At 37.3% G+C, this 144,179-nt stretch overlaps 1 protein-coding gene across 1 annotated transcript; it reads left to right on the top strand.

Moving 5' to 3' along the window:
• The first annotated feature begins 57,802 nt into the window (after positions 1-57,802).
• On the top strand, positions 57,803-121,170 carry LOC145684277 (uncharacterized). Its single transcript, XM_081756422.1, has 9 exons — positions 57,803-57,943; positions 79,351-79,490; positions 88,679-88,887; positions 91,290-91,493; positions 95,395-96,623; positions 104,882-105,104; positions 106,495-106,614; positions 112,933-113,034; positions 120,675-121,170. The coding sequence occupies exons 2-9, from the start codon at positions 79,352-79,354 to the stop codon at positions 120,996-120,998; spliced, it is 2,550 nt and encodes an 849-aa protein (XP_081612548.1). The 5' UTR covers positions 57,803-57,943; position 79,351; the 3' UTR covers positions 120,999-121,170.
• Positions 121,171-144,179: the final 23,009 nt, after the last annotated feature.

Raw genomic sequence — 144,179 nt, 5'->3', positions numbered from 1 at the left:
TGAATTGTCGGTCGTATGCCGTGTCGATCCTGTGCCGTGTCGATCCTGTGCCGCATCCCCGTGCGTAGCACATCTGATGCCGATTGACTGCTCTTGTTTCCGCCATCATCTGATTGGCTACTTTCGTTTCTGCCATCATCTGATTGGCTACTTTCGTTTCTGCCATCATCTGATTGGCTACTTTTGTTTCTGCCATCATCTGATTTACTACTCTCGTTTCCGCCATCATCTGACTGGCTACTTTCGTTTCTGCCATCATCTGATTTACTACTCTCGTTTCCGCCATCATCTGATTGGCTACTTTCGTTTTTGTCATTATCTGATTGGCTATTTTCTTTCCGTCATCATCTGATTGGCTACTTTCGTTTCTGCCATAATCTGATTGACTACTCTCGTTTCTGCCATCATCTGATTGACTACTCTCGCTTCCGCCATCATCTGATTGGTTACTTTCGTTTCTGCCATCATTTGATTGGCTACTTTCGTTTCTGCCATGATTGTTGGCTCAAAATATTGCAACCTTATTGGGAAGATTGAGGGTGGCAAAACTGTGACGTATGGCTTGAAGATTTTGTGATATACGCAGATCCTCTAAACATTCTTGATCCTAATGGTTCAAAATTTATCTACAGCGTTGCCATGTAGTGAACACTTGGTGGATATATCGTGTGGAGGCCCTGAAGGGTACACAATTATATCAAGCATCTTTCTATTTTGACCTGTAGAACAGTTTTGTGGTTCGTGGGTGCATTTCTTTAAAAGGACCTTCTAATATGTAGACGATAGGCTAAAATTCCGTTAATACTAATGCATGGTGAACGAACGTGTGTATAGCAGAAAAGTTCGAGATATTAATAAACCGAAGCACAGAATATCGTCTATTCCTCGCGAAATATGTGTCCAGGCCCTCAAATGGTATTTGTTGCTCGCCTGGATTTTTGCGTGTTGAACATGTTCGCGAACAGTTTCACTCTCCTGTAAACATCTTGCACATATAATGTATCTTTTTAAAGTGTTTGTTAACGTAATTTTAATTCATCCCGTTTAAATGGAGTCAACACTCCAACAAGTTTAGAAGTAATAGAAATATTGATCAATACAACAAACCTAGTAAGAGCCAGAGAAGTTTTTTTTTTTTTTTTTTTTTATGGATTCAGCTTGGAACGGTTCGATTCATCGTCCCCAAAAGAGATTTTCATCTCTCTTATCCGTCTCTTGAAACGCAAAATGGTAGCAATCACCTACAAACTATCACTTTTTGTTTCAATATTAATCAATCAACCAAACTTTTACAAATGTTCTTTATGAAGTCAATCCAATCAACCAAACTTTTACAGATTTCCTCTATCAAGTCAATCCAATCAACCAAATTTTTACAGATTTCCTCTATCAAGTCAATCCAATCAACCAAACTTTTACAAATTTCCTCTATCAAGTCAATCCAATCAACCAAACTTTTACAAATTTCCTCTATCAAGTCAATCCAATCAACCAAACTTTTACAGATTTCCTCTATCAAGTCCATCCAATCAACCAAACTTTTACAAATTTCCTCTATCAAGTCAATCCAATCAACCAAACTTTTACATATTTCCTATATCGCGATTAACACTAAAACTGGGAATGATACAATTCTACCACTTCCGGTTTAAATAGAGGGAGTAAAGAACGGGATGGAGGAATCTATTCATGGGACATTGAATCCACGTTAGAAAGCCATAATGTGTTTGCTCTAATAAATGTCGACAGACGGACGAACGGAAGGACACTGCCGTTTTATAAAATTTTCTATACTCAGGGGTAGCGTAATTTGGAACAGGGACGTAATTTGGGGAGCGCAGCGGGGCCAATTGCCGCCCTGAGTTTGAGAAACACATGATCTTTTAAATAAATTTTGTTGTTATCTATATATTAAAATGCGAGGTTTACATGTTTGTGGTCACGAAAAGTTTATACGTTTGTGACCAATTCTTTTGATGATGATATCTCGGATACCACAAGCTCTAGAAATTCGAAATCCTTATATATTCATTCCAACAACACACATTTGTGTACGGGTTTAGTATATCTCTCCAGCGTTTGTTTCATGGCCAAATGACAATGAAAAACGAAGGATAACCATTTCTCCAATCTTTATCGTTTGGAATGTTTTGCCCAATGAACATTATATATCACTGACATAATTAATTGTGTGCGTAATGTATTTGCTTATTACATACTGTATGCAAGAAGATAGAAAACACTAATCATATATGAATAACCGGAAGTAGGCCCAAATCTTGCAAACGGTGCGAGATATTGAAAAAATTATCGAAAAAAAATCTCCCTTTTATGATACTCCTTGCCGATTTTTATCAAGAACGTCCATCACTTGTATCTGTAAAGGAACATATAGAGATGTGAGGAATGATCAGGAGATTCATGCTCATATGTGAATGATGCGCTGTGTAGAGAGCGCAGGTTCAGCTGTATACCAATAATAATAATAATAATAATAATAATAATAATAATAATAATAATAATAATAATAATAATAATAATAATAATAATAAAAACTTGAAAACTCTTACGTCGATGGACGATGCTGCCCAATCCTTTTTCATGGCAAAATCTGAAATGATGCTACTGGTTTGGAAGCCTAATAATTAACCCAATTTTTAAGCAATCCCTTTCTCACTTGTTTTTCCACACACACAAGAAAAGGGCCTAACAAATGGCAAAAGAGAAGAAAGAATTATTGGTTAGCCATTTTCTGTCGACGACTCAAGCATTACCAGAACCATAGGTGTCATCTAGAGCCCACAAAAGTGTGGTTTTGAAGTTTCTGTCTTTTCCCCCTTGCGTTTTCTTAGTAAGTTGTAGTAGGATGAACTTGCGATTACAATCTAAGCCGCATAGATGGCAGTATTGTGGACTTGGGACTACTTGGCAGAAACTGGTCCATAATTCACCTGGAAAACTCTCTTCCCTTACACACACACAAACGCACATACACACACACATTCACGTTATAGCTACACACCACAAAAACTAACATTGGCTCCCTCTAGCATGCCAAGATTCGATCGCAAAGCCATTAAGTTAAACTTCTATCCGTAGGGCTTTAAAACGCTGGTCTCCAGTAAACGTTTAGTGGGATCATATTGTGATAACGACGTTCTAAGAATTACAATGTACCTTCTACCAAGCTAAATAAACTTTCAACGTTACGTTCTAAATCCTCCTTGCATGTGGATTTATTATTTTATGAGTGAGCATTATAACAGTAGGTATGATACATTTCCTGTAGACTTTAAAATACTTCTTTTTTTTTTACTTAAGTTCCAAGTGGTACTAATAGAAAACTCATAAAATCTTTGTGTGTCGCAGTAGAATTCTAATGAGTTTTCTTCTTTTTTAAAGCACCATTATCTAAACGTTTTCAGCGCAATCTGTTGTCAAAATACGTGATAAATAAATGAAATGAAATCTTCAAGTTTTACGTCCCAGGGTTATGCCGGCTAGGCTAAAGAAGACGATGATGATGACAAATAAATGAAATGATGGAATGGAGAAGTGGGAGGAACCGGGAGAACCCCGAGAAAACCCACGCACACGGTGTTTGTCCACAACAAAGCTCACCTAGCGTGAGTTCGGATCGACCCAAGGACCCCATGCGCCAGAGGTGACGAAATAAATAAATACATTTAGCAAAACATCATATACCAATGATCATGGGTGATTACAGCCACTTTAAAATTAGTGATATGCAACGCGAAGAGAGGTATTGTCATTTAACTAGTATTTACATCTTTATTATGAAAGCAAAATTTTGCAGTCTACCATTAGTGCAAACTCCTAACAGTTCACAGTCACACTAATAGTTGGCGCTAGCCTCTTCAGTCCTTTAGTCATGCTAATTCCCGATAGTTCACAGTCAGACTAATAGTTGACGCTAGCTTCTTCAGTCAATCAGTCATGCTAATTCTCGATAGTTCATAGTCAGACTAAGAGTTGACGCTTCTCTCTTCATTCTAGTAGTCACGCTAATTCCCAATAGTACACTCAGGCTATGATTGACGCTAACCTTTTCAGTCTATTAGTCATGCTAATTCCCAATAGTTCACAGTCAGATTAATAGTTGGCGGTACCCTCTTTAGTTTATTAGTCATGCTAATTTCCATTAGTTCACAGTCAGACTAATAGTTGACGCTACCCTTTTCAGTCTATAAGTCATGCTAATTCCCAATAGTTCACAGTCAGATTAATAATTGACGCTACCCTCTTTAGTTTATTAGTCATGCTAATTCCCATTAGTTTACAGTCAGACTAATAGATGACGCTATCCTCTTCAGTCTATTAGTCATGCTAATTCCCATTAGTTCACAGTCAGATTAATAATTGACGCTACCCTCTTTAGTCTATTAGTCATGCTAATTCCCATTAGTTTACAGTCAGACTAATAGATGACGCTATCCTCTTCAGTCTATTAGTCATGCTAATTCCCATTAGTTCACAATCAGACTAATAGTTGACGCTACCCTCTTCAGTTTATTAGTCATGCTTATTCCCGTTAGTTTACAGTCAGACCTAATAGTCGACGCTACCCTCTTCAGTCTATTAGTCATGCTAATTCCCAATAGTTCACAGTCAGGCTATTAGTTGTCGCTTGCTGCGCTGCCTCTTACCAGAAGGCAACAGATGTTCTTAGCGTGCAAGCAATTAACAGAAAAGTCGAAAGGTTAGGAAGAAGAATTAGTGTACTTTATTAGTGTGTTATGCAACTTGTCTTACTCATGTTTATAGGCTACCAGTGGCGTACGCTAAGAGATTTTGAATTTTAACCCGTCCTTGAGCAAGGTATTATGCAAAAAAAAAAAAAAAAAACTAAATATTTTTCACTTTAAGATATGTCTCGTATACATACATTTGAAATAATATGAACTTGGGAGCATGATCCTCCCCTTTGACAAACATCTGAGTACACTCCTAACAGCACAAGATGTGTTAGATATATGCCTTTTAGGTGTCCCAGCTACTTTTTAGGTACCCGACACTTGGTACATACGGTATTCATGTGCTAAGTATGTACTTCAGCTACCTAAAGTTTTACGTGCTTGTTATACCTAATCGATATTTGCGACTATGTACCACAAAGGTAGCATTTATATACCTCGCTCAGTTTCGCACTGTGATTGTCATTTGTTTCTATGTCGTCACTTGGAACATACGTATATTCTTCATGTTCGAGGTACTTCCTTTAGGAGCATACTTTTTCACATACATAAGTATCATATCTGCAGCGACGCGCGAATGACAGTCAGCTATTTGCATTTGCTCATGGGCAGTAACATGCAACAGTTTCTCGCGCTTTCTGCTCCACTTTCTGTCCTTCTACTACACAATCGCTTAGAAAAAAGAAGCAACAAATGCATCAAATTTGGAAGATGAATTTAGAAGAAAGAAATGGCATAACTGATGAATAAAAATTAAGATGAATCTTTCATACATATGTGAACAGTTAATTATTTATGTAGTTGGGGATAAAGAATTGTATTTTTAGATGCCAACTGTCACCGATCATCTAAAAGTGACTATGGAAGAGCTATGAAAGAAAGTAGAGACGCGCGTCATTTTGTCATGAAATTACATGGCGAGCAGATTTTATCTGATCCCAAACGATTATCGTCGAATATACAGGTTACAACAGCACTCTGATTAGCCAAATTAAAAAGACCCCAAAGATTTATCCCTCTACAAACGACGCTTTCTTCATCTCCTTAGTGGTCAAGTCGAAAGAACACGCGCCTAGTAATCAAAGAGTTGGTGGTTCGCGCCCCCCCCCCAGGAACTTTTTTTTTACTTCTTTAAAGTGTTTCTAGACTCACCTTAATGTAAACAAATTACACATAAAGGCGATATAACATATTTTGGGGGAGTAATTTTAGCTTACGGTATGAGGAAGGACATACTACGTAAGTTCCCCAGGTATATGTCAGGCATGTGCTTAGGGGCGGATATAGACTGTGACTATCACTTGCCAGTCAAGTAGCTTCTCTCTCATAGGTACATAGGGCACATACTGGGCACATTCCCATGTACTTAAGGGAACATGATACGAAAATGCCTGCAATGTAAATGTGCTGTTAGGGACCACTGCAGAATGCCGTATACAATGAAAGCATATATACATGGATTATAGTTTTACGAACCAAATTTACATTTTTTCTCTACTTCCAGTTCTTTTTGGTATTAAATGGAATAAACTCATATAATAACCTTGGAATTTTAATTGTGTCTTGGTCTTTCTTCTGAAGAAAGCGAAAACGTAGAATTGATAAAGCACTTATTTGTAGGCTATCTTTTCTCAACTTCTGCACAAAATGAAATGAAATCTTTAAGTAAGTTTTACATCCCACCGTTGTGCCTGCTAGGATAAAGAAGACAGTGATGACGAGCAATGAAGGATATGAAGAAAGTGGAAGAAAACGGGAGAACCCCGAAAAAACCCGTACATGGTGTTTATCCACCACAGAGCTCACTTAGCTCGATCTGGGATCGAAGTAAGGACCTCATGCACCGAAAGTGAACGCTGTACCACTGAGCATCCGCAACCTGGATCTTCCGTGTACATGCGTTGCACCAATTTTCCAAGCCTGACGCTACAAGTCTGGATATTTTTTTAAATGTTTTCCATGCGTTTTTTAAATCAGGAACTTGTGAAATTTCACTTGGAGGACTCATATTTGTACTCTTACAATATAATTAGGTATATGTAAATACCAGTTAAATGATAATTATGGGGTCCACACATTTGGGTTTCGCATTGGTATGACGTTTAATGTTAAATAAACAAACAATGTTGTCAGTTGAGCAGGCTGTTCGAACGAAACGCAAAAGTTGCGCAAAAATGACAGACTAAACGCGCATGTTGTCAGTGATGCCAACTCGTGGGGAAAATCCCATTTTATGGGATTTTTTTTACATTAATTTCTTCAAAATGGATAACGGGAATTTTCGTAGAAATTGGCAGCATTTATGGAATTTTTCATACAATTACTTCATTGAAACCAATAAACTTTTCAATGGGAGGGAAATAAACTACCGAGTCTTCAATTAACATGAAATCAGCGCTAATTGTCAAACTTTGTTACTGTAAAATGTATGCTAGTATGAAAGTGATTTATAGAGTGACTTGAGAATCTAAAGAAAATTAGCACCATGGAACTTATTAAAATCTTTCGTATGTAAAAATATACCAAACGGGAAACAACCATTTTCCAAAACGTTCCACACGAAATTACTGGAGTTCCAAGGTCGCTTCGTTCTTTCCCCAATCCTTTTTTCCTTTCCTCCCCCAGATGCTGTGCTCGCCGAGGGACGTCATCCCTCAAACGTGAAAGTTTAACATGGCCATAGATGCCGAAAGCCCAAAAACCTAATTACTAATCCTAATCCTAGTGACGAGTTAACATGGCCATAGATGCCGAAAGCCCAGAAATCTAATTCCTAATCCTAATCCTAGTGACAGGCTAACATGGCCATAGATGCCGAAAGCCCAGAAACCTAATTCCTAATGCCAATCCTAGTGACGAGTTAACATGGCCATAGATGCCGAAAGTCCAGAAATCTAAGTCCTAATCTCAATCCTAGTGACGGGCTAACATGACCATAGATGCCGAAAGCCCAGAAATCTAAGTCCTAATCCTAATCCTAGTGACAGGCTAACATGGCCATAGATGCTGAAAGCCCAGAAACCTAATTCCTAATGCCAATCCTAGTGACGGGCTAACATGGCCATAGATGCCGAAATCCCAGAAACCTAATTCCTAATCCTAATCCTAGTGACAGGCTAACATGGCCATAGATGCCGAAAGTCCAGAAACCTAATTCCTAATGCCAATCCTAGTGACGTGCTAACATGGCCATAGATGCTGAAAGCCCATAACTCTAAATCCTAACCCTAATCCTAGTGACAGGCTAACATGGCCATAAATGCCGAAAGCCCAGAAATCTAAATCCTAATCCCAATCCTAGTGACGAGCTAACATGGCCATAGATGCCGAAAGCCCAGAAATCAAATTCCTAATTCTAATCCTAGTGACAGCCTAACATGGCCATAAATGCCGAAAGCCCAGAAACCTAATTCCTAATCCCAAGCCTAGTTATTGGTTAACATGGCCATAGATGCCGAAAGCCCAGAAATCTAAATCCTAACGAAATTACTGAAGAATGAAGCTTGTCTTGTCTAGATTGTTTCGTTACGTTTCATCAAAGATTATGACACAAATGCGTGATGAAAATACTAATTTCTAACAGCAAACCGTATCTGTTTTCGTCAACTGTTTCAATTCTATTTCTTAATTTCTTATTCACAAACTATTTGATTAACGTAGATCTGAATTTACTTATATATTGAAGAAAGTGAGTGTCATACAACAGTTCAATTTTTCATATGTTATAAATTTTGAAAATTTTTTGTAAAGCGTGGAAAAATCAAGAGCAAAATGGGAATTTCTACTTCTCGAGATGGTGATTTTATAACGTTTCAATTCGGTACTGCTGCACATTGTTGTGCGAGGGTATCTAGAACACTTCAAATCTATTCCGCAACAATGCTGTATTGTTGGTAAGGTAAAGGCCCAAGGAAAAAGTCTGCGGAACTGGCAACATTGCTTTTTCATTTAACATACGACGTCTTACCAGTATGGAGCCAAAACTCAGTGGCGGATCTATAAGGTAAAAACTGGGGGAGGGGGATGCTAGAATAAAAACTGTGATAGATATATCACAAGTTCACTATAAACTTTCAAAAACACATAAATAATCATCTTCTTTCTCACTTCAACCATAAGTTGGTGGGCAACATGGGCATTTTAAAACTTTTCTTTTCTCTCCCTTGGGAGAGCTGTTTCATACTTTAATAAGGTCTCTTCTTCGTAACTGCATTCAGATATTCTATCCTTGGTCTTCCTCTTCCTAGTTTTACTTCTGCCTTTCCCTCTATCAACACGGTGATCCAATCGGAGTGCCGAATAAGATAGCCAAGCACGCTGTTTCTTCTTTTTCCTATTATCTTCATGATCTGTCGTCCTTCATTAGCTTCCTTTAGTACGTCTTCATTCCTATTCCTTTCGGTCCATGATATGCGCAAGTATTCTGCACCAACGCCACAATTGAAATGCTTCCAGCTTCGATATTTCAGCTTTTCTGTGTCCACGTCTCTGATCCGCAAACCATCATGTTCCATATCAGAGTCTTAATAAATCGTTTTCGAACGTCCAATAACACATTTCTTAATAGCTTGAATTATTTTTAATACTCAAAAAATTGGAGGGCCTAGGTCCCCTAGCTCCCGGCTACATCCGCCACTGCCCAAACGGCTGGTCCGATTAGAAAAATTTCGCCATTTTAGATTGAAAATTGCCCTGTTTTCAACAAATTCCTCTTTCCACTTTCTCATACCTTTACTAACAACAATTTGCATATGTCGCCCGAACTTTTGATACACCGGGTATAATGAAACATAATATAATCCAAATACATAATTTCAAGAAACACTGAAAGATGTCCTACTTATCTTAAAGAAACTTCTTAGACAGAAACCTTCAAATGCACAAAGTACGGCACTCACCTACAAATAAAGAAAGAAAAGTAAAATTAATAATTTTCATATTTTGCTTAAATAATTCTTATTTCACAAAATTTATCACCTTTTATGCTAGAGCGCTAAATATACCTACAAAAGTTATATTCAATATATTATATAAGTATCCTATATAATGTATATCCTATTTAAACTTTCATAGTGAATCAACGAACCTTCTGATCCTGATGTAAACATTGCAGAATTGTATTACTCCGCCAGTCATCGGATGATTGGCTATCGGTCAGCGCTTCTTTCGAGAAGCACGTGCTTGTACCCTGTCGATGTTTTACTTATTCCCCGCATGTTAACTGTGATTATTATTCCCCGCAGGCCATATTGTTAACTGTGATTCGCGCTAAAGTTGGGTCAAAACCACTTTCAGTGCATGCGTATTCTCTTTTTATTGCATTAATTCAATTTAGTTCTTAGATAAAGTGTTGTTTCTGTTGTCTAATTCTAAGGAATTCTGGTAATGAGCCTTATAAGCAAGGACTATTTTCTTCTGCCGCACGGGTGTTCTAAGGCTCTCTAACCAATAAAATCAAACAATCACCACGTGTATTTGTTTACATGAGGTACTGAACGTTCCTTGAATAAACTTTAAATTATCAACACAACAGTACAGTTAATTTGTTCAGTGTTGCCACACTTGGTACAATTGTACCAAATTCAGCCCTTTCTGTCATTCATCGGCCCGTTGGTACCACGTTGGCATTTTCAGCTCCTTTTGTAAAAAAGTTGGTACAATTCTACCCAATTCAGTACCATTTATTAATAATGTGTTGTGATATCTTTTAGGAAAGGTTCTAGGACCCTCGACCGTTTTTACATTTTTTATGAATGTCAGTTTACTTACCGTATATTCTTCTTACAGTTTATTATCCTCCGTCGGTCGTGAAATAAGCGAGAATAAAGTGCAATAATGTATATTTTAATATTTTATTTTAACGTACTTTTTATACACGAACTCGGAGATGATCGATTTGTTCCTCTTCGTGTATATATTTTGTCATATATGGCCATATTACCGTTTTGGTTTATTGGTCACTTTGAAATAGAGGCTCGTTTGGTTTCCTTACAATATATACGGTATCGAAGATGATAACTGTTTTCTCATTTGATGTTGCAGCCTCTGTTATACTTCCTACGTGCGAGAAGTCTACTTCCACGGTTGTTCAGGGTCCTCCTATTTGGATGTTTTAAAAAGAGCACTTTCTTGATTTGGACTCTTGGAAGAGGGGGAGGGAGTGTTCTAGAACTTTACCTCTTTTAGTTTCGTGTTATAGAGCCATGCATTACACTGGAATAAAATAATGAATTCAGCCCTTTTTGTTTCAATTTGGTACTATTTTTCAGCCCACTGCAGAGATAGGACTGTGGCAACAGTGATTTGTATTTACATGGATGCTTCTACCGTTTATATTTTGGCTGTCAAGTATTTCTGTACTATACACACACTATACCGACAGTTCTATTTACAGTACATTATGCAAAATATATATTAAAGCTTTGCAACGCACTTTCAAACTTTCGCCGACATGATTACAGAAAAAAGATCTCCTCCAGTTCCTTACCAGAGGGCAGCGTTCCCAAAACTGATGCAACGTTCCCTCTTTGTACTGCCATACTGATGCGTTGCAGTAGAAAAGAGGTTGCTCTAGCGTCTCCTGACGATAAATAAATGTGGTGACCGATTTCTTTTATAAAGTTAAGGCCTTCGGAACTTCAGGAACCACCTGATTTGATAGCTATAGCGACAAAATGATATTTGTGGAGTAAATTGCTGTACTTCTTGCGTTTTTCTGTTTCACGGCGAGCAGCCACGTTGCCAGCTTGTGCTGAGGAAGAATGTAGATTTGAAGGGGCGAAGGTGTCGGAACAAGTAAAATCCCATAGAAGTGCTTTTTCTTTCTTCCACAGTATTAGGGTCATACAATCTGGCCTCTTGCCGTCTGCACGACTGCATCCTAACGGTTCGCGTATAGAAGAAACGCCTGCTGAAATTAGTGCCCTCATGATAATGTCGTTGACGCGGCGTGAATGTCTGCCCGCACTATTGGCACAGGAGAGTCCACGAAGGCCCTTCTTGTTTACGACACTTCTACAGGCAGAACATCTACGTTGCTCGCAAACATCTGCTCCCAAACTCAGTGCACTGGCAATTCGAAAACTGTCATTGGGAAGATGTAATCCTAAAGAAGGTGACGCGATAGCATGGAGCCAAGCGCCTGCTTCTGGAGATTATGTAGCTAGGAGTCTGGCCTTATATTCTGGGTTGTCGGATGACTGAAGTAGAGCTGAAAACTGATGATTTATAAGAGGATCGTCTCAAGAGGATTGTAGTCCTCTCTTATCAAGATCAGGGGGGATCTGATCCCACTATAGATGACCACTTAGCAATGCTATCGTTGACATCCGAATCCGATACTAGGCTAAGATCTTGTTGGAGAATGGTCTCGATCAATGGGTTAGCGCCATAGAATGAAGACAAAAAGGATGAAATAGCCAGATCCATAGCGCGGCGAATGCCGAGATCTCCGTGGTTAACAGGGAGGGACGCCTGCAACCAAGAGTTATTGTTGAGTGAACAATTCAGGATAGATTCTAGACCGGTTTTCAAGGTGTTGTCATAGCATTCCAGTAGATCAGCATCCCGCCAAGAAGGAGCACAGCGAAGAAAGTATAGCAGCCTTGGCATGGACAATGAGGCACGTAGTAGGTAAAAGGCAGAGTGAGCTGAAATCAAGGAAAGACGTGTAAAGAAGAATTCTAATTTAAAATTTAGTCTTTTAATATTGTTCGTCTTGCCTCATTAGATAATGCTGCTCCTAATAAGCTGGCGTCATCTGTCGAAATTCTTTGAATCCCAGGCGCGGCTTCGTCAAATAGCTTGAAGAGGTTATTAGACTGCTCATTGGAGACTCCGAGAAAGCTGACCTCACATTTGGAGAAACTCATTTGCAATCCGATCTCCTTAGCCCGTTTACGGATCATTTCTAATGTCTCTAGTACTGTATCCTTGTCTCCAGCTATAGTCCCGTCATCCAAATACCATATGTTCAGTTCCGTATTGATACTGTTAACGATGGATTGTAAAGTTAGTGCGAACAAACCAAGGCCAAGAGGATCGCCTTGTTGTACGCCACGCTGAGAGAGGATTATTTCATCTCCTAAGTATAAGTTGCTCGGTTGCGAGTAGCACTGATGGACGTATCGATAAATTGATGGAAAACTGTTTTTTTACTTGTATGAGCATAGAGTCACGATTCAACTCGTTAAATGCGTTTCTGAAGTCTATTTTCAGAAACACTTTCTCCTGCTGGTGTGGAAAAGAGTAGTACATACGAGCATCGTGGAATGCTGCTTCTGCTCCATGTGGGACGCAAACTCCCAGTTGGTGTGGGGATAGAGAATGTAAAATGAAATGAAATCTTTAAGTTTTACGTCCCACGGTTATGCCGGTTAGGCTAAAGGAGACGGTGATGATGAGAGATGAGTGAAAATGGTGGAATGAATAAAGTGGGAGGAAGCGGGAGAACACCGAGAAAACCCACGAGCACGGTGTTTGTCCACCACAAAGTTCACACGGCGCGAGCTGGGATCGAACCAGGGACCCCAAGCACCGGAGGTGAACGCTCTACCACTGAGTCACCGCGCCCCCTGGATAGAAAATGTGTTAGAGGTTCTCTAATTCTATGGCAAATGATTTTGGCTGATAATCTTCTCCACACATTGCCTATTGTGATAGGACGAATGCCGCCATTTTTCTTCCTGAAAGCTATTAGTGATGCTCAAAAAAAAAAAAGTCTAATTTCCGTGGGCACATCACCGGAAATAATCAGGTGGAGAAAATCGCAGACGGCGTTAGTCAGGTGGTCTTTAGTTTTGCAGTCTTGGGAGAGTAGGAGGTCCTTGAATATTGAAGGACGGAGACTGTCCGCACCTCCTGATGACCCGGAAGGAAATGATTTAAGTGCCTTCGTAAACTCGTCAGCTGATACTCTAGGCGCTACACTACTGGGATCAATGAGATCGGGAGGTTCAAAAGGGTGGGTGTGAGCCGAATGTTTCTCTTTTAATGCTTCTAATACAGATCCATTCGGACAAGCTATAGTATCTTCTGAGATGAGAAGCCGTACTGTGTTGCGGACATCACCATCTACTAATTTGTTCTCGACATTCTTAATGTTAAAAGTGGAATTTACTGGTCGTCGAGCTTTGAAGGATTTTTTTACTGTGGCTAGGAAGGGCTTCGCAACGAGATTCAGACCAACATCGCACTCTTTATTTAACCCATGATGTTAAATTATTCACTTTGTCAGCTTTTGATGGCACGCACAGTGTAACGTAAGGAGAAAATAAGAGATCCATCCAAGCTTCTGAGTCGTTTGTACGTACAATCTGTTGCAATACCTCGCACAGAGAGTCTGCCACTGTAGCTCTAGCCCTTCGAGGTACCCTGTGTAACAATGGAGTAGAAGACTTTAATCTTGCTAGAAGCTTATTGCATTTGGAGATCAAAATTTTTCTTGGGTGATCGACATTATCAGTGGATGATTGCGACTTCCGTGAAAGCGAGCATGATTTGGTTTTATTGATATCATAATGACACCTGCTATTGTGAATTGCTAGGCCTTTTACACTAACACACAATTTGTTGCAAAGCTTACAGGTAGTCTCGTTAGGCCTGTTTGAAAAATCAATGCTCATGTTTAATGTGGTATCATTTTGGGTTTGATTTCCTTGGTTAAATTTTGATCCTGATGCGTTGCTTACATGGAAGAAATCTGCATTTATGGACCTGCAGTCTTTATTAAGGTAATAGTATACATGAGAACCCCCTGATCTGCGTTTCTTCTGTGTTCTTTTTACCACTTCTACATGAAATACCATAAATTTTCTACGTAGTGCAACAGCAAGAAGTATCCATGTGCACAAGACATGCGATATGCGTTAAATTCCCCCCCCCCCCCCACACACATAGTCATAGATAAAGTACAAGGGCACTACACATGCAGATATAAAGTACAGGTACGTTCTTTGTTATTTTCGTATCAGTCGATAAGTAAATAAAAGTCGCTTTGTTACCCTCTTTGTAAGTTCGTACATACTCAATGAATAATTCCTAAAAGTATGAGCGTCCTGCTTCTTCGGGAACTGATACAGCTTCATGTGTACTATATCCTTTATTGATATAATCACTAATAGCAGTGAAAGGATTACTGGTGTTTCACAAAATTGTATTTGTTCTGGAAATGTATTATTTTTAATAAAGTACATTAAATATTGGCACGAACAAATTGTCGAATTGCCTGAAGTATTAATTAACATGGTTGAAGATAATATTAAATTGAGTTGATAATAAGTTGTTGGATAATCAATTTGTATATACATTAGTTGCAGTGATTGTCAATTATTATATTATTACTAGATATCAGTAGCAGTTGAGTCATTTTTCACTTTACATTCTTGAGGATTATTTAAAAGAAATTGAATTTATGGAAGTTTTGACCAAATGAGTTGAAAACAGAACTATAAAAGACATGTAAAGAATTAAAAAAAAAAAATCACGTCCACACAACAAACACTTCTCTTCATACCATGCCGCCATTTTCTTAACCTGAGATTCTGTTTCTACATAATTATATCTTCACTTATTTTTTCACAATTAGTTTTTAGTTAAAGTCGTCGTTGTTTTCAGGCGCAGAAATTCGCCCTTCGTCGCCATTAGTGAGATGAAAATTTTATGGCGCAGATTCAGAATATGTAGTTAATAATAAAGGATAACAAATTAACACTTAAATTTCATTAAGTCAATATTTACACGTGAAAATAGCAATAAGTAACATTAAAATGGTATAAAATAGAAATGAAGAAATAAATAATGCAGAGCAGTACAAAATTATAAAATTGTAATGTAAACATTGTGTTGATTAAAAAAAAAAAAATCACACATTCATTTTTCCTTTTGTAATTAATATATACAAATTTACGTAAATAATGCTAGCTTATATATTTTTTTTAATTAAATGTTCTGAAATTTTAATTTCAGATTACATTTGCACATTCTTCGTATATAGTTATTTTTTGCTATAGTTACTTTTTTTTCTTTAGTCTGAAAAAGTGGTCAAAGATTTTTTGCTTTAGGTTAGGATAGGTTACATTTGAGGTTAACGTCCATTTCAGCAGCGAGGCTATATGATTGGTCGTAGAAGGATCAAGTAAGACCTCTTCCAAAATAGACATTGAGTGCTCGGCTATATGAGCTGACAGTGTGATAAAAGGAGATCGAAGAGTATATTTTAATACGATTAGGGCTATGAGTTCGTATAAAAAAATTGCATAAAAACACATAAGAGATCACATTAAGAATTATACAAAGAGGAATTTCTTTAGACGTTTAATTTCATAACTATATAAAATGCGTCCCACAAAATTACGTAGCCTCAATATTTTTGCATTCCTTGGATAGTTCTAATCTTGAAAGCCGTTAGATTTTTAATTTTATTCCCGGATAAGACCGGCTAGAAGCGAAGCAAGATTTAAAATTTTCACTTGAAGATATATATTAGAGGGCAAGTTTTATTTTTTAATATTGTATGAGTGCAATTTGAAAAAAAAAAAACCGTACGTTTGCGAATGTATGAGAAATGACCGAGAAGAGCGACGTCAGTCCTGTTGCGCAATGTACAGGGTGGTCCGGAAGTGGGCGTACCCCTGTTTAGTTTCAACAATATAGTGTTAGTTACGGTAGAATGCCATCCATGTCTTAACACAGCTGAATTCTGCGCCAGGTTCTCGCAGATGTTTTGCGGAGATACTCCGGAGTCACGAGGGTGAAGGCGTGTTCCATAGCTGCTCGTAATTCCTGCGTTGTGTGATATCGTGTATTTCTTACTTGTTGCTTTATGAAATCCCAGAGAGCATTGTCTGGTGTCGTCATATTTGGACTTCTTGGAGGCCAGACAAAGGGAGTTTGTGAAGATGAACAACCTCTTCCAATCCAACGGCCAGGTGAAGAATATGGGATGTGAGAAAGAAGAAAGCCATGGTGATTGTAACGAAGCGGTCGGTGTCAAATATAGAAGTAAGAAAGGAGAAAATAGAACAAGTGTCTAATTATAGATGCCTGGGTAGTAATATTAGAGATGATATGAAGTGTGAACGTGAAATAAAAGCAAGAATAGAAATGGCGCAAGAAGCCTTTAGGAGGAAGAAAATACTATTTTGTAGGTCCTTGAATAAAGAGTTGACAAAAAGACTCATAAAATGCTTCGAGTTGAGTATTGCACTGTATGGAGCAAAAAACATGGACATTACGCAAACATGATGAAAAACAATTGGAAGCTTTGGAAATGTGGGTGTGTAGAAGAATGAAGATAATTAGTTGGGTCGAGCGGAAAACAAATGAGAGGATGTTAAAAATGGTGGGAAGAAAAAAACAATTTTAGATATAATTTAGAAGAGGACGAGAAACTGGTTGGAGCATTGGCTAAGAAGGAACTGTATCATGAGAGACGTGCTAGAAAAATGAAATCTAAGTTTTATATCCACCTGTTATGTCGGCTACGCTAAGCGAGACGGTGACGATGAAAAATGAATTAAATGGTGGAATGAAGAAAATGGGTGAAAACGGGAGAACCCCAGAAAACCCAGGCACACTGTGTTTGTCCACCACAAAGCTCACTTGGCGCGAGCTGGGATAGAACCAAGGATTCCATGCGCCAGAAGTGAACGCTCTACCACTAAGTTACTAGGGATGGCCAGAACCGGTTCCTGGTGGAACTGGTTATCGGGTCTGAATGGATCCGGTTCCGGAACCGGTTTTCGGATCCAGGTCTGGAACCGGTTCTTCGGATCCAGTTCTGGAACCGGTTCCCAAGATCCAGTTCTGGAACCGGATTTTCGGATCCAGGTTTGGAACCGGTTCTGAAACCCGGATCTCCAAGAGCCGCTGGAACCGACCCAGGCGGCGGCCGCTTGTTTCATTTGGCTAAATAAACTGGGTAACTGGCAAACTCATTGGGTAAACAGGCAAACTGGCCAACTCATTTGGCTAAACACCCACTGGTGGACCAATTTTTTTTTCTGAAGGCACAAGCGGGTCTGGGCGGGGAGGGCACAAGCGCATGGTCCTCTTTGCAGTGTTTTGAAGATGAGCTTTGTGCCTCCTTTACGTGTCTTTGGGGGCTTTCGGATCCAGGTCTGGAACCGGTTCCTAAGATCCGGTTCTGGAACCGGGTTTTCAGATCCAGATCTGGAACCGGTTCCTAAGATCCGGTTCTGGAACCTGGTTTTAGGATCCAGGTCCGGAACCGGTTCTGAAAACCGGATCTCCGAGAACCGGTTCCTCGCGGAACCGGATCTTTGTGGCCATCCCTATAAGTTACCTCGGCCCCAGGGACGTGCTAGATGGTATGGTGGCAGGAAAGAAAGGGAGCGGGCGAAGGAGACTACAATTAATGGACGATATCGAAACATAAAAATTGTATGTGAAGACGAAGAGGTTAGCGAAAGACCGTGGAGCATGGAAGCTTCTCAGCTGCAGCAAGTGACCTGCCAATAATGGCAGAATACCTACGATGATGAGGAGGAACTTATCAGGTTCCTAGTACCATTCTTGTATTTGACAATGCATTTAATAATAAATTTCCGAAAGACTCGGTACATAAAAAAAACAAGGACAGAAACAAATTATAAATTAATTAAGTTATTTTTTTAAAATTGAGAAGCGGCAAAATCTGCATAGACATCTGCATTAGTTTACAATCTAACAGATATTCATATAAAATTTAATATTTCCACCGATGAGAATTTCCTCATATATATACACAATCAATTATCAGTATTTGCAGAGATTTGTTATGTTTAATTCGTTCCATTCCTTTTTTCTAGGGAGGCGAGGGCGAGCGGGAGGGAGGGAGAAATTGGTCAGTACGGACAGAACGGAAAGAGATCAGAAAAGCAAGTATATATATATATATATATATATATATATATATATATATATATATATATATAACGGCTTAAAACAATCAAATGGTGTAATAGTGAGCGTGTCAGGCAGATGGAATATACACGCTTAGATACGTCCTAATCTGATTTAATTGGAAGCGGCGTGCCGGTGGTTCCGGCTTAGAGAAAATTGAAACTTTTTTTTTAACAAGCCAAAGAGGGATTTTTTGGAGCTGCAGAGGGGGAAATACAAAGTACTATGTTACTAGGAGTAGAAGAGATACAAGTTTTGGATTTTTTTTTTTTTAACGTGATTTAATTCAACTGTCTTCCTCCCTTGTGTATCGCCTACATTTTAGAATCAATCCTTCGTCTAGCTATCTGTATGAATCGGATTTTCTTAAAAAAATATTGCGACCATGTTTGTCGCTGGAGCAGCCCCGTTTCACAGAAGGTCGGAAACTTGGAAAAAGCGGACAAAAATAGTTTATTCCGAATTAATGGAAGTTGACGGAAGTCTATCTGTCATTCTATACGTAATTGTCCTTTCTAAATTGATTGCAACTACTGCGAAAGTGATTCGAAGAACCCCTGCTGCAATACGTGCAGTTATATATATATAGGGTGGTTCAAAAGTGCGGAAACCCCTCGCATAAATGCCAAATACTGCAAAATATAACCAAAGGAACAATGTAGGGGAATAATAAAGGTGAAGAAAAATTGGGGAGGACATCGCTAGTCAGTACGAAGTTATTACAAAAGTTAAATGCATTCAAGAAGCGGTTACAGATTCAATCTCTCTCTAATTGTATGTGCAGCTAATGAAAAACGATGTAAAACAAATGAGTGTTTAGCCTTAGGATACAAAATTAAACTTCGCGGTTTTTCACCTGCACCATCTTCGAAGAAACACTGATACTTACTGGAATGTAATTTAGTTCAAGATTATGTTGTTTCGGTAAAATTAAAAGATTCAATATACTGTAGAATCTTCTTATATACTACTGCACTCACGTGTAATTTACAGCAGTAATTTACAGCAGCTCCACATGCATGATAGTTTATCAGTGCAATATATATGAGTTCACTACGACTTTGATTCAGGGACGAAGGGCAATCCAAATTACGTACAAGACAATATGCCTTTTCCCTTTGTACGACTCAGAAGCGGATCTCAATTTGTGATCACAACAACATTATTCATCTCGCTTTTCCAGTTAGATGGGACTGAGTCCTTCACGTGCACTTGGCTGCAGCTACTTCCAAGGCTTAACCTTTGTACTACTCATGGTCAACTCAATAAGCCTTATTTTGCAGATAAGCAAGGATAAGCTTAGACTGCAGAGCTATTAACATAAGCTTATATATAGCTTTTCGGTAACACTAACAAAGACATCATATAAATGATATGACAATGGATAACAAATAAAACTTTTGACTAAACACACAGTATTTGAGTTCAATATACTATTCGACCGCTTTCATCGACCTCAGAAACGATATAAATGGTTAAAACATATCATATTGTTTGGTTCATTTTTTAACTGATTTTTCGGCATTTTTATTTGTTCATGTTTACATGCATTTTATGGACAGCGAAAATATTCCTATGTCCTGACACTCCGGGTTTGGAAGCAGGAGAGATACTTATAATCAAATATCGATACCGATTTCATAGGCGGTGAAGTTGACAAAATCGATTTTTGACCGCTTTTTCCCAGTTTTCGACCACTGTGCGTCGCTACGCGCCACGGGGTGTTCTCTGTGTCTATTTTCAATCCTGTTTATTCCTTGACTGAAATATATGTTCAAAAATAAAACAGTCAAGAGTGTTAGGCGAACTTTAATTGTACAGTCAGCGACAAAAGTTCTTTATGTTCGGTAAAATGTACTTTTGGAAATAATGGTAATGCGGCTGGACAATCAGTGGCGTATTTAGGATTTTGTTTCGGAGGGGGGCTATGCACAACACGGGGAAGTAGAGGAGGAACTGCTCACCTGAGTTTGAGAATTAAATATATTTTTAATCGATTGTCTATACTAGGGAAAAAAATGTGAAACTGACATGTGGTGGAGGATCTTCCCCTCTCCCCCCAGGCAAATCTGAAATGACGCTTCTGCAAACACAGGTTGAATATTTGTAATCTCATTTCAACTTAACTGATTTCACTCTAGAGAAAAAAAAAATGAAAATATTCAGTTTTATCTGTGTACGTTTCCCCTACCTGAAAGAAAATGTTGAAACAAGTTGAAACTGAAATATACTGATTGCAGTTTTAAAGGCAAGAATTGCAGACTGGTGAATCTTATGTGATATGACACCAGCGCCGTAATTTATTTTTTTTCTGGGAGGGGTAAGCATTAATATTCCCCCCCTAGTAAAATTGGTTTGGACCCTCCCGCAAAATTCAAAAATAGGATCCTTCTTTCCATCTTTCTCTTACTTTTTGTGGGGTCCCCGAAACCTGTGGGCCCTCCCACACGTCTCTGGACCCGTTCCACACATGACAAATTAATTAAGGGGACAATATTGACAAATCTCAGACTCATACGAATAAATATTATTTCTAGGGCCCCTAATAGTAGACTTTTTTTTTACTAAAATGGGCCCAGGTCTCATTTTTGTTTTATTTATCTTTTGTGTGCTCTTTTTTTTTTAACACTTTAAGTGCTGACTCCGTATTTTTACGGAGTAGCTGACTTTTTGTAGACTGCGGATTCCGTATTTATATGATGTGATTCAAAATGTATTTCAATGGTTTTGCTTCTTTATTATATGGAGTTAGCAGTTCTGAAATATCTCTCGGACTTCGTAGAATGGATGGTGTGAATATCCTAATTATTTCTAACAATTGAAAAGGTTCAGAAACCATGTGCTTATTGTTTGAAGGTCAAAATGGCGAGAAAGAGCCTATAGGACGATTCAATATGCTTCAGTTTAGTAGCGGAATTGAGCGATAGTTATGATGATTTGTTTGAAGGAGAGTTATTGGACGATTGTGTGAATGATCCAGACTACGCAGCAACAGAAATATCATATATGTCAGGTAAGTAACCTTGAGATAGTAATGCTCATATTTGCATTAATTTTCCTTGCACTACGTGTAAATCAAGGATGTTATAATAGAGGATCTGCCCATATGTATCTTCATCCTATTAAATCGATGAAGCCAAAAAAAACAACCGAGCATCGGCACGTCTGATTGGCTATTCTCGTTTCTGCCATCGTCTGATTGGCTACTTTCGTTTCCGCCATGATTGTTGGCTCAAAACATTGCTATCCTATTGGGCGGAGTGGGCAGAGTTGGGGTGGCGAAACTGTAACGTATGGCTTCAAGATTTTGTTGTAAGGGCAGATCCTCTATTTTATAAGATCCTTGGTGTAAATGTTATTTGTGATTTGTAATGGTTTTGTGGTTGGAATACAGAATATTATATAGCGGCAGCAGTAGCTCGTGATGTACGATATCCTTTCAATCCTGCCAAACGTTCAGGATATTCCTCCTGGCCGTCAGTGTGGGCTTTGTCACAGACTGGGGAGTGTGTTCTCGCTTCAACCACGATCTTATTCGTAGATTGTTGTGATAGGTTATCCACCGCTTTATCATTACTTGTGATGATCAACCGCTTCAGAAATGGCTCGAATTCGTTCAGTTGCAATGAACCATGACCTTCCAATGAACAGTGCTGATGCAATAGCTATTTCACTGCGAGTCTACGATTTTCTTTACACTAACAGGGTTATTGAGCCCCAGGGACTTACTTTGTTGTCCATGGCACCTAATTTTCTTTGTGCATGAACATATCTTTGTTAGGATTATTGCATGGATTAGATTTGATTCGGATGTCCAGATGACAGGTTCATGTCCGTTCCTTGTGAGTTAGGTTCACCAACTTGGTTCCGGTAGTTCCTAATTGAAGGGTCACACACGCTCGGTTTAACAGTGTAAAAACTGATGCACGCAAACTCTCTCATCATTGAACACATATGAAGATTTTCGTTTTTTGTTTGTATGTATAGAAACAAAATACCTCTGAAACACTGAACCACGACAACAATATTCCAATCAGACTCTTGCATATGAAAGCATTGTGCGTGTGTGTGTGTATATATATACATGTCTATATTATTTTTTTTCTTTCTTCCATTGAGATTACTGAACGCCTCCTATCGCAGAATAGAAACTAATTATTCTTGGCGAGAGACCCACTTCCAAGGGGATTTTTAGAGGGAGAGGGTTGAAAGTTAAAGAGTTTGAGGATGAGAAAGAGAGGGAAAAAAATAAAAGGCCCATTAGCAAACGAAGCGTATAGCTGATTAGTTCTGCGAAAAGAGAAAGCAAGATCCACGCCAAGCCAAGAGAAAGCGCTATCAGTGACAGATGGAAGAGCTCATTAGCTCTCACCCGCTTCCTAAACCCAATACATACACCCTCTGAACCTACGATTCATCATTAAAAAAAAAAAAATGCTTCCAAATATATCATTGTTGCCAAATTTCAGTATTTAGTACGTTAATATATATACGTGAGTAGAAAAAAATTAGCTTCGAATAATTAGCGATATAACTGAAAGTGTACTACCTGTGCAGTATCATTTCGCCATTGGAAATAAGGTTCTAAGACATGTAAAATGATATTATTGTAATATGCTCAAAACAGTTTGCCATTAATTGAATCCTGGCTTCATTGATGCCCAATCTTCCCCTGTATTTATCGTATTTGACATCCCTCAGTTTTACGAACCTCGATTTAACGAAACTCAGAGGCAATGAAAAGAAATCTGGAGCGTTTGAAAGCCCTGAGTTTAAAACTACGACTGTTCAATTTACTGTGTTCGAAAGACAGGATTTTCCAACAAAAAAATGCTGAATTTACTGCGTTTTAGTGCACACTTTCAGCTGGAAAGTCCATATTTTAAACGAACAATGTTTGATTTACTGCGTTATAGTACTGACTTTCAGTCTGAAAGTCCAGATTTTAAACCGAAAATGCTAAATTCGCTGCCCAGTATATTTTCCAAATCATCCATCACTTGTGCTCTTTTTCCTACTCCTCTCTTTCCTTCCACCTTTCAATTTATGGCGTTGTGAAGATGACAATTTATTCCCAAAATGTGTCCAATCCAATTATTATTATTATTATTATTATTATTATTATTATTATTATTATTATTATTATTATTATAGTATGTTTTATACGACTGTTTCTATGGAATGATATTTACTATTACACTTTATGTACTGTCCCTACCTAACATTGAAATTTTACATTTTATTCATATTTTGGACACAAATGTATTAATTATCTTGCGTATTACTACAGTGCTATATTTGGCTGACATTGTTCTGAGCAATTTAAATATGTAATTATATTAGACTAAACTAACTCATTATTTTTTATTAAAATGTTAAATAAGAGTTGAAAGAGTTTATTTGTATGTTGTTCTATATTTCAAGTAACACAAAGTACAGAAAATAAGAAAGTTCATGTTTTAAAAAGCGTTGCTAAATTTCTCTTTTTTATGTTTCTATCCCTTCTTGCCTTGCTTTTCCTTATTTTGTTTTTTTTTTTTTCTCGATACACCTTATCCCTCCTTCTTTCCAAATAGCAATTCATTGCTAAGAATTTTTCCTCCCTGAATTCTTGTTAGAACCACGCCAGAAACATGTACTTGAGTTTTAATATCCTGAAAAGGTCTGAATATATATATATATATATATATACTTTTTAAATTTTATTTTCAACCTTTTAAGTTTCCCTCCTTTTAAAAAACTTTTTCATTTCTTTCATTTTCATCTGTTACTTTTCTTGCTTTTCCTTCTTTCTTTTTTTTCATTTCCCATTAAAACACAAGTTGTTAATTAGTAAAGTTCAGTTATTAGCTCTACCGCATTTATAACAACCACATTCATTATCTGACAACGAATACAACATTGACGATAATGTAATGTTTGGGAGTTTCTTAGAAAACGAATGTAAAATGTTTATATTTTTTCGTTCGTTTCTACTTTTACTTTTATCTATACTAATACTAATATTTCTTCGTACTTTATCCACTCTGTTAATTTGTTTCTATCTCTTGCATTCTCTCTTTATAATATAAGATAGACTTACCCTGTATAAAGTTTATACAAGGGTAAGTCAAATTATCCGCAATGTAGCCAAGGACGCCGATCCTGGAGGACCGGTGGGCGCGAGCCCCCCCCCCCCAAAGCGCATGTGGGCTCCCCGCATTGTATTTATGAATATTCAATATTTGGCATAATTTGAATGCAATTTGTCTTAAAATTCTCATATATGCCTTCTGCATCTGAATGCCTCCCCCCCCCAAATTGACAGGGAAACCGGCGCCCTTGAATGTAGCTATAAGTTTGGCTTAAGTTTAGAGTTGCTCCTCCAGTCTGAAGGTGCCCTTGGACTTTGCAACATACAAAAAACAGTGCTTAAAGTATTAAAAATTGTTACATTTTCACTTAACTTCAGTACTCCGTGTGTTTCACAAAAATTTAAAAGGTTTTCTTCATTATTTTTGCGCATCCGTTACACCTGTTCACCATATTCGCCATATTTTACAACTACCATGCTGCTGAAACCTTACGCTAATGCTTCCGCATCCGGCAAATAGTACTAACTTCCACATATCTTTTCTCGTATTAAACATAACTCTCCTGCCGAACTTACATTCCTAAACATCAAATAAAAACTTCAAATTATCATTTCTTACCTCATTTCTCCTGTAAATTTTCCTGAGTTTTGTAAAAAGCGGAGGGGTAACTCTAAACTTAACCCATAACTTTCCTTACATTGTTTATACTAACCATTGTCCTCGTTTATTTTATTACGCTGTTGTGATTATGTTGTGAAAGTTTGCGCCTAATTCCTCCATTTGATTTCCTTTTATTGCAAATAGATCATGACCGCTCCATTAGAAGTTTGCACCAAAAAGGAACAACGAGCAATGAACACGTTTTTGTGGAGGGTCGCAATTTATCAAAGACTTTCGGCAGAATACCGGAACACGAGGAAGGAGCCGTAGATGGTCGTAACCTTGTGCGACAATTTTTGAATGTTTCTATCCATTCGAAGGTACTCCGTTGCAGTAAGACACTATTCTCGTACTGTACCAAGAATCTTTGATAAATTGCGATCCCTGATACCCCCTTCCGACCACAGAAACCAGATCACTGCACGTTGTTTCTCTTTGGTGCAATCTAGGTGATTAGGCCTATTAAAGGTTAATTTAAGATTAAACATTCACCTGTTAAATGTTACTTTGAAATTAAACATTCACCTGTTAAATGTTACTTTGAAATTAAACATTCAGCTGTTAAATGTTACTTTGAAATTAAACATTCACCTGTTAAATGTTACTTTGAAATTAAACATTCACCTATTAAATGTTACTTTGTAATTAAACATTCACCTGTTAAATGTTACTTTGAAATTAAACATTCACCTATTAAATGTTACTTTGAAATTAAACATTCACCTATTAAATGTTACTTTGAAATTAAACATTCACCTGTTAAATGTTACTTTGAAATTAAATATTTATCTGTTAAATGTTACTTTGAAATTAAACATTCACCTGTTAAATGTTACTTTGAAATTAAACATTCACCTATTAAATGTTACTTTGAAATTAAACATTCACCTATCAAATGTTATTTTCAAATTAAACATTCATCTGTTAAATGTTACTTTGAAATTAAACATTTGCCTGTTCAATGTTACTTTGAAATTAAACATTCACCTATTAAATGTTACTTTGAAATTAAACATTCACCTATCAAATGTTATTTTCAAATTAAACATTCATCTGTTAAATGTTACTTTGAAATTAAACATTTGCCTGTTAAATGTTACTTTGAAATTAAACATTCACCTATTAAATGTTACTTTGAAATTAAACATTCACCTATTAAATGTTACTTTTAAATTAAATTCATCTGTTAAATGTTACTTTCAAATTAAATATTTGCCTGTTAAATGTTACTTTGAAATTAAACATTCACCTATTAAATGTTACTTTGAAATTAAACATTCACCTATTAAATGTTACTTTTAAATTAAATTCATCTGTTAAATGTTACTTTCAAATTAAATATTTACCTGTTAAATGTTACTTTGAAATTAAACATTTACCTGTTAAATGTTACTTTGAAATTAAACATTCACCTGTTAAACGTTAATTTGAGATATAAGACAGTAAACGATGAGTCGATCCATAATTTTTTTCTTATTTACTTGTATACATTGCCGTAATGAAGTCCAATAACAAATTCTTTACCAGAAATTAATTAATATTGACTTCAATTAAGCTAAAAAGCCACATAAAACATAAGAAAAATCTAAATTTAAGTATCCTATACGAATTTAAGTATTCTGTGTGTACTTATAATAAAAATTGAAGGACAATCTTTTTTGTTCGCAATAGAGAAAGTTATTGGTTAAATTTCTTAAAGGTATGTTCTGAAGTGGTTACCAAAAAAAAATGGTCAGAAGAGTCGTAAAGAACCTTAATGGAAACTTCGTAAAAGATAGAATAAAAAAATGTTAATGAAGAAAATTTCAAGTATTAAGGGAGGTTGTAATTAAGGCAATGATTTCGGTTACTTTGAAGCGAAAGTGAGCATTTGTAACAAAAGACGGTAGCAGCACAGTGTAGGCAGTGCAAAAAAGAAAACCTTCCTTCTTTTTTGGCTCTACAGTAATCTCTCTGTGTGTGTGGCATGCGTACTAAAGCAGAAAGGTTAGAGAAAAGGTAAAACGTTTGTGCGTTAATTGGCAATAGTGTTGGAAGACCATCTTAACCATTGCAAGGGACAGACTACAACTGAAATCTTTCCCTTCTGTCTCGTTTGGCACCAAGTTCTTGAGAGTTGCATCTACTAAAACTAAATGGTTACATGAGCAAAGAGGAGAAGGAGAAAGGGGTGGGAGGAGGTACTTAATTAAGCCTCACCGAAGCAGAACATCACAGCAGGGCATTCCTTAAAGCCACAATACTTGGATTCACTCCACTCTAAAAATAAGAAGAAAAAAATACGAAGTAAATAACAGACCTCTCCCTGAAAACGATGCTTACTAAAGAGCAAAGGTAAGAGAAATTTATCCACGTAACTCAGAGCAATAGGAAGATATAAAAAGAATCTTAGTCCATGATGGGACAAAATGCGTATTGTTCATAACTTCCAATAACATCTGTACTAGGGATTGAACAATTCCGAAATTTTTACTTTCCTGAATCCGGAATATATATATATATATATATATATATATATATATATATATATATATATATATATATATATATATACAGAGAGAGAGAGGGGGGGAGGGTAGATGGATATATATGTAGATAGATAGATATAACTCTCTTAGGAAACAAGTGACAAGCAGGGGCCTACACAGCATCCTAATACAAAGTGGTGTGACGAAATTAGGTAGCAAATATCTTGGAAACCAATTATCCAAGACTAGAAGATTGTCAAACAGTATTGGATAGATCTTAATCCAGCAGTGGATCGACAATCGTTGATGATATGTATGCGTTTCAAATATAAATAACCCTCAACACTACACTTATGTGATCCGAGTTCTCAGTCTTGATATGTGAGCATTTGATTTGATTTTGAGTTTAACGTCCCTTTCAGTAGCGAGGCTATATGAGACGGGATCTGCTGATTAACGTGGAATCCGAACTACATGAGGCCCCACCGGAAATCGAACCCGGGCCCCCTACGTCAAAGGTGCGTACCCTAACCGCTTAGTGGGGCCGCGGTGGCTCAGTGGTAGAGCGTTCACCTCTGGTGCTAGGGGTCACGGGTTCAAACCCTGCTCCCGCCAAGTGAACTTTGTGGTGGACAAACACCGTGTGCGTGGGTTTTCTCGGGGTTCTCCCGTTTCCTCCCACTTTCTTCTTCTTCTTCATTCCACCATTTCATTCATTACTCATCATCACCGTCTCCTTTAGCCTAACCGGCATAACCGTGGGACGTAAAACTCCAAAATTTCATTTCATTTCATTTTTCCTAACCGCTTAGCCACGATAGAGCTCTCTGAGCATCTGAGATTAAGAAAGAAATGCCTATACCTTGTTCTGAGAGATCAGATGTTTAGGGTTGCCAACCGTCCCGATTCTGTCGGGACTGTACCTACTTCTGACTTACTTGTCGCGCGTCCCGACCGAAGACTCGTCGGGACGCATATTGTCCCGATTTATCGATTTTCAAAGTTAATTAATATTTTACTAGGCCATTTTTACAAAGAAATAATTTACTCTTTTACACGCACAGTTTTATGCATAGAATCAATTGAACAAATTTTTGTTTTGACTCATGTAAACATAGTTAGCAGCTCGTCTTTAGTTTATAGTTATTCTCTAATTGTTTTCAGTTGATATTCCAGCCGATTATGATGATAGTATATTCCATGCAGCCATAGGCGGAGCTAGGAATTGTCTGCTGAGGGGCAGTGGGGGGCAGACCTTTTGGTCCAAGGATCTTATAAAATAGAGGATCTGCCCTTACAAGAAAAAAAAATCTTAAAGCCATACGTCACAATTTTGCCACCCCTACTCTGCCCACACCGCACAATAAGATCGCAATGTTTTGAGCCAACAATGATGGCGAAAACGAAAGTAGCCAATCAGACGATGGCAAAAGCGAGAGTAGCCAGTCAGACTTGCCGATGCCCGGTTGCTTTTTGGCTTCACTAATTTAATAGGATGAAGATACGTATACGTAGATCCTCTATTTTATAACATTCTTGTTTTGGTCGGTCTCGGAGGTCTTGGTAGTTGGCCATCTTATAGGTGGTATTTTTATTTTTGTCAAAACGTTGGTAGAGCAATGCCCCTTCATGCCCCCATAACTCCGCCCATGCATGCAGCACTAAAAATATTGTTCTTGCAACTCTACATAAAAGCGACTACTATCGCAGTGGCAGTAACACTAGCGCTGATCAGCGGGTGGCCGCAAAAATTAACTGTACCGGGTACCGGCCGTCTGCCAGATCTGCCACCAGCGTCAGCGTTATCTGCTTCACTTTTGGTTTGGCGCGCAATCGCATTTTTTATATTAACCTGTATTGTGCAGTATTATTCTGTTCATCTTTAAGTTATAAAGTTTTTTTTTTTTTTTTTTTTTTTTTAAACATAGAATGATGGATGATAATGAAGACAACATCAATAATGAAACATCCATATCGAAGTCCCGGGGAGGGGAAAGAACGGGGGCTCCAACACCGATTGTCTCGTCCCGATTTTTTCTTAAGAAAAGTTGGCAGCCCTGCATATGTTTAATCTTGCAGCTGTAAGAATTTCTAAAACAAAAATAGTTAAGTTGAAATTTATTATTCTTGGGTATAACTGGGTAAAATTTGCTGTTATGGCTAGGTATAACAAACGGTTCTGCGAATTAGAAATATTTTAACAACTGGTTCTAGTGAACCGGCTGAATAGCACCACTACCCACAAGGAAGCTCGTCTCACACGCTCGTGTTGTGATAAACACACATCATGCATCTAAAAGCATAAAATGAACACATAAAATACTAAATTTATTTACAATTTCACGGTTATTATTGTGACTTATTAGCGTATTGGTTCATTGCTTGGCGATTTTCAGCATCCCTTTTCTGCACCAAGTTTATATATGACGTGCATCTACAGCATGTTCTCTATGATGCTTAAACCTAGCACTTCGTGGTGGACAAACACCATGTGCGTGAGTTTTCTCGGGGTTCTCCCGTTTCCTTCCACTTTATTTATTCCACCTTTATATTCATTTCTCATCATCACCGTCTCCTTTAGCGTATCCCTGGGACGCAAAACTGAAAAAAAAACATTAAAAAAAATAGAAGTATCGGGTCTTCTCGGACACCCTGTATTTCCTGTCACGACACGAGATGAGAATATACGAAAGGCAAATTTATCATGCCTCCTTCGTTCTCTAGCCACATTCAACAATCTGCGTCCGTAACACAAAAATTCTATCTGTTGAAGCCAACTTAACTGGTAAGTTAGCTAGCTACACTGGTGCAGAGAAAGCAAAATTATTCTCACATAGGAAGTAATTTTTGCCCAAATTAACTGGCACCACTGAATCTTAGCGCACTAGAAGGGCAAAGGGTAAATAGACACAGGGCAAAGAGAAAGAGATGTGTTGGGTGAAGGTTTTCCATGGGGAGACGAAAGCTGAAAATACAAGGCTCCCAGAAGATGAGTTATAATTACCAACGGCATAAATGGACGACACATCAGCGCCATCACGTGACAAAGGACGGAACTGTACGTGGTCTTCCATTCGAAAAGGGCTACACTACAAAGAAAGAAGAGAGGCGTAACAAAATCTCAGCTTAATTATTACCCAGTGTCAGTGTTCTCAGTACACATAAAAGCAGTGGCGTTTTGTGCCATCACTTTAGTTACGAGATTCTCTTCAAATACCGATTTATAGTCTTTTTCTTACTGAAACACTGTTGGTAAAGAATAATTTGATTTGAAATCTATAAAAGGACTATATTTTATTAAAAGCTTTCAATATTTATGCCAGCAAATGCAATGACGGCTCTTGAAGAAAGTCATATTGATACAAAACCGAACGAAGTAGCTCAAGTGGTAGAGCGTTGGCTTCGCATTCGGGAGGTCGTGGGTTCGAATCCTGCTGCCGACCATCCTGACTGAGGTTTCCCAGGGTTTCCCTCAGTCCTACCAGGCAAATGCCGGGATGGTACCTATTAAACAGGCCCTGGCCGATACCTTCCCAAATCCTTTCCATTGTTATTGTTGTTGTTGAATATCCAGTGTAAAATGGCCTCTGAGCTGTATCTGGTGATTGTTAAATAAATAAATAAATAAATAAATAAAATACTGTAATTTTACCATTTAAACGCAAAAAAAAAAAAAAAAAGCTTTTATAAAGTCCTATTTCTTATATTAGACTAGAAGAATACCCGTTCTTCGAAACGGGCAGAATACGTTTCATTTTGGACATAAAGAGCTCCAAAACTGTCACCAATCCTCTTAGGGACCCCCAAAAAGTATAAATTCGGTACTAATATCAGTCATTTTCAATTAATTTTACATGTCACCATCCCCTTTTACGAGTACTAATGGGGGTTGAATTTGGATTTAAACGTCATCGAAAGTGCCACTATTCGGCTCAACAACTCCGAAAATTATAGATTCGAAGCTAATATGGGTCATTTTCGATTATATACGTATATCCCCCTCCGCAAAGTTGCGAAGTTTAATTTGGACTTAAACGACATCGGAAGTGTCACTGTGTTTGTGTCAAAGGAAATTAAAATAGTATGCGAGGCCACTTTCGTGATCAAGTGGCTAAAATATATGATTTTCATATACGAGGTTAAAGGTTCGATTCCAGGAAAATATTCACCTTCGGATACAAATCAATGGCGGATCTAGAAGGTAAAAACAAAGCGGGGGGGGGGGGAGCGGCAGCCAGAACCCAGACTAGGATAGGTATATTGTGAGTTTACAATTTTTCATGGGTCCTGCATTTAACTCTCTTCCGTTGGATATTATAGCTAGGTTGAACGTTGACATTGTGGACCTGAAGTATTGTTTTACACATTGTATAACAGAAAAACTGCAATTGAATTTATAATTAATGTTTCAAACTAATTCCAATAAAGAATAAAAGGTAATAACACTTACTATAAAGTTCAAAAATATATAAATAACACCTTCAATTATTTTTGTCGTTCAAAAATCTGCGGAGGCATAAGCCCCTCCGTCCACAGACTAGATCCGCCACTAATACAAATAGGGTTGCTTACGGGAGACAAGAATTGATATTGTCTCGTCTCCAAAAAAGGAATCACGAAAGTGATGTCTCGTCTCGGAAAATTTATTTCTTTCTATTGGAAAAGTTCTGCCCAAGGGCACCGATTTCTCTGTAAGTTTGGTGGGGCTCATTCAGATATGTGTTTGGTTGCAGACAAGGGTCTAAGAAGACAGGGTCGTACGCAGGGAATGGGTCCTGGGAGTCCGGACCCCCCCGAAATTTCGACTTTTCTGTAAATTTAGCGTAATTTTAGTGGTAATTTTAGGAATTTTAATATAAAATATCCTCATATTGAGTTTGGACACCGCCCGAAATAAATTCCTGCGTACGCTACTGTAAGAAGATATATATGAAAATCATACGGCAAATTAAACTCAAATTATGCCAAATATTGTATATTTATAAAAATGCAGATTATAATAAATATAATAATAAAATACATACAAAAATACATATTCATAAAAATACATGGGGCCAAGATGGGTGTTGGGAGCCCTGGTCTCCCCAGGATCGGCGCCTTTTTTTCTGTCTCGTCACGAAAATCGTCTCATCTCGTCTCATTACGCGGCCAATCTCTACATACACACTTGTGCTGCTAAAATTCGAAATTAAATCTTTGAAATCTTTCAGGATTAGCATTAGGAACTAAATTTCTAAGCTTTCGGCATCTGTAGCCATGTTAGCCCGTGACGTGTGAGGGATGACGTCCCTCGGCGACCACACTATCCGAGGAAACGGAAGGAAAAAAAAGGGTATGGGATCTTTATGTAAGATACCATCCAGGCATTTGCCTAGTGTGAATCAGGAAAATCTAGGGAAACCTCACTCAGGATAACTGGCTTGAAAAAAGCTTCTGCACTTTTTCGGCCGAATATCTCCACCGGGAATCGAACCCGGGATCGTCCACACTTGAAATCTTCCAGTTTTACGTCCCACGATTATGTCTTTTAGGCTAAGGGAGACGGTTGATTAAGGCAAGTGAATGATAATGGAAGGATCGATAAAATGAGAATGTGGGAAGAAACGGGAGTATCCCGAGAAAACTTAAAGGACACTATGTTGTGTACCGCAAACTTACTTCGCCGGGGATCGAACCAGGGACCCAACCACCAGAGATAAACGCTCTACCATTGAACCACCGTTCTTCCCTGCCAAAATTCGAATACTTATTCATATATTGAATCTTCGATTAATTGCATACAAATTATTCTAATAATGAAATGAAATGAAATGAAATACTAAGTTTTTGCCGGCTAGGCTAAAGGAGACGGCGATGATGAGAGCTGAATGAAATTGTGAAATGAAGAAAGTGGGAAGAAAAGGGAGAACCCCGGGGAAATCCACGCACACGGTGTTTGTCCATCACAAAATTCACTTGGCAGGAGCAGGGTTTGAATATTCTAATAATGAATAGTATTCAAATATACACTACAGTCTCGTTTAACTGAAATCTCGGTTAACCGAATTTCCCGGTTACCTGAATCACTAAAAAAAAAAAAAAGTTTTTAGTTGTGTATGATGATAATCCTTCCATTGAAGAAAATAAAGGACTTAATCTTACAGAAGCTACTTGCATTTTTTCAAGACATCATGATTTACATGGAACAACAAGAGGAAACTTTCCCTCCTGAATTGTTTCTCATTAAACAGCTTCGAGGTAAGGAACGGTCATCTAGGCCTTATGCAGAGTCTTATTAGCGTTGTATTAAAGAGCTTGACTAACGCGTGACCCCTAACTTCCGTAGTTTAGTAACACGTAAGTGAAGTTAACATCTATTTATATCGAAAAATGCCAAGCTCGACGTTTCGTTAGAATTGTACAAATAGAATAGGAAAAATGAATATAAGAGAGTATAAGATTCACGTAACTTGTTTTTCCCCAATATACGGAGTGTAACGGGAGGTAATGTAAACACTGCGGTAGGTGATTGTACGTGACTAGTACATAGAAAAGTTCATTTGAATATACATCGCGAAACGCCTAGTTTTCGAGTAAATTGGGGAAGAAGAGCGTCACCTACGGTAAAAGTGAGTTAATTAAGCAAAATGGCTTGTGATCGAACCACAGAAGAGTGCGTAGGTAGTTTTCTCTTGAAAATGTATCTGTGGACAGTAGGATAAACATGTTTGGTATTTTTCATTGCACTAAATTGTATAGAAATGGTCAACCTTATTTTCCAGCTTACTATACAGTTAGAAAATACCATTATGTTCAGATGTGCCGCTCTCTCTCTCTCTCTCTCTCTCTCTCTCTATATATATATATATATATATATATATATATATATATATATATGTGTGTGTGTGTGTGTGTGTGTGTGAACTTCTACGACCACCAACCCACTTAATTCCCATTACTATCTATGTCTCCCACTCTAAACAAAAAAAAAAGTACTTTCTGCTTCTATAGACCATAGTGAATAATCCTGTGACGTATGTTATCAAAAGAGGACATGATAGGATAATGGGGGTATTTAAAAAAAATACATAGCATAGACAGAAAAAGCAGGATACAGGAAGGGGGTAAAAGAGTAGACCAGTAGGAAACCGTTAGCACCATAATGTCACACTAACTACAATGGATTTTTATCCCCCCCTCCGATCTTTTTCTATTATTATTATTATTATTAATTTCCGCTCTTTCGTCAGTGCTTGGCCCAGAATTTCTTTCCATGGGTGTCATGCATCAAATTCTAATTAATGCTATTAATTACTAAGGGAAAGTGACGAGCAAATTTTCTGTGCCAATGAAATTCATCAGCCAATGAGAACTGCCTTGTTATCTGTCACTGTCTCCTCGATTACCCTCCCACCCCGCGGACCCTTCCCCCTAATAGTAACTCTCTAATGGTAATGGTACCAGATGAAGAATCGTCTATTATCCCCCATCCCACCCTACCCCACCCCCTAACCATCCCTCTTACTATCGGATGTTAGCCGTTCAGTGACAATGGGGGGTGAAAATTTCCGTGTCACACCATTATTGTTTCTTTCTTTCTATTGTTTTTGCCCCCAATTCCAATATATTTCACTTTTTTTATATACTTATTAAACTAAACTAATAAAAAACTCCATAAATTTTAAATATTTTATTAATAACCCCACCAATCCCCTTAACGTTCTTCCGAGCAAAACCAAACCGAAAAAAATGTTACCACGAAACCTTATTAAGGTATGTTACATATTATATATATATATATATTAACATTGCTCAAACACGGAAGTAATGGGAAACCGATATTTAATAATAACCACTATACTTAATTAATAATCTAAGTAATGAGATAATAGTGTATAGGTATAGAGTGTAATTACATTAGTAATTAATACGTATGTGCAATTACTAGTTTAAAAATGAACCTTACTCACTTATCGGATTATAAAATTAGTCGCCATCTCATAAAATCCACAAATTATGGATTGAATTAATAACAAATTATCTTTGTTATTAAGTTATCTTCTTTATGTCATTTATACAGGGTGTATCAAAAGTCCAGATCCATTCTGCAAGATTTCATAAAAGAAATTATGATGCCGCGATCTAAAGGAGATAAAGAGTGTTTGTAATTTGTATTATTCCACATGTAGACAGTGTTAATTACATAAAAGAAACTACGATGCCTCGACTTAAAGGAGACAAAGAGTTGAGTGATTTCGAACGTGGTTGGATAGTAGGACAATGTGACCTCGGTGCAAGCCAGAGAACCCTTCAGGTTTCATTGTCCACCACCAATTGGGTTACTACTCAGCTTAGAAGCCATCAAAAGGACTACTCTGCTTAAAAGCCAACAAAAGGACTACTCTGCTTAAAAGCCATCAAAAGGACTACCCTGCTTAAAGGCCATCAAAAGGACTACTCTGCTTAAAAGCCATCAAAAGGACTACCCTGCTTAAAGGCCATCAAAAGGACTACTCTGCTTAAAAGCCATCAAAAGGACTACCCTGCTTAAAAGCCATCAAAAGGACTACTCTGCTAGCCATCAAAAGGACTACTCTGCTTAAAAGGCATCAAAAGGACTACCCTGCTTAAAGGCCATCAAAAGGACTACTCTGCTTAAAAGCCATCAAAAGGACTACCCTGCTTAAAGGCCATCAAAAGGACTACTCTGCTTAAAAGCCATCAAAAGGACTACCCTGCTTAAAAGCCATCAAAAGGACTACTCTGCTAGCCATCAAAAGGACTACTCTGCTTAAAAGTCATCAAAAGGACTACCCTGCTTAAAGGCCATCAAAAGGACTACTCTGCTTAAAAGCCATCAAAAGGACTACCCTGCTTAAAGGCCATCAAAAGGACTACTCTGCTTAAAAGCCATCAAAAGGACTACCCTGCTTAAAAGCCATCAAAAGGACTACTCTGCTAGCCATCAAAAGGACTACTCTGCTTAAAAGGCATCAAAAGGAAAGTGTAAATTCAAGTTCTGGCAGACGTGGTAAAATAGAACGCCGGTTGAGGGCTACCAAAAAGTGTGTGGAACAAAATTCAAAGCGCAAGACTATACACCTGGCAGAACACCTGAAAGTAAGACAGATTGCAGTTATCAGATATCTGTATCAACTAAACTATTATGGGAGACCTGCAGAATGTAAACCCTTGCTTACCACAGCCGACAGCTAAGCAGAAACAATGGGCAACAAACAGATTGTGACACGGTGTTAACTTATGGCGCAAGGTAGTGTTCTGTGATGAGTCCATATTTTCCGAATTTTCATCCAGCGGACGGCTATGGGTCTGGAGGCAACCTTTTCAAGAATTCCACGTGAATCGCTTACAACTAATGTCAAACATGCAGTTTCCACTGATGATGTGGGATGGGAGCTCTAGACGTTTCGATTTACTGGAATGTGTTAGTATGTTCAATAGCGCTGGAAACACTGATATTTTGCGGAGAAATCTGCTACCGATATTTTTCACTGGATAGCTTCGATAAACAACACCTATGTTTATTGAAGGCCGCACCATTTGCGATACTGCCAAAAATATTCAGATTTGACAGAAACGCAAAATGACATCCAAAACCTGCTATTGGTCTGTCAGTCCCTGGATATGAATCCCACTGAACATATGTAAGATATTCTAGATTATGTAATCAGACAGCGCCTCCAAAAGCTGGCTTCGAATGAAGAATTTCTCTACATGAAGAATGGGCAAACATCCATCAGGATAAAATTACAGAACTCATTAATTGCATACCCCAACTGGTTAAGATTTTATTCTAAGCTAAAAGTCGATCACGAAGATATTAATATGTCTTTTGGTTACCATTAGGATTCTGTATGAAGTGGTTACAGTTCAATAACGGGAAAAGTTTATAAATAGTGGTGTATACAGGGCCGGATTTAGCATTTTGGCGCCCCTAGGCCCAATAATTTTTTCCATTCCCTAGTCGGGTTAGTTACTTTCCTAAAAACCTTTATTAAAAAAAATAATATCAGGCCTATATGTTAATTCCTTAAACACCACCCCACGATGCAATTTTATCATTGCAAGTTTTTTGAGGAATTTACTTGGTTGTGGGCTTAACAAAATACCGTTAATATATTAACAAAATATTGGTGAATAACTTTGGTTTTGTTCAATTTAGCCATTTGGGCAAATAAATAAAAAGACTCTGTAATACATTATAAAATAGTTTTAATCTCAGAAACACAGCTTACATGAAGTATTTTGATCACGTGACACAAAAACTGTGTTTTAAAGTAAAACTAGATATTTTGTATGTACAAATAGTAAATTGTATTAGTATAAAAAATGACATTTTTGAGATCAATGTTGTAACGAAGGTGATGCATAATGTTGAAAAATAGTTTAACTTTACCAACAATTATTTGTTCCAATGAACTTCCCACCCAACACAAGTACATACTGGTCATGTGTAAAGAATGTTCCTCGAGGTACATTGGAATGTACATGATAGGTACGTGAATAGAGCAATCATGTGAAATACACATGTAAGGAATAAGGTTACTTCCGCCCAAAAGTACGTGCATGACACATACCGAGGAATGTATCTATTATGTGTATATCACATACCGTGTATGTACTTAACACATTTACTTGGCATGTGCCAGGAATGTACTAGGCATGTCAGTAATGTTCCTTAGGGCAGTGCTATTCAACCGGGGGTACGCGTACTTAAATCCTAAATCCTTAACGCTTCATTTTTACGTTCGAATATAGAAGTATGTACTTTAAAAAAAAGCCACGAAACTAACTCTGAAAATAGATTCTCTCCTCCGGCATCTGTGTAGCAATTTATTTCTTGCAAAAATTCTTCAATTGAAGATTTATAATCGCCACTGATTTTCAATTTTGTCGATATTATCTTTAAATTCCACAGAAGGTGAAAGAAGAAGCTAAATCAGTAAAAGATGTTTCACCGGTTTCAGGCTTATTGCCACTGAAAAGCGACATTTCCTGAAGGATGTCTATATTATCAGGCTGAATTTCTTTAAGGAGTTAGTTTATACTTAAACTTACGTCTTCCCGAAAATTTTATTTAACGTCTAGTTTTAACGTACAGGTTTTGAGCTAATTCTCTGCTTTGTAACGTCACAATATAACCTTCAATGCTAATTTTATGAGGACAATTCTGACAGTGGGGTTTAGAATGTTACAACCTAGAGAAAACATCAAACGTCAGAAAATTTCAAAATGACACACAGAATATATTAAAATGTGGCTAAACTCAGAAAGTGGCTATAGAAGTGAAAAGCATATGGCTAAAAAAAAACATTATTGGCTCTTTGAAAATTTTGTGACTAACGACGTTCTCAAAATGGCCAGATCTAGTCACAAAGTGGCTATTATGCTGCCAATATGTCTTGAGCCGTGGCAAAAATGCGAACTAAAGCTCACACCCTCGACACACCCACGCGTTGAGCCAATAAGGGTTGAGCTGTTGCTGAGCGAGAGAACCTTGCAGTCGTCTACGCTATTGTCAGATTTAAGAACAAGAAACTCTCGTATAGAATTCGCACGTTCTGTACTGACCGCAAGATTCGCGTTCCGAAGTGCGGCAACATTGTTCTACGGATGACGAAAGAGAGTGGAATTCCTTCAGGCGATAGCAGCGCTTGGAAAGGAAGACTAAGTATCAAGACAATGTGGCATCTCTATAAATTGGCAACCCTAGTCGCAATACGAAGCAACTTACGCGCAACCAGGCCACGGTACATGAGGTATGTGTCGTTCACATTCCTCACATTCCAGTGAAGCATGTAAAAGTACCTTTCAAGTGTCAGAAATTCCTCGAAAGGCACGTACCTAGCGACACATGCTATGCATATGAAATGTACATTTCTCAAGTACCAGGTAAGTAAACGATACATATGGAACTTAAATGGCACGTTCTTAGAATGTACCTGGTTGGTTGGGTTCAAAATCAGAATGCTTTATTAGCCTGATTTTTTAAATTAATTCAAAAAATATGTTAAGTTATGGCTATTTATTTTTATTTCTAGATATTTTAAAATTCTTTTCTCTCGGCCGTGCGCCCCCTGGAAGTTTGCGCCCATAGGCCCGGGCCTATTGGGAAATCCGGCCTTGGGTGTATATTTACTTATAAAATACCTGTATAGTTCTAAAGTAAGAATGAGCAACATTCATGCAGTATAGATGTTCCGCATGATGTTCCAGATCACACACATTTGATGTATTACGTTTAAAGCATCTCAAAAATTAAACTCATATTCTCCCTTGTGGTGTGATAACACATGAGATAAAGACAATAAACATCTAGTATATTCATTTACACATAACAGTGCTTCAGTATTCTTTTAGAGCCATTCTGTATTTCAATGTATACTTCAGCTTTAATCTTTTTCAAGATACCGACTCCAGCGAATTAGAAGTAGACACCATGCAGCTTAAGGTTGGTTTAAAGGGACAAGTTTTGCCGATAGATATCACTACAGTCTTCGTATCTTCATCATGTATTTATTATTATCTTTCACGAAAATTCACGATTTTTCTCACAAATTTCAAGATACCGACTTCAAATTTTTAGAGAAGAAACTTCATAACCTATCGAAGGCAACAATCCGTGCCGATTTTTTTATTTAGTATTTCCTTCATTGTTGAAATGGCTTAATTGTTGAAATTGAATATCCAAAACTTTAACAATATACTGTTTCAACAATGAAGACAATTCTAAATTTAAAAAATCGGCACGGATTGTTGCCTTCGATAGGTTATGTTATGAAGTTCCTTCTCTAAAAATTTGAAGTCTGTAGCTTGAAATTTGTATAAGAAATCGTGAATTTTGGCGAATGGTAAAAAATACATGAGAGAGATACGAAGAGTATAGTGACATCTATCGTCGAAACTTGGCCTTTAAACAACCTTAAATAATAATAATAATAATAAAAACAAGTTTATAACCGCTGTTGCAACCTAATAAACGATCTCTTTACGTATGAAAATTGACTTAGTTTGCTTCTGAAACTGTGTCATAATAATTTATTTGGTGATATAGAAAATTCCATCTCAGCACAGCAGTTAGAAAAAAAAATGAACTAACACAGTTTATTTTCAAATGAACGAGATAAGATATACTTACTCGTACTCGTATTTCTACCTTACTTGCAGCCACCACATCTTATTTTTAAGAGGTTCAAAGAACGTTATTTCCGAGGCAATTCTATGGAGACCCTGTCTCCTTACATGCATGTATATGAGCTTATACTGTATATATGTGTGTGCATGAAGTCTTTCGGCTACATACACGCAATGTACTGATATAAGGATTCTTGTCGCATTATTTATGCACGAGTCTATGCATCTTTAGATAGAATCGCCCAAAGATCTTGTCGGGATGATAACATCTCTTAAATAATTCAGCGCAACCTCAACACAAGATGCCTCCCTGGGATAATTCCAATGGAAATTTAGAATTTATGCATAATCTCTATTCGATGAAAGCATACGATCTCTGTAAGCATGCCTTCAATACAACACGAAGCGTGTTCGTTAAATCCATTTTCAAGATAGATGATGATCTCATTGGGTTTCTTCTTCAAGACAAAAATGTAATAAGATAATTACCTTGTTAATAACATGTTATGCATTTCAAAAAGATGCTATTCATACACGTGGAAAGTGTTGACAAGTATCATAAAGTAATGAACAATGCAATCTGTACGTTCTCGTACATTTCTTAATATACAAGATATGACACAGAGATGTGATGTAGATATTGGAAACCACGCCTGTAATCAGAACATTAAGAGAAGGAGGAGCAAGTTGATTTTTTGAGGAAGGAGGAGTGTTGTGCTCAAAAAGTTCGTTACTGAATTTTCTAAGTCTGTGTGTCTGTCTGACCGTCTGTCTGTTATTTGCGATTTTTTTTCAATTTTGAACCCTGCATTCGATAGAGCTTTTGCGTCACTCTTACCGTTCTCGAGATATTGGCCAAAAATGGCTGATTTAGAGAAATTTAAGGAGCCATATCTCGGGAACCGTACGTCATAGAGAGATCATATTGGTGTTGATCAATATCTAAAAGGATGGTAAATATTTTGGTACAAAATAGTATTTGATGACCACTGTCCAACTGGCCACTGGTTTGGCCAATGGCCACCAATTAATATCGGTACCAAAACGCTTACCACATTCTTAGATATTGATTAACATCAATATAATCTCTCTATGACTTACCGTTCCCGTGATATTGGCCAAAAAATGGCCAATTTCTAGATTTTTAAGAAAACATAGCTCGGAAACCTTAAGTCGTAGAGTGATGATATTGATGTTGATCCATACCTAATAAGATGGTAAATATTTTGGTACCAAATAGTAACCGCTGGCCACTGGGCAACTGGCCACCGTTCCCCAGATATTGGCCAAAAAGTTCGAATTTCTAGATATTTAAGCAGCCATATCTAGAGAAGTTTAAGTCATAGAGAGACGATATTTTGCTAAATTTTGCTATAAAGAAAGGAAGATAAGGATAAAAAGATTTACTTTTACATCTAGGAGCAATGGCAGTTATCATTCCCGCTCCGTCTCTCCATTCTTTCTAAATTCGGTACAAACCTGTAGGTTTCGAAGTAATCTCTATCAACATCCAATACCTTTTGTCAACGTTCCAGCAGGTGCACAATACCTTGGTGATAAAACTTGGAGGTCTGGATGAAAAGAAAGAAGTTCCTGAGTGTGTTCCACCTTATTTGCGATGGATCTTCCATGGAGGTAGTTGTCGAAGGAATGAAACAGGTGGTAATTTGTTGGCGCAAGGACCGGTGAATATGGTGCATGTTACAATGTCTCACCCAAATTGCTGAAAGGTCTTCCGGGTTCTCTTTGCCACATGCCAGATTTAGAAAATAACGTTGCAGAATGGGTATAAGAAAAGAAGCAGAATTGTTGTTATGTTGTACTGGGATATGCATTGAAGTTTTAAGAGTTATTTATAATTTTAAGCAAAATATCTCATTAAGTACGCAGTGCGCTGTCACCGTTGCCAGTGTCGTAATTTAAAGCTTGTTGGTAGCATATGTCAGTATAAGTTTTATCTAAATACTGGGCATCTTTATTGTACAGCATCAAGTTTCAGGTTTAGTAAAAAAAAAAAAAAAAAAGTTTCAGTTCAATCGAGCAGTTGCTTCCCCCTCGATTTTTGAAGTGTGTTCAGTTCTTGGAAGTACATATCAAAACATATTAATTTCCTTTCAGATATTACAGTAAGGTGCTGTACCGATTATGGCCCGGGTCCCAATATGGCCCACCCACCATATCTCTGCGTATTTACATTGATGGTACTAGATGGCAGCATAAACTATATCCTCATGACAAGCGTAAACATATTTGCGCGGCTCAGTTGTTTCCTTGTGGCGTGACCGGCAGTAGTTCCTGAAAATAGTGTCAACTGGAAGAAGAAATTATTCTCTTGTTATTTTAGCAAGTTAATAATGTTTTATAGCTGGCTATTGTTAAGAGCCTAATCAGTGATATGCTTGGATAATGTAGCTATGTGTTCAAACGTGAACATAAAATGTGTGTGGCACAATGTATTGCATTGTGTAAGTAGCAAGTGACTAGAGAAGTGAAGAGATCGAGTACCGCATAATATAGTCACAGTTTTCCTTCCGTTTAGAGTTCATGTTACTCCCAGAGGGTTTAAGCCACCCTATGTTACGGTACTCACATTTTCCACGGCATTGAGTATTCCGAATATTTTTTGGACCAATTTTGCATCTTTTGCACCATGCATGATGCACAACTGCTAATTTGACAACTTATGGCTAGGTTAGATAATCTGCATCACTCAATTCTCACGAGAACCTCTAAAGCTATAATCTGTTGTAGAAATGCATTATAAAACGTAGAATAAGGTAGGCTATATTTACTGCTTGTGATATAGGGACATATAATTTACATAAACATTCAAGTGAGGGGTTCAGTGAGAGACCAGGCTAACCTACACACAAATACCTCTTTAGCTCATCTACTTCATATTTTAAGGACGTTTGGTAAAACGCCGGATCTTGTTGGGTAGGGTGCGGAAAAAAGCTCTGGCAAAAAAGTGGGAGAAAGCCTGAGAGAATGTCTTTGTAGAATTATTTACTACCAAAATGAATAATGTATGTAGTTAGAGAAGAGAAAAATGCTCTATAATACATATCATAATATGAGTTTTGATTCTACATTAAATTCATTATTTATTATCGAATTGAAATAATGAAATTGTGAAAAACAGGGTGCGAAATCCTTAGGGAACAGGGAAATTTCCCCCACTGAATATTTTTGGACAAAATTCCCTCACTAAATCCTTGCTGGGGGAGATAATACACTGAAATAATGTCAGAAGTTTCAAAGTAATTACCATAATTCATATGTAATAAACGTGTATTTCATATTTAATTATTAGATGAACTAGTGATCAGCAGTATACTAGTAATATCTAACTTTGTATAGTTTACTACTTCTGGATGACCAAATATGTGAACTTTCTATATCGAAAGTTTGAAGCATAAAAGTGTGCGTTTTTTTTTTCCCTAAACTTTTCAGTCCTTGTCTCCTCCCACTTCGATTTCATGATTTCGCACTCTGATGAAATATATTAAATACCGGCAGGAAAAATACTAATATATAACCTCCCTTTTAGGCGCCCCTCCAACCACGCACCCGGGGCACGTGCCTTACTTCCTCCCCCATAGTTGCGGCCCTGTGAGCTACATAAGTAACAAACAGCGGTATATGTAATGCTTTGACTTACAAATGCGGAAGAAGGAATAATTGCAATTTTTGTTTAACTTTTTAAAGAAGCAATTACGGGGTTAAAAATGAGGTAGGAAAGGCAACACATTTGTATGAAAATGAAGTGAAACACACACCGGTGTATGCTTTCACCCAGCAGACGTGTTGTTGTGAACTCCAAAATGTGACTTTTGGGACCTTGCACTTAGGTTCACAGCGGAAGCAACGAAATGACTTGACTCCAGTGCCATGCCATGGTAACTCAGCGCTCGGGGGGAGAGTATACGACGTTGCCCCCGTACATATCTGTGAGACCGACAGACCAGCCGCGAAGCGCCACCATGCTTGACGCGAAGCGGTAAAAAATTTTCAAAGTTAAATCTTGCTTTCTCTTGATTTTGAACACTTTTAATTACTTTTTTCCTTGCATTTTATACATGTGTACGCACATGTATTTTCCTCCCGAAGTTTGTGCCCCTTTACATCTGCACCCGGGGCGGTCGCCCCATCCCAAGGCACGGCACTGCTTGACATCTATTGTAGCATTTCTCCCCACCGAACAACACCCCCAGAAATCTATTGTGATACCACTTTCAAAACACATTTTGTTCAATTCTCGTTACTCGAAAACTCCTGTAAATAGAGTCTTACTGCAAAACAACTGAAATAATCTATTGTTTTCCTCCGTATTAATATGATCACTTTTTGTACTTCCCTTTGATATTTTACTATTGGGAAAAAACTCTTAAATTTCTCAAATTTACATACTATACATAGTAAAATTTATACTAACCAGTCACTGTCTTGTTCTTATTTTATTAATAGGCCTATTAATTCGTATTATTCCCTTATTAATCTCCACAATCTGCATGTTGTCTTGTATACGCTCTTGTATCAAATGCTTTCCCGTCCAATGCTCTACCTGCAACCGAAACGCTTCTTCTCTCTGTCTTTGTTTTAATTTAGCACGCCACCTCTATTCAGCGCTTGTCAGTGGTACAATTTCCTGATTTTTCATTAAATATTCTTCAAAATGTTTAGGAATATCAAATGAACAAAAGTGAAGTGTGATCATTTGCAGAGTCGGATTTAGGTTTAGTGGGGCTCTAAACTGTTGAAGGTAATGGGGCCCTTTACGTGTCCAGGTGAATGTAGGCACCCTATATACAGAAATGGATAAACTAATGATATTTTAGAAAGAAGGCTATCACAAGGGGCACCATTACTTACATCATAGTAGCCTACACAGCAGGAAGCACTGTTGCTACGTCCTACGTATATGTAAATTTTATTTTATTGATTGATTTTCTAATACTTTGGAAATGGATATTCAGTTTTCTTTAGGTTTTCGGGGCTCTCAAGACAGTGGGGCCCTAAGCTATAGCTTGTTTACCTTATACGTAAATCTGGCACTGATCACTTACAACAAGTAAAGAAGCTTTCAACGAATATATCGATTTATTTCAAGATAGGAAATTACACAAAATTTATGCCAAGTCTATAAAAGAAGTGATAATGATTTACAGCACGAACAAAGCGTCATTCTTCAAATTGCCAACTAGGTATTTTAATTTGCCAACTTGTTAAGAAATTGAGAACTTTGGGGGGGGGGAGAAGCTTCACCCTTACCTCCCTTAACGACGCCCCTGGATACCACACTATTTTTCGATTGGTATGATAAAATAGTATTTTCCATACTATTTTACCGTAAATTATTAATTATATGTAAATTTTGTTCTTTTTAAATGACTGAAGCTAGGTAATCTTAAGATGATGTTTTATAAGCTTGTCATTTGGGAGGGGGCAAGAACTCATTTGAGGGTGCCTGGCCCCGATGGACGCCCCGTGGCTACACCCCTGTGCGACAATCATTTTGGACATGAGTGTACATACTGTTTCAGATGCCCTAACAGCACAAGATGTGCTTGGCATGCGCCATTTAGGTGTTCTAAATTCATTTCCCACATTTGATGCATTTGTTGCTTCTTTTTTCTAAGCGATTGTGTACTAGAAGCAATAAACGCATCAACTTTATTAGGTTGCAACTGTCGCCGATCATTTGAAAGTGAATACGGAAGAACCATGAAATAAAGTAAATAGACACTCGTCATTTTGTTATAAAATTACATGGCGAGCACATTTTATCTGATCCCAAACGGATATCGTCAAATATACGCGGTTAAAGGAGCACTCTGATTAGCCAAATTCAAAAGACCTCAACAATTTATCCCTCTACAAGCGACATTTTCTTCATCGCCTCCGTGGCGAAGTCGGAAGAGCACGCGGCGAGTAATCCAAAGGTTAGTGGTTCGCGCCCCTAGGGTATATTTTTTTTTACTTGTTTAAAGTGTTTTAGACACCTTAATGTAAACACATTACGCATATAGGCGATTTAATATATTTTGGGGGAGTAATTTTTTGGTTCATTGAGCTTACGGCATGAGGAACATACCTACAACATACTAGGCACGTTCCCCAGGTACATGTCGGGCATGTGCCTAGGGGCGGACATCACTTGCCATCCATGTGATTTCTCTCTCAGAGGTACACTCATGTCCAAAATTATTGTCGTATGTCCATAAATATATTGTTGTAGGAATATACGAGTAATTTGATAATGAGCTCGCCCGGTATTTCTTATAATGTTAGTATGTGTATAATCGGCAAAGACATGTATGTGGCAAATTTCATGTCAAAAGAGCAGTGAATAAGAACAATAAAACAAAAATAAAAGTTTCTTGTCCTTTTAGCAACATTTTGTTTTACTCATTCTAATTTTCGTATTTATAATTCTTTCCCTACCAAATTTACCACAAATATACATTTCCCGATTATACACATAGTATCAGTATTAAAAGTACCCTGCAAAATCATTTGTGGGACACCCTTATCACATTATATTCTTACAAGACAGTTATGCGACAATCATGTGTGTAAATAAGGTACATACTGGACACATTCCCATGTACCTGAGAGAACATGGTAGGCATATGCCTGCTATGTAATTGGGCTGTTAGGGGAATGAAATAGAGGCGGATCTAGAGGGTAAAGACTGTTGGGGGCAGCCAGACCCCAGACTATGATAAGTATATCACGAATTTACAATACACTTTCAAAAATATATGAATAATATCTTAATTCTTTTCACTCAAAAACTGGGGGCCTTAGGACCCCGGCCCCGGACTAAATCCGCCACTAGAATGGAGATACTTTATATCCTTATTCCATAATACGAATTTCTAATTTACAAAAGAACACACTGAATGTTCTGTACCAATCTAAAACTGTGCTACACGAACTTTCTTTTCATGAATATGCAATTAAACAAGTGCAAGTTGATACCACGCGTTTATACGCCGTATTCTGCATAAGACAGAATAATATTCTTGTTATGGAATGAGCGTTTGCCGCCCAATCCCATTAATATACACTGTAGCGACTCCATTGTGTAATTATTAAACAAAACAATGGGATACTCATCACAGAAAAGGCTGGCCAAGTTATGACATATGCACACGATCATAATTATTTCCATCTGATCAAACAATAGAAACTATCAACAAATACATGCTGACAGTTACTGACAATGGAGATGCCACTTACAATAAGACAGTACAGTATGCATACCGTAAAATGATGCGCATCTTTCCCCATATATATATATTTATATATATGACATGGTAAAGCTGAAGCTATTTAGCATCTTGTAAAATTGAGTTTATACGTAAATATTGAGATGTATACGTAAGATATACGAGGGACGTTCAATCCGTGACATTTTTTTTTTTAACAACTCTGAAGTTAAAAACTGAAGTGAAAGTACTGTGTGCAATACGAATTGGCAAACTCTGCCCTCTTACTGCTGGGCCTACAGTTTAAAGTAGAATCGAAACCATTTTAACGCGTCCAAATCAAGGAACTCTCACTAGGAACTGAACCTGAGATCCCATGCACCAAAGAAAAAGCGCGCTAGACTAGCGGCGAGGTCACTCTCCCCTCTAGTGTGCAACCCTACTTCTAAACTATATAAAGATTATCTTTGAAAAATGAAATGAAATGAAATTGCTAGTTTAACGCCCCACGGTTAAGCTGTTTAGACAAGAGGTTACTGATGATCAGAACAAGCCCGTAGCCAGCAAAAAAATTTAGGGGGCGGTAGAAGTTAGGGGGGGACCGACCCAATTATATTATACTTCATCACCATATTATAGTTCATTTGCAAGCCTAGCGTGAAATTTTATGGGGGCCAGCCAAAGTTTAGGGGGGCCGGCCCCCTAGCCCCCCGTGGATACGGGCCTGGATCAGAGCCGGCTCTACCATATGTGCAACACGTTCATTTGCACGGGGGCGGCAAGATTCGAGGGGCGCCAAAATCTGTTAAAATAAATATTTCTTGTTGGAAACAGACTTCATAATGATGGTAGTTAAATTTACTAACCTGACCTTCTATTTGAATACTACATTCATAAATCCTGTTTAGGACGCATTAGTTTAAGGTCACATGGACAGTGCTAAAGCAAATGGTCAAACAAATCCCAGCATGAATAGCTTGATTATTGTCAAATGCACGAAATCAATTCTTGAACAGTAGCGAACACCTGTTCCAAGTAGGTAGTTATCACAGTTTTGATATGAAAACTAGTCTTTGTCACAAACAAGTTCCTTATCGTTGAAGGTGAAAACAATTTTACAAATATATAGATGCAGAAGGAAAATAAAATAAATAAAAAAAAAAAAAAGAGCTAGTTGCACTGGAACTGCAAACTGATATATTGAGATTAAAGCTCGATATTGAATTCTATAAATATAGTTATCATCTTTCCGCTGTAGGTGTGTTTGCTTTATCTTTTACTATATTATTATTATTATTATTATTATTATTATTATTATTATTATTATTATTATTATTATTATTATTATTATTATTATTATTATTATTAAAAATAAAAACACACACAACGACATTGTATTGGTAGTGTTTACGCCTTTGTGAGTGCGAGTGAGAAAGAGGGAGAGAAACAAAGCCATTGCACGGGACGGCAAATTGTCTAGGGCCCGCCCTGTTGATGAATAATGGAAATAAATGATTATAACATAATTGATGGAATGAGAATGAGGGAGGAAACGTGAAAATTTCGGGAAAACCCACGATCACGATGTTATTTAACACAAATTCATGTAGTGTGGTATAAAACCAGGGATAGATTGTAGCATAAGTAAGCGCTCTATCATTGAGGTATCGAATCTCTTATCACTAATAATACTGTATTCAATAATAGCATCTTAGAGGAGGCACGGTGGCACACTATAGTGCTGCCAAAATGTCTTCAGCCGTGGCAAAAAAATGCGAACTAAAGCTCACAGCCTCACCCACGCGTTGAGCCAATGAGGGTCTGCTGTTGCTAAGCGAGAGAGCGGATGACGAAAGAAAGTGGAATTCCTTCAGCCAATAGCAGCGCTTGGAATGGAACACTAAGTGTCAAGTCAATGTGGTTAGCAAATAGTAAAGCGCTTACTTCTGGAGCGTGGAGATCCTGGTTCGATTCCCGATGTTTGTAGTGGACGACATCGTGCCCGTAGGTTTTCTCCGGGCCCTCCCATTTCCTCCACACTCTCATTCCACCAATTCTTCCATCATTTACTTGCCTTAGTCATCCGTCCCCCTTAGCCTAAAGGGCATAATCATAGGACGTTAAACTGAAATATTCCATTATCAATAATAGCATCTTGCTATAATTTCTGAATGTGACTACTTTGGGATTTTAAAACTTATGACAACGCACATTATAGTGCTTTTACCCGCTGGTTCAGTGGTTAGCGCGCACACACTTTTGGTGCACTTATTCTTTGGTTCAATTCCCAGTAGAGGAATATTGAACACATTACAATAGTTTGGATTTCCAAGTTAAACTGTAGGTCCACGTCTCATATAGTTTCGGTCACGGGCGTCTCTGGCGGGGGGACGCGTACCCCCAATATTTTGAAGAACAAAATATTCAATATTGTATTCTAATTTAATTTATTTACTAACGACAGAATAACATATAAATAATAATAATAGTAAGTATATTTATTTGGAATATAATATTCAGACTGTGAAACGATTATAAGATTTCTTGATACCACAGGGGGTTCGTGAAGGTAATGAGAAAGGTTACAAATGGAATCTAAGATAATCAATAGGTTGGGCTGGGTAGTACCATTTAAATAATTTTCTTTGATGCCCCCCCCCCCCAAATTTTACATACTAGAGACGCTAGTGGTATCGGTGCTGAAAAGGGGAGCTAAATTTCAACAAACACAAGCCACAAAAATTATGAAGATACATTTGCAGCTTCCATTTTCTGATGCACTGACGGGGGGGGGGAAGCGTGTGTGGCGTACGTAAAAACATAGGTGTCATGTATAAATCTTGTAGTTTTTGGAACGTCCAGCAAACGTAGAACTGAATATATATATACTGTATGTATATATATATATATAGACCCTATATATATATATATATATATTATATTATATTATATTATATATATATATATATATATTATATTATATTATATGTACTTTCCGTGTAAGTGTTCCGAATAAACGTACTTTTCGTATGAAAGAGAGAAATGTATATAGGCGGGCAGTACCTAACTTACAGATGGACGTATATAACATATGTATACTTATGGAATATACGGAAGACAGGTGTCAGACATTCTGCAGCGGAATGATGTAACATCTAAACGGAAAAAGAGCAGTACGTAAGTAGCATATAGATAACGTATGCTCGGTACAGATTTCTGTAGCAAATATAAGGATTCCGTATATTTGTACAATATACCGTTGTCCGGATAACGAATTTTTCTTAGTGTAACAAGATTGTGCATGAGAAAAACTCGGACCAGGTCTAAAAACAAGAAAGAAGAAAAGATCACTTCGTAAGTCAGAAAGACCTGAAAATTACGAACAGAAACTTGAAAATTTCGTGAGTGCTGTGATCTCCCAATAACCTCTTAGATAAAGCCTCGAGGTAGCTACACTTATGGATGAACGTAATGCAGATTCAGTCTCTGTAGCTTATTTTATTCGGTTACACCTCTTATGGGGCAGGAGCATGTTGGATGTAATACAATACAATACTTGTATCCATGGCTGAACAGCACTCATTGCAAGATGAAACTTCTTGTTAACTATCGGATGCGGTAATTGTGTGCTCAGTTATCTAGGCAAATAATTAAGATACGGGTATACGGTAACTTGACTCCATCCAGTTCTTTACGTATATATTTCCATGGTAAACAATCTTCATATATATATATATATATATATATATATATATATATATATATATTGTCTTGGAATAGCGTGTATTTTAGTACACATTCAGCCTATGATGAAACCCTCTTCGTGTTGTTAAGGTAACGATCTCATAGCATTTTCATCAAGAAACACACACGAAGTGGTTCTGCTGAATCTCTATATATGTAAGTGTACAACTTCTTTTTTTTTAAAAAAAAGGCAAAGAAACAAAGTTTCCTTAATTTACTAAAACAGAAAAGAAAAACTAAGTTTAATCTCAAAGCGCATCCTCTGAAAATATTGTATGCTGTCTGCGTGTTCTAGTTTGTCTACGCGACTCTCCAACCATTTAAAACGCGGTTGACGCAATGCAACGCAATGCAATTTGAATGTGGGTCCGTTACACTTGATAGACGTATACTCAAGGGACTGTGCATTTCGCTAAATGAACCAGACCGTTTTGCTCCTGAAATAACGTGAACTGTTGGAACAAGCCCGGTCTCCAGTTGTAAAGGAATTGTCGCTACCATGTTGTGTGTATTACACTGCTAGAACAAGGAAAACCAACACGCGGTTAAAAAAAAAAAAAAAAAAAAGTTCGTTGCTTTTGTTAAATATATATATATATGTATAGGTGTATACATTTTCACTAGTTATATTATATGAAACAAGCAACTGTGTCACGTGTACATCACGTAAAAGAGTTTGGTTTGTATGGTGTGATATTTTTAACAAAGGCAATATCAAAAATTTCTACCACTTCCGGTTTTAGTACAGAGATTAAAGTGAAGATGAAACTGGGAGTATATTTGGGGGGATACAATGGTAAATTGGGAAGGATAAAGGTACATTGGAGGGATATAATGGAAAATGGGGGATAAAGATACATTTACGGGATAGAATGGTAAATTGAGGGCGAAAAGGTACATTGGAGGGATATAATGGAAAATGGGGGATAAAAATACATTTACGGGATAGAATGGTAAATTGAGGGGGGAAATGTACATTGGAGGGATATAATGGAAAATGGGGGATAAAGATAAATTTACGGGATAGAATGGTAAATTGAGGGGGAAAAGGTACATTGGAGGGATATAATGGAAAATGGGGGATAAAGATACATTTACGGGATAGAATGGTAAATTGAGGGGGAAAAGGTACATTGGAGGGATATAATGGAAAATTGGGGATAAAATTACATTTGAGGGATAGAATGGTAAATTGAGGGGGAAAAGGTACATTTGGGGGATACAACTTGGAGGGAATAGGTATATTTGGGGGACACAATGGTAAATTGGGAGAAGAAAGATACATTTGGAGGATACAATGGTAGACTTGGCGGAAGAATGATAACTTTATGAAGGTTGCATCCAATCCTTGGGAGGTTGGGTATCTGTACCCATTACTACAGTGCAACAGCAACTTTATGTCACTCAGGATTAAAAGCCGTAAACAAAAAAGATGGAGGATGAGAGGCGAAGTAGTTAGTTTTAAATATTACGCAAAATGCAAACGCAATACAAAAATTGGTTTGCGTAAATTGCGATAAACTTACGACATTTCATTTAATACATTAAAACTTTCTGGGAACAAAGATGTCTTAGGGGAGGTATCGCCCTCTCTGACCCCCATTAGTTACGCCTCTGGCAACGTTCCAAGAATATGTTCTTTCTCCTCCCCTGTCCGTTTGGTGCAATGGTTCCAAACCTGGGAGGCGTGAAGAGGGAGCAAGCTACTTACAGAAATAAACTCTGAAATTATAAATAAAATACCATTTGTAATATCAATTTTGAAATTTAGATTTAGCTAACTTCCAGACTCAACATGTTAGACATTTAGTCATGAAAAGAAAGGGGCCATAAAGTATGCAGGATTTACAAAGGGGGGACGCCAGGTAAACCACTGCTTTAGTGCAAACGGGGAGAACCCTTAGAAAACCTATTGTTACTATTTAGTCGACTAACTAAATCACTCTATGGCCTATGGAATCCCGAGGGTCAACCATATTCACAAAGGCTCTTACCTGGCTTCTGTCCTTAGCCAACTGGATCCAGTTTCTACTTTATATTCCTATTTCTACGAGATTCATCTTAATACTATCCTCCCGTCTGCCCCTAAGTCTTCCTAATGGACATTTTCCGATTGGATTACCACTTAAAACTTCGAAACGTCCCTATATCTTCCATTCCGCTACATGACCTGCCCACTTGAGCTTCCTAGACTTGGTGACTCTAACAATGTTTGGTAAACGGTATAAATTATGCAATTCCTCGTAATGAAATTTCCGCCATTATCCACTTCCCGTCCCTCTTGACTCCGAATATTCAACTCAAGATTTTATTCTCAAATACTTCCAGTCTGCGTTCTTCCTTCAGAGTAAAAAAGTGACCATGTTTCGAAACCAACAGCACATGAGGAATGATTATATTTTTATATATTTTAAGTTTCAAATTCCTCGACAGAATTCGCGACGACAAAAGATTTTGAACTGAATAATAACACGAATTTCCTCCTTTAAGTCGAAATTTAATTTCTTCGTAGATATGATTTTCGTCTGTTAATATTGATCCTAGATATTTGAAAGTGTCTACTTTGTCGAAAGTATTATTCGATAATTTAACTCATCCATAATTTGTTGTATCTCCGAAAATTATAAAAATTGGAGTGTGATGAACCTTGTGTATGAGAAGGTCAACAATATCATTCACTTTGTCATATATACAAGTGTTCCTGAATGGCGGCCATCTTTGTTGTCGGTGGAGCGTCAATTTTTGCATTTGCAATCGTTTACGAAAACTACGAGGGCTAGTCAAGAAAGACTTGGACTGATTTTTTTTCTAGGCAATTTATTATTACTCAGCAACAGGCACATGATCCTTTTCAAAGTAGTCCCCGCCCATTTGAATGCACTTTTTCATTCGAGTCTTCCAGTCCTCAAACACGTGTCGCAGGCCATTCTTTGAGAGGTCCTTCAGAACCGCCTCCGATGCCTTCAGAACCTCGGAATTATCGGAGAAGCGGCGTCCACGCAGTCTGGATTTTAGGGCAGGGAATAGAAAAAAGTCGCACGGTGCGGTAGGCGTCTCCACCATCCTCAAACCTTTGCAACAGCTCCCTGCAAGTCTCCACTCGAACGGCCTTCTGCTCTGGTGTCAGGAGTCGCGGAATCCATCGCGCACACACTCGGCTTATGTGGAGGTGGTCATGCAAAATTTTGAAGGCACTGCCATGAGATATGCGTAGTGCGGCTGCCAGATCGTCGATACTGATACGGCGATCTTCTCTAACAATGACTGCTGCCGTGTTAATGTTCACCTCAGTAACAGCTGACGCTGATACACCTGGTCCAACAGCTTTCGTGATTGTCATTCGGCCCTCTTTAAACTCTTTGAACCACCAGAATACGGTACTTCGTGACAGAGCGTCATCTTCGTAGGCTGCTCTCAACATTCCTAGAGTTTTTGTTGCACTTTTCCCCAGGCGATAGCAGAACCGTATAGCTGCAAATTGTTCATCTCGTAATGACTCCATTTCTTCTACAGGCGACTTCTAGAGGCGGCGCAGAACATCACCTGCAATAAAAAGTCGTGGTTACCAAACATGCAATGATTCCTTAACAACATTTTATATATATGCACAGCAAGACCCACCCTACTTGTATGCCAAACTATGAAGCTCCAGCGTTAACAGAACTGCCGGGAAAAAAATCAGTCCAAGTCTTTCTTGACTTGCCCTCGTACAGTTGCTCAGGACGTACGAATCAGACGAACACCAAACAAAAACGAATGTTTACAGGAGAGACTGAGGTACACGGGAAATATAAACTTTTGCGTCTTAATAAATATGCAGGGTTGCAAACCAATATATGAAATGACAAGAAAAACTACAGAAAATTACACTTTTAAAGGGGCTGTATTTTGGAATGTCATAAAGTGTGTGTGGGGGGGGGGGGTTCTAAGTTTTGTGCTCAATACTATTGCATGTAAAGAATCTGCAGAAATATCCACAGCTATGATACTACTGGCACCATAGATTTATGGGGGTCCGAAAATTGAAGTTTGTGATTTTGATGACATTTTTGGAGCGTAATATTTCAGGAGGGCAAAGTGCTAAAAGTTGCTGGTTAGGCCACGAAATAATTCTGTATGTGAATAAACTATTTTTAAAAAAAACATGACTGATATTGCATGGAGAAAAAAGTGAGGACATCGTAAAAACGCGAAAAAAGCGCGTGCGTGACAGTGGTCGTAGTCCGGAAAAAATTTAAATGTTTGGTTATGTTTCATGCTAGATCTCAAAAACTACGCAAGGTTCAGCAATTAGGACCGCTTGTTTTTGTGTTCAGTTGAGCAAAAGCTTGCGAGTGGCGTTTGTTCCATCTTTCTAGCTCCATGATAACTGCCACATCTATATGGTAAGGGGTTAGCTCCCCGTTGCACCCACGACACCCATTGTCGAACTGGACTGCGGTATGAAACAACCATTTTCACCATCTTTAGACCACTTCAGATGGATTGACCAATTTGGTTTTCTCTGCATTTACTGCTAAACCTATGTCCTGCACAGGGGCGGATCCAAGGGGGCGATCCCCCCCCCAGAAGAGCAAACTTTCTTGTTTTATATATATAAATAAAATCCATCCCAGAGTTTGGAGCCCTTAAAAGTAGCATTATGACAACCCACCGCCCCCCCAGAAGTCGGTCCTGAATCCGCCCCTGGTCCTGCTAGCGTTTAATAAAACCTCTGCATTTGTATCTATTGTTCTCCTATCATTCCCAACACGCATTTATTACAGTCCTTAAATCTAATAATTTTATTGATATTCAACACGAAATTATTTGTTTTAATAAACTTTCTTTAATATCATTGAAACTAGGGGTAAAAGTGAAACTTAAAAGATAAGGGGGTGTATGACGTCACACCGTCCCCCGTGCCTATCTTTGCCCATTATAAGTTTTTGGAAGTGAAGGGACACCATATATATATTTTCAGAAGTGCGGAGACGGCGTTCCCCTCACTTTTACCCCTGGTTGAAACTATTGTTAAGACTTTTTCCTATTCCTCTTCTATGTTTTTTTCTTTTCGCAACTGTCAACGAGTTGGTTACGAAGTTTTTACTTAACTGCTTGTAAATAGAGCTGGCAACAGTGAAGCCATATCTAGGATCTTGGTGCTAGATATAGCACAATCCACAAGAAGCATTTAGCATCTAGCGTCTTGACTTTAGCATCTTGGCCAAATCTAGCATAATTTCATTTTACCCTTTGTTAAAAAGAAAAAGAACGAAAATTTAGATGGTTTAAAGACCGTCGGGAATTATTCTTTTTAGTTGAAGCGATGGTTGGAGCAATGAAACCAGTCAGTATTTCTGCGGTTGTAATTTTTTGTTGAATTCAAAGCAAACGCAAATGTTCAAAAATAGCAAACGTGACTGCAAAACATATTTACTTACCCATAGTTTTATTACTGCCAACTGATACCTGAATGTGTGATTATCTGGGATGTTTCTGTTCCTTTCAATTTACAACTTGAGAGGGGAGGGATTTGAGCGTTACGGGATAACTAGTAATACAGTAAAAGAAATGCTTCAGGGTTGTGTCGGAAGCGGCATGTTGTATATATATTTCTTAAAATGTTATCCATTCATAAAATATAAATTCGACCATCATCCCCTATAACGTGCCATTTATCATCATTCCTAACAGCGTCATATTAAATTTGTAAATGAATACAGTTAATACACTTCATTAAAATAATGAAGATAAGTAGGGGCGTGTCTTTAAAATTAGTTAGAAAAGATAATTTGAAAATCTGGCATAATTTACAAAAATCTAGCATAATTCAGACCCGTGTTTGGCATCATCGCGAGTCTCGAGTGTGGCAACCCTGGCTGGCAACCATGCACAGCAAACCCGTCAAACAATACACTTCCAAGACACTTGCGTTCGCCAACACTCACGTAGTGCGCGATAGTAGTGGGGCATGAAGAACAGTAAAGTTTACTTTTCTGCACCAGCAAAAATTTCAGTGGGAAATCACAAGACCAACGTGCATTGATAAGGTAAAAAGTATTATGTAATGGTAAGAAATGTTAGCTATGTTACGAGTTCTGTGGTTTGTGTATTCATACAATCAAAAAACGAGGTAAATAAGGCATTCATTTCACTTTACATACGCATGATATACGCAAATTGCGCACCTTCCAATGTAAACTTTGTAGGTGCATTCTTTTACTTCAGACGATCAAATAGACACATTTTATTGACTTTTGTTTAACATAGGAAATCCACGGCCTCATTTTATTTTGTAGTTAAATTTTAATGAAGACCTATTATTTAAATACTAGCTGGTACTAGACCAAAAATTTTTGATTTATAGTTATATATTTAGGTGGATGAATAGGGTTACCGTATTTTCACATTCAAATGTGGGGTAGGCCCTATATGATTTATTATAGTTTTCATAATATATACTTGTCGCTAGTTCGATCTTTCTTCGTTCGTTTCCTAGATACGTTACAATCATAGTAATGTGTACATGTTACTGTATGTATTTTAAATTTACACAAGGGGCCGCCATAGCTCAGTGGTAGAGCGTTCACATCCGGTGTTTGGGGTCCCTAGTTCGATCCCAACTCGCGCCAAGTGAACTCCGTGGTGGACCAACACCGTGTGCGTGGATTTCCTCAGGGTTCTCCCGTTTCCTCCCACTTTCTTCATTCTACCATTTCATTCATTCATCATTACCATCTCCTTTAGCCTAGCCGGCATAAACATGAAACGTAAAACTCAGATTTCATTTCATTATTTAAAAAAATTACACAACATGTTGATACCAATTTTATAGCGTGTCCACTAAATATTTAATTCAATCCTTTAAGTCACTTTGAACTTGCATATATGATAGGTTCAGAAATCAGTGGCGTACGAAAGGAGGGTCGGGGTTCAACTCCTTTAAGCAAAAATCAACTCTTGAAAAAAGTATATACAAAAATTAAAGTATATATATATATATATATATATATATATATATATATATATATATATATATATATACAAATATCATGCTTGTACAAAAAAGGAAATGAATGCTTTGATCCCCCTTAACGAAATTTTTCATACGCCACTATTGGACACAGTTGATTTTTAGTGTTCTAAAACAAATACAAACAATGCTCTAATTATAGAAGAGAAACATTTTAGTCTGTGTTTCACGCTAATAGGTATCGCTAGCAAATTTTGCAATTGGAAACTTGTAACGGGGCCGCGGTGGCTCAACGGTAAAGCACTTATCATTGGACCTTGGGGTCCGTGGTTCGATCTCAGCTCCCGTCAGTTGGGCTTTATAATAGGCAAACATTGTGTACATGGGTTTTGTCGGGATTCTCCAATTTCCCCCACATTTGTCGTTCTACCATCATCCATCTTATTATCACCGTAAATATTTAACAGTAAACAAAATGCTAGAATTCGGGACCACGAGGTGTGAAAGAACGTAAAAACAAAAGTATCACCTGATTATTCAGCCCAGCATGCACTATGCACTATGATTACAATAGTAATAGCAAAACATTGTTCACTATGGGTGGTTCAGCATAAGCAGGCTAGTCCAGCATTTCTCAATCTCAACCGCTGTGTCGCGACACATTGGTGTGTCGCGAATAGATGCAGGCCCGTATCTAGGGCGGCGGGACTGGCCCCCTCTAAAATGTTCACGGTAAGCTTACACATGATCTATAATATGGCGATGAACTACAATATGGTTGGATCGCCCCCCCCCCTCCCACGATTTTTAGGCTGGCTACGGTCCTCAATACATGTCAGGTGTGTCGCGAGATTTTTTTCGCAATGAAATTGTCGTTAGAAGAAAATAAAAATTTATCGCCAATCGACTTAATATGTAACTACTTATATGTAACAATGTTTCTATTCAAGAGTTTAACGTAATTTCCTTGTGAGATTTGTATCTCGTAGTCGTTCCAAAACACAAAAACGTATGTACGTAGTTTATTTTATTTTATTTTGTTGCATCTAGGAAAAAAACACATGCATGGGTGTCGCGAAACTTTGAAACGTACTTTGGTGTGCCCCAAAGGAAAAAGGTTGAGAAACGCTGGGCTAGTTAGCAGAGACGGATCTAGCCCGGGGCCGAGGGGCCTAGGTCCTCCAGTTTTTTGAGTGATAAAAGTAATTGAAGATATTACTTATATATTTTTGAATGTTTATAGTAAACTCATGATACACCTATTACACTCTGGATTCTAATTGCCCCCTCCCCCGTTTTAACCTTTTAGAACCGCTTCTTAGGCTAATCAGTACATGGAGATCTCATTACTTCCTTCAACTATAATCAAAGAATGCTTAATTACTAGAATATTAATCAGTATTCAAGTCCGCATTCTGTCAGGTTGTGCGAACCGGGGTAAGTTAATGTTTTAAAACTGCATTGTTATTGTAACAGGTAGAAAATTCTAGACACGAGAAAGAGAAATGAAAATATGAAGAAAAAAAGTTAAGAATGAATTGTATTCAACAATCAAAACGTATATATAACAATTACCTTATCTTTTTGTTTGTTTCTTGCTCTTATGCTGAAGAAAAGTAAGTCTTTTTTCCTCAAGTCAGAAAATAGACGATTTTTAGTGTTCGAGCACTAATTAAACGTGAATGAGAGAAAGAGTAGCAAAACCAAGTAATTTGGTAACCCTATGGATTAACGCTATTCATAAGTAGGCTTTAAGGGTCTTCACTAGAGCGAAATTAAACTATCGCTAATTTTTGAGTTTTCTGTAATATCTTCAAAACAAACAAAAATATTCGAAAAGCAGAAACGTGATGAATTAGACAGTACGATTTTGCATGTGATACCTTTACCACAAATCACGTATCTGCTTTTGGTATGCCGCTATTTACAGAACCAGCAAAAAATGCTAAATCTATCTACAGTTGCAAATCGAAAAAAGCAGATAGATAAGTTGTTATAACAGTGTCACATGCAAATTCGTATTGTCTAGTTCACTACGTTTCTGCTTCTCGAATATTTTTATTTGTTTTGAAGATATTACAGAAAAACCCTAAAATGAGCGGTAGTTTAATTTCGCTGTACTGAAGACCCTTAAGACACCTATCCTACTTCGTGCGACATTTCATACCACACAAAAGTAATTTCAACTGGTCGTTTTTTTTTTTTTTTTTTGTTGTTGTTGTTGTTGTTGTTGTTGTTGAAGTTGAGCATAGCTTTTAAGAATCAATGGACCTATAGTTTAATGCACTGGTTCTCAACTGGTGTGTCGCGATATATTGGAATGTCGCGCAGCCCTATAATAGATTGTGTCGTGAAATTTTAGAATTTAGAAATCATGAAGCTTTCTTTAGTAACTACTTAAAGTATCAGTTTTGAGACAGATACTATACTAGCCAATACGAGAGGTCCCGGGTTCGATTCCCGGTGGAGACATTCGATCGACGTTTCCACCTTAACTCTTTCCCAATAGATACTATGTCCAAGTTGGACGATGACAAGTATTGTTTTACTTATTGCACTGTAACTGTAACTATATCTAATATTCCAAAAATTTTCGAATAAAAGGCAATGCTTACTGTAAACTTTTAAGAATATATAAACAATAGGGGCTTCCCCCGGCCTCAGGTTAGATCCACCAATGAAGACTTTTCAAATTGGAGCTCTTGACCAGTTTCAATTCCAAGTAATCGAAGCCGGAAAATAAGCATATTAAATGACACTTCAAGAAAATCAGTTTTTTTTTCGGGGTGCCTACACGCGGTTTGAGGGTGCAGGTTATTTGAGGAGGAGAGGGGGCATATAATTTTTAATTGAAAATGATGATAAACCAAAGAATGGTAAATTTGAGGGGGGAAGAAATATATTTGGAGGACAAAGACTAGTTTCGGGATTTGTGCTTAAGCCCTTGATGTAATGGACACCCTCTTGGAATCTCATTCCCTGCCCTTCTCGAAAGTTCGGTGAAACATTTTCATAAAAGATTGTGGATGTATTAATCTCTCTGTCTCTCGACTACTTTCAACCCTACACAATATAGTAAGTAATTCTTTAGTCTCAAACAAAATACATTATTTTATGAAAATTGGAGAATATATATATATATATATATATATATATATATATATATATATATATATATATATATATATATGAAGTTTATCGTGAAAAATTCAAGTTTTAGAATGTGGCAGTGGCGACACTTGAAGGAAATCATATCGATAAAAACAGAAATCACTACAGGCTAAGGTAAAGAAAAAAAATCAACTTACCTAATGTCTTCACTTTTAAATGCAACATTTAGAACATTAGGTACATGTCCTTCCCTTAGATTGTAACGATAAATCCTTTAAAAAAAAAAAAAAAAAAAAAAAAAAAAACCTGCGTAACAGACCATTTGAGGACATGAGCTGCTCCAACGCCATCTGTCAGCGATCGGCTGAACTACGTCCAACCTAGCGACGAGCACTGGTGGTCCTAACCAGTGTATTGGGAGCTTTTTAGACCTAGTGGTCGTCACGTCTTTCACACGACTCTCCAGTTTGCCTCACGACGCTAGGTAGACGCCGAAAATTGGAAAGATTCGCTAATGGAAAGAAACAGCGTTGCCAGGTCTACTAGAAAAAATGAAATCTTTCACTTTAACATTCCATAATTATACCTTGTACACTAAGGGAGACGGATGAATTGGTGGAATGAGAAAATGGGAGGAAACAGGAGTACTGGACTCATTACAAGATGTTCGTCCGGGAGACAAAAAATCGAAAAAACTATTTGATGGATGTATTGAAGATAATATTCAAACCGAAAGTGACAGAAATTAGGCATTTCCGGTTTTAACATTGATCATTAGCCTACAGAGCAAAAAAAGAAACAGATAGTGAGACGTTGTTCAATTAAGCATCACAAGAATACATTTAATCCCCATTCATAACTTTCTATTAAAACTGGAAGTTATACACATCCACAGCAACTTCTCGATTCAATATTGATAAATCATAATGCGAAAACGATAAGATAGCGAGAAGTTATGGTTTTGGAATCGATTTAGCGTTCTAAGAATAGATACCATCTTTCAGCCTCTATTCAAGCCGGAAGTGGCAGAAATCAACCATTTCCGGTTTTCTTGTTCTTCATTGTAGAGTAGAAACGGTATTAGATAATGGGAATCGATTTTCTGCAACTCCCAATTAAGCGTCCCAAGAATATACTCCATCTCTACTCTAATCTCTCTACTAAAACCGGAAGTGGTAGCAATCTACTATAACTTCCAGTTTCAATATTAATTTGGAAAAAATAACAGCCAAACTCCTTTATACGGCGAAGCGGTTAGCATGCGCGCCTTTGGCGCGGGAGACCCGGGTTCAATTCTTGGCGGGAGTTCATGTGGTTCGGATTCCACGTTAATCAGTAGGTCCACGTCTCATATAGCATCGCTCCTGAACGGGACGTAAAACTCAAAAATCAATCAATCCTTTACACGGCGTGCGCGTGGCCCTTGTTGTTTGTTGAACTTAAGCGTCTCTCTTCAGCTCCGAGGCTATATGATACGTCGACCTAAAATTTTCAGATGGAATCCGAACCACCACCAATGTGTTCAGTGTTCTACCATCGACAATAGGACCCAGGTCGATGTGCACAAAAGGTGCCAATCACAAGCTCAGCAGAGAGTGCTAATATGGTGTCCCGACAAAACGTACCAGCGACAAAACGTACCACTTGAATTTTCGCGACAAAACGTACCACTTTTGACGACCTGTCATAAATGACAACCTATCATGGATTAATTAAAACATTTCGGATATTTAATCCGCGACAAAACGTACTACTTTTGTTTTTCCTTGTGAACAGGTAAAACAACGGCAGTATAAGGTTGAGAAGAACAGACAGGTAATATATCGAGTTTTCAAAGTCAGAAACTCATTGGTAAAAGAGGGCTCATTTACAGAGGAAATGTAGCAGCCTATACTGAAAGACACAGCTATAGATCATGGAAACTTTTTGGATATTATTCCTTTTTTAAGCAAATTTGATCTTCTGCTTAAAAGTAATTTAGATAAGGTCACCGAGAAGAGTCATATACGAGGAAGTAAGCAGGATAGTGGTCGCATGCCACAAGAGTGGAAAGAATCAATCATTGTTCCAATTCACAAGAAAGGCGACAAAACTGACTGTAATAATTATCGAGGCATTTCTCTTCTGTCAACATCCTATAAAATCCTTTCAAATATTTTATTAGCAAGACTGACCCCATACGCAGATGAAATTATTGGAGATTATCAGTGCGGATTTAGACGAAATCGATCAACTATCGACCAAATATTTACCATTCGCCAAATACTCGAAAAAAAGTGAGAATACAATATCCCGGTACATCAACTATTTATTGATTTTAGAAAGGCTTACGACTCGGTTAGGAGAGAAACATTGTACAACGTTCTTACAGAACTTGGAATACCGAGAAAACTAATTGGATTAATTAAGATATGCTTAAGTGAATCCCAAAGTAAAGTCCGGGTAGGAAAATTTTTGTCCACGAGCTTTCACGTCCAAAATGGCCTGAAACAAGGAGATGCGTTGTCGCCATTATTATTTAACTTTGTGCTGGAATACGCCATAAGGAAAATCAAAAATAGCAACCAGGGCCTACAGTTGAACGGTATTCACCAGGTGATGGCATATGCTGATGATGTAAATTTAATAGGGGATGATAGGAGAACAGTGGAAATAAATGCAGAGATCTTATTAAATGCTTGCAGGGACATGGGTTTAGAAGTAAATGCAGAGAAAACTAAATACATGGAAGTGCGTCGGGACCGTAATACGGCAAATTGTGGAGGCGTTAAAATATTAAATAATACTTTTGATAAAGTGGATAGCTTCAAATATCTAGGATCAATATTAACAGACGAAAATCATATTCACGAAGAAATTAAATGTCGACTAAAAGCAGGGAATTCGTGTTACTATTCAGTTCAAAATCTCTTGTCGTCGCGAATTCTGTCGAAGAATTTGAAGCTTAAAATATATAAAACGATAATCATGCCTGTTGTTCTGTATGGTTGCGAAACATGGTCACTTACTCTGAGGGAAGAACATAGACTGAAAGTATTTGAGAACAGGATCCTGAGAAGAATATTCGGATCCAAGAGGAACGAGAATGGGGAATGGCGGAAACTTCATAACGAGGAACTACATAGTTTATACGGTTTACCCAACATTGTTAGGGTCGTCAAGTCTAGGAGGCTTAGATGGGCAGGTCATGTAGCTAGAATGGAAGAAAGTAGAAACGCTTTCAAAGTCTTGACTGGAAGACCCATAGGAAAACGACCATTAGGAAGACCTAGGCGCAGATGGGAGGATAATATTAAGATGGATCTCGCAGAGATAGGAATACAAAGTAGAAACTGGATGCAATTAGCTAAGGATAGAAGTCAGTGGAGAGCTTTTGTGAACGCGGCACTAAACCTGCGGGTTCCATAGGCCATAGAGTGAGTTAGTTAGTTATGCTATCAGCACACTTATCAGAGAAGATATTTCGAAAGAAGTCTCTCAAGCTTCAATATCTTCTGTTCTATTAGACACTACTCAAGATATAGTAGTATCAGGTCAGTGCTCTGTTGTTTTACGGTATGTTGTTAAAATGGTTGTTAAACAAAGTATTGTTATTGTAAAATGTATATTTACCACAAGCCAGTGTCCCTGCGGTTTACTGCTGGAAATTCTGCAGAAGTTGAACCTTGATATTAAGAAGTGTATTGGAAATTCAACCGACGGCTCAAGTAACATGCAAGGACAATATTCGGATTTTTTCAATTCACCTATGATCAGTTCCACGTGTGATTCAGTTGATTTTGAGTTTAACGACCCTTTTAGCAGCGAGGCTATATGAGACGGGACATACTGATTTACGGGAAACCCGAAGCACATGAGCTCCCGCCGGGAATCGAACCCAGGTCTCCCACGACAAAGGCGCATACGCTAACCGCTTAACTACTAAGAAACTCAGTTACACGTGTGGTGTTACGCTCATATACTCAATCATGTATTATGTGATCTGACAAAAAAAATTGCATTGATTCTGTGTCATTGTTCTACTGAATGACTGTGCGATATTTATGCGTGAGTCTTATCAGCGAATGTACATTTGGAAGATCAAATGTTAACAAAGGCGTCTTACAGTTATTGCGGAAACAAGATGGTAGAAAACACACTGTTTTTCAGAAAAAGTTTGGTCATTTTTCGAACCCAAAAAGTGCTTTGTATATAGAGTTGACCATAATAATTAAGAAGATTGCTTCTACAGAAAATATCAAACCAAAAGCTAGGTGTAAAGCGAAAGGATATATAAAAGATCTTCTCAAGTTCAAAACAATTCGGACAGCAGAAAAGTTCCTTAAGATATTTTAAGTGACGACCTCTCTGTCAAACTATCTACAAATAGAGGGTGCTGCTAGTGTAGTCCTATCGGATGGTGCAGACTACTCTGTTCCAACTGAAAAAGTAGAGAGATGATTTTGAATCCGTTAAGAATGCAGCATTAAGCTTTGCAGAATGGGCCAATAACAAATTTGAAGACTTAGAACGTGATTTCTTTTTTTCTATTGACCTGTCGACAATTCGCCTTCAGAGATGAACAAAGAGTTTTCCTGTGAATACGAAGATGAAGCTGGTTCTATCCAATGACCAGGCACTGCATCGAAGCATTCAACACAATATTGGACATGGTAGTTTTGAGTATTTCTTCAAGATTCAAGAAGCAATGTACTTTATGGATTATTTGGACCCTAGACACTTCAACCAAGTAACAGAACTTCCAGACGTACCTTTTGATAAACTTACATATGTTCTGAAAAACTTCAGTTAAGAAGTTTCCAAGGATACTATAAATGTATTCTCTTGGACTTTTGAAGGACGTGGATATCCTTGAAAGTCAGTCTTGATGACGAGCACAACCGAGGAAAAATGACTGTGACGATGGCGCAAGTGATTCAGAATTAGGAGAAAATACATTTGTTTACAAGGAAAGCGAATGCAAAACGTGTTGCAAAATTGTCCAATGTGCTGCTTTTTAATTTTGAAGAATTGTAATTTGTGCAGTAATACTTATCCAGGTTTCCAGCATACAAATTTTTATTGACTTTGCCCGTAACTCAGGTAACATGTGAAAGATATTTTCAAAATTGAAATAAACTGAAATGCATTAAAAATAGGCTAACGAGTACCATGTCTCAGGAACATTTGAAAACATTTTGTTGATGTCTATTGAAAAAGATTTATTAAAAAATATTTCGAATGCAAAAGTGATAAATACAGTAGCATCAAAAACTAGTACACTAAAACATCTGCTAATTTTGTAATATAGTATACGTTCTCCTTAAACTTTATATAATATTTTGAACAATTCAGAATAATATACTAATGAAAGAATATCAGGTTTTAATTGTCAATTGTTAATACTATTGACTTACTGTAGAAAGAAAACTGTGCAATTGATTTGTGACATTGAGATGCTGGTGGCCCTTGTGGGAGAAAGCGTCCGCGCCCCTCTAACAATACCTATCCATCCCTGGTCCAAAGCCTGGATAAAGTGTGATGGAAATCAGCAAATATTCAAATATTGCATATGCAAGATTTTTGCTGGTCTTGGTCTGGCGAGAACCTTGCAGGTATGGTCTTGGTGTTGCGAGAATCTTGCACGCGTGGTCTTGGTCTTGGTCTTGCATCGGTACTTTTCTCACCACCAATCTGTTCAACTTTTAACCTTATTTTGGCCGATATATATATACTTATATACCGTCCTATCAAGTGGTACGTTTTGTCGCCTGATATTATTTGATGGCTGATTGGAAGACTCTTCGCAAGTAGCCCTCCAGGCAAGTGGTACGTTTTGTCGCTTGTCATTATTTAAAGTGTTTTTACAAAACTCTTCACAAGCAGCCCACAGGGTAAGTGGTACGTTTTGTCGGTGGTACGTTTTGTCGCTAGTACGTTTTGTCGCGTATTCTGCTAATATGAGTGAACTCCCAAGGTCGGATACAAATTAAGCCTCGCCTTTTATATATACTGTATAGAAGCACAAACTTACAGCAAAATGTCCAAAATTCGAATCTTGATGGTGGGGCCGCGGTGGCTCAGTGGTAGAGCGTTCACTTCTGGTGCTTGAGGCCCCTGGTTCGATCCCAGCTCGCGCCAAGTGAACTTTGTGGTGAACAAACCCCGTGTGCGTGGGATTCCTCGGGGTTCTTCCGTTTCCTCCCACTTTCTTCATTCCATCATTTCATCCATTTTTCATCATCACATTCTCCTTTAGCCTAGCCGGCATAAACGTGGGACGTATAAACTCAAATATTTTATTTCATTTCATTTTCGAATATTGATGGTCCAGTGTTCCGTATATAATCCGAACTACCTGAGACAGACATCTAACTAGTCCAATCCGCGAGACGTGGTGATACGAGAAGTAATATTTTCTCGTCTTGATTCTTGAAGAATTATTTCTCGTCTTGATTCTGGGAAATATCTTTCCTCGTCTCGTCTCGAAACTTATTGTCTTCTTTTCTAAATTCATGTATAAACTTTATGCCCAGATATATTTCTTACGTCACGAGAGATCCACGGAAGGTGTGATTTAACATTTCAAACATATTTATTATTGTAGTATATTATGTATCTCTAAGCGTTAATAAATGATCATTATGTTCGTACACTCACTCAACACTAAACAGTGTTTGAGATCTGAGACTGAGGTGAACTAGTGTTACCAACGAAACCCATGAAATATTTTGTTAGTTTCGATTCTTGTCTAGGGATGGCCGAAACCGGTTGCTGGTGGAATCTGTTTTAAACTCTGAACGGACGCGGTTCTAGAAGATCCAGTTCCGGAACTTGGTTTTTGGATCTAGATGTGGAACCGATTCCGGAACCGGGTTTCCAGATCCATCTCTGAACCGGTTCCTAAGATCCGGTTCCGGGACCAGGTTTACGGATCCAGGTCTGGGTTCGGTTCCGGAAGCGGTTCTAAATTTATGTACGATGTCGTCTCGTAAGGAGGAACGTATGAACGTAATCGAAAAGGAATTTTTTGTGTGTAAGCTACAACTGATTTTATTTTTCGCAAACGAGTTTTTAAACAAATGGTATAATACAAAATCACTACTGAATATAAATAACTCGAACTCATTCCAGCTTGACTACTCAAGTAACTTTTACTTTTCCAGTGTGTATTTAAGTATTTCCGATGAAAAATTACCACAATAGTGTATCTACGGACAATTTCAATTCCCTGCAAATTCTAAATACATTGCAATGCAAAGGCTAAATTACAGCAAAAAAATAAAACCTAGCCACTTTTTGTTTTCACTAGGGATGGTCGGAACCGGTTCCTGGTGGAACCGGTGTTCGGCTCTGAACGGATACGGTTCCGGAACCGGTTTCTCGCGCAACCAGTTCTACCGAAACCGGAATTTTGTAGCTATCCCTATTCTCGTCTCCAAAACTTGAAGGGAGTCGACAAGTACCTATTCTAAATTCGAAATTGAACGAAAAGTGTCTCGTACCGTAGGCAACACTACAGCTAACACGCGACTCCATTCTTGGCATGCTTTTAGAAACAGTTATGTTGTTGCATTTTCTGAATGCAATAATTTAAACATTTCGTTTGTTGCTCCTGGGCGCTTTTGATTGTAAGACACTTGCTCCTGGGCGCTTTTGATTACTTTTGATTGTAAGACACTTGCCTTCATTTGCATTTTACATCATACTAAGTTTGAATTTCGTGTGTTTGATTTTAAAAATGTCTTAAAATAGGGGTAAAAGTTAATCTGAAAAGGTAGGGAACGTATGACGTTACGCCGCCCGCGTGCCCATCTTTACTCCATTGTAATTTTTTAGGAAGTGACAGAACGCCATATTTTTTGGAAGTGGGGTAACGACGTCACTCCGCATTCCTCCTCACTTTTACCCTGCTTAGAAACAAAAAGAAAATTCATTTCTATGTGAAATAAAGAGTCCTCCGGAGACTACACGATGATAAAAGGGACTACAGTTGTTTTACAATTATTAAATTGACTTCCCTGTAGATATGTAACAAATCTATGGTATAACTTTCACTTCAGTCATACATACGTATGTATCTGGGTACTGCAAGTTTTCATAAAACAGCAGTGTACGTACAGTCATCAGCAAAACTATCTCCCCCCTAAGTGCTCTAATCCATTTCTTGGGATCCAGAAAATTTGCAGATTGTAAACCGCCTGGACAGATGCAACCCACCTTACACGAAAATTTTCTCGGCACTGACAGCAGTTGGTAGCACTGAGCCAGGTCTTTATGCAAGTAAAATTGTGAATAAATGACGCACGAAACATTTCTGAGATGAATCTCCCTGGTTCAGAGCGTGTTGTTCAATGAACACCGTATATTACTCTCAATATTGCTGTGTATGTAATGTATTTTCATTATATACTGTACATTCAAAGAAATACAAACACTGACCATGCATGAATCAGAAAATGCTCGAAAGTACCTGCAAATATCAAATCTATAACAAATGCTGGAAATAAGTTTGTAAATCACTGTCTCCATTGACAGACCTTCTCCAATTCTCTTCTTTCCAACATCTATTTCTTTCTTTGGAAGAGAAGATCTTGCTTGTCATACTGAGTATGCACTGAAATTGAAATTTAAACATTTGAAAAAGTTTGAGCCTGGTGGTGATTTGAACCCGGGTCCGCCGAACAGGAGTTTAATGCGCTAACCACTTACCTACCGCGTCACTTCATGTTCTCGCCAAACTATAAGCTAGTTAAAATAGTATCGTACAAGACTATATACAATATACTAATGCTAGTATAAGATGTTTCTTATATAACTGTCACAATGATTTACTCGAGATTTCCATGTTTAACTCAAAAATAACTTATATAGATCTTCCTCAATGAGGAAATTATCACGAAACGTTCTTCAAGTTAAGGCTACGTCATCGTTTTCAGCGATGAGCTCGATTTACATTACTATTCTTTATTTTATCTTCTAATTTCCGAAGAAGAAATTATTTTTACATTTGAATTCCATCAACACGTGTAGAAATAGAAAGTTGTATGTTTATCTAACATAACGACTAGTTTATTTACTTAATTTCGTATGAGGGATTTATGGGAAAATGTGGAAGTGAAAAACTCCCATTACAGTGACCCGTGTTCGAATCCCGCCGTGGAAATTATTTTTCTTTATTAGAAGGTATTGTTTACTTAATTGATATTGTAATTCTGTTATTCCATTATTATTATTATTATTATTATTATTATTATTATTATTATTATTATTATTATTATTATTATTATTATTATTATTATTATTATTGCAAAGTCGAAACTTGGTTACATACTTTATATTTTATGAAGTTTCTGATTAGATGTCAAGTCCTTTTTGTTAATGAATCAACGCACTCCAGTGTAAGAGATTGGAGGAGGAAAATATCATCCTGTTGCTTTTAATTTGTTTATTTGCACGCTACACAAAGCCCGGATACTACATTTCACCTTTCTATATCTACGGGAAGTACCCTAGAGTTTTGATGATCATAAGAAAATAAATGAATAAGTGACGAGATCAATGAACTTCGCGTATTAATAACATTTAAAGTATCTGGTTGGCGGAAAAGTCATGACGTATATTGGTAAAATATGACAAATGATGTTTTGTGGATATAGGCTACTAGAGTTATTCGGATACATACAATAGTTATGTCATGAATAGCTAAGAAGTTGAGCGTCTTGCATATTAATATTGCTCTTTGTTTGATTTGGTTTCACAGATTTGACAATACATTGAAAATGGAATTGCATTTTCATCTTATTTTGTTTTACTTCAGGAAAGTGAAGAACACGCGAAGTGTTTTGTGGTTTTTACTGTCCTCAATGTTTCTGTGCTTTGTATACCTGTTCTTAAAGAGTTACTGGAAAGACTGTAAAAGTGAGTGAAACGAGTAAAATTAAGTAAAACGCTTGTAAAGATAAAACATAAAATACTGAGGAAGATTCGCTAAATTAGTTAACTTAAAAAAATAATTTAGTGCCCTGAAACACCAGATTCCAGTCTAGATGAGTCCCTGTCCAATGCCGTGACGTTGAAAATGAGGCCTCGGGCCGAGAGCATACGACGGCGCCCCGTACATATAAGTGAGATCGCTGGAAAAGCCGTGAAGAGCCACCATGGGTGGTGTAATAAAATTTTCAAAAATAAACCCTGCCTTTTCCTGACTTCGAGCACTTTTATTACTTTTTCCTTCTCTTCTTTTTCCTCCCTAATTTTGCGCTGCTTTACTTCGGCGACCTGGGCCATCACCCCACTCGCTCTCCTCACGGCACGGCACTGTGCCTGTCTATGGTTCAAACTCCTCTAAAGGCCAGTTTCTCCTTCGTGTCCTTGAATGTTTGTATGCCTTTTTGTTTTTCAATTTAAAGTTGAATTCTGTGGACTATTCTTTCTACAGAACACTACTATTTTATCATGATTGAAATCAGGTTTTATCATTATCACATTGGAATCGTAAAAGTGTGCAATTTACTGAATTCACTCCACATCCAGTTTTTTCCTTCTTCTAGAACAGTGATATATTAGAGTAGTGGCTTAAACGTTAGTTTCCCAATGTTGGGGCTGCGGGTTCCATTCCCGATGCGCTATATAAGGAATTGTTTTATCATTTGCAATATTGATACTTCTGATATGTACCAACATGACAAATATTCAATTTCTCTCTGTCTCAGACTTGAGACAACTTCCTTCACAGGTGAAATGCCAACAACACAAAATTACGCCAACCGTATCAACCTTAATTCGTACTGTCTGGGAACGTAACGTGTTTAGGCAACAATTGATAAATGCATAAGGCATGTTAGTATGAATGCTAATGTTTACTGCTAGTATGAGCCAAAAATGTGTTGTCTTTTTCTTCTTCGAATTCTGGAATTGTTCTTACCTGTGATACAATTGCAAATACTGATCAAACTTAAAACTCTAGTCACGAGAATGATCCTATTTAAAATGTCACCTCACCTTTTTACCTAGAAGAAGGGCGAAACAAAATTCATTACTGTTATCATCTAACAAATATTTATACTCCACTTCTTGTCAAAAATGTTAATTCTATCTATAAATCCACAGACGTAATATTATTGCGTTCATGTGTAAACTTACGAAACATCTGACACATATCTTCCCTGTTACTATGAATAGCTTCGACTATGTAATTATTCTTCCCTTCTTTTGTCGTAATAATAATAATAATAATAATAATAATAATAATAATAATAATAATAATAATGGAATAACAGAATTACAGTATCAATTAAGTAAACAATACCTTCTAATAAAGAAAATAACTGCCACGACGGGATTAGAATCCGGGTCCCTACAAAGGGAGTTTCCTGGTTTTACATTTTGAAAAAATCCTCATACGAAGATAAAATAAACTAGTACAGAAGTTCTGTAGTTATGGAAGATAAACATAGAACTTTCAATTTCTACACGTGTTGATAGAATTCAGAGAATGTGAAAATAATTTCTCTCTTCTTTTCTTCTTTGAAAATTGAAAATTAAGGTGAGAAAGAATAGTAACGTAAATCGGGGCCATTACTGAAAACGGTGACGTTTTGTGATAATTGAGGAAGGTCAATATAACTTGTTTTTGAGTTAAACAAGGAAATCTCGAGTAAGTCATTGTGACATTCACATAAGCAACGTCTCCTAATACGAGCATTAGTATCTTTGTATAGTCCTTCATGACACGATTTTAACTAGCTACTAGTTCGTGTGGAAGCTGAAGTAACGCGGTGGGTAAGTGGTTAGCGCGTTGAACTTCTATTCGGTAGACCCGGGTTCAAATCCCACCAGGCTCAAACTTTTTCAAATGTTTCAATTTCAATGCATACTCAGTTTGACGAGTAAGATTGTATCCTTTCCAGAAAGAAAAAAATGTTGGAAAGAGGAGCATTGGAGAAGTTCTGTCAATGGAGACAACGATTTTCAAACTTATTTCCTGTAGTTGTTCTAGATTTGATATTTTCACCTACTTTCAAACATTTTCTGACAGATGCGTGGTCAGTACATCTTTGAACATACAGTACATAATGAAAATACATTACATACACAACAATATTGAGATTAATATATTGTGTTCATTGGAAAACAGGCCCTGAACCAGAGAGATTTATCTCAGAGTGGAGAAATGTTTCGTGCGTCATCTAATCACAATTTTGTCTGCATAAACACGCTACTCAATGCTACTAAATGTTGTTAATGCCGTTAAAAGTTATGGCAAATTGGGTTGCATCTGTCCAGGCGTTTTACGAACTGCAAATTATCTAGACTCCAAGTAATGGAATTATAGCACTTAGGGGGGAGATACTTTTGCTGGTGGCTGTACAACAGTTCGTGTTCTCTGGTATTTTTTCAATAGTCCAGCAAGTAAATAGATGGATTAATACAGTTAACTTTACATTCATCAGTTCTGAGTACTACTTTTTCAACTTTTTACTTTGTTTTAATTTTCTGTAAATTCACAGGTTTCTTTTTTCCCTGTTTCAATGAAATTATATTTCCTACAACTATTGTATTTTCATTTTTTTTTCTGTCAATGTACTCCTCTTCTATCGATGTTGAAGGATTGAAAGGGAAGGGAGAGTATTGTGTTTTGTTCGTTCTGCCATTATGAACGAGATTTATAGTTTGTTTTTCAGGTTTTATATTCTGCTAATAATAGCAATACGTGCTATGAAACGACCTTATTTATTTTTAGTTTGTATTTTGTTTTTTTAGTACACAGCCAATGCTTGGATTTATATTTTTTTTATCTAGTGCGTAAGCATTCGTTCTCTTCCATTGCTGGTTTACCAGTGTACGTTGTCAAGTACAGGGAGCTCAGAATTAAATGTAATCCAATTATATATGTTCTCTTTTTTCTTTCTTTTTAATCGTCTGAATAAGCATATCTTTTTTGAAAGTTCGTTAGTGACACAATAGAATACAGTAATGTAACGAAGGGCGGGGGAGTCCTGAGTTGGAGTTTCTCTCGTTCCCAAGCCCAGTCGTAGATATTTGTTGAACTATAATATTATTTAGATGAAAACAGGCTATGTAGGAAAATCGAATTTTAAATTGCAGTTGTCCCGGTAATTCAAAACAGATCGAGACCAGACTACTTCCGATCATACAGAACAAATCTTTTTTGTTTTTCAATTTTACGAAAAGAAAGAAAAGAAATATTTGTTTTTTCGTCCCACGATTATACTCTGTAGCCTAGAGAAGAAGCATCATCAATCAAAGTCAATGATGACGAAATTAATTGGTCGAAAGACAATTTTGTTGTTGGGAGCAAGTTTCTAAAGAGTAAAAATTACGTACTTTCAGCAATGAATAAAATAAAAGAATCAAAAAGTTCACGGATTATTCTCTATTGATTTAATTTGACTTTGAAAAAAGTGGTAATATTCATCTCTTGAATTTGATTGAATAGTTTTGAATTTTTGTTGCTCTCTACAAAATTCATTGGAAAGGCAGGAAAAATACACCGCTGCCTAGGACAATGTTTCAATATTCATCTCTTGAATTTGATTGAATTGTTTAGAACATTGTTGCTCCCTACAAAATACATTGGAAAGACACTGAGCCACCGCTGCTCAGGGCAATGTTTGAATATTCATCTCTTGAATTTGATTGAATTGTTTAGAATATTGTTGCTCACTACAAAATATATTGTAAAGACACTGAGTCACCGCTGCCGTAGGAAATGGGGGAAATACTCGAGAAAACTCACGAATATCTTGTCCACTACAAACTCAAATAGTGTCGGATCGAATTCCTTCGCAGAAATGAGCGCTCTAGAATTGTTTTGAAAATAGCCTTTGTGACTCTCACTTTCTTCTCTCATTACATATGGCTCTTTTACAAGTTCTAAAGTCAATAAGAACACAAAAACATCGAGAACAGTTTAGAAAGTCCATGTTTGTAAGGAGAAAAACTCCCGATGGATTGTGCTTCGTAATCCAAAGACGAACGCCGAAACCATTGCTATCGGGACCACTGATCCACCGCATCTTCCTACAATTTAACATATTTCATACAAGTACACCAGTGGCATACACTGATTTCGTCAAGCGGGGTTCAAGGACTCAAGCACGTACCTTCTCAGGACAAGCGTAACCTTTGTATACACAGACATCTTTATTTTTAAAATATAATCTTTCTCAAGGAGGGTTAAACCTCGAAACCCTCCTTGCGTAGGCCACAGAAGTTTACTATACTATAAACAAGGTGCAGTCAATTTAGTTTTTTAATCAAAGCATCATTTTCAGGATGAATGTAAAGGCTCGATAATCATCAATAGATGTCAGCATGTTTGCCTCTTAATGTTAATGTACTTTATAGGAATAAACAATATTCAAAACAATTCAATCAAATTCAAGAGATGAATATTCAAATTTTGTCTTAGCCAGTGGTGGCTCAGGGTTTACCCTATGTATTTTGTGAGGAGCAACAATATTCAGAACAATTCAATTAAATTCAAAAGATGAATATTCTAACTTCCTCCTGGACAACAGGTCTTTGCAATGTATTTTATATGGAGCAATAATATTAAAAATCAATCAATCAAATTCAAGAAATGAATATTCAAACTTTATCCTGGGCAGCGGTGGCTGAGTGTCTTTTCAATGTATTTTGTAGGGCGATGAAGTCCAGGAGAAAGCGCTATGAAATTGGAATTGATAGAAATGATCTTTTACGAATGTATATATCACACTAATGATATTAACCAACCTTTTAGAGGGAAAAAAAACGGAATATTTGGAGTTTTGAACAATTTTGTGGGGGGGAGGGGACAAATGGTGTAGATCTGAAACTGTACCGACAAAACCGGAGTGTCTGGGAGCCATAGACAAATACCAATCGACACATCTAATAAAGCTGAGCAAAATGATGTGGATTAGCTTAAATCCTCGTGCATAGGTTTCCGACAAAATCAAAATTCTTTGTACACTTAAAAAAAAAAAAAATAAGTGCTGCACAACAAATACGTCACCTATAAAGATGAAACTAATACTGAAGAATACCAACATTAAACTTTTTTTTATTCTAATATTGGCAATTCGTCAGTACATAATACGGTTGATATGACATAGCCCAAATTATCAATTTACCAACTTCGATGTTGTTAAAAAAATAAAATTTAAACTAGACTAGATATACCAATTGACAGATAACATTGAGGTACGCAAAAGGACATCCTCACGCATAGTTTTCGAGAAAAACATTTTTAGTGCTAAAAAATTACGTCCTTCGTTGTCAATCTGATGTATTTGATAGATTTTGCTAAAAATTACGTCGTTTGTTGTCAATCTGATACAGTAATTGATGGTTTTTGCTAACAATTATGTTGTATGTTGCAAATCTGGTATAACCGATAGCTTTTGCTAAAAATTACATCATTCGTTGCCAATCTGACGAAATTCATAGATTTTTTGGTAAACTTTACATCGTTTCTTACCAATCTGATGTAATTGATAGTTTTTTCTTAAGAAAATTACGCCGTTCATTGCCAATCTGATGTAATTGACAGTTTTGCTAAAAATTACGTCATTCGTTGCCAATCTGTTGCAACTGATAGTCTTTGCTAAAGATTACGTCATTCGTTGCCAATCTGATGTAACTGATAGGTTTTTCCTTAAAAAATACGTCGTTTAGTGTCAATCTGAAACAATTCATTGTTTTTATTTGGCTCGATTAAACTATTTACTTATTTATTTATGGAAGACGAGGCATATGCAATGTAAAGTAGCAGTGTATCTATTGTATGATAGTTTGTTTTCTGCTAATAATGACATAATATTTCTAACAGTGATGCAAATACTACTTGTAAATAACATAAATGAATTACCTCAAATCAAGTTTGCACGACAGAAATCTAGTTATTGAGTAGATCCTTCGGATCCCAACTTAACTCTTTATACAATATTGTATTCTTGTTGATTCTAGCGTAGTGTTTTGAGTTTAAAATTTACAGGCCCATTACGGAATTATCTTGTCACACTGTACAAACTAGTACCATTATCAGAAACAAAATGAAGCCTGTATATATCAGCATTTCTACTAATAAAAATATACGAAAGCAAACGTCATAAATTTCAGTTCCACGCACCACGGAGAATATCTTGTACTACGCTAGATACACTATATTAGTGTTTTACTTTACAAACATTGGGTGCACCCACGAGGAGTCCACCAGGCCCGGAAACCATCCCGAAACTTTCTAACTCAACATACATTATTTTGTCAATAAAACTATACTTGTTTAACAGGAAATTGATTAATGTGACATGTAAATTTGAACTGTACTCTTAATCTTACAGAAAGAATCTAATTCTATTATTTGTTTTTTCGTCTGAAAATATAGGTGGAAGTATTTTATAATTACTTGTTTTCGGGTGCAGAATAATGCCCGTTTAATACTACATGCATGTTGTGGCTTACAGTATTGGACCAACCCCAAAGCTTGGACTTCTACAAGGCGCATCCAGAAAGTACGTTTACTACGCGTCCCATAGCTAGGAAACGGTATGTTGCGCGAAGCGGCTACGTGTACGTGAGATAGTAAGATCCTAGCATGGCACATGCACTAGCGGAACTTCCCTAGTGCTCTCAGTAGCGTCGTGGCAGTGGTTGAAGATGGGCGTTCCTATTCCAGCTCCCGCCGTGTGTGAAGTGCGAGCAGTGACAAAGATTTTGAATGCACAGGGCATAGCACCAATAGAAATCCATCGTTAGCTGTGCCAGGTCCATGGGCCTAACGGCATGAGCAAGTAGTTCCTGCAGATTTTCCGCTCCTTATTGCACATCACTGTCACAGAGTGCCTGTTGATCAAGAAGTTTTGTGTTGAAGCAACTGATCCTAGAGCACAAAGCAAGGCGCACAGAGTCAGCATTGACATTTTTGCAACGATACAGCTGACGATAGATTTCAATCTGTGCTATGCCCTGTGCATTCAAAATACTGCTCGCACTTCACACGCGGCGGGAGCTGGAATAGGAACGCCAATCTTCAATCACTGCCACGACGCTACTGAGAGAATTAGAGAAGTTATGCTGGTGCATGCGCCATGTTAGGACCTTACTTTCTCACGTACACACAGTCGCTTCGCGCAATATACGGTTTCCTAGCTATGGGACGCGTGGGAAACTTACTTTCTGGATGCGCCTCGTACTAACAAAAAGTTCTGGGTGCGCGAAAAAAATACAATTGTAACATACAGGACAATCCTGTGTGTACACTGGACGTCCAGTAATCCTACTCAGAATTGAATTTGGAATACAACGTCAATGGTAACACCACAGATTTTAACCTTCTATGATATATATACAGTATTTTCTAAAATGTAACATTTTTCTTTTCAGAATGCTCGATTCTCGTAGCATCAACAGAGGATATTGCACCATTTGTGGGATAGATGAGTGTGAAGAATATGAAAGACCTTCTTCTGGGAATAAATGTGATTATTGTGGTTGTTTACCAACCAAACATGAAAAAATTGAGGGTAAGTTAATCAACTCACACAAATATTTGCCTTTTTTCTTTCTTTTGGATAATTAAATGGGTTTGTACAGAAAATATCCATGACGAGAAAGCCGTACTCAAAGTTTACTTCTCTAGATATAATAATGTAAAGCAGGGATGCAAATAAGCAATAAAGTTTTACTACCACCCCCCAAAAAAAGACTACTAGCCCACATCCCACAATAGAAATCATTTACTTACCTTCGATATGATATTAAATACTCGCCCGCACCGATGAACCACTCGCCCACGGTTATTTGCATCCCTGTTGTAAACCCATTTTTGAAAGGATCAAAATTTATGAATATACACGGTCAATTTCATGTTTCTTTTTTTGCACGCATCAACTTGAATCAAAACATCGCATTATTTCAAACATGAGAGACCGTGGTGCTGGCAGTCCGTAACACTTCTGACAATCTTCCTAAGCATTCCGTGTTCATTGCTGTCAATGCTTACCCATGCTGTCAATGCTTACCCATTGCTGTCAATGCCATCGTCAGCTGTATCGTTGCAAAAATGTCAATGCTGACCCTGTGCGCCTTGCTTTGTGCTCTAGGGTCAGTTGCTTCAACTCTAAACTTCTTGATCAACAGGCATTCCGTGACAGTGGTGTGCAATAAGGAGCGGAAAATCTGCAGAAACTCCTTGCTCATGCCGTTAGGCCCATGGACCTGGCACAGCTAATGGATTTCGATTGGTGCTATGCCCTGTGCATTCAAAATCTTTATCACTGCTCGCACTACACACGCGGCGGGAGGTGGAAATGGAACGTTCATCTTCAACCACTGCCACGACGCTACTGAGAGCACTAGGGAAGTTCTGGTAATGCATGTGCCATGCTAGGACCTTAATCTCTCACATACACGTAGTCGCTTCCCGCAACATACTGTTTCCTAGCTATGGGACAGTGGGGAAACTTACTTTCTGGATGCGCCTCGTGTATACCCTACACACACACACACACACACACACACACACACACACATATATATATATATATATATATATATATATATAGGGTGTTTCAAAACAACAACGACAACGTTTGGGAGGTGATTCCTGACGCCAAGATAAGACAAAAAGTATAGACCCACCTGGGTGCACAAATGCTTCCTTTCGCAGTTATAGGTTGCCCAAAACATAAAAGAATGAACTTTAAAGGTCCATAGCTTCAAAACTATGGGATCTACCGTAGTCGGGTCAAGACTTCACTTACGAACTAATATGTGCTCTATTCAAAAATCCATGTTTCAGAATCCTAAGGTAGTTACGCAGCAATTTTATAGAGGTAGTTGGTAAGTACTTCAAATTACATGCGCATAGTCAAACTGCCTCTACAAAAATTTTTGCGTAACTAGCTTAGGATTCTAAAACACGGCTTTTTAAATAGGGCACACATTAGTTCCTAAATGCAGTCTTGACCTGACTACCATAGGTCCCATACTTTTAGAGCTATGGGCCTTTAAACTTTATTTTTCCATGTTTTTGGCAGCCTACAACTCCGAAAGGAAGCATTTGTGCACCCAGGTTGGTCTATACTTTTTGTCTTAACTTGGCGTCAGGAATCACATTCCAAATGTTGCCGATGTTGTTTTGAAACACCCTGTATATATATGCTGCATATATGCATTATATATCAAAAATGGACATCTTGCCAATTATATGCGTAAGCTTTAACTCTGTAGAACAGAAAAAATAAGGAAAGAAAGCAGGATATCATATATCTTTAAAATGCGAATTGGCAAAAATCTGACGTCAAGGTATATGTCTACGAGCATCTAAAGTAAGTGATAATGTAGTCATTATTATGCACTGCTTTTTCAATTTATGATCTTCAGAAGTATGTATCTTGTGACGAATCTAAGAACTTACAGCGTAAAGAAAAAAAAGTGGTGAGAAGCAGCAACCTTGTGGAACTCTTTTAAAATTAACGTGTCTTCAATTTTTTTTACTTTATCCACTGGTTCGTATTTAAGTTTGTTTCAGTAGCCAGTGTTGATTAAATTTTCCTACGATAAATATTAAGACCCAGGAGTTTTTTTTTTTCTTACTTTCAGTTGGGTTTAATGTTCGACATGTGTATCTTACGAGCTGTAATTCGTAATGCAAGCAAAACTGTCGCTCTTCGTATTTCTGTCAGCTACACATCCATTAAGTTAATGACTGTGGTAATCAGTAAAGCTACAAAAAGCTAAAGGAAGGGGAAAAAAACTATACACATCTTTCAAGATAAGAAACTAGAAGGAATCGTTGTATGTAAACTAGAAGGAATCGTTGTATGTAAAGATTTATCTCCTAATTTGTTAACAGGATTAAATTAAAAAGATAACACCAAGGCCTTGCACATTGAGTTAGAGAGAGGGAAAGCTGTTGACGACACGAAGATGTATATTTTGTCCCCACCTACCAAAAACAGCTTTCGCAGGATTAGTGTACACTGTTATTGATTAAGAAGTGGGGAGTAGTAATGAAATACAGAACTTAATGTAGAACAAGATCAACGACTTCCTCTCGACTTCATCGTGTAACCTGATTCATATTTATTTTTTCCTCGCGTATTTACGAGAAGTGATCAAAAATTAAGTTTACAAAGCCTGCAGTGAAACGTATATATACATGGTGGTAGGTAACTCCACCGACGAACTTTGGGAAGTGATTCGTTATATGAAATGAAAGAAAAAAGTTCTTACAAACATAGGTCGAAAAACGTCTCCTTTCAGAGTTATGAACCGCTGAAAATTCGAAAAATCATGTTTCGAAACACCGTGCCTTAGAAACTATAGGACCTATCCCAAGCGGTTTAAGGAATCACACAGGAACTAGTAGTACGCAAACTATCTAAATATCTACGTTTTACCATCCTACGTTATCGGCGAAATGAACGCGCCGTTAGTACTTAAAGGAGTATCCCTATACCTCAATTTCCTTTCTACAGTTCGTTCCACCGATAACGGACTACGGTAGAACATAGATATTTAGATAGAGCGCATACTAGTTACTATGTGATTCCTTAAACCGCTTGGGATAGGTTCTATAGTTTCTAAGGGAGGGCGTTTCGAAACATGATTTTTCGAATTTTCGAAGGTTCATAACTCTGAAAGGAGACGTTTTTCGTCCCATGTTTATTAGAACTTCTTTCTTTCATTTCATATAAGGAATCACCTCTCATATATATATATATATATATATATATATATATATATATATATATATATATATATATATATGTAGATAAATAGATAGATAATATGTAGATAGATAGATATTATTTCAGACAGCCAACATATATTTTTCGATATAGTCTCAATTATCAGTTGAGACACTTGTCACATCGTAGGGTGAGTTTGAAGATTCCCTCCTGGTAAAAATCCTGTCCATGCGTATTTAGCCACGTTGTCACGAAGTGTTTCACCTCCTCGTCTGAAGCGAAGGGACGGCCTCATTCGTGATCCTTTAAATGCCAATTCGGCCATCAGGTGCCGTAATGTGATCCTGCTCTTCTCTTGAGTAAGCTCTTCCTCGCCAACTGTGTTAAAATCTGTTGATGCCATGCAGCGTCGGCCATTGCGCTCCTCGTCGCTAACGTTTCCTCTTATCAGCTGCAAACTTTTCGACACCATTCTGCGACATGCTGACGAGACATTACAGTCTAGCCGTAAACCTCTAGCAGCTGCTAGTGAATTTCAACCGCGGTTACATGTTTCGTTCACAGAAATCGAATAACTGAGCGGATTTCTTCGCGAGACCAATTTTCCAAACAAGTCGCCATTTTTGTTTACATACAACTCGCGCCGTAGGTGGCGGATGGCTCAAACTCTGCACAGTTGCCAATTCCATGCATTAAAATTATCACACACTCCTCATTCCTCTGTAACAGACGAAATTCCAGAAATATCGGCCTTGTAACCCTAGTTTCTGATTTTCCCTCGTAATGTATGTCGTATTTTAAGTACTATTAGAAATGAGGTAGAGGTTGGAGTTCAGTGTCTCTTATGAGCACCGAGGAAGGATTCACACCGACCTGGAAATTCTAAAAAAGTAGGAAGCTAAACTTAATTCGTAAAAAGTCCTGGAAAGGTCAGGGAATTTCATGAAAATCTGAAAAAACTGGAAAAGTCAGGGAATTTTAAGTGCGGAAACACTTGTACTGATATTGTGCAAGTTTCTAGCTTAAGCAGTTTTGCCTTGGCGTTCCTACCAGCCAGGAGAGAGAGAGAGAGAGAGAGAGAGAGAGAGAGAGAGAGAGAGAGAGAGAGAGAGAGAGAGAGATGTCTCTTAATGAAAGGTCTCTTTAATTTGCAATGATGATTCCTTACCTTTCAACGTCTTGCAATACGAAGAAACAAGGGTACTCACCTGAAATTAAGAAAAATAATTGATATTATTATTACATGCATTTTGCATTTTTAACGTCTCTAGTAATAAGCATGTTCAATTATGATTAACTAAAATAACTGACTAGTCACTGGGCTTTCTCGGTTGCGGTTTGAGGCGATGATCTAATCAATTAGTGTGCCTGCTCTGTGTTGACTCACAGGCTTTACTACGGTAGGTATCTTACCATCATTATGACACCACCATCCCTCGTCCAAAGATGGAGTGTACAGTTACTGTGCACTTTACACGCTGAGAAGTCTTTACTTGGTTGGAATGATCCACAGTAAGCTTACTTCTATCGCTCATAGCAGATCTCCCTCCATTTCTAGAATAGTAGACACGAGTGCCGTGCCCATGCTATTCCACTACCATGGCTGTAGCTACTCATACATATTGCGAAGCGACCCATACTACTTATGTGTACTTCTATCATAATTTATTAGATTTAATTATAATTATTTAATTAGTTTGTTTTCATTCTAAGTAAATTTTAATACAATTATTGAAATCTTTAATTCAATCGAGACAAAACTTATTTATGTTGTACATTTTCAGACATCTCAAGTAAGCATATATTTGCTTGTTGTCATTACAAAACCTACCAATAAATGCCAGACTAGTTTCCCTTGCTTCCTGAAATGAATTCCTTTCCGCCTATCCTAGTACTTCCTCGTTCATTGTTCGTAAGAGTCATCGTATTCTGATTAAACAAAACCGTAGACGACACGTTTACAAGGGGTATTCATTATGAAGATTTGATAGAGGTTACATTGAGAAAAGGACACTGTACCAGAGATTGGCATTTTTGCTCGCCCTCACTCACACTCATCCTCAATCGACTTCCTCACCCTCACCCTCAACTGAATCCTTCACACTCACACTCTGCCACCCTCACCCTCAATCGACTCCCTCACACTCACCCTCAGCCAGCCTCACCCTCAGTTGACTTCCTCACACTCACCCTCAGCCACACTCATCTACCAAAATGAGGGTGAGGGCGGCCCTCTTGAGGGCAAAAACGAGTGAAGGTGCCCATCTCTGCACTTTACCATTGGAGACGGTCTAGCTCCACATCTTTTGAGATACCATTCTGCGGGTTCATCACCACAGATACAGTTTGGCAGAACAGCTGATTTATTAAGCAGAAATGGGAAACAATGCTCATCGCAGATTTCATTCAACCTTCCTAGCAGTTTGATAGGATTTTGATTTCAGATGTCAACTAGTTCTAATTTCTCCAGTTACCATCCAGAGAGTGAGACACCGGAAAGATACATTCGTCATTCCAGACGACAAGCATGACGCCAGTCACCCAGGTATCATCATGATAGTGCTTCTTATCCTTTGTACCATAATCTAAACTTTACTCTTTTCACCTCAGCTTTCAAACTAGTCACTTTTTTTTTTTTAGAAAATTGAATCATTTGAATTTTATTTACATTCAAACATAATCTTTAACAGTTCCGTGCAAAACGTCAGTTTTCATCCCCATGTTTTACATCCCTAAGTTTAACGTTTAATAGCTGTAATCTGAACTATTAACTGATGCCCCCCTCCACGGCACAATACCGTTCCCACACCATGCCGCAACTGCTTTCTAATAAAACATTTCCACAGATGAATATGGATTGCGAAAAAAAAAAAAAAAAAAAAGACGTTGTCACTGTTTCACATGCAGTTTCAATGTTGAAAAGTGACATCAAGTTTCTAAGAAAATATTTCACCTCATAGACATCTGTATCCTTTGGCTGATTATGACAAGTGCAAATGCACAAGTTTTGTTCACTTTGTAAGAACTTCATAAAGTAAACAGTGCTAATTATCAAGGACAAAAACTAACAGTCAAGATATTGACATGTAAAGTAAAATACAAGTTGATGTTTATCAACTGTCTAGACAAAGTGCAAATACGTTTATTCAGTGTTTATAGCAGTTTGTTCTTAGTGGCTGACAAATATGTAGAAAATACATTTTATTTAGTTTTACTTTATTTATTTTTAATTAGTTTGGTTTATCAAAACTCAACGCTGTACGTGCGTCTGTCTGTTTGTCCGTCCGTTAGAGACCTGCACGGGCCGAATTTTTCGGCTCGAGCACAATCCAGCCCGAATTTGCCTAGGCCCGGCTCAGCCCGGGCCCGAAAATTTTTGGATATTTTCGGCCCGAGCCCGGCCCAGCCCGATAAATTTTTTAAAATTCTTGGCCCAAACCCGGCCCGGGCCCGATAAATTTTAAAAGTTTCATTTTGTAACATTTTTCATGGGCACACTTCTTCAACGTTTGAGTTTATTCTAATTGTCGTTTAACGAAAGTCAATAATTATTGCAATTAATCGTCCCCACCACGGCCCGACCTGAAGAGAAATCAGTGTCGGCCCGCCCAAGCCCGGCCCAAAGAAATAACAGAGTTGGCCCGCGCAGGTCTCTACCGTCCGTTCGGGAGATCAAAAAAGATCTGAAGAACTATTAGATAGATTATGGCCAAGATGTAGAGGATAGGAACTTAAGAATTGAGTTCGTTAATGAAGGTGATCCTTCTACCGGAAGTGGTATGAAAAATCAACCATTTCCGGTTTTTAACTTCGATTACTAAAGATCAAACATGGTAATAAGATACCGAGAAGCCGTTTCCTGCAAAATTACATTTCATATCCATCCTTAATTCTATACTAAAACCGGAAGTGATGGAAATCCAATATAACTTCCGGTTTTAATATTGATCTACATTAGAAGATAAACGATAAAAGGTAGCGAGCAACTATTCTTGGAATCGATTTAGTGTTTTAAGAACAGATAGTATATTCTCTTTTCAACCTCTATTCAAACCGGAAATGACAGGAATCAACCACTTCCGGTTCTAAACTTAATTCCTATAGAGTAAAAACGGTAATTCTATAGCGAAAGGCTGTTTTCTGCAATCAAGTGTCCTATTAACATATTTTATCTCCATTTTTAATCTCTTTACTAAAGCCGGAGGCGGTGAAAATCTATTACCACTTCCGGTTCCAATATTAATTGAGAAAATATCACGCTATATGTACCAAACTGCTTCACGTGGTGTACACGTGACACTGCTACTTGTTTTTAGCTTTGAGTTATGATAGGAGAGAGGGAATTACAGTGATCGTGTAAAAAAACCTAACTCATGATTTCAAGGAATTTACATGTTTTATGACCTGTAAATATCGAAAAAGTCCGTTCGTCTCAATGTGTGTACTCATTCCTAGGAACTGTATCGTTCAACCTTGTCCGAACCAAATTTTAAATTCTTGTAAGATTCTCTAAGGTTTAGAATTTTGTTCCTAATCCCTTACAACAGTCATTTCCGACTTGCAAACGTGTGACGTAGGAGCACGGATTTGCGATTCGACTGAGAAACGAGTGGAGGAAATGAGGGAGGAATGAAATCAAACAAGAGTTGGTAGTGTAGAAGAATTTGTAGTATAGGAAATAATCATGGATTTTCGCAATATACTTTTTTTACTTGCTGCCTTGACTATCAACGCCATCAGTGTTTATGACCAGTGCTTTCTTTTAACGTCATCGATGTTTTTGTTTGCCTATCACCACTAGCTCTTATCGATGCAATCGATGTTCTTGTTTGCCTATCACCACTAGCTCTTATCGATGCAATAGATGTTCTTGTTTGCCTATCACCACTAGCTCTTATCGATGCAATCGATGTTCTTGTTTGCCTATCACCACTAGCTCTTATCGATGCAATAGATGTTCTTGTTTGCCTATCACCACTAGCTCTTATCGATGCAATAGATGTTCTTGTTTGCCTATCACCACTAGCTCTTATCGATGCAATAGATGTTCTTGTTTGCCTATCACCACTAGCTCTTATCGATGCAATAGATGTTCTTGTTTGCCTATCACCACTAGCTCTTATCGATGCAATAGATGTTCTTGTTTGCCTATCACCACTAGCTCTTATCGATGCAATAGATGTTCTTGTTTGCCTATCACCACTAGCTCTTATCGATGCAATAGATGTTCTTGTTTGCCTATCACCACTAGCTCTTATCGATGCAATAGATGTTCTTGTTTGCCTATCACCACTAGCTCTTATCGATGCAATCGATGTTCTTGTTTGCCTATCACTACTGGCTTTTTATTAACGCCATCAATGCTTTTAATTGCTTATGACCACTGGATTTATCAATGCCATCAATTTTCTTGTTTGCCTATCACCACTTGCTTTTATCGATGTCAACGACGTTCTTGTTTACCTATCGCTACTCGCTTTTATCAACGACATCAGTGCTCTTAATTACTTGTGATCACTGGCTTTCATCAACGCCATCGATATTTCTTGTTTTCCTATCATCACTAGCTTTTATCGACGCCATCGATGTTCTCGTTTATAGATATATATTCCTATTACGAGATAATAGGGACGACATCTTATGAAGAAATTACAGAGATGGCTTCCTATTGAGAAATTATACGAACGGATCCTTGTTAAGAGATTACAGGGAGACCTTCCTGTCAAGAGATTACAAGAACGTCTTCGTATTAAGGGATTACATGGAAAGCTCATTAAGAGATTATAAAAAAATGTTACATTCAATTACCTGCATTCGTAACTTAGAATTTTGCAATCAAACATATAAGACATGAAAAAAATATTAAGATTGAGGTTCTATCGTAGATGCACCTAATATGATTTGACCTATTTTCATAGGACTTTGACAACTGATAAAACGAATTTTCCTCTAATTTCATTATCATATGAATACAATAAATTACAACAATGTTATTTTATGTTATTTTCTCCAATTAGCTGTCGATCCTCTTGCTGGCCCAGTGAAAGAAGAATCGGCTGAAAGTAAATTTGCAAGCATTTTGAAGAACAATGCTGATATCGGATTGAGCCCAGAGGATGTACACGTTCATCAACAATGTAGTGATGAAACAGACAGTTTGAATGATGTAGCCATCTCCTTGCCAGTCATGAAGTCTCACGAAGAAAATCATAACAGTTCTGAAAGGGTACGTACATGTTTCATTTGTTCCTTTGTGAATGGAAATCTAAGGCTATTAGAATGGATATGTATCCCTTTTGTGTATTTTTGTGTATGTATGAAAAAGTGATGGCTCTCAGAAAATTATGTATCTTTCTTGTATATTCTGCTTATTTCTTTGTGTACGGAAATGTGAGGCTACTATAACCGCCACCAGGTTATAGTATAGAAGTATTTTTTTCTGGACACTCTGTATATTTCGTAAAGACAGTGTTATTTTTTTTCGATTTATACTTTATTCTCTGACGCAAATAAGTTCTTTCTTCGGTGGAATTGCTTCCTTCCTACGCAACTGGACAAAGAAGTCTTTCATTGTTTTTTTCATATATATATATTTAAAACATTGCTTTTCTAGTGAGAACATTTCTGTAAGCGACGAAGCTTTTCAGTGTTTCTCTCCGACTTATTAATATGCACAGTATATATTCTACAGTTATTTGGAACTGAATTAAGTGCTTTCTTTAATCGTTTATGGAAATACTGCAATTTGGAAAACATCAGGTGCAGAAGCGACTGAATGGCACCAGCCACATCGCTTTAGCAGTTCGTTATCTGTACTTTAACGCCCGGGTTATCGTAATGTCTGGTGTGTCGTGGCCAGTGGACTAAAATTAACATCAATTCTTTTCCATATTATGTTTGCATGCATCTACAGGTGATTTAAGCTGGGTGTTTTTGAGAATGAACTGCCAACATTGACGATTGCACCAACGCAGTTCGTATCTCGAACCTTTTGGTTCGGGGAGTGCGACTCCAGGCAGCAACCACGCACGTCGCGTCAAGCATTAAGTATAATATTGTGCTAAGGGGCATAAGCTATTAGCCGGTGAAGGACGTTTTCTTACGGCTAGCCCCAATCATCAATAAGTCCCAGGTTCATAGACCTAGTGCGTGAAGTTCTAAACGCGCCCTCCAACATTAGTATTCCACTTTGGAGACTGTGTTATTTTACCGAAGACTCGTGTCGACTCTTCAGGACTGTTTGGAGCGGCAACCATATTACTACGTGGGATTATCCCGGCGACACTTCCCCAGTGCTAATCCCCCAAGTGCATCAATGGTGTGAGAAAAGCATTTATAGTGAAATCTCAATTATAATCTTCTGTATATATATCAAAGTGATAAAGGGATACAGTATAGTGAAAAGTAAAGTGTGATTTTAATAGAGCAAATAATTGTACATAATCAGTGTTAAATGTTGTGATCGTTTCTCTTCGTTATTTTTCTTTTTAATAGTATTCTAATAAATAGGTATAGTGTCATTTAATCCAGTGTGTTTTCGTTGTGTGTGTGAGTGATGTTTGTGTGCGTTATGGTCTGGATGACATTCTGATCGTCCGTGAGGTTTTCGAGACGAGACATCCAAACCTCTCGGCGCCTAGTGCTCATCTCATCATCGAGACCGACGAGCAATTTGGGAACAATTTTGTAATCCCTCCTTGGAGAAGTCCTTCAACGTCCTACCCAAGTAAGTCCAGGTCTCAGGAGAATACTCACTGGCAGGACCTCGGAGGACAACGGAGGACAGACTACGACCAGGCGATTACAAATAAATGGTACCCGAACAGTGACCCGGCACACTTGACGGTTACAAATAAATGACGCCCGAACTACCGACCCGAATCGAGACCGTTGGTGCTCGAATACTTATAAGATCAATATTTTAATACATCATTTCTTTTCCAGCTTAGAACCAGTAATCTGAAAAAAAAAATCTCTTTCAGGTAATTTTAATCATAGGTTTTTGTGATAGTTTATTTTATTCTAACCATACGTTTTAAGTTTATTCTTGTCCAAGATGGCACATCAGGAAGAAGAAATGGTAACCACAGGAAAAAAGAAAACAAACAATAGGCAACTTTCATTTTATTTTCAGCTACCAACGAAAAAAAAGGAAGAGAACTACGCATTTCTTTTAATCTTCCTTTCAACTGTTAGGTGATAAACATGTTTTCATTTTTCTTTCTTCCTGCTTTTAGCTTGTAACTGTTCAACGAAGAGCAGCTATCACGTTTTTCTTTCTTTTTGTTTTGATAAGCAGATTTTTTTCTAGGATAGAGAAATATGGACAAAATGCTGAGCTAGTTAAGATTCAAATTTGAAGATGATGCACTACAACTAAATGGATCCCATTTTCGTGCTTTGTGGAAAACAAAAACGCGTGATACGGAGTTTTGAAGGTCATTTTCAGAATCTGTGGGGAAAAAATTCATTCCAATAGATATACTTTTTTATTTCAAAACAACAAAACCTTGCATATTAGTGATATCAAAAGAGAAACTTTTTTTTCGCGAATTGGGAAACTTTAAGTAGTTTAATTTTAGTATGTCTTCAAATTGAAATGTATAGCGTAGTTGTGATTTGTTTCAGATACCTTTACCAAAACTTAGTGAGACGGTACGAAAGGAACTGGAGAAGGGCAACGTCCATGTGTTCAGTGCTGCAGTTGAAGAAGCTGCACATTTCTATGTTGGACAACTGAACCATAGGGGACAGTATCAAGCGGTAGGAATTAGAATGGTTAGTGCTTTCCCTGTGTTAGGAAGAATGAATGTCAACGGGAAGAAGCCATGGGTAAGTTGTATAGCTTAATTACCTATTTTTTAGTCTTCCTACGTATGTTTCTTTATATATGCTCTGACGACATACACTAAACGATCGAAAATTATATACAGGATGGTCCATAATTATGATGATTCAAAGACTCCGCTAAAGAATCTAGCAACATAATTTGAACAAAAAATTGAAAATAAACACATTCCTCTCATACCTTTCCTCACACGAATTTTAATATGTTTTCCAGCCTGAAGACAAAAAGCAATGTTGTCACAAGTAGCTTGACAGACCCGTACTGGTATTCTGTAGAACTCTTCTGTGATAGCTTCCCGTACTTCGACCAAATTGCATATGTGATGTTGATACACTTAGACCTTTAAAACACCCTGTAAGAAAAAGTCACGTGGCGAGAAAAAGGGAGATCTAGCTCTCTACTCCACGGACCCACGTCGACCGACCTAGCGGTCTGGGAATGTTTCGTTCAACCAGTTCATCCTGTCTGCCATACACTAACGGTTCTAAGTCCAGTGACCGTTATAGCACTCTCAGGCTACACAGTGTTGCCATAGTGATTTTTTTTGTCTAGAATTACAAATACTATAGTCAGTCAAACATCATGTACATAATTATGGGCTAATACTCATTATTATAGATATCTTTCCATTATTGGCAGTCACTTGCCCTGACAAGTCTCCAAAAACCACAGTCGTCATCTAATCTCTTTGTCTTAACGTAGGAATTTTCTGTTTTAAAACCACCCATCAACTATATTCTCTTTCACGCCATCCCCCTTTTTCCTGCCTCCATACCCTCTAACGTATGTCTCATAAATAAAATTTCTTCCCAGCCAATGTCTTAACTAGTTTTTCTTCCTCATTTCAATTTATTAGTATAAATACTTTCCTACTTACGTTGATAATGATGCAGCCCGTAAGTTTTCCTACTAATACGCCCCTTCCCCCCCAAAAAAAAACACTATCTCCAATTTCCTCTGCCCATGTAGTCTTTGTTTAAAATATTTTTTGTAACAAAACATTTTTTTTTTTAAAAAAAAGTGAAAATATTTGTTAGCTGTGTAAAATATTGTTTCAAGAAATTTCTTTCTTTCTTTCTTTCTGTCTGTCTTTGACTTCATCATAAATTTTAATAATGCGTTTCGCGCTATGGCCTCCCTACTTGCCTTATACTCACCTCTGGAAACTTTACAATTTTTTTTTTAAATTCCAACACCATTTTGAAATGTTTTGCATACAGAGACAGTGATCAAATATTTGCTTTTTAAAAAAATCAAATAAATTCATTCCTACACATGACGAAGAGTCAAAATCTTGTCTCTCCCTTTTGCTGGTCGATTGTTTTATCACTGAGCTGCGATTGACAGGGAATTTGTTTTTGTGCATAATACTTATTCTTCGATTCTCAACTTATTTCATTATTTGCGGGTATCATTTATAATCAATTAGTCAGTTCCAATTGACCGATGTAAGTACGACGTTGAAACACATCTCCTGTCACGGAGAAAGCACCCAGAAAATTAGTAAGAGCCAAGGACTGGAAAGGGCGGGGCAACTGATAAGCGTTAAGAAGGGTTGGCAGTATATAAGTGGCATACCGGTACCTGCAAAACCTTATCTCTTGCCATGGTAATCCTTTTGTGCCTGTCAACACTGCTTTGACAACGTTATACTGCTCCCAATATTGCTTATTGTGCTTATCGAGAGCGGAAGAAGCAGACTCTTGACGTTACAGAGCATAAACTTGCAAATGCTTGGCATACACGGTGTACATTATAAACTGATCATGTAGATTGTTTAAGCAAAGGATTTTTGTTTAAAACAGGTTGACTGCCATGAGCATCATATGTGGTGCTCACCTTATTTCTCTGTGGGGTCATGGGGGGCGCGGTGGCTCAGTGGTAGAGCGTTCACCTCTGGTGCTTCGGGTCCCGGGTTCGATCCCAGCCCCCGCCAAGTGAACTTTGTGGTGGACAAACACCGTGCTCGTGGGTTTTCTCGGGGTTCTCCCGTTTCCTCCCACTTTCTTCATTCCACCATTTCACTCATCTCTCATCATCACCGTCTCCTTTAGCCTATCCGGCATAACCGTGGGACGTAAAACTTAAAGATTTCATTTCATTTTCTCTGTGGGGTCATGAGCACCATATATGATGCTCATGCTTGATATCACAAATTATTAAAATATCCAAGTTCTTAACCATCATATATGATGCTCATTGTCACAAATTACTGAGATCGTGAGCATCACATGTGGTGCTCGGCTCCCATTGGTACATTTTCGGGAGAAACAAAATATCGCGACAAAAATGTGATATAACTATCCATAATCGAGCGAAAAGGTCAGAAGAAATTTATGGCCTCCTGGGACCAGTACCCTCAAATCACCTTGGTAGTCAACCTGTTGAAATACAAAATAAAATTTAATTCCACACGGAATAATGGAGATGGAACTGTTGTCAGAAGCTCTCCGTCGATGGCAAAACAATATTAGCGTATATATCGGGTGTTCTAAAACTGGCGCTCATGGACAACAGAGTCAAAATAAAGCAAAAATGTTATATAGTGGTAAACCCTCCGTTGTCTCCTTCAGCCGCTACGAGGAATCAAAACTTTCAGCATGTGGCAACGTCGTAGATTAACGTGGAACCATTAGCATTACTCTACGAATCCATCAAGCAGTTACATCGATTGTTACGGTAATAAGTGGTGCTAGTGTTAATGTCTATCCACTTTAACTGCTACTTCGAAAGAATCGATTTAACTATTTCATGGATTGGTAGATCTACTCCATGGCTCTTTATCCGCGACGTTGCCACATAGTGCAATTAGTGTCACTAGACGAGAACCCGAAAGGTATATAAGTATATATTTTTTTCGCTTTGACTTGTACAATAGTGGCTCTGTAGTTATTGGGTGCCATTTTTTGAACATACGATATACAAAATCCATTGTGCAACTGGTAGTTCAGTGTGGGTTGCGACAGAAGGTCTAAACTCTATTAAACTTCCTTGCACAAATCCTGAAGTGAAAAAGTCCTGAAAATGATTAACATGAAGTCCTTAAAATGATTAACGTGCATACGTCCTAAAAATAACATACAACATTTCTTAAAATGATTCACATCCAGAAGTTCTTAAAATGATTAACATGCAGACGTCTTTAAAATGACTTACATCCAGAAGTCCTTAAAAGGATTATCATGCAGACGTCTTTAAAATTATTCACATCCAGAAGCCTAAAAATGATCAACATGCAGACGTCTTTAAAATTATTCACATCCAGAAGTCCTTAAAATGATCATCATGCAGACGTCTTTAAAATGATTCACATTTAGAAGTCCTAAAAATGATCAACACACACAAGTCCTTAAAATTATTCACATCCAGAAGTCCTTAAAATGATTTAACATGCAGACGTCTTTAAAATTATTCACATCCATAAGTCATAAAAATGTTTAACATGCAGAAGTCCTAAAAATGACTAACATGCAGCCGTCTTTAAGATGATTCACATCCAAAAGTCCTAAAAATGATCAATAAACAGAAGTTCTTTAAAATGATTCACATCCAGAAGTCCTTAAAATGATTAACACGCAGCCGTCTTTAAAATTATTCACGTCCAGAAGTCCTTAAAATGATCAATAAACAAAGTCCTTACAATGATTCACATTCAGAAGTTTTAAAATTGACTAACAGAAAAGTACAAGTGTGGACGACTGTGTTCATATTTTTAGGACTAATAATCGTTAAGCGCTCAGTGCTGGGGCAATCGACCAGGCAAATCGGTAATCGGGATTAATATCTTACAAATTCAATAGTCATTATTAAAATAATATTTTTAAGTATCTTTTTATTTTTTTCTTCTAATCCATTTCTCTCTGTATTCTAACAAAAACATTTTAGCGGACATTCACAAAGGCTCTGAGTTGTAGAATTCGAAGATTAAGATCGCAAAGGAAGAAAAAACCTGAACATGTAAGCTATGACAAGTCTAGCTTAAGACGACTGAATCCTCTAGCACTTTGGAAGACGGGTCGTAAGAGATTGCCATTCGAACCAATGATTTCAAATGCATACGACTTAAGATCATCACGTGCTCCAGTCGATGAAGAGAAATCGGAAATGCTCCCAAGTACTGTTATTAAATCAGAACAAAACTCAGGAAACAGGTTAAATGCTTCTGTTCAAACTAGTTCAGGGCAATCCCTCACTATTACTACTGAAGATCAACCAAATAAGATAACTGATTCTGTCCTATTACAAGATGCAACTCTACCAAAAATGTTGGGAAATATTAAACGAGAGAAGCTTAATTTAAACGCTGCCGCTCAAGCAAGTTCTGACAAAACAACAACCGTTAATGCTGCAGGCCATACTGATGTGGCACCTGATGCTGTAGTATCACAAAGCACAAAATTATTCATAACACAACCATTCACAGGACGCAAAAATGAAATAACAGAGTCCGAAGATTGTAGATCACAGTTATGTGAAGATTTAGGTCATAAACCAAAACAATCTAATAACCCTGCTGGTACGAAATTAAACAATTTTGTAATTGAGAAGCAGCAGCATCAAGCTAGAGTCGAAGATGACCCGACAATGGAAAGTTCAAGTTCTGAGCAGAAGAGAAGGAAGCGTACCGAGTTCTTGTATCATGCAAATGAATCAACGAGCGAAAATTCGCTAATAATAAGTCCTGTAAAAGAACGAAGACGTACCAGAATGTTTGATAGAATAATGAGTGAAATTAATTCTACAAATGACTTCAGTAGTAGTATTCCAGGTGAAAATCGAAGATCTAGAAGAATACGGAACAAAGAATCGACCTTCGTTCCAGTTCAAAACAATAGGACTGAGGCAATAAAATCAGACATACTGGAAGCAGGTGAATCGTTTTCAGAAAATGTGGGCTTTGATCCAGCGAAAAATTCTGGAAAGAATGCTCTGACAAATGAGTTTCTAACTCGGAGGCGTTCTCTTCGAAGTTCTTCGTATCCTTTTCCAGCTACGGAGCAAAATCAGAAGAAAGATACGGCAAAGGAGACATTAGATGAAAGGCAAGCCTTAACGACAAGTCCAATTTTCATCTATGAAGAGAAACGACGAACCGGGAGAAGGACAATGATGAGGTAAGAAATATTTCATATTTTCAATTTATTTAAGGTTGGTGTAAACAAGCAAGTTTTGCAGATAGATGTCACTACAGTCTTTGTATCTCTCTCATATATTCTTTTACCTTTAACGAATATTGACAATTTCTCTTACGAATTTCAATATAGAGATTTAAAATTTTTGAGAAGAAACTTCATAATCTATCGAAGGCAACAATCCGTGCCGATTTTTATTTAGAATTTTCATTATTGTTGAAACAGTTGCATTCTTAAAAGGTTTGGATATCCATTTCAACAATCAAGCCATTTCAACAATGAAGAAAATTCTAAATAAAAAAAATCGGCACGGATTGTTGCCTTTAACGTGATATGAAGTTCCTTCTCTAAAAATTTGAAGTCTGTAGATTGAAATTTGTAAGAAAAATTGTAAATTTTCGCGAAAAGTAAAAAAAAAAAAAAAACAAAACAAAAAAAAAACATGACAGAGAGAGTCATAGATTGTAGTGTCATCTATTGGCAAAACTTGTCCCTTTAAATCAACTTTAAAGTTTGTCACTGAACTGGAAAATCAGGGAATTTTGAAGCTGATCTTTAAAAATTATTTAAACGTATTTTTATCTTAGTAGTGTGATTAGCATGTCAGTTCCCATTATATGTCTAATAAATCAATCAAGTAGCATGTTTAGGCAAACATTTTCAAGTGTTTAGCCTGCGTTTGAAATATCGTATTCACTCGAACATAAGCGCTCCTTTTTATTTTTAATATGTTTGGCCTTCTTGTGAGGTGCTTTTAATCTCATGGTTGCTATTCAATTGTGTGTGTTTTTAAGGTTGCTTTATTGTTGCTGTTTTAGCTTTATTTTTACAATGTACACTCATGTCCAAAATGATTGTCGCATGTCTATAAATATGTTGTTGTAGGAATATAATTTGATAACGATTTCGCCCGGTATTTCTTATAATGTTAGTATGTGTATAATTGGCAAAGACATGTATCTGGTAAATTTCATGTCAAAAAAGCAGTAAATAAGGAAAATATAACGAAAGAACTTTCTTCTTGACCACTTAGCAACATTTGGTTTTACTCATTCTATTTTTCGTATTTATAATTCTTTTCCTATGAATTTTACCACAAATATACATTTCCTGATTATACACATAGTAACAATATTAAATGTACTCTGCAAAATCATTATCAAATCATATTTCCACAGCAAGACAGTTATAGATATGCGACAATCATTTTGGACATGACTGTACAATTCAAGTATTTCCCCGACCAACGCTGTATGGCACATTTGTATTAAATTACCAGTGGAATCACGGTTTACAGAACTGAAATGTGCCATACAACATTAATTGGAGGAATGCTTCAATCATAAGTGTACAATGATTTGGGAATGTTGGTAACAAGTGACTAGATTTATTGTAATATAATCGTTAATTAGAAAATACCGACACTTCTTAAACATCTCAAACCGCTTTCGCTCTTGCTATATTCACCATCGCATCAAAGACGCACACATTCAATTCTCTGAGCTTCTCGAACAGACTCCAGCATTACCACGTTACGCTTATTCGCCAGTCGACCATCTTCTTGCAAATTATGCATGTGAACAGGCCACAGATTTCCACCCTCATCGTCGCACTTATAGTCGTCATCCATACATCTATGGAATGACTTCATTACTGCACTCCGTTTTCATTAACAGGGCTCCAAATGTTTACATCCACTCTGAGTAGCCCCAGAGCAGAAGATAACACCCTTGTTTTACAAAAAAAAATCTCTTTGTGTTTTGTTCATTGCACCTCACTTCATCATTTACCTCATGTGCTCTCTCATAACGTTATTATGTCTGAATAACAAGCACGAATGAATAAATAAGTATAACAAATCTTGTACCCATCTCAAATTCCTTACTTACTGTTAATTCGATGCCACTAGCCCAAGAGAAGGTGTTACCTTCTGCGGCCTGCCCATCTGAAGATGGAAATGAAATTGCACATTTAAAAACATACAGCCATTGTTTGATTTTTCTGTGTCAAAATACCGTAAGAATAGAGAAGGAAAGTGAGTTGAAAATGTTGATACCGTCAAGTTCTAATTTTTTTAGTTCATAACACTACATGTATAAGTGCGAGCTTTATTTATTTATTTATTTACTTAACAATCACCAGATACAGCTCAGAGGCCTTTTTTTTTTAATACTGGATATCTAACAATAACAACACCAATGGTAAGGATTTGGGAAGGTATCAGCGAGGGCCTGTTTTGTAGGCACCATCCCAGTATTTGCCTGGTAGAACTGAAGAAAACCCTTAAAAAACCGTCAGGATGGTCTGCAGCAGGAATCGAACCCACAACCTCCCGAATGCGAAATCAACGCTCTACCACTTGAGCTAAAGTAAAATGTAACTCTCTGGGGGTCGTATAGGGGTGCTTATATCCGCAAATTATACGAATTCTCAAAATGGACATTATTTTCTTTATGAAGGTGCTCATATTGAAGTAAATACGGAATCGCGGAGGTACTTGGAATAAAGAAGTACATAATCCCAAAATATAAAACCAAAAACAGCGCTGATAGGAAGCGACGTGTAGCAACCAATCACAGAACTCATACCGGCCATAGCCCGCTGTAGTCTCATATGAAATGAAATTTGTAGTTTTACGTTGCTGTATGTGCTTTAGACTAAAGAAGACAGACGGTGAATGAAAATGAATTAGTGGAGTAAAAATACGGGAAGAAACAGGGCAACCCCCCCCCGAATACAAACATTTATGTTGTCAACCCCAAACTGTGATTTCGGATCGAACTTCGTATCCCTCACCCATGGCCGCCTGAAGGGAGAAGGGAGGCCCGGCCTCCCTGGCTCACGAAAATGTATATAAGAACAACTTACATTTCTTAAGATTTTCTTAATACAAATACAAAATACGAAAAGAAATATAGCAACCAGTATATATACGAAACGTAATATATGATGCCCCCCTAAAAATTTTTCTTCGAGTACCCATGCTCACACCTGAGATGAAGTTGTCCACTGATCCCTCTACTCCCTTGTTGTTTCACGGAGTTTCCTGTTTTGATAATATTTTTATAGGGTACCTATCCTCACCGAGAATAAGCCATGGATTTCTTACACTATGAAAAAAAAACGAAAAAAAAAAGAATTTTGTTACCAAACCTTGAAAAATCTAGAAAATGTTTACAAATTATTAGAAAAATAAACTTATAAAAAGAAAATAAAAGTCGGAAAAGAAATTCTAAATTTTAAAATGTTTTTCCCATTTCTTGCATGTACAGTTGACATCAGGAGGCTCAACGAGGACAACTTTAATTATTCTACTGCAACGTACCGACTGCCAGACGGTTTTTATTATCATTGTGCAGTCAGTGAAAGTTACTTTTAAAATAAGCTTTTTGAGCGTCAAATCGAACATTTTTTGGACCGTAAAAAGCCGTGAATTCGATTGTTTAGTTTGAGTGAGACCGCTGGTTTTGTTAAACTTTGAATTGTAGCTGTTAAAATAAGAAATTCTACAAAATTCAGTGGGATCTGATCGCCTAGGTACACTAATGAAGCCCCTATCTTTATGTCCTTCAATTGACTATTTTTTAAAAAAAATCTTTGAAAGGAAATATCTCAGTTTAACGCAGAGCGTGCCATGGAAAATTAGCGCCCGGGGCGAGAGTATACGACGGCACCCCCATACATATATTCCAAGCATTTTTTCTATCTTTTCTCCTTTTCTCTCTCTCGAATTTTTCGCCCCCTTTACTTCGGCGCCCGGGGCTGTCGCCCCACTCGTCCCCCCACGGCACGGCCCTGGTTTAACGTTCCACGATTATGTCCTCTAGGCTAAGGGAGACTACGATTAAAGCAAATGAATGATGATAGAACAGTTAATGGAATGAGAATGTGGGAGGATATGGGAGAACTCCGAAAAAACCCACGGACACGATGTTGTCAACCACAAATTTAGTTAATCGGAGGTCGTACCAGGGACCGCACGCACAGGAACTAAGTGCTCTACCACGGATTACCGTGCAAAACAAAAGTAATACATCATTTCAAAAAAAACCTTCTTTTTAAAGACTAATGAGTACATATTTTCAGAACTTTTAACTTACTAAGTATATTAATGTTAGCATATGTTGTAAAAAAAATATGTATTATGGAGTGTTATCAATTCTTAAATATAATGCTCATTTACATTATAAATTCCACAAAGTTGTTATTAAATAATTATAAATTCTGTTAGTGAAACATGTCCGTATATAGTCATATACATTACATTAATAGAGTTCATGTAATTATTTTTTTTAAATAAATTATTTAGAAAGATTATAAATCGCTTAAGCATTACATTTAAAAAATCCGTTACCCTTTTAACACTTACAGAATAATTTATGAGAATGATCTTCCGGTGGGTCGAAGGATTGAAAGCTTTCATGTTTTGTGACCATGATATTGAATACTTCTATGATGCTCAATTTTTGTTCTTTTTACGTAGAATTAGAGTTAATGGTTCATATCTCTTTTTTATTTTTTTAAAAAAACCCTATCATTGGATACTTTTGTATAGTCAAGATCATAGGCTTTTTGGAGTGGGGTTCATACTTTGAATATTATATACAGGGTGTTTCAACAACACCGACAACGTTTTGGAGCTGACTCTTGACACCCAAGATAAGACAAAAAGTATAGACCATCCTGGATGTACAAATGCTTCCTTTTGGAGTTATACGCTCCCGAAAATATTGAAAAAAATGAACTTTAAAGGTCCATAGCTCCAAAACTATGGGACCTACCGTAGACGAGTCCAGACTTAACTTTGGAACTAATATGTGCGCTATCCAAAAATACATTTTTGAGAATTCTGCGGTACTTCCGCAACAATTTTTATAGAAGGGGGTTGGCTACCGGCATATAAGTTAATTTGAGGTACTCTCCAACTACCTCTATAAAAATTGTTGCGGGAGTATCGTAAGATTCTGAAACATGGATATTTGGATAGTGCAGATACTAGTTTCTAAGTGAAGTCTTGATCCGACTACGGTAGGTCCCATAGTTTTGGAGCTATGGGCCTTTAAAGATTTTTTTTTTTTAATATTTACGGCAGCCTATAACTCCGAAATGACGGATTTCTGTACCCAGGTTGGTCTATACTTTTTGTCTTACTTTGGTGTCAGGAATCATCTGCCAAATGTTGTCGGTGTTGTTTTGAAACACCCTGTATATGGTTTCCTCCGTCCCAATTCAAAATAAGGAAATAATTGGATTGTTATTGTACGAAAAAATCGCTCTTACAAATGACGAAAAGAAATAAGATGAATCACAATTAAATGACGTTAGAACATCCCAAACTATTAATTGCTATAAATGCTGTATTAATTGTTGCTTCTGATACGAAAAAAACAAGAACCACTTGGAGTAACAGTCCTTTTTGTTGACCTGAGCCACTCCAACGCCATCTTTTAGAGATCGGCTGAACTAGTGGTTAGCGCGCTACGTCGTCCTGTTTCTAACAGGCGTATAGGGAGCTTTTTTAGATCTAGTAGTCGTCATGACTTTTATTCACGTAAGCTTCCCAGTTTGCTTCACGACGCTGGGTGGACGCCGAAAATTTAGAAGCACCGGCCGGGAATCGAAGCCGGGACCACGCGGACGTCTCTAATCACTAGGCTACGATGTGACTATTACTTCTGATACGCGGTTAAAGTAAATGTCCACTATTCGCACACTTTCCAAAGTATACTTTGTATAATTATAGAAAGTCTTATAGAACGGCAAACTTTCCAAACTATACTTTGTATAATTATAGAAAGTCTTATAGAACGGCACACTTTCCAAAGTATACTTTGTATAATTATAGACAGTCTTATAGGACGGCACACTCTCCAAAGTATACTTTGTATAATTATAGAAAGTCTTATAGAACAGCACACTTTCCAAAAGTATACTTTGTATAATTATAGAAAGTCTTATAGAACGGCACACTTTCCAAAGTATACTTTGTATAATTATAGAAAGTCTTATAGAACGGCACACTTTCCAAAGTATACTTTGTATAATTATAGAAAGTCTTATAGAACGCCTATGTCCGTTCCTCCATCTGTTGACAGGCGTCAGAACAAAAACATTAAGTGACAGCGAGACATTTTTTAAAAAATAGATTCTAACTAATTAACTTTGTAGCCTATGGAACCCAAAGGTCCAATGCCGCGTTCATAAAAGCTCTCCATTGGACTTCTGTTCTTAGCTAACTGGATCCAATTTCTACTTTGTATTACTATTTCTTCGAGACCCATCTTAATATTGTCCTCCTCTCTCTGCCTAGGTCTTTCTAATGATCGTTTTCCAATTGGATTTGCAATTAAAACTTTGAAAGCGTTCTTACTTTTTTTTTTCATTCTAACTACATGATCTGCCTATCTATCTAAACCTTCTAGATTTGATCACCCTAATAATGTTTGGTAAACGATATAAATTATGCAGTTCCTCGGTATGAAGTTTGCGCCATTCCCCACTTCCGTTCCTGTTGGGTCCGAATATTCGTCTCAAGATCTTATTATCAAATACTTTTAGTCCACGTTCTTCCCTCGAAAGGAAACTTATTTTTGGAATCCGAGCCCATATTAAAAAGCATCTCTCGGTGTCTTTTACTGTTATTTGCTCTACCACGTCCGGTTTCAGCAGAGATTGGAGTGTACATAGAACACATTTTTGGAACACCCAATTGATTGAAAAAAAAAATATGGTTCTTATTATTTATTACTGTTTTTGTTCTGCAGTGATCAACGTTAAAACCGGAAATGGTTGATTTCTACTATTTCTAGTTGGAATAAAGGGTTATTGGAGGAGAAGAAACCTATTCTGATGACGCTCAAATCAATTGCGAAGAAAACGCCCTTTTTGCTCTGACTTCTGTCGACAAGCAAATACAGACAGTCAGACGGACGGATATACCCGTTATACAGGGTCGTATCCAGAAGTAGTAGGACTGACTTTTTTTAAAAAAAAATATATATTGAACACTTATTTATTTATTTATTTAGTTAGTTAGTTATTTAACAATCACCAGATACAGCTCAGAGGCCATTTTACACTGGATATACAACAACAATAACAATGGGAAGGTATCGGCCAGGGCCTGTTTAGTAGGTACCATCCCGGCATTTGCCTGGTAGGACTGAGGGAAACCCTGGAAAACCTCAGTCAGGATGGTCTGCAACGGGATTCGAACCCGCGACCTCCCGAATGCGAAGCCAACGCTCTACCACTTGAGCTACTTCGCTCGGTAAATCGACTTCATACTCTTTGGTACATCGACTTCATACTCTTCAAAATAGGCCCCTTGGGCATTCACACACTTCTGGTACCGAGCCTTCCAGGTCGCGAAGACCTTCTGGAAGTCGTCCTCCGGGATGCTGTTCAGCGCCCTCGTCGTCGCCGCTTGGACCGCTTCCACCGAGTCGAAACGATACTCCTTGAGCCGCCTCTTGATACGGGGGAACAGGAAGAAGTCCGGCGGTGCCACATCAGGGCTGTAGGTGGGTGAGGCAACGTGGAAACGCCGAATTTGGTCAGGAAATCACTCAGCATCCACGCGCCGTGGCACTGCGCGTTGACATGGTGGAGCTTCCATTTCCACACCAGTTCTGGTCGCACGCGTATGATCCGATTTCGCAGCCATGTGAGCACTTCCACGTAAAATCTTGCATTTACACTCTGTCCAGGAGGTACAAACTCCTTATGGACAATGCTACGACGGTCAAAAAATGCAATCAACATCGATTTCACTTTCGATTTCGACATTCTGGCCTTCTTTTTACGGGGTGATTGTGCGGATCATGCTATCCTCCTTATAGGCCTGCGTAAGCATGTCCTTGGTTTCGGTCGCTGATTTTCCCAGTTTGACGCAAAACTTGATGACGTACCGCTGTTCCAAATTTCTCCCCATCGCAACTGACGACGAGGTGTCACAACAGGAGGTCACTAACACAGTGGTACACACTTAACTAACACACGCAGGCGACTGCCGCCGGTCGACACCTGTTTCCAAGGCTCCCCTCCATAACATCCGGCCTTGCAGACCCTCCTGCATTGCTCCGCGCGCGCAGGAAAAAATTAGTCCTACTACTTCTGGATACGACCCTGTATAAGACTTCCGATACTTACAGTTAGCATAGTGTAATAAAACAGTCATTTTAAAACAAATTTCTATAATATTCAAAAGTAAACCTATATCTTCATTCATATTTACATAGGGAATACAGAATTCTAGAGCCTGCCATTGAGTCTGCACCTGAAACTGTAACGTCAACGGATTCTGTTCAGAAATTATACTCAGCAGATGAGAAAGAAATTAAAGCAATTAAAGACATTCTCCATGACACAATAAGGACAAGAAATCAAAGCCTGAGAGAAGTACAGAATCAACAAATAATGCAGCGTCCAACTTCTCATCCTTGCTTTCAAACAATAGATGCTGTAAGTTATTTTGCTTTGCTTTCAAATAATACATCATGTAAGTTACTTTATTTTGCTTCCAAACAATAGATGCTGTAAGGTACTTTATTTTGGTTTCAAACAATACATGCTACAAATTACTTTATTTTGCTTTCAAACAATAGATGCTGTAAGTTACTTTATTTTGCTTTCAAACAATAGATGCTGTAAGTTACTTTATTTTCCTTTCAAACAATAGATGCTGTAAGTTACTTTATTTTGCTTTCAAACAATAGATGCTGTAAGTTACTTTATTTTGCTTTCAAACAATAGATGCTGTAAGTTACTTTATTTTGCTTTCAAACAATAGATGCTGTAAGTTACTTTATTTTGCTTTCAAACAATAGATGCTGTAAGTTACTTTATTTTGCTTTCAAAAAATAAATGCTGTAAGTTACTTTATTTTGCTTTCAAACAATAGATGCTGTAAGTTACTTTATTTTGCTTTCAAACAACAGATGCTGTAAGTTACTTTATTTTGCTTTCAAACAACAGATGCTGTAAGTTACTTTAATTTGCTTTCAAACAATAGATGCTGTAAATTACTTTATTTTGCTTTCAAACAATAGATGCTGTAAGTTTCTTTATTTTGCTTTCAAACAATAGATGCTGTAAGTTTCTTTATTTTGCTTTCAAACAATATATGCTGTAAGTTACTTTATTTTGCTTTCAAACAATAGATGCTGTAAATTACTTTATTTTGCTTTCAAACAATAGATGCTGTAAATTACTTTATTTTGCTTCCAAACAATTATAGATACCGTAAGTCATTTTACTTTGGTTTGAAACAATAGATCACGTAGGTTACTTTATTTTGCTTTCAAACAATAGATGCTGTAAATTACTTTATTTTGCTTCTAAACAATTATAGATACCTTAAGTCATTTTACTTTGGTTTGAAACAATAGATCACGTAGGTTACTTTATTTTGCTTTCAAAGAATTAAGTTACTTTACAGTCCCCAACTTCTCATCCTTCCTTTCAAACAATAATTCCTTTAAGTTACATTATTTTGCTTTTAAAAAATATATGCAGTAAGTTACTTTATTTCGCTTTTAAACAATAGATGCTCTAAGTTACTTTATTATAATGCTTTTATTAGGTTACTTTTCTGTTCGTTTCTTTTAATCAACTCTTGCAACTTATCTTTTATGCACTTCTTGAGCACATACGTAAATCTAATGACCATGCAATATTTCCACTTAATTTTGACTCTAGCTTATTGTTTTTATTGTAAAATTATATGTAGTATATGCCGTCACTGTTAGAACTATGTCACAATTGCATATAATTTTTGCAATATTTTCTATCTTGCAAAAATCTTGCAAAATATTTAACGGTTTCTCTCTCATGGTTTTTCTTTCATTTTTAGGTAATTGATGAATTTAAGAATAATTTAGGAGAAAAACGTTTTCATGAAATAATTTCGTGTATCCAGAATTTCTTAACAGCTTTAGTGGAAGTGTTTTTGGGGAAGAACTATGCTCATAAGGTATTTATTTATTTATTCATTCTTTCTCTCTTCAAATGCAGCGTACAATATATATGTATAAGGTCTATAGCGACTATTTTCAAACGGTGAGCCAGTAGGGAATGTTAGAACACTACGGAATATAGCGCAAACTTTATTGAAAGTATATCATTCATATCCTTCTAATTGATAACATTAACTGTTTTTCATTAGTTGATAGTCAAGCAGTTGTGTTTCCGCAAGAAATGTTCGTTTATGATCAATACAACGTAATTTAGCGTTATATAAAGGGTGTCTCATAAAGAATGCAAGTTTTGATATACCCGCCATTTCTATTCTAGTAAGTTGGCAGCACTGAACGTTACACGATCTTCATCTGTCGTCTTTCTGGTTAGTAGTCACGGAGCACCGAATAGAGCTTGATCGTCATCTATTGTCTTTGTGGTTAGTAGTAGAGACCTGCACGAGCCGAATGTTTCGGCCCGAGCCCAATCCAGCCCGAACGTACCTAGGCCCGGCCCAGCCCGGGCCCGAAAAGTTTTGGAGATTTTCGGCCCGAGCCCGGCCCGGCCCGATAAGTTTTTTAAAATTCTTGGCCCAAGCCCGGCCCGGGCCCGATAAATTTTAAAAGTTTTTAGCCCGACCCCGGCCCGATAAATTTTTAATAAAAATTAGCTCGAGCCCCAATCTTTCTCAAAATTTAGTACTAAATTTGACCTAACCTCAGAAACATTTCCTAAACTCTGGTTCACAAACTGACGCTTGCCTCCGGAATGGTACCATTGCCTCCTAGAACTTTGCCTGTCATCCAGAGAACAAAAACTCCATTCCCTGTAACAAAAATCTAACTTAATTGATTTTTAGCATAAAGTAAAGATGGCAAAATTGTTTAGCGACAGACAAAACATTCCCACCCCTTCTTGTTATATTTTGAGTTTAGTGAAGGTAAAGGTCAGAGCTCAATTTACCGCATAATGCCTGCAATCCTCTATAGTGAAAGTGGAGCCGCTAAGCAACACAAACTGTAAATAGCTATTGCATTCTTTGTAACATTTTTCACGGACACACTTCTTCAACGTTTGGCTTTATTCCAATTATCGTTTAACGAAAGTCAATAATTATTAAAGAATTGCAATTGATCGGCCCCAGCCCAACCCGACCTGAAGAGAAATCAGTGTCGGCCAGCCCAAGCCCGGCCCGGCCCGGCCCAAAGGAATAACAGTATCGGCCCGCCCAAGCCCGGCCCGGCCCAAAGAAATAACAAAGTCAGCCCGCCCAAGCCCGGCCCGTGCAGGTCTTTAGTTAGTAGTCATGGAGCGCCGAATAGAGCTTCATCGTCATATGTTGTCTTTGTGGTTAATAGTCACGGAGCGCCGATTAGAGTTGATCGTCATCTGCTGTCTTTGTGGTTAATAGTCACGGAGCGCCGAATAGAGCTTGATCGTCATCTGTTGTCTTTGTGGTTAATAGTCACGGAGCAGCGAATAGAGCTTGATCGTCATCTGTTGTCTTTGTGGTTAGTAGTCATGGAGCGCCGAACAGAGCTTGATCGTCACCTGTTGTCTTTGTGGTTTGGTTAATAGTCACGGAGCGCCGAATAGAGCTTGATCGTCATCTGTTGTCTGTGTGGTTAGTAGTCATGGAGCGCCGAATAGAGCTTGATCGTAATCTGTTGTCTTTTTGTGGTTAATGGTCACGGAGCGCCGAATAGAGCTTGATCGTCATCTGTTGTCTGTGTGGTTAGTAGTCATGAACCGCCGAAAAGCGCATGAACGTCAACTGTTTTCTATACGGATAGAAATGGAATACTTCACGATGGAACATTTGTAATAAGTTGAATTTTCATTACAACAAGCGCTGTTCTGTCGTGAAGCGCTCCATTCCTACGGGTATAGGAAACAGTTGACGTTCACGCGTTATTCGGCGTTCCGTGACTACTACTCACAAAGACAACAGATGAAGATCGTGTAATGTTCAGTGCTGCCAACTTACTAGAACAGAAATAGCAGCCATTTCAAAAGTTGTTTTCTTTATGGGGCATCCTTTAGATGCGCCGCCGGATATTAAGTTACATAATCTGCCACAAAATGAGAAAGGTTGAGAAACACCCGTATATAGTAAAATTCACTTAATAATGCAAGGTTTGTTCAGTTCCTTATGGAATATCCTAGTTTGCTTACTTTTCTATTTAAAAAAAAAAAATGCAAATTTTAAAATGCGTATCAGTCAAAGATTTAGCTGAGCCGGAACACACTGGCGCGCTATTCCGGAAAGCTGTCTTAACTATTTCGCAATACAGTAACAAATTGATTCGTGAACCATCGCACTGAAACCATTCCAGTAAATAATTTTTTCTAGTAAATCACTGGTATCAGTTAAGATCGTAAGATACAATGACAAATGTACTTACACAGCTACAGGTTCGTTCATCAAAATTATACCTACTGTTTGCCATTCTAGCTTGTATTCGTAATCTTCTTGCATTTATTGTGTTAGCATTGAGATACAAACCAGATAATTAACTTTATCAAGATGAGTGTGGTATATAAACACAACTGAACATTACGTTCAGGACGCTGTGATGCATAAACACAAACCTGACGGAGATGAGGGATATGGTTGGTAAGCATCGTGTGCGTAAAATAAGTCATTCAACATCCAATCATAGGCTTCGATGACTTTTAGGGCATTTTTTTTTTTTTTTTACACCTCAGGGAAGCTTGACAACTGCCTTTGAAACTTTGAGATAAGTGTGGCACATAAACATACAGCTGATTGATCTGTTGAGGAAGGTGTGGAATATAAACATAAAATCTGGAAGGAGACGACGAGTGTGGTTTACAAGCTTCATTTGCTATTTTTTTTTTCAAACAAGTCATTCAATATCCAATCATAGCCTTCGATGACTTTTAGAGCATCCATTCTTTTTTGCATCTCAGGGAAGCTTGACAACTGCCTTTAGAACTTAGACAAGTGTGGCACATAAACACACAGCTGATTGATCTTTGAGGACGGTGTGGAATATAAACATAAAATCTGGAAGGAGACGACGAGGTGGTTTATAAGCCCTTATTTGCTATTTTATTTATTTATTTATTTATTTATTTTTGTCAAATAAGTAATTCAATATTCAATCATAGGTTTGGATTGCTTTTAGGTCGCCCATTTCATCATTTTTAAGAAAGACTGATAACCATCCTTTAAACATTAGACAGATGTGGCATATAAACACGAAGTCGATTGTTCCATTGAGAGCGGTGCGGTATATAAACACAATATCTGGACAAGTGTGGTTTATAAGCCTTATTTACGTTAATTTGTCAAAAAGCTATTCAATACCCAATCATACGTTTGGATGATATTTAGGCTGTCCATTTTTTTGTCTGAAGAAAGACTTAAAGTTGTCCCTAAAGAATTGAATCAGATTCGTTTTGTTTGCTGTTTTATGTTTTGTATCAGTACACTTTTAACATTATGGGTCGATAAACTCATAATTTAAAGAATTGTCTATGCAGCAAAACCTTTTAGTACAAAATAGTTTCATGTAGTGGACGAAGAAACAAAGATTTTTGTGTAAATTATCGTAGTAGATTTTTGTGTGTGTGTGTGTCTAACGAGGAATTGCATCACTACATAATGCATATAATTCATACGGTATAATGGATAGATGTATACTTTCGATTTATTGGTGAAAAAGAGATTTATTTTTAGAAAAAAGGGGAGGAATTGTAGGAAAAATTCCCTTACAGCGTCCCTTCCATTGTAAACACCGGTCGGAACCAACACGATATGAAAACATTGGATTACATTACAAACAAAATGCAGTATAGCATACGAAATCCCCCGTAACTGAACACGGATTCAACCAAAGCAATACACTTTCGCTCGTTGTTTTTCTATACATAGGTATACAGTACACATATCTCTTAAGCGAAAGCAGACACTATCATTAAAACTTGCGGGAAGGTCTTTAATACATACAACGTTTGTAAATATTTGGAGAGAGTTTTTGATGAAGGAGTAAAATCTGCACAGAGCTCTCTGAAGTTTGGAAATGGCATTCACATAAGGGAAAATATTTCAAAATTTCTTCATCTGCTATTGAAACGTATGTCATACCAATATTAGTATTTGAAAACCGGTTTCAATGTGTATACAAAGTGAAATACGTATAGTCGTAAAAAAAAAAAAAAAAAAAAAAAAATGATGTACTCCATTAGATTCTTATGTTTTCTGTCCAAGACTGTCATATTTATTTTGGTTTTGCTCTGTCTAATAATTTCAGAAATTCAATTGCGCACAACTTTGGTGAACTCAAAAGACTGCACAACGTGATATTTCATACGCTAATAAACAAATCAAACTCTGCCACCATGTTAAATTTGATTCCAATCGAATGAGTTCGGTGTATTGGGTCTTTGCTTTCTAAAAATATGACACAAAAGTTCGACTGCTTACAGCTCAAGAAGCGTATACCTGCACAACATATTCCAGACGCTTATATAGCTGGTTTCTTACGCTTTCCAAATGCGATTATGGAGAAGAATGGACACAATTGCCTGAGTGGAGCGGTAACGAGAGGGTGTTAGAAACAGGGTCACCCTAGGCAATTTGCCATCCTATGTAATGGCACTATTTGTCGCCTCCACTTTCTCCAGAAAGAAGTCACGGTTTTAAGTATGCTATCCCACCATGAACCGTGACGGGGAGAGAGAATAGCACTCGCACTCAGAAATGCCTAAACACAACAAATACAATCTCGTTGTCCTTTTTTTCTTTAAATAATAATCAATTATATTAGTGAAAGACAAAACAAACACCTGCTGAGGAAAGATGGTAATCCTTTTACTCAATATATCAATTTGCAATTCCAGTACAACTAACTCTTTTATCTTGATTTCTTGATTTTCTCTCTACATCTGTTAAAATATTAAAAAAAAAACTGTTTTCACCTTCAATGATAACAAACTTGTTTGTGACAAAAACTAAGTTTTCATATCAAAACTATGATAACTAAATAAATGGAACAGGTGTTCGTTACTGTTTGAGAATTGAGTTCTTGTATTTGACAACAATCACGCAATTCATGCTGGGATTTGTTTGACCATTTGCTTGAGCACTGTCCATGTGACAAACTAATGCGACCTAAACATGATTTATGAATGAAGTATTCAAATAGAAGGTCAGCTTAGTAAATTTAACTAGCAAGAAATATTTATGTTTCTAACAAGAAATATTTATTTTAAATAATATAGAGTTATGACAGATTTTTATCGCCCCTCGAAACTTGCCGTCCCGTGCACGTGCACGTTTGGCACATATGGGAGAGCTGGCCCAGTTAGGAATGGTGGGGGAGAAAATAAAAAAAAATTAGGTATTATTGAGAGGAGGGAGAGGAACTGTTCGAGACATTGGCTAAGAAGGAAGTCTACCCTGAGGGACGTGGTAAAGGGTAGAGGGTATGGTGGCACGAAAGAGAGGGAGAGGCGAAAGAGATGGATGGACGATATCGACACCGAAAAATCGTACATGAAGACAAAACAAAAAGTTAGTTGAAGACCTTGCATGGAAGCTTCTCAGTTGCGTCTAATGACCTGCCAATAATGGCAGAATACTTATAATGACGATATACTGCTGACCAAGGTCTACCACCATACCAACTTTGGTTCCGATCGGATTAGTTCAGCTAAACCACTAAGATATATAGCCATCCTTGGTTTTTCAGGGAAAATTAAAATGGACGAAATAAGATATAAGCCGATATTCTGAGTTAATAACAGTGGAAGTTACGATAATGATGTTTCTGTACATGATTTTTTAGACTGAGTTAATAACAGCGAAAGTTATTGAGATGGATAATGATGTTTCTGTACATGATTTTTTAGACTGAGTTAATAACAGTGGAAGTTACTGGACGGATAATGTTTCTGTACATGATATTTTAGACTGAGTTAATAACAGTGGAAGTTACTGGACGGATAATTATGTTTCTGTACATGATTTTTTAGACTGAGTTAATAACAGTGGAAGTTACTGGACGGATAATGATGTTTTTGTACATGATTTTTTAGACTGAGTTAATAACAGCGAAAGATATTGAGATGGATAATGATGATGTTTCTGTACATGATTTTTTAACACTGAGTTAATAACAGTAAAAGTTACTGGGATGAATAGTGACATTTCTGTATATAATTTTTATTTAGACTGAGTTAATAACACCAGAAGTTACTGGAACGGATAATGATGCTTCTCTATATATATTTTTAAAATACTGGATTAATAATAGTAGAAGTTACTGGGACGGATAACGATGTTTCTGATTTTTTTCTTTTTCAGACTGAAAGAACACTAATACACGCCTGGACAGAATTTGAGTGGAGAACCTCCACACAAAGAAGAAAAAGAACCATGAGATACTGTGTCATCCGGGTAACAACAGTAAGTGATTCAAACATTCTAATTATCTTTCATGTTTCCCAAAACTCTCGGATTATTCTTTCTCCAAAGCTTTGGCGTTCAATAATGGATGCACACCATCTCCTGAGTCTGTCTCACATGCAATCAGAACTATATAAAGTAAGCATTTGGAAATACAAATTCGCGTCTCGAGTATCAATAATTGAATGCGAGCACTATATGAACACGATTGCTATATAAATGGATAGCCAGCCACAGTTTGATTCGAGTGAGCGCGAGCCCGGTTCTCGAGTATCAGTAATTGAGCGGAAGCACATATACGATCACAATCGCTGCATAAATAAACAGCGAGTAAGAGTTTGAGTTATAGCGAGCGCGAGCCCGGTTTTTGAGTTCAATAATTGAGCGCAAGCATGTAGTATATGAACAAGGTCGCTGCATAAATGGACAACGAGCCAGAGTTTGAGTTAGATCGAGCACAAGCCCGGTTCTTAAGCTCAAAACTTGAGCGCAAGCATGTGTAAGATCACAATCCGCTGCATAAATAGACAACACCCCAGAATTTTACTTCGAGAGAGCCCAGTTGAGGATAGTAGACCTGGTGTTTTAGGGACCACGAGCCCAATGAAGTAGGTTAGTTGTAGTTTAGCGTCCCTTTTCAGCACCGAAGCTATATGAGACGTTGGCCTGCAATTTTAAGATGGAATCTAAACCGCTGTAATTATAACCGCTTAGTTGGGTAGAATTGTTACCCTAGATTTTCGAAAGCGGTTCGGCTCTTCGAAATACATATCAAAACATATTTGATCGCCTTACACACTACAGTACTTGAATATACTTACTGTAGTTAAAACAAGTCTGTAATATGCGTAAATAATTGCTGTTTTACTTGAAGTACTAAGAGCATTAAGCTGTGTATATTCGCGATTTCGTTTATGTGTCGGTCTTTTCCTTCCTTCCTCCTTAAAAAAATCCTTCGCGCGTTTCTGAGTGTAATGCGTTCAAATTTCAAGAATTGCCCTCCGGCAATCGAACCCGAGACTACGTGAATGAAAGGCATGCACGCTAGTGACAAGACCACCGAGGAGGCCTGCTATACACTATGAGGTAAATCCTAGGAAATACCTTAGGAATTATCTAAGAAGAAATGTTAACGACGCATTTTGTAGGAAATCCTACCCTTTTGTGCCATATACGTAACTACACTGCACATCCTACTGAAATTGATACTAGGCGCTATATTGTTAAACTGCACACCTCTAAAACAAGCATAAAAGTCAGAAGATAAATTAGCAAAATCATACCTAATCAGTCCCTGCACCACCCTTCATTTTGTCGAGTATTTTTGGTCTTTCACTCACATACGGTTGGCGGATAGAAAACAAATTTGTTTTCACTTTCTCTCTCCCTGATGCTGCTTAAATCGAAATCTTACGAAGCATGCTCTAAACACGAGAAATTTCATACGATAGTTCAAGAACATAGGAAATAACATGCGATCTGATGCCATACACGTTAAGATTTTGATTCTCGGAAAAAATCGTAAGAGATAGGGGCCTCATAACCTAATGAGAATCGACCTTGCGTGAGCCTCATATACAACAGTACATGTATATTTGTAATTTTGGGTCATAAGATATTCCAAATATGTACTAGGCTAGCTGAATTTTACTATCAGAAGAAGAGAAAGAAATGTTTTAAATAATATGATTGTCAATATATAAAGATATTCAAATGTTTCACTATCGGTAACATTCATCTTGTTCCGATATATAATTCGGCCACTTCTTAGAAAAGTACAATTAATGTATGGCTCAATCTTGATCGATTTTTACTATGCTTCGAAAACGATACTTTCCACTCCCGGGTTTCGGCACCATAAACAACGATTAAATCACTCTGGTTCCTTTTTTTTAATAATAAATTCGAGCCATTAAATAATACACATTCCATTCCGTAGTTTAATTCCATTTATTTGTACCTGGTTGTCCTGACAACGACGTTCAAAAGACTTATTATTTTTGAAACATTTGAATATCTTTATATATTGACAATCATATTATTTAAAACATTTCTTTCTCTTCTTCTGATAGTAAAAATCAGCCAGCCTAGTACATATTTGGAATATCTTATGACCCAAAATTACACATATACATGTACTGTTGTACATAGAAGATAGCGATCTCGAGTGAGTGCAAACCTGACAAAAAAAAGTCATCTTGTACTTTTGTATAGCACATAATGACGCAGGGAGTAGCGAAAATTTAGGGATAGCTGTCCTCTTTACCCCTTCCTAGGTTGCAGGCCTGCGCGGCGACCAATCCATAACATCTAAATCAGCCTGATGAACTAGTCAACTTTGAACTAAACAAGATTTGTAAATTAAAAAGACAATCTGGAGGTCATACTAAAATTAAAAAAAAACAAAACAAAACAAAAAAAAACAAGAATGTTAAGGAAACTAAAAATGGATCAAAAGATTGCGATCTTGGCCAATAATTAGTTTTTGAATCACGGGCCACAAAATTTTTGAACGGCCCCTAAATCGAGTTTTCGTATTTTCTACGGAATAAGCACATCATACTGTGTTAAGTGATTTTTTGGTGTTTGGCTACATTATATGTAGTTCTCCATTTGATTGAAATATATTGGATGTTTTGATCCAAAAAGAACACACACAAAGAAAGATAAAAAAATCTTAGGTGTAAAGATATGAAGTTGTGAATGAATAGATCTTGAATTTTGAGTGCAATAATGCTTAATTCTAAACAAGCCCATGTATCTTTCTCTTTCATCTACTCTCTAACATTTTAATGCACAAAATGTGTCAAAAGGAATCAAAAGATTCAAAGAAAGGTAACACGATACTTCGCCGTAGTGTTTCCAATATAATTTACAAATAACACTTATATAAAGGATTTTGCAACCTTCATTCTGAAGTTAATTACTTAAGAAAGTAGCTGTGTATTGGAAATTTGATTGTGCTTATTTCAAAGGAGATTATAGATTCCTCAATTAAAAGTTGGTGGGCGTCATGGAGAGATTAAAATGTGTGTCTATAGCTTACTTAAATACTAAAATAAGAGGCTTTTCTATGTCGTAACACAGAGAGGCATTGAATTTGTTAATTGGATTCCGAATCCTTTAAAGATATTATTGCTAATTGGTAACTTATTTTTTCTATATTTATTTATTTTTATTGAATTATTTCTCTCGTTAAAATCTAAAGGAGTTTAAACACGTAATAATTTCAGTAGGCTAATATGTTTTCAACCGAGTTCAGAGAACTTTAAGCACACAAATTCTGTTTCAGATTGGGAAACTTCAAAACGCAAATATTAAAACTGGAAGTAAAGATTTACTACTTACGGTTTTAATGCACGAATAACGGCATTACTTCCGGTTTCAAAAGGAGGATAGCAGTAATACTTCCGGTTTCAATGGAGGGATAGCGGTATTACTGCCGGTTTCAATGGTAGGATAGCAACATTACTTATGGCTTCGATAAAGAATAACCTTATTTCGGTTTCAATGGAGGGATAGCATTACTACTTCCGGTTTCAGTGGAGGGATAGCAGCATTACCATCGGGGTGCACCGGTTTCAATTTAGGGATAGCAGTATTACTCCAGTTTTAATAGAAGACAACGATATTACTTTCGGTTTCAACGGAGGGATAACGGTATTATTTCCGGATTCAATGTAAGGATAACGGTATTACTTCCGGTTTCAATGGAAGATAACGGTATTGCTTCCGGTTTCAATGAAGGAATAACGTTATTATTTCCGGATTCAATGTAAGGATAACGGTATTACTTCCGGTTTCAATGGAAGATAACGGTATTGCTTCCGGTTTCAATGAAGGAATAACGTTATTATTTCCGGATTCAATGTAAGGATAACGGTATTACTTTCGCTTTCAATGGAAGATAACGGTATTGCTTCCGGTTTCAATGAAGGAATAACGTTATTATTTCCGGATTCAATGTAAGGATAACGGTATTACTTCCGGTTTCAATGGAGAAATAACAGTATTACTTGCGGTTTTAATAGAGATAAGGGTTAAAATGCAACCTATAATAGGAAATTTGTTTGTTTTACTAATGGTTCGTCTAATTATACTGAAACAAACTCTGCTTGTAAAATTTCATCTTTAATTATATTGTTCAAAACACTTGACAAGCATTCAGTCAAGTCATTTTGTATGTCACTTGATTCCCCTTTAAAAACAGAATCAGACTTAAATATTTTTTTCACACGCTGCTCTGTATATGTCAACAACTACAAATAAATGTTCGTATCAATGCATGCAGAACTCTCTTGCCTGTTTGTTCTATTTTCAACACAGGAGGTTAGCCTTCGTTCCTTAATAACACATTAATTTTCAAAAGACCACTGACATAGAGGATTTTTAATAGGAATTATATTATGTTCATAATTCTCCACTTAACTGGTATTTTCTCTCATTCACTTTTGCAAATGAAAAAAAAAAATCACTCAAAATCTCAAAAAACCCACATTCACTACTCAATTCTAATGAATATAACGAGTCTGATTTCGTACGAGTTTGTGTCAACGAAACGGGAAAATGAGGAATTAGTTTGTAATAATAGGCGTAGAACATTTAGAATTGCTTGTTCCAGCTTTTGCGTTGCGTTTGAGTCCGCAAAACTAAGCACAGTTTGTACGGAATGGGGCCCCCACGTTTTCTTCCTTTTTATTTGTTTTGACATATCGAATCGAAATCGAAGGTCTCGAGAGGAAAGTATTATGTAGAAATGAAAGTTGATAAGCGCTGAGATCGGTCTTTTTAGCAGGTTATTACTAACACGTTCTCTTGCGTAATTTTCTGAGTAGCTTGGCGGTAGTTCTACTGCAGCCTGAGACACTGTTCGGTGAGCCTCCCAGCAGTGGTGCTAACCACTATTTCTTTATCGAACAATAAAATATTATTTCAACTTGCAAAATTATCATACATTGTGTGCACCGAAAATGAATTAATTATAAATTATAATTTCTGAAGGTAAATGGGTAGGCCGGGCCTCAGGGCCTCTTACCAAATTTCGCCACTGTTCATTACCTAAATGAGAGATTCATGTATCAACGAGTAAAATGCTTCAGATTCAAGAGAATAACATTATCAACTATATATATATATATATATATATTTTTTTTTTTTTGCATAGATTCACACTTACTAATACATACACAAATAAGAGTATATGCAACATTCAGTGGCACTTAGTTCCCAGTTTCAATTCCCAACACCATTCATAGCATATAATGGAATCTATGGAGTAAATAACGCAGAAGTTTCAACTGTCTAGCTGTGTTGGCTTGTTGGAGGCGGTCGTTTGAATCAGCCGCTGTGCGTTGAACTGACATCCTCTTCCCTAGGAGTACTCCAGTTCAAACGGCTCTTTTGCCAATATTGCAGTGCTGAATCTGGCTGTAGAGTGGGGTACTGTGGTGAAAGACTGTGGCTGACTCAAATGACTGACTCCAACGAACTGATGGAGCTAGCTAGTTGAAACTGATCCATTATATTCCATAGATGGCATTACACACCATTAACGGTGTCGGGCCGCGGTGGCTCAGTGGTAGAGCGTTCACCACTGGTGCTTGGGGTCCCGGCTTCGATCCCAGCCCCCGCCAAGTGAACTTTGTGGTGGACAAACACCGTGCTCGTGGGTTTCCTCGGGGTTCTCCCGTTTCCTCCCACTTTCTTCATTCCACCATGTCATTCATCACTCATCATCACCGTCTCCTTTAGCCTAACCGGCATAATCGTGGGACGTAAACCTGAAAGATTTCATTTCATTTTACACCATTAACGGCTTAATCCTAGTGGTTGCGATATTTGTGTCAGGTAGGAAACTTTCTATATGTCGTCGTATAGTTACATCACATGCTAAGATTATCAAGTCGTAGGAAAATAAAGAATTGTGTTTTCTAAAAATAGTTTCCTCCTCTCTAACAAACCATAAATTTCTCCTCCACTTCAGATGAAACTTTCAACTATGCATACTAGAGACTTGTAAAAAGTACTAAATGTTGGTCTATTCAGTGATTTAGTATACCTATATATGGAAAACATTCTTGGTTACTGACTAATTGTTAAAAAAAAAAAAAACTTCCCAAACCCTCCATTTTGTGACAAAAAAAAAACTTTGTTCTCTACCAAGAAAACTTTTAATATAACTCTCAAACTATACATGATAAAACCAAAAATTCAAACTATTAGTAGATAGTAATTAAGGGGTAGCAGAATGACCAAAAAATTCCACATCTCAAGCAGCTTGAGGGGAGGGGGGAAGCTAGGAACTGTCAAAGACATGGGGTTAGTATGAGATAGTTCTCGGAACTATCGTGAGACAACTGTTATGAGCATTGAAATGCACTGCTGTTCTGTTTATGTACTAATTTTTTGTTGTTGTTAGTATTATTATACAATATACAAAAGTGTGCGTATCATTATCTAGATAAATAACACAATAATATAAGCAACTAATTATGTGTCGTCAATAATAACTAGCCTATTCTTCAAAGCTTCGAGTGTTTATCAACATAATCCTCATTTTTAACCCTTTTCCGGCTGAATTTATTTTTTTACTATAATTTGATATGATGGTAAAATATAGTACATTGAGGGTACATTAGACTATATAAAAATAAATTCTGCTTCAATTGTTGCTGAATAATGCTGAGGTGAAAGGGGACTCGGGAGTCCCGTCAGGCGGTTCGGCTTCGACATTATAACGCATACAAGAGAAATAATGTATGTGTAAAGAAGATGGGACTTAAAAGTCCCGACAGTCGGAAAAGGGTTAAAATGAAAAACTTGGCAGAAACAAAGAAAACTTTGTGTGAAATAAATGTTTACTGGATCAGTAGGTCATTTTTAAAAAAATACAAAAACCATGCAGTTAAGATTTCTATGATTTTCTGGACTTGGTAGTACTGATTTTGAATAAATACTGTAAAAAGAAAAAACTATCGATCACAGTGTTACAAAACTTCTTTTTCTGTCACAAGATACCTGCTATTGTCTTACAAATGAAATGAAATGAAATCTATGAGTTTTACGTACCACGGTTATTCCAGTTAGGCTAAAGAAGACGGTGATGATGAGAAATGAATGAAATGGTGGAAGGAAGAAAATGGGAGGAAACGAGAGAACCCCATGAAAACCCAAGAGCACGGTGTTTGTCCACCACAAAGTCCACACGACGTGAGATGGTATCAAACCAGGGACCCCAAGCACCGGAGATGAACGCTCTACCACTGAGCCACCGCGCCCTCCTATTGTCTTACAATACCCATTATCATTCGTATGACCACCTGAGCCTGAGTAAGAAGCATGTCCCATAATAGCCCCAATAATATCTCATAATAGCCCCAAGTGCGGGGCTATTATGATACATTGTTTTCATTTTTTAAAATGCAGAATTCCTTTCGAAATATGACATTCAGGTTATATAATCTAATAGAGATCTCAATTCACTGTGTTCTGACTTTTTGTTTTCCTAGTATTAATAATACAAGAGTTATAGCAAAATTTTTATTTTATTTTTTTTTATTTTTTGTCTCAAAATAGACCCACTTGACCCTATTTAACATTGACTGCTCATAATTTCTCAATTCTCCCCCATTTCTTTTTAGGATGCTGATAACTTCGACAAATGTTGCGAAAATTGCGCTGGCGACGATCCTTTCGCTGTGATCCATGCTTCTGCAGATAGTATTTTGGATGCATGCGTTTGCTTCGATGGAAGGAAACTGGCATTAGCCAAGGAGGATCAGAATATGAGGACCATTTTGCTAAGTCTGCTGGCGATATATCATGTCAAGAACTGCAGATTTCCACCTCAATATGCACAAGCGATGGGCATTGTTTCAGATTTGATGATGGAAGATGCACCGTATCGTTTAACAGACCGCGCTACGATACATAAGTTCAAGATACTTGAACGTATGAGCTTATAATTTATTTTCTTTTTCTTTTCATTTTTTCGTGATAAATACATTTGCTGCAAAAAATGCACTGAATATAATTAAATTTTGTTTATTTTGTTTCCACTGTAAACAAAGTTAAAATTTTTGTTTTGAATAAAGGACGAGAGTTTCATACAAACTTTGAGCACTTATTTCACTATAGTTCTATTGTAGGTAGCAAAGATGAAACGGGTCACGGTGACCCAGACAGACCCATAACCTGGTCAGATCCCGGAGACGACGGAACACTGTGATACACTTGAAAAGTATGTATGATGCTGGTAATGCATTCCTTACACACACAATTACCTCCGCTCTTTCTCACTTTTCTAACTTAACCTATATTTTTGCTTTCTCGTTGTGTGCACCTGTGTATGTGTCAAAGCATTACACTGAAAGATAACTACAATATTTGCGCTGAAAGATAACTACAAAATTTGCTCTGAAAGATCTATCAGAGTATAAACCCGTAAGAAACAGAAAAGAAGAGTTGCATTTTTTTCTTATGAAGAGGTCATCAAACTGGAATCGAACGAGCCTGAAAAGCATGTTGTGTAGATACAAGACGTATCACTTGAGCTCAAAATTACTTTGTTAAATCTCTTTTGTATAGTATGCATTCAAAATCACTGCATTATTTTCAGAACAAGAAGAACAATAACCATGAAATTATATTAGAAATAGTCAAAATATGGTGTTTTTGATTAAGAAATGTCACACCGAAAATCAGATATTATTCCAATTCGAGAGTAGTGCACATTATTAATACAGTATAAAATTCTGGAAAGGCTGTAATACTGTAAAACGGAAGATACTGAATTTTGGCTGCTTTTGAGTTATTAAGTCTGTCCGGATCTGGATCTGTCTGAGTCACCGGGTCAGACCAGAACCAGATGATCAAGACAAAAGTGGGGATTCGGTGAGTCACTGCATCACTTGTAAGTAGATCTCTACTAGAAAAAAAAATGGAAGCTTTAAGTTTTACGTCCCACGATTATACCTGCTAGGCTAAAGGAGGTGATGAGAAATGAATGAAATGGTGGAATGAAGAAAGTGGGAAGAAAGAGAGAACCCCGAGAAAACCTACATACACCGTGTTTGTCCACCTTAATGCCCCACGAATACACTATCACTGAGCCACCGCGGCCCTCTTACATCAGTACTAGAGAACACTATAAATATTGTACGATTCAAGTTGAGGCAGATCGAAGTTAAACTTTCAGTGTTACGTTTGTCATTTTATTCTGTGTGTTGGTTTGAAGATTCTGTCCCAGTGAACCGGACAGGTCTCGTTAGAAGTTTAGGGGCCACGGTGGCTCAGTGGTAGAGCGTTCACCTCTGGTGCTTGGGGTCCCGGGTTCGATCCCCGCAAAGTGAACTTTGTGGTGGACAAACACAGTGTGCGTGGGTTTCCTCGGGGTTCTCCCGTTTTTTCCCCGCTTTCTTCATTCTACCATTTCATTCATTACTCATCATCATTGTCTCGTTTAGCCTAAATGGCATAACCGTGGGACGTAAAACGCAAAGATTTCATTTCATTTCCATTTATATTTGATTGAGTTTAATGTCTTTTTTCAGTACCGAGATTGTATGAGATTGTATAAGGACTTAATGTCTGAGGTGGAATCAGTCACTACACTGGTTTGTGTCTGAGGTAAGTTTCCCCACCGGGAATCGAATCCGGATTACGGGCATACAAAGCACGTGCATTAACCACCTTTTTAAACAAATTCTCTATTAAACAAAAAAGCAACAGTGTCACGTGTACACCACACCCGGAGAATTTGTATGGTATTGTTTTCTCAAATAATTAATATTGAAACCGGAAGTGGTAGCAGATGTCTATCATTTCCGGTTTTAGTATGACATATGTCTATCACTTCCGGTTTTAGTATGACGTATACTCTTAGGAAGCATGATTGATTGAAGGAAACAGCTGCTCGCTATCAATTACCGTTCTTAGTCTATTGTGATCAACGTTAAAACCGGAAATAGTTTATTTCTACCATTTCCGGTTTGAATAAACTCCATCAACGAACTCTATTTCTAACTTTTGACCCTGTATATCCTGGCCAAAGTAGATGATGATCCATCAAGTAGTTCTTGAGATATTTATTGTCTCCCGCACGGGCGGACACACGGACAGATACAGATAGATCTATCTATCCATCTATATCTATATATATATATATATATATATATATATATATACAGGGGTGGTACAAAAAGTCTAAAACGTTTGCAAAAGTGTGAAAATCATACCTAGTATGGTGCGGGGCCTTCTTTTGCGTCCGAAACAGCTTGGATCCGACGTGTAATGAACGTATACAGCTCCTGAATCATGGTGTGTGGAATTTTGTACCATTGTTCCTCCAAAACATGCTCCGATCCCTTAAGGGATGCTGATGGAGGGTAATGAGACCGAACACGCCTTTCTAACTCAGACCACAATAGCTCAATGATGTTCAGATTTGGTGATTGTGGGACCCAGGGGAGTTGTTATAACTACTGGTTATGCTCCTCAAACCATGATTTCACCGTTTTTGCAGAGTGACAGGGTGCCAAATCATCTTGGTAGATACCATCACCATCAGGGAACAATATTTAAGCCATGGGTAGAACCTGGTCCCCCAAAATGGCCTCATACGCCTTAGCATTCATCATTCCATGCAGTGCTATGATGGGATCTGCAGAAAACCACGATATCACTGCCCATACTGTAACAGAACTACCTAAATTCTTTACAGTTGGGAGCAAACAGTCTGTATCATAGGCTTGCGACGGTGTTCTCTATACGTAAACACGACCGGTTGTTGAAAATAAGGTGAAGGTTGATTCATTGGACTACATTACGTGTTTCCACTGCTCATGAGTCCACGCCTTGTGGTCCTTGCACCACTGGATACGCCTCTTCGCATTTACTGATGTGACCAGGGGTTTGGCGATAGCAGCCCTGCCATGAATTTTCATTTTATGAAGTTCCCGTCGCACTGATTTCGATGATCGGGTTCTGTAGGCCGGAATTGAGTTCAGACGTAATTTTCATTGCAGTGGTCTTCTTTTTAGCTGCTACAATCCGTTTTAATGCCCTCCGGTTCCTGACAGGATTGTCTTTCGACCACTGTTGTGCTTTCCAGACGTCGTTTGCCCATGAATTGTATATGCCCTCGTGACATTGGACACAGTTCCTTTCGACACCCCCTCAATGTTCGCCACTGTTGCCACTGAAGCTCCACCCAGACGGGCACCAACGATCATGCCTCTTTGGAAGTCTGTCAGGTCGCCCATTTTTCCGCACCACTTTCATACCACGACACTCACAGGTGAACTGGTTACTGCTGACGGAAGAGGAAGGTCCACCCGACACATTGAAGACAAAAAACGATCGGCAACCGCAACACATGTTGTACAGTGGAGGGACGAACAGTGACACTTCCGATGCCATTTGAATTCAAATTCAGCCCCCATTATTCTTTATGTCCAAAATGAAACTTATTACCCCCATGGAAAGAATGGGTAATGTGCTAGTGAATGAATAATTATTGGCTATAATCTTGTTCTAGAACTAGGATATAAACTTGCGAAAACAGGCAGATGAGAGAGATTTTCAAAATACTAAATCTGGTAATCATTTCAGTTCGTATCCATCAAAATGATGGATGGGACTTTTCATGATTCCAATAGATCATCAGTTGACAGACATAAAGACATACTTCTCATAACGCTCATCACACACACACACAAGTGCAGTCTAATCACCATGTTGAAAAGACAATATTTCGTTTTGTGTGCGTAAGATTGGTCTATCTTTGCATGTAATCTCATGATAACAGAATCTCTTCTGGTGGTCGATTGTCAAGTGTTTGTTTTCTAAATAACATTACTCGTAACATGGAAAATGTGGACATCCAACTAGCAAAGAAGACACATAATATACATTTCAACTCTTGTTCTGTCTCTTCTACCACTTGGAATTCGTCTATCTGTCCGCCCGATTTCCGTTCCACATCAATATTCGTAAAATTCATGCGATTTTAATGAAACCTAGTTTATTAATAACTTTTAATAAAGAGTAAAGGAGTCTGATTTGCTGAAAACTCTTTTATATAGAGTGTTCCATAAAGAGCGCTACTTTTTGAAACGCCCGCCACTTCTGTTCCAGTGAAGTTGGCAACACTGAACGTTACACGATTTTTATCTGTTGTCTTTGTGGTTAATGGTCACGGAATGCTAAATAGCGCCACGATTTTCACCTGTTTTCTCCGAATTAATACCTAACAAGAGTATAAAATAAGTTAGGATGGTAATTTTATGAGGCATTAATTTCTTAGCTTGGCACAGACTTCAATTTTTATATAGATAACAGTAATGAATTATTTTCTGCCTTTAAGTGGTTTATTATTATTACTTTCTGATTTTAATAGCTTTATTATTATTATTATTTGTTTTTAAAAGCATTATTATTATTTTATTTTACGACTTTACTATTATTTTCTGCTTTTAAGAGCGTTATTATAATTATTTTCTGCTTTTAAACGTTCTATTATTATTTTCTGCTTTTACGAGCTTTATTATTGTTATTTTCTGCTTTTTAGCGCTTTAGTTAAAATTGGTTAACATTATTTTCCTTTAAAACTTTATTAAAGGCTGCATATTGATTCTAGATCTTAAGGGATTTCTGAAAATGAACACTTTCATTTGAAGTGCTATAATTATGCAGTTTAGACTAAACGAGATGCATGGTTAATGAAAGGAGCGGTAGAATGAGAATGTAGGAAGAAACAGGAGAGCATCTAGAGATGGTGTTCATTATAAACTCGTAGTGGCTGGGATCGAACAAGAGATCACTAGCACCAGAGGTTATCGCTCTACCACTGACACAACGTTTACCCCCCTTGTGCATAAGTATACATGTATTCACATTCAAACCCACTCGTTGTTTATGGCTATAAATATCTCAACACATTAGCAACTAATGAACAATAATAACGCCGAAACAACATAAAGTAGCAGAAACAAATGCTCTATTGAAATAGTGCAAGTGTTTCCTGGTTTGTCACTCGTTAGTTACTCAGCTTAATGACATACAGAGTGGATGGCGGAGACAATATATATAAAGTTAGGTACCACCCACGGATGTACACAATGTTTAATCAATTATTTCATTCTGAAATGTATACACATTTGCTCATGTACTTAAACACACTGTGTAAATATTTGTTTACAATTGAGATAGTAAACAAGATGGTACTTAGCCTTCTAAGTGGCAAAGGTCATTATTTTTCTAAGTAACAGTGAAACAGTGAACACAGTAACGAAGTAACAGTGCTTCTCATTCTCTCTTATTGTTTTGATATATATATACGAGGTGGTATCAAAAATTTCGTGCACCTCTACGTAGTCACCGTACCTAGTGCCACATTTTTGCTAGTGATTCTTCGTTTTCTGTAAGCTCATTTTGTAAAAGTCTGCAGTTTAGCTTTAAAATCACAGTTCAAACTAAGACATGACCTCATCCCTACTGTCAAAATTACGTCCTCTGAGTGGATGCTTCATTTCTGGGAAGAGAAAGAAGTCAATTGGTGCTAGGTCCGGTGAGTCTAGGAGTGGGGCAATATTTCATATCCCAATTCCACTGCCCTTTATCGTGGATACATAGGCGAAATGAGCTGGTGCATTGTCTGCCAACAGAAGAAGCTAACTATAAAATGCATATTCGAGGGACTTTGTCGTTTGTCACCTTCTAGCTGACTGCATGTACTTTTTGATACTCTTCTCGGAGATCAGTGTTGAAACCGAAAGCTGTAGTGGATCTCTTATCACTTCCAGTTTTAGTAGTGAATTAGGATTAGAAATTAGATTCTTGGGCTGTCGGCATCTAAGGCCATTCAGCCCGTCACGTACACTTATGTCCAAAATGATTGTCGCATATCTATAACTGTCTTCAAGTAAGAATATAATTTGGTAATGATTTTGCATTGTACTTTTAATACTGATACTACATGTATAATCGGGAAATGTATATTAGGTGGTAAATTTCGTAGGAAAAAATTATAAATACGAAAATTAGAATGAGTAAAACAAAATGTTTCTAAATGGACAAAAAAGTTTTATTTTCGTTTTATTGTTCTTATTTAGTGCTCTTTTGACATGAAATTTGCCACATACATGTCTTTGCCGGTTATACACATACTAGCATTATAAGAAATACCAGGCGAATTCGTTATCAAATTATATACCTACAACAAACATATTTATAGCCATGCGACAATAATTTTGGACATGAGTGAGATGACGTCCCTCGGCGAGCACACTATCCGATGAAAGGGAAGAAAGGAAGCGGCCATTATGTTAGGTACCACCCCGATTTACCTGGTGAAAATGAGGGAAAACCCAGGAAAAACCTCACTCAAGATGGCTAGCCTGAAAAAGCTGTTACACCTTTTCGACCGAATGTCCCCACCGGGAATCGAACTCGGGACCGCTCACACCAAAGGCGAGAGTGTTAGCAACTACGCCACGCGGGGCCACCTAGTAGTGAGTTATTAAGAATGGATATTAAATGTATCCTTGGCCCGCTTAATCGATTTGCAGAATACCGATTCTCGCTATCTATTACCGTTTTTTGCTCTATAGTAATCAATGCTAAAACCGGAAATGGTTGTTTCTTAGCACTTCCGGTGGATGAAACACCTCCACCAACGAACTCGTTTTCTAACTTTTGACTCTTTGTACATCCTGGCCAAAATTGAGGGTGATCCATCAAAGTAGTTCCTACGATTTTTTCTTTTTTTTTGTCTTCCGAACGGACGAGTAGACGGGGATAAATATAAAAAGTAATTTTCCTTTAAGGTCCCACCCTTATGCCCTTTTGGGATAAAGCGGAGGCGGATGATTACTGAAAGTGAATAATTGTGAATTTAAGTTCTTTTTGTGCTCTCCACCGAGGAATCGAACCGAAGACCACGTACATAAAAGGCTCACATGATAGACACTACACTAGCAGGAAGGGTTAAAGTAGTTTTGGATTGTAAAGCAAATATCCTTTTAAAAAAAAAGCGTCTTGCTTTTGGCTTGCAGTTACACGTAATATAATTCTTACGTGTTCCTAAATCCAGGGCCGGCGCAAGGGGGGGTCCAGGTGCCACTGCCCAGGGCGGCAAAATTTGAAAAAGAAAATAATACAGGGATTGCAAAATTTGAAAAAGCAAATAATAAAGGGGCGGTATGTGAAAGTAAAGACTAGGGCGGCAAAACTTCTAGCGCCGGGCCTGCCTAAATCCTATAGTTGTCTTTGTTTTTGGAAAGATTTCGAAATTTAGTAAAATAGTTTCATACTTTGTTTTGAAGATGGCTTCGTAGTAAACTTTAAGTTTTGTTATTCGATAACCTTCCCTGGATAAATAATCTAGATTTATTTCTTGACTGGCCAGTGGCGGATATAGCCCGGGGCTGGGGGCTAGGCCCCCGAAGTTTTTTGGGTAACAAAAGTAATTTAATCTATTACTTATACATTTGTGAAACTAAACTCATAATATATCTATCATAGTCTAGGTACTGGCTGCCCCCTCCCCCAGTTTTTACCTTCTAGATCCGCCATTGTCATTGGCAGGGACGTACGCAGGAATTTATTTCGGGAGGGGTCTAAAGCGTTTCGGGGGGTCCAAATACAATTTGAGGCTAAATTATATGAAAATTTCTAAAATTGCCTCTAAAAGTAGACTACATTTACAAAAAAGTCGGGATTTCGGGGGGTCTGGACCCCCACGACCCACCCCCTGCGTACGCCCCTGGATAAATAACGACATACCAAATGACTATAACTAGGTGGATTCTAAAATTATACAAGTTTGCCTAGTGTTCCTCCCCTTTTCTTTATACGTAGTAAGTACATATTTGATAGGAAAAATCAAACAATACAATCTACTACTTAATAGTGTATATGAGAGTAATCCCAAAAAGTAAGGTATCCTATTTTTTAGGAACACAAAGATATGGTTATTTTCAAATATGTTTGCATGGTGGCTCAGTGGTAGAACGCTTACCTCTGGTGCATGAGGTCTCTGGTTGAATCCCCGGCCAAGTGAGTTTGTGATGGGCAACATCGTGTCCGTGGGATTTTTTCTCGGCGTACTCCCATTTCCTCCCACATTGTCATTCCAGCAAATCTCCCATCACCATTCACTTGCTTTCATCATTTCGCCTCCCTTAGCCTAATGGGACGTTAAACTGACATATTTTCAAATGTGTTTACATTATTTTAAAGCTTGTGCATTTAGCTATTTTTCCATATAATCGCTATTTCGGTTGATGCATTTTTGCAGACGCTGCAGTCTTTGCTGTTTTTGTATGCCCAAGTCATACCAGCTTACCGCCACGTGTTCGATGAAGCGTTGATTGAACCTCATCTTTTTCACCCCGTCGTCATTATTGAAGCGCGTTCAGGCCAAGTATTCCTTCAACTTAGAAAACAGGTACTAGTCACTGGTTTGTTCAACCTTCGCAATTGTCTTGCTGAGAAATTGACGGTCCCCCGCTCCTTTGTTCGTCGTGAATTTAACGTACGATCAGCTGCAAAAATTCCCTACATCAACTTGCGAACATTTTGACATCCATGCACAACTTGCCGTATACGTGCGTCAATTCGCGATGAATTTCAATAACTTTAATGCATTTTGCGTCCAAAAACTGAATAAATGTGTACGAACTTCACACTTCGCAGCAGCGCCAAGCGGGAACTCCATTACAAACGACTGCCAAGCCATGGCTGTGTGTTCCAGCGAGGTGCGCGTAGGCATGTTTACGGGTGCGGGAAGCAACAAACACGACAGTGTTACCAACAGTCACACGAACCGTTTCCCCTGTTGTGTCCTCATAGATTTGGGGACTTTTTAGTTCCGGATTACCCTCCATTTTTTAAAAAAATATACAGTACATAAGTAAGTAAACACTCTGTTCCAGCAGAATCAACTGTATCAGAATGACAACGAACGATGTACTTTTCAGCGTCATAAAAATTAGATTTTCTCGAAAACTACGCATGAGAATTTACCTCAAACATGTCGTTTTGTTCAGCACAATGAGATTCATCGATTGTATAGATCCCATGTTAGCACTTTTTTTTCGTTAAATGCTAATAAATGAAAGAAAATTTTGTATATCTGACATCTGCAATTCATCCTTGAATGGATTGCGGCGGGGTCGCTCACCGTAGCAAAGCTTTGAGTATGCTGAGGAGAGGTGCTCGTGGGTTTCCTCATTATCTTAAATCTAGGTAATTGTCCGCTGTGTTCATCCACTTACTTAATGGTCATCGTCTCAACTGGAAAGTGTCAACCTCGGAAGAGTAAGTTTACTTATTTTTACGAGCTTTTCCTTTTTCCTGGATTTCGACTTGTGTTTCAACTAACGTCAGTTTTTTTTTTTTTTTTTTTTTTTGCGACATAAAGTAACACGAACATTACCTGTCATTCTGGAGTAAAATGACCACCCTCAGGTGACCTTGTGGGTGTAAACTTCTTCGATCTATTCATGACGTCAGATGGACAGCAGAAACAAAACGGCTCGAGAAGGGACAATTGTGGTCACTCTGCGTTACTCGTTTGGTGTTGGGAATTCTGCATCATTAAGTCTTCGGGCTAGAACACTTCGTCGTTGGACATTCATCGATTGCTACCAACAGTTATCTTCGATGTAGGGAACACGCTAACTTTCCGACAATATTTGGACTGGAGTTAAGGAGAAGGATGATGGAGATTCATCGCTTGTGATGTGACTGTTCATATTTAACGTTGCATCCCTTGCTCTAGCTTTACCTTTTGATAAACTTGTTTGCTACTAAAAGTTACCATTCTGAATTATGAATTTCATTTCATAGTCATTTGTTACAGTTATCTAATAGCAGTAAAGTGCCTTTCATAACTAGCACATTCCCCTTTTATTTCTAGTACATTTATCATATCTCCCTCCGGTTTTTGCGATGCCTTTACATGGCGGAGATTTCCTGAATTTTCATTCTCTGTTGAACCTCTCGTTGTTTCTGAAATTGTTTGTTTTTTCTTTCCTCCGTCTCTCCTTTCAATCTTATAGGATCATATACAGCAGAGATAAAACGCTCTATTACTGAGTTATCGGGGCCCCATATGACATATTACAATGCCATGCAAGTTTGCAGACACTTTATAAACCTGTACGCACTTGGTGCGTAGGTGCCAAGAAAATAACACTGTATGTCATTAGGGAACAAACCAGTGAAAGAATTTTTAAACAGTTATTTATGTTGGTGTCTCTGAACTTTACTTCTAGCAAAGTACAGTTCGTGAGCAAAGCTCCCCCCCCTCAAAAAAATGTGAAGTATTCCCTTTTTTTTTTTTTAAAAAAAAAAAGCGAGTTTCAAAGTTGTATGAATTTGACCATGCATTCTTAATGTTATACGATGTTTAATGTTCCGTGCAGTTTTACTATACGGATCCATAGTATAAATAGTAGTAGTAGGAACAGGTTATAAACCCCGCAGGGGTTGGTTGGATTCTGTTCTCGACATAAAGTGGGCAAATTAAAGACTTGCCGAAATTTTTCTATACATTTTATAATCTATGGATCCGTATAGTAAAACTGCACCCAATGTTCAATAAAGTTACACATTTCTCTTAAATTTTACCTGCCTCAAGGGTACAATAAATAATTAACACGCAATGTATTTAATGCTGAACTTTTACGGGTACAAAAGCAGTTCACAGAGAAAAAGCAGAAGATTCGAAATTAAACGAAGTGGAAAAAAAAAGAAATTTCTTTGGAGGCAGAGATATCTTATTTGAAAACGGTCAAAGGAGGAAGAAGACGAAGAAAACACAAAGATTTACGGCGAAGATGAAGGTTTTTCGTTTCGTTCGTTTAATCAAGTAATTAAATATCATTCTTATTAACATGGGCAAACAGGAAACCTCAATTAAGTGGGGTAATTACAAGATGCGTTATCTTTCTCTTAGGGTTGCGTTGTTTTTACTCATCCCTTCGCTAAACATCTTTTTCCACCACGCACATGGTTTATTTCATTTCTTTCTTCGTTTGACGGAAAAAGAAGAAGCATCTATTTTAATTAGTTCTCTTATATTCATAATAAGGTTAGGTTTGTTGTAGTATGTTAACTAATATGAACTGCGTGTTTCATCTTACAAAATTACCTTAATCATAATTACAGAAAAATAATAATAAACTAAGTTTTATTTATAACTAACTAAACTGAGTCTGTGGCTTATGGCATCCGGAGGTTCAATGCCGCGTTCACATTGACTTCTGTCCTTAGCCAACTGAATACAGTTTCTATTTTGGATTCCTATTTTTGCAAGATCCATCTTAATATTGCCATCCCATCTGCGCCTAGATATTCCTAACAGTCGTTTTCCGATTGGATTCCCAGTTAAAACTTTGAAAGCGTTCCTACTTGCTTCCATTCCTGGCCCATGCCCGCCTACTTGAGCTTCCTAGATTTGATGATTCTTAACAATGTTTGGTAAACAATATAAATTATGTAGTTCCTCGTTATGAAGTTTCCGCCATTCCCCATTCCCGTTCCTCTTGGATCTGAATATTCGTCTCAGAAATTTATTCCCAAATACTTTCAGTCTGCGTTTTTCCTTCAGAGTAAGCGACCATGTTTCGCAACCGTACAGCACAACAGGCATGGTTATCGTTTTATATATTTTAAACTGCAAATTCCTCGACATAATTCGCAACAACAAAAGATTTTGAACTGAATAATAACACGAATTACCTGCTTTTAGTCGACATTTAATTTCTTCGTGAATATGGTTTTGGTCTGATAATATTGATCCTAGATATTTAAAAGTATCCACTTTACTTATTTTGTATTTATTTAAACCGATATTTTGATTGCATAAAAAAATAATTGCTACTTGAAAGTTTAGGTGACTGAATATGTTGCTGTTTTTTTTTTCTAACTACACCCAGTTATTCCGGGGAGCTCATGTTATTTGGACGAACGCTTTTTTGACTAACGATCAGTGTTCGTTGCTTTCAGGGACGTATGCAGGAATTTATTTCGGGAGGGGTCTACAGCGTTCCGGAGGGGTCCGAATACAATTTGAGGCTAAATAATATGAAAATTTCTAAAATTGCCCCTAAAAGTAGACTACATTTACAAAAAAGTCGGGATTTCCGGGGGGTCCGGACCCCCAGGACCCACCCCCTGCATATGCCCCTGTTAGGTTTCCTTAAGAAAATTTCCCTCGACTGACACAAAATATTCCCTTTTCTTATCAAATGTTCTCTAGTTTGTTGAGTATCTAGTTCCTATGACAGAAGTTAGGTATAGATGTACCATATTGACTTGACACTTAGTCTTCCGTTCCGAGCGCTGCTATCGGCTGAAGAAATTCCACTCCCTTTGGTTAATGCTTTCTCGCTTAGCAACAGCTGAACACTTATTGGCTCAACCGTGAGTGTGTCGAGGGTGTGAGCTTTAGTTCGCATATCTGCCACGGCTCAAGACTTTAAAAAAAAAAAAAAAAAAAGCACCCAGGCAAGAATGGATGCAAATTATGCTACTTTGTATACATACATACAAACTATTGCTATTCTATTGGCTAGTTTCTGAAGAACAAAGAACAATTTAAGGATTTGTATTGGTCAATCAGTCAGGGCGAGAATTTCCTGATTTTTGATGATTTATCGAAAAAATTCCCTTTGAGCCCAATTTGCCTACGAAATTTCCCTAGATTAGGGAAATTTTCCTCAAATTATTTACACTGCTGATGACACATTTTATTGAGTATTTACGATATTATGACACACTTGTTTGATTTTTAATACTACTACTAATAATAAAATAAATTATAATAGTGTGAAGTTTCTATATGCTTCATGAATTTTTAGATTCTAAACACTATCGCGACACCCAAGTTGCGAACCACTGTGTTAAGCTACAGCTCGACATTGAAAACAGACGAACTTACCAATAGAGTTTTCTGCGACCCCATTATTGGTATATAATATTTTGATGAAACTTGGTATATAATATTTTCCATAAGTAGAAGCTTTACTATGTATATAATTAAATACAAAGTTATTACTTGCTGAGCAAAACAATATGTATATTTACTTTAAAAACTAAATACCTGTGATCAGGGCCGGAATTAGGGGGGGGTGCAAAGGTGCACGTGCACCCCTCCTTTGTTGCAAATATATACTATCTAAAATAAAAAGCTAGCAGTGAAAATAGCAACACATTCCGAAACTTTCTGCCACCGTATTTTCGTTTGGGGCTTAAAAAAAAGCAGAGCTTTGTAAAACCAAGTTTAAGTTGATTTTCTGAAGGTTGAAGCTAAAGGATTCACTAAGCAAAACAATATAACATGTTTAAAGTAGGAAAGAAAACAGCAGGCAGGAGCAGAAAAAAAAGACATTTTTTTGTCCTCCATTCCACTTGCGACCCTTTTTAAAATGCCCCCCCCCCCTCCGTTCTATGTATCAGCGTTGTCACGGGTAAAGAATACTATCACATGTCACTTTGAAAAGTTTCAGTATGATTGGTTAGTTTGGTAGATATTGGTGCAAACCCCCCCCCCCCTTCTCAGACAATCCTGGATCCGGCCCTGTCTGTGATACTTTCGCCAACTAACTTCTTAGCTTCATCAGACCTTATGATATACAAGATTGTATATAACTTCTGTGTATCATAGTGTCTGATGAAGCCGAAAAGTTAGTTGGCGAAACTGTTACAAATATTTAGTTTTTAAAGCAAATATACTCGTATGTATTGTTTTGATCAACAAATAATAAGTTTGTATTTGGTGTATAATCTCTTCACGGGAAAGAGGACAATTTGTACTTTTTGCTCAATATACAATATAAAAATAATACAAATGTATCTCTCAAGTATGTTTCATAAACCATAAAAAACAAGGATAGGAAAGGCGAAAGAAGCCTTCAGAAGGAAAAAAAGACTATTTTGTGGAACCTTAAAAAAAAAGAGGTGAGAAAAAGACTCATAAAATGCTTCTTGTGGAGTATTGTACTGCATGAATCAGAAACATGGACATTACGCAAAAATGGTGAAAAATGACTGGAAGATCTGAAATGTGCGTCTAAAGAAGAAAGGAGAGAATCAGCTGTGTCAAGCGGAAAATGAATGAAAGGGTGTTAGAAATGGTTGGGGAGAAAAGAAGAATTTTAGATATTATTAAGAAGAGGAAGAGAAACCGGTTGAGACATTGGCTAAGAAGAAACTGTATTATGAGGGACGTGCCAGAGGGTATGGTGGCAGGAAAGAAAGGGAGAGGGCGAAGGAGACTACAATTAATGGACGATATCAAAACAGGAAAAAAAAACGTACGTAAAGATGAAGAGGTAAGCGGAAGATTGTGAAGCATGGAAGCTTCTCAGTTGTGGCAAGTGACCTGCCAGTAATGGGAGAATACCTATGATGATGATGATATTAATACCGTGCGAAGAACATGCAATTCAGCAAATTTTACTATTATACAGTACTGGCAGAATACCCGTTCTTCGCGCGGAGAGAATAGGTTTCATTTTGGACATAAAGGGGTTAATTTGGATTTAAAAGGCATTGGAAGTGTCACTGCTCGTCTCAGCGACTCTGAAAACTATGGATTCGGCACTAATATCGGTTATTTTCGATTATTTTTATACATCTCCCTCTCCCCCAAGTTGAATTTAAATGGCATTGGAAGTGCCACTGTTCATCTCAGTGACCCCGAAAACTATGTATTCGATATTAATATCGGTCATTTTCGATCATTTTTATATATCTTCCCCTCCCCCAAGTTGCGGGGCTGAATTTGGTTTTAAATGGCATCGAAATTGTTATTGTTCACCTCAGCGACCCCGAAAACTATGGGTTAGACACTAATATCTGTCATTTTCGATCATTTTTAAAAATCTTCTCCGCCTCTCCCTCCCCTAAGTTGAACCGTCAAAGTGAAATGGTAAAAACCATCCCAAGCCCTAACCTCATCTATGTTGAAAACTTTGATCGAGATCGGTCGAATGGTTCAGCAAGTTTGAAGTCACATTGTGACTATATATATATATATATATATATATATATATATATATATATATATATATATATATATATATATATATATATATAGATTTACAGGTTGAAAGCAATTTTGTAAATTTGTGCATCTGTTCCACGAGTATGTGTTAAAAATTGTGTGTAGAAATGGAAATTTTCCTTCACACTACTAGATGCTTACTGCTAACACACTGATGTGAAATAATGTTCTATTTAAATAGAATGAAAGTAATTCTCAGAATTGTATTGATTATTAATAACGGTAACAAAAGTAGGAAAACATTTAAAATAAATAGGAAGACATTAATATACGGTTAGCTGATGTATCAATTTACTCGTATGTACATAATTATGCGAACTAGGGAATATCCAATTTCATATATAATAGATCTAATATGTATGTCATCACATCCTACATTAAATTAATACATATATCTTTATCTGTATTTGAGCGCTTATGGAAGTTCCATAATTATGTCGCTATTGATAAATAAAGAAAAACACTGGTTATGTAAAGACTCTGGGTATGTATATGATCATAATACCGGCTTCATTTCATAAATTAATTTTTACATGTGCTCAACATATTAACTAACATTAACCATATACTCGTATTTCCTTGTCACTTCTCGTAATCAGCAGCACCAACTTCCAAATAATGTTGTGAGGCCCGCTCAGATATGTGTAGGGTTGCAGCTTTTCTGAAGTAAAATATAGAGACAGTTAATGTAGCTAATGGGTTGGGGAGGGGTGTCCTCCCATCTTGCCTAATCCCATCTCGCCTAACGATTTATCAGCCGCTGATATCTCCAAGATAAGAATCTCCGCCATTCTAGGCGAGATGGGAGTTCCCATCTTGCCTACTCCCATCTTGCCTAAGATATAAGAAGGGAATTTCTGCTATAAAGAGGGAATTCCTGTACTAGTATTAACAACCAACACTAAGAAATTGTGAAATCATACGCACATTTCAGAAAAGAAATAATCTATGTATTAATCTTTCTACATAAGAAAAGACATTAGGCCGTTTACCGTTGTTACCACCGTCTATAAGTAATGCTTATCAATATATATAGATATACGATTTACAGTTTATGACAACTTATGAATATATGAAAGTGCGACCAAATATCATCTAACATCTTTTGAAACATCGAAACTACCCAAAAACTTTTTTTAAAGCTGCATATATCCTTTTTTTTTTACCTTGCAAGCTGAGATATTTTACGTCGTAAGCATGATCACTTCTCCTGGCTTCTAACTTGAGAAAACGGACTGATTCGATGACATGAGGATTTTGCTTATTTAGCAGAGTATTTAATCTATTATCCCAATCCTCTGCGGGATTATTTGTTCTATGGTGTTTTTTATGGCAGTACCACATGCTAATTAGGACTGTAGAATTTTCTAGCCACTGGTCAATGAAATAACCATAGAACTGCTCAAGCTTAGGGGATGTCTTCTTGAATAGACAGTCAACCACTGTCGACCATTTTTAACGGAAGAAAAGCTAATGACGCAACCATTCGAACCTGAAGTCATTGTTTTTGTAGTATGTAACCAAGAACGAATCCTGTATCTTAAACCAAAGACTCTGGTTAAAGTGAAAATTTCACCCACTTATGGAAGCTGAAGGGAAAATTGTGCTAAAAGAATTCATTACTGCTTCCTTGAAGTCTACCATTACAATTTCAGGATTCCAATTCAGGACTTCAACCTTTCATATATATATACTTTCTCTTGTTCGGGAGAAAGCTAAAAACCACTGGAATCACATTAGTTTCCTCTATTGAACTTTCAATATCTGCATGAATTACAAAAAATTGGGAAGAAAGTTTGTTGTAGCTCTTAAATGTCTGCCAATAAAGAAGGTCGTGCTGGCGTGCAAAATGAAACTATTCAGGGGCTCTTATTCGTTGTGGCTGCTACTCGAAACGAAACCTTTAGATTCCACATCCAGCTCTGCTCAAAAACAAACAAAAATTCACAGAAAGTACCAGCTATTGAACCTGTACGGAAATGGGAATTCTTATCTCGCTTTTAAATCATGATATTTCATTGCATCTGGCACTTGTACGCAACTGGGAAGGATTTTGACATGTACGAAAATGGGAACGTACTCAAGTGGGAAGACACCATTTTTTGTTGTTCTTAACAGTATGTATAAAAAAAATATCCTATCAGAACAAAATTCAAAATACTATTTAAAAATACTTTTCTGTATTAGATTCTAATTATATTTATCTCTTCCAATTATCTTCGCGACCTCCATGAAAGCTTCTTGCAATCCCTAGGTTGATAAACTCTGGCCTAGAGAGACCCATGGATGGTCTGCTCAACCGACTTCTTGAATAGATTGATTGACTGAGATTGTCGTATGTTGGGTGGAAGATCATTCCATGCACGGACAGTGGATGCAAAGAATGATTTCTAGTAATATTTAGAGGAGTGTAGGAGAAGTGAAAAGAGTTTATTTACACCTGATCTTGTATCGTGATCGTGATGAGCATTTAATGCAATCGTTGAAATAAGTAAGAGGGTTGTTAAAAGCGCAAAATCTTAGAGAAGTGTGAGTCGATGCAGATAACGTCTATCGGAAAGTTTCATTAGTCCCAGCTGTTTGATCGTTTAAGATTATAAGCAAACCGTATACAGGCGTTTTGGATACGTTATAAACAGTTCTTCATTTAAGTCTGATAGAGCTACATCATAATATTCGAGGTGAGGAAGTATTAGAGATTTTACAAGGAGTGATTTTGTGTCAATGGTTAGAATTTTCTTTAGTCTGGTGAGTGAATGAAAAGACCAGAACGCTTTCTTACGCACAACGTTGAACGGGGTTTCCACTCAAAATATGGATCAATTGCTATCCCGAGATTTGTGATGGTTTCAGAAAATGTAATAATTGTTCCATGTATCTGTACTGCAGACATATTCGAACGGCGAATATTGATTGAAACATCTGGTTAAAATGATTCCTTCTTTAATGGAGAAATTCTCTCTACAGAAATTCCTTCTTTAGTGCAGAAATTCCCTTCTTACATCTTAGGCAAGATGGGAGTAGGCAAGATGGGAACTCCCTTCTTGCCTAAAATGGCGGGCATTCTTATCTTGGAGATATCAGCGGCTGATAAATCGTTAGGCGAGATGGGATTAGGCAAGATGGGATGGAATCTGGGGAGGGAGAAAGGGAGAAATATATAAGCGGTCCTTTTACCTTTTGTGAACAGCGAATCACATTTATCTAATTGATAACATGAAGCAATTTAACTTACATATCGTATACACTTAAAAGTGCCCGATTTAAATAGTATGTACGTAGTCTACGTATTGGTCTATATGTTACGTAACTGCCTGCTCTTGTTAAATTTCCTCTTATTTTGAAGATTCTGTATACAAGTGTGGAAACTAAAACCCAATAATAATAATAATAATAATAATAATAATAATAATAATAATAATAATAATAATAATAATAATAATAATAATAATAATAATAATAATAATAGCAAATCGCCAACTTCATCAATAAACATAGAAGTGAGGATATTTTAAAGTCCCAATAAACTTATGACAGGACGCAGAACATTATCTCCGAAATTGGAACTGTCTCGAAAAAAATATTGGTGAATGTTAAAGGCTCACATACTTGGGGTATAAAGGCATATAAAAGCCTAGAGTATTGTTCTTGATGTTTAAAGCAATATCAAATATATGTGCTTTCCTGAGACTAAAACATTGGTGAAGTTAAAATCACACATACTTGGGGTATGAAAGGGTATATACCTCACATGCTTGGGGATATGAGAAGGTACATAAAACCTACAGCACTATTATTCTTTGAAATTAGTTAACCCTGAAATATGAGGTTCTTTCTGGTTAATCCTAAAATAAATATTGGTAAAGTTAAAAATCTCTTACACTTGGGGTATGAGATGGTATATAAAGCATAGAGTATTGTCATTTGGCATTAGTGTAACCTGAAATATATATATATATTTTTTTTTTTGGTTAAACCTGAAACAATATTGGTGAGATTAAAAACCTCACAGATTTGGGGCATAAAAGGGTATATAAAGCCAAAAACATCGACGTTGTTTAGCATCAGTTTAACCTGAAATAAGGGATTTTTGGTCAAACAAAAAATATTGGTGAGATTTAAACCTCACATATTTGGGGCATGAGAGGGTATATAAAGCCTAGAGCATTGTTGTTTGGTATGAGTGTAACCTGAAACATAAAATCTTTGGTTAAACCTCAAACAATATTGGTGTGGTTAAAACTTCACATACTTGCGTATGAGAGGGTATATAATTCTGACTGCTTCAAGTACCAACATAGATTCATTTAGAAATGTAAAAATTGCGTGTTCCTCTTTACTGTAGTTACCGTAATTTATTGGAATATTAAATATTCCAATGGGATATTAAATACGTATTACATACCTAGAGCTCTACGTCGAACGTCCAGAAAGCAATCCTCCCTTCCCTAAACGACCCCACAGGATCCGCTAGTGCAAGGAATTAATGGTACCTCTCAGTAAATACTTCATTAAAGAGATGCCCATTTCTACACCTCAATTCATATTCCTCCGATGGAACGCAGTCTGTAGTCTTACTACATTAATAAATCAGATCCCAGAAAGTAGGATGTTTGTTTGTAAGATACTAACGAAAAAAAAAAAAATAACACTAACTTATGATGATATTAAGTATACCATGAACATCTCCTGCGAGAATTTAAATTTGCTATTAGCATAATACCGTTATTCCTGGTTTTTGGAATTGTATAGCCCTAAATGAATGTTGTTTCAACATGGAGATTCAAATCCTAAAGCTTTCTCACGCCCAGCCAGACAAGAAGATGGAAAGTTTCCCATCCACACTTTATGGAAATTACCCTTCGCTGGCTCAATTACTACTACTACCAACTGCTTACTTATTACCAAACGGAAAAAAGTTTTTTAGTTATACCTCTATTCCATCTTGATGCGTTTCATGATTAACCAAAATCGTCTTGAAATGAGTTTCTTCCACGGCCAAAGTCATAAAAACTACGAAAGACAAACACTGAGATATCTTTCGCCAAATCGTAACGCACTATTCCTTTTCCTTCCCCCGCCGTCCAATCTCGGGGCCTCTCTAACCCCCTAGTTCTCCCAAGAACTAACTAAATTTCACTCTGGCCCTTTTTTTAACTACTTTTTCAGTTAAAATCCTTTGGCTGAAGGAATTTACTCACCCATTACCGCTGTTTAAGAATGCATTCCCTTCAGTGTTGCTACACTACAGAATCGCCCTTATATCTAGATTAAACAGCAAAATGGGTTGGTTTGTTGTCGGTCCATTTCTGGACTGTTGACATAACCAATGTTGTTAGCTTTTAAATATTGGGGAGTGGAGAGATGCACACGCTACATTTTTACATGCGAAAGTTGTTTCTTAAGTGCACATCATGGTTTGGTTTAGTGAAATTTCATAGAAGAAATTTAATGATTGCTCACCTAGAGCAGGATTTCCCAAACTGAGGGTCACGAAGATAAGCGGAAGAGATAAATGTAATTAGAATCTAATACCGGAAAATATTTTAAAATATTATTTTGAATTTTGTTCTGATATCAATATTTTTATTTTTATACATACTGTCAAAAACAAAAAAAAAAAAAAAAAAAAAAATAGGTCTACTAAACATTTTCCAACAGGTGCAGAGTTGTTTAAAAATCAATTTAAACCGAAAGAAGTACGACATGAAACTAATGGAGAACTGCATATTGAAATACTAGAAAAATACAAATGCAACAAAACCTGCGTATTGAAATACAATTAAAATTGAAAGCTAATGAGATACCTGAGCATGGTGTGATTTCACTGGTGCGCCAATGTTCGGTTCAATCTTCGTAACGCACATTATCAAGTTATTTAAAATACTCAATAACTAACAACTAAGTTTTATTAACCAAAATTAGAAATCACTTTATTTTTTTTTTATCATATGACCCAAAATTAAGGAAGTTATGAAGTTTTAAAATTTTCAAACGGTCTCCATTTTGAAACAGTATGTCGGATTGGACTCAATATTTGTATATAATATGAATGAACTGAACAAATTTGGTTTTAATCCATTAGCTTTTAGGGAAGTTATTGTATCCACTATATACAAGAAATAGATTCTATTATTATAGAAATAGATGGATGTCATGAGATCTTCGCAATAGGTATATTCAAAATCCTACACAAGCTTATTACAAACCAGAAATTATAAGGTGGTCGCTAGCAAGTGGATGTGATAAAATGGGGGTCGTGACAGGAGTTAGGTTGAGAACCACTGACCTAGTGCCAAGAAAGGGTCAATTATAGAAATATGAATTTTCTTTCTTTCAATCAAGGAGTGGTTAATTTTGTTCACAACTTAATAATACTACATAGAATTTTAATTGAAATCTAATCCTGTTTATTTGCAAATGCAAGATTAAAACTTTTACGATTTCCACTTTTTGAGGTAAATTTTAGGCTCTAACAGCTTCTTACTATTTACGGTAGGATAATGGTTTATACTTCCTTGTTTCCAGGATAGAGCATACGGTACCACTCGCTTGTTCATATTTATACACCAGAAACGGGAAAATCGAAAAACAAAGATATTATTCGAAATTTTTGCGCCCCTCTGGCCCGGGCTTGGGTTCACACAGAGACCCTAAACTTTTTTTTTTAGAAAATATGTTGTTACGTACGTAATACGTGTGCAAAATTTCAATCTTGTATCTTGAAAACTGAAGTCGGGAGAAATTTTTGAAAGTCTGAAGGTGTCATTTTTTCATATACAGTATATATATACATATAAAAATACTTCAAAAATGTACTGCGTCAATTATTGTTTGACCCAGAGTCATGGTTCAAATGCCATTTTCTTCAGTATAACGAGCCCTTTCTTACGGTACCACTCACATGTCCGCATCATACACCTGAACCGGAAAATCGGGAGAAATGGACATTTCTCTGAAAATCCTGCCAAAACACTTTGCCTCGCTGGCCCGTCCGGGTCTGAGTTGACATAGGGATCTGAATTATTATTTTTTTTTTTAAAAAAAAAAAAAAGAAACGTTGTTATGTATATAGTGTGTGTGCAAGATTTCAATCTTGTATCTTGAAAACAAAGAACGGAAAAATTGTTGGAAGTCTGAATTCAGGCCCTATATACATATATATCTATACATAAATATACATATTATAAAAATTTACTGCGTCATTACTATTTGGCCTCGAGTCATAGTTGAAACATCACTTTCTTCTGTATAACGGACCCTCTCCAACGGTACCACTCACATGTCTGTATCATACATCTCAACCAAAAAATCGGAAAAAACAGGATTTTTTTTCTGAAAAAATCACCCCTCGAAACATTTGCGTCCTTTAGACTCGACCCCAGTTTCACGTAGGGATCTCAAAAGATTTTTAGAAATACCCGAAGGTACATACAATTCATATGTAGAGTTTCAATCTGATATCTTGAAAACTAAAGGCATGAAAAATTTTTGAAATTTGCTTTAAGAAAAAACAAAAACGTCACACTCCTCCGCCCCCACTTGAAGCCACGAAGTTGACCATCCGGTTCCAAAACGCATCTGGGGTGTTCTTTTGCCCATTCTTTACTTGACCATAGAGGTAGTTGGTGAGTACTTCCAATTAAATGTTCGTAGCCAAACTCCCTCTATAAAAATTGTTGCGTGAGTACCTTAGGATTCTGAAACATTTATTTTTGGGTAGGGCATATATTAGTTCCTAAGCGAAGTCTTGACCCGACTACGGTAGGTCTCATAGTTTTGGAACAATGGACCTTTAAAGTTCATTTTTTCATGTTTTCGGCAGTCTATAACTCCGAAAGGAAGCATTTGTGCATCCAAGTTGGTCTATACTTTTTGTCTTATCTTGGTGTCACGAATCACCTCCCAAACGTTGTCGGTGTTGTTTTGAAACACCCTATATATATGCGTGCGCGCGTTCACATTCATATACATATAAAAATATCAAATAAACTTATACCCACATATAATAATTACTTTACATTTGTAATGCATTTAGGATAATACTGTTACATTTATTTGTCTTAAAACT

The sequence above is a fragment of the Thermobia domestica genome, chromosome 4 (genome assembly GCF_964235325.1).
Source record: "Thermobia domestica chromosome 4, izTheDome1.hap1.1, whole genome shotgun sequence".
NCBI classification, from domain to species: Eukaryota; Metazoa; Arthropoda; class Insecta; order Zygentoma; family Lepismatidae; genus Thermobia; species Thermobia domestica.
Note: the sequence above shows the minus strand (reverse complement) of the source record. Positions and strands in the feature narration are given on the sequence as shown.

What these genes read in the sequence shown, in the direction of transcription:
- LOC145684277 (XM_081756422.1), top strand. Translation starts at nt 79,352, where the DNA reads ATGCTCGATTCTCGTAGCATCAACAGAGGATATTGCACCATTTGTGGG. An exon ending in GGGAGAAGGACAATGATGAG is followed by an intron (nt 96,624 to 104,881) that starts GTAAGAAATATT and finishes ATATTTACATAG; the next exon opens with GGAATACAGAATTCTAGAGC. An exon ending in GCTTTCAAACAATAGATGCT is followed by an intron (nt 105,105 to 106,494) that starts GTAAGTTATTTT and finishes TTTCATTTTTAG; the next exon opens with GTAATTGATGAATTTAAGAA.